The 140911-nt window shown below is 48.6% G+C and overlaps 5 protein-coding genes, 1 long non-coding RNA gene and 1 pseudogene across 9 annotated transcripts; 4 read left to right on the forward strand and 3 right to left on the reverse strand.

Annotated features, from left to right (window-relative positions):
- The first annotated feature begins 24487 nt into the window (after positions 1 to 24487).
- Positions 24488 to 33401, forward strand: TEX261 (testis expressed 261). 2 transcript variants are annotated; one of them, XM_019020957.4, is made up of 6 exons: positions 24488 to 24679; positions 25589 to 25668; positions 27382 to 27535; positions 29528 to 29595; positions 30327 to 30429; positions 30625 to 33401. In XM_019020957.4, the coding sequence occupies exons 1-6, from the start codon at positions 24610 to 24612 to the stop codon at positions 30738 to 30740; spliced, it is 591 nt and encodes a 196-aa protein (XP_018876502.1). In that variant the 5' UTR covers positions 24488 to 24609; the 3' UTR covers positions 30741 to 33401. The 2 variants fall into 2 exon arrangements, with proteins under 2 accessions (XP_018876502.1, XP_018876501.1); XM_019020956.4 differs by having other exon boundaries at positions 24497 to 24733.
- A 393-nt stretch (positions 33402 to 33794) lies between these two features.
- Positions 33795 to 40894, reverse strand: ANKRD53 (ankyrin repeat domain 53). 3 transcript variants are annotated; one of them, XM_019020958.4, is made up of 6 exons: positions 40523 to 40894; positions 39995 to 40139; positions 39477 to 39676; positions 37238 to 37402; positions 36641 to 36761; positions 33795 to 34732 (listed from the first exon to the last, which is right to left on the reverse strand). In XM_019020958.4, the coding sequence occupies exons 1-6, from the start codon at positions 40753 to 40755 to the stop codon at positions 34043 to 34045; spliced, it is 1554 nt and encodes a 517-aa protein (XP_018876503.4). In that variant the 5' UTR covers positions 40756 to 40894; the 3' UTR covers positions 33795 to 34042. The 3 variants fall into 3 exon arrangements, with proteins under 3 accessions (XP_018876503.4, XP_004029434.5, XP_018876505.4); XM_004029385.5 differs by having other exon boundaries at positions 39995 to 40241; positions 40523 to 40868; XM_019020960.4 differs by lacking the exon at positions 37238 to 37402 and having other exon boundaries at positions 39995 to 40241; positions 40523 to 40868.
- Positions 40895 to 53878: 12984 nt separating this feature from the next.
- ATP6V1B1 (ATPase H+ transporting V1 subunit B1) lies at positions 53879 to 83441 on the reverse strand. Its single transcript, XM_004029384.5, has 14 exons — positions 83241 to 83441; positions 75651 to 75706; positions 61197 to 61295; positions 60915 to 61008; positions 60246 to 60323; positions 59264 to 59403; positions 58318 to 58419; positions 57647 to 57744; positions 56417 to 56540; positions 56005 to 56155; positions 55664 to 55746; positions 54769 to 54873; positions 54446 to 54575; positions 53879 to 54353 (listed from the first exon to the last, which is right to left on the reverse strand). Exons 1-14 carry the CDS (start codon positions 83356 to 83358, stop codon positions 54190 to 54192), a joined length of 1542 nt encoding a protein of 513 aa, XP_004029433.4. The 5' UTR covers positions 83359 to 83441; the 3' UTR covers positions 53879 to 54189.
- Positions 63045 to 64477, forward strand: LOC109025605 (elongin-C-like). Its single transcript, XM_063696136.1, has 2 exons — positions 63045 to 63431; positions 64392 to 64477. Exons 1-2 carry the CDS (start codon positions 63098 to 63100, stop codon positions 64475 to 64477), a joined length of 420 nt encoding a protein of 139 aa, XP_063552206.1. The 5' UTR covers positions 63045 to 63097.
- LOC134756784 (uncharacterized) lies at positions 70748 to 77431 on the forward strand. Its single transcript, XR_010129949.1, has 3 exons — positions 70748 to 71129; positions 71683 to 71820; positions 76938 to 77431. It is a non-coding gene; the product is annotated as an uncharacterized lncRNA (long non-coding RNA).
- Positions 83442 to 85855: 2414 nt separating the features above from the next.
- VAX2 (ventral anterior homeobox 2) lies at positions 85856 to 118753 on the reverse strand. The gene is made up of 3 exons (XM_004029383.4): positions 118448 to 118753; positions 98008 to 98195; positions 85856 to 86529 (listed from the first exon to the last, which is right to left on the reverse strand). Exons 1-3 carry the CDS (start codon positions 118692 to 118694, stop codon positions 86092 to 86094), a joined length of 873 nt encoding a protein of 290 aa, XP_004029432.1. The 5' UTR covers positions 118695 to 118753; the 3' UTR covers positions 85856 to 86091.
- Positions 88882 to 88994, forward strand: LOC115933669 (uncharacterized; annotated as a pseudogene).
- Positions 118754 to 140911: the final 22158 nt, after the last annotated feature.

The following is a 140911-nucleotide window of genomic DNA, read 5'->3' on the forward strand; positions in this document are numbered from 1 at the left end:
GTACACCCTTTGCTGTTATTCGTAAGATCCTAGGAACATATGACTTCAAATATCACATTGGGTGTACACACAGGGTGTACACATTATGGGAGAATCCCTACTGTGATATTATTCATAATATCCTAGGAAAATGGGACTCCTAATATCACAGTGAGTGAACACACTGTGAAATTATTTGTCATATCCTAGGGGAATATTACTCCTAAACCAAAGGCGCGTGTACCCCCATGATATTATTCGTAATACTCTGGGGAGATGTTACCCGTAAGGTAATATCACAGGGGTGTACACCCTGTGATATTATTCACAGTATATGAGAGGGATATTAGCACTGAAGTCACAATGTGTGTGCACCTTGTGATATTATTCATAATATCCCATGGGGATGTGACTCCTATTATAACAGGGGGTGTGTTTGCTGCGATAGTATTCATAGTCTCCTAGACGGAGGTTACACCTAATGTCACAGGGTGTGTACATCTTGTTATCTTATTCGTCATATCCTAAAAAGACATTACTCCTCATATCACAGGGGCTGTATACCCTGTGATATTATTCGTAATATCCTAGCATGATGTTACTTTTAATGTCACAGACGGTCTACACCTTTTGAAATTATTCATCACAGTTTTGTGGGATGTTACTCCTAATGTCACACGGGGTGCACACCGAATGATATTACTTGTAATATTCTATAGAAATGTTACTCATAAATCACAGGTGTTCTACACCCTGTCATGTTATTGGTCATCTTCTAGGGGAATGTTACAGAAATTAATGTCACCAGGGGTGTACACCTTGTGCTATTATTTGTAATATCCTAGCGAGATGTTACTACTAATGTCACAATATGTGTACACCCTCTGATATTATTCGTTATATCCTCACGGGTTATTCCTCCTATGTCACACGGGGTGTACTCCCTGTGATAATATTCGGAATATCTTAGGGGGATTTTACTTTTAATGTCACAGGGGGTGCACACGTTGTGATATTACTCGTGATGTTCTAGAAAGATGTTACTCCTAATGTCACAGGGTGTGTACACCCTGTGATATTACACAGCCTAACCCCCTGTGATATTATTCCTAATATGTTAGCGGGATGATACTCCTAAAGTCACAGGAGGTGTATGCCCTGTGGTATTATTCGGAATATTCCAGGGTGGATGTTACTCCTAATGTCACAGGTGTGTATACCCTGTGATATTATTCACAGTATACTAGCAGGATATTACTACTAATGTCACCATGTGTGTACACCTTCTGATATTATTCATAATATCCTGGGAGGATTACCCCTAATGTCACAGGGGTGTACACCCTGTGTTATTATCAGGAATATTCTAGGGGGGATTTTACTTTTAAAATCACAGGGGATGTCAACCCTGGGATCTTATTTGTAATATCCTAGGAAGATGTTACTCGTAATGTCACATGGGGTGTACACCCTGGGATATTATTTCGAATATCCTAAAGGGATGTTATCTTAATGTCATAGGGTGTGTACACCCCTTGATATTATTCATAATATCCTAAGGAGATATTACTTTAAAAATCACAGTGGGTGTGCACACATGGTGTACACCCTGTGATATTATTCACAATATCTGAGGGAGATATAACTTTTCATATCACAGTGGGTGTACACTGTGATATTTTTCGTCATATCCCAGAAGTATATTATTCCTATTGTCACAGGGGTTTAACATCCTGTGAAATTATTTGTAGTTATCCAGGGGGATGATTATCCTAAAGTCGCAGGGTGTGTACACCCTGTGATATTATTTGTAATATTCTAGGAGATGTTGCTCCTACTATCGCAAAGGTGTACACGCTGTGATATTATTCACAATATACTAGCTGGATATTGTTCCTAATGTCACAATGTGTGTACACCTTGTGATATTATTCGTAATATCCTAAGGGGATGTGACTCCTAATGTCACATGGGGTGCGCTTTCTGTGCTATGATTCCTTGAATCCCAGGGGGATGTTACTCCCACCATACACATTGTGTACACTTTGTTCCATTATTCGTCATATCCTAGAATGATGTTACTCCTCATGTCACGGGGGTGTACATCCTGTGATGTTATTCTTCACATTCTAGGAAGACGTTAACTCCTAATATCACAGAGCGTGTACAATCTGTGAAGTTATTCATAATAGTTTCGGGGGATGTTACTCCTAATGTCACACGTGGTGTACAAACAGTGATATTATTTGTAAAGTGTTTTGGATATGTCACTCCTAGTATCACAGGGTCTGTACACCCTGTCATATTATTAGTAATATCCTAAAGAAATGTTACCACTAATGTCACAGGCGGTGTACATTGTGTGGTATTATTCCAATATTGTAGAGTGATGTTACTCCTAATGTCACAGAAGGTGTTCAGACTCTGAAAATATTCGTAATACCCTCAAGGGATGGTACCACTGATGTCACAATGCAGGTACACAGTCTGATATTATTTCTTATATCCTCGGGCGATGTTACTTCTAATGTCACAGGGGGTGTACCTTTTGCGATATTATTCATAATATTTTAGAAAGATGTTACCCCTAATGTCACAGAGGGTGTACACCCTGTGAAGTTATTCATAATAGTTTTAGGGGCCGTTACTCCTAATGTCACCCGTGGTGTGCAAACAGTGATATTCTTCCTAATATTTTATGGAAATGTTACTGCTAACATCCCAGGGGCTCTATACCTTGGAATATTATTCATAATATCCTAACGAAATGTTACCTCTAATGTCACAGGGGCTGTACACCGTATCATATGGTTCCCAGTATCATAGGGGGATGTTACTCCTAATATCACAGGGGGTGTTCACACTCTGATAATATTCATAATATCCTAAATGGATGTTACTCTAATGTCACAACACGTGTACATCCTCTGTATTTGTTCGTTATATCCTCAGGGGAGGTTACTCCTACTGTCACATGGGGTGTACTCCCTGTGATATTATTCCTAATATCCTAGGTGGATGTTACTCCTCGTGTCACAGGGGCTGTGTGTTTTGTGATATTATTCACGATATCCTAGAAAGATGTTACTCCTCAGGTCACAGGGGATGTACACCCTGTGATATTATTCGTACTATCCTAGGGGACGTTACTCCAAATGTCACAGAAGGTGTACACTCTGTGATATTACTCGTAATGTGTCAGGGAAATGTACTCCTAATGTCACAGGGCATGTGCACCATGTGTGCACAGCCCCTGTGATGTTATTTGTAATATTCTCGAGGGATGTTAATCCTAATATCCCATATGCTGTTAACCATGTGTGAACACCTTTGTGGTATTATTCCTAACATACTAGAAGGATTTAACTCCTAACATCACATGGGGTATGCACCATGTGTGTACACATTCTGTGATATTCTTCATAACATGGTAGGGAGATGCTACTCCTAATTTTACAAGTTGCGTACGTTATGTGTGTACACCCCCTCTGATGTAATTCATAATATTCCAGCTGAATGTTGCTGCTACTGTCACAGGGAGAGTACACCATGTGTATGCAACCCTGGTAATATTATTTCCAATATATTGGGGGGATGTTGCTCCTAATGTCACCTGGAGTGTACACCATGTGTGTACACCTTCTGTGATATTATTCATAAATCACAGAAAAAGATTATGCCTAATGTAACAGGATGTGTACACCGTGTGCGTCAACTGCCTTTGATATTATTTGTAATATACTAGGGGGGTGTGACTTTTCATGTCACAAAGGGTGTACAAAACGTCACAGGGTGTGTATGCCTTATCATATTAATACTGATATCCAGAAGGATGTTACTCCTAACGTCACAGGGGGTGGACACCCTTCGATAATACTTGTAGTCGTATAGGGAGATATTACTGTAAATCTCACAGCGGGCGTACACTCACTGTGATATTATTTTTAATATCTCAGAGATGTTACAGAGTTATAGCTCTCTGTGTTATATTAGAGAGTTATACCTCTCTAAGACAGTACAAATAATACCACAGTGGGTGTACCTCATGTATGTACACCCTGTGATATTATTTGTAATATCCATGGTAAACATGACATCTAATATCACAGAGAGTGTACTCCCTTTAATATTTCTCATACTATCATAGGGAGATATTGCTTCTAATATCACAGTGGGTGCACACCATGCGTGTACATTCTGTGATATGATACCTTGTATCCCATTGACTGATCTCTCTGAATATTACAGTGTGTGTACACCTTGTGATATTATTCATAATATCCTAGAAGGACGTTACTCCTAATATGACAGAGGGTGTACACCCAGTGATATTCTTCGTAATATCCTAGGGAGATGTTACTCCTAATGTCACAAGGGGTGTACACCCGTGATATTATTCATAATATTCTAGGGGGATATTACTTCTAAAGTCACAGGAGGCATACACCCTGTGATGTTGTTCGTAATATCCTAAGATGTTACTCTTAATGTCACATGGGGTGTACACCCTGTGATATTATTTGGAATATCTTATAGGGATGCTACTCCTAATGTCACAGGCTGTGTACACCCTGTGATATTGTTTGGAATATCCACAGAGATGTTACTTTTGATATCACAGACTGGGTCCACACTTTGACAATTTTTGTCGTATCTTAGGGAGATATTACTTCAAATTTCACAGTGGGTGTACACACTGTGTTATTCACAATACCCTAGGGAGATATAACTTTTAATATCACAGAAGGTGTACACACTATTTGTGTACACCTACTGTGATATTCCTCCTAATATCCTAAAAATAAATAGGACTCCTAATATCACAGTTGGTGTACACACTGTGATATTATTCATAATATTCCAGTGGGATGTTACTGCTCAGGTCCCAGCCCCCAGGTCTCATCCCCTGCTATCATGGGTGAGATGTCTATGAAAAGGACAACCAGGGGGGAGGAAAGCAAAATTTGGAATAAGATTTCTGAGACCCCCACCACAACCAAGAACAGAAACTCCAGTCTGCTGAGCTGACAGTGTGCACTTTGGTCTCCTCCCATCTGCCTACCGCACTCTCCTGTTTGCCCTGAGGACGAGGAAACAAAACAAGGCTCCCGACCATCCCTCAGCACTCACTGAACCGCCCTTCCCCTCTGCTGGGCCATGACCACGGAGAACAAGTCCACTGTCCTCGCTGCGTGGTGCATGATGGAGGCTCAGACTCCATCCTCAAGACTGGCAGGAAGACAGGGTGAGACATGAGCCTCCTGATACAGGTGACACGTGTGGAGCCCACAGGACTGAAACCTCACACTGCAGGGCTGGAGGCACAGACTGAGTATTTACTATTCTATGGCCTGGGGGGCTCAAGGCACAGAGCTCCTTATTAGCCAAAGTTGCCCAAGTTCCCCAACCTCTAAGGATTTCCTCATAATAATGCAAGAAGAAGAAGAGAAAAGGGAGTGTCCATAGAAGATTTGGGGCTCTTCCTCTAATCAGGAGAAACCTTGTGTGTATTATTCGCTTCTTGCTTTTCTTTTTCTTTTTTTTTATTTTATTTATTTTATTTTTTTATTTTTATTTTTTATTTTTTATTGATCATTCTTGGGTGTTTCTCGCAGAGGGGGATTTGGCAGGGTTACAGGACAATAGTGGAGGGAAGGTCAGCAGATAAACGAGTGAACAAAGTTCTCTGGTTTTCCTAGGCAGAGGACCCTGCGGCCTTCCGCAGTGTTTGTGTCCCTGGGTACTTGAGATTAGGGAGTGGTGATGGCTCTTAACGAGCATGCTGCCTTCAAGCATCTGTTTAACAAAGCACATCTTGCACCGCCCTTAATCCATTCAACCCTGAGTGGATACAGCACATGTTTCAGAGAGCACAGGGTTGGGGGTAGGGTCACAGATCAACAGGATCCCAAGGCAGAAGAATTTTTTCTTAGTACAGAACAAAATGAAAAGTCTCCCATGTCTACCTCTTTCTACACAGACACGGCAACCATCCGATTTCTCAATCTTTTCCCCACCTTTCCCCCCTTTCCATTCCACAAAACCGCCATTGTCATCATGGCCCGTTCTCAATGAGCTGTTGGGTACACCTCCCAGACGGGGTGGTGGCCGGGCAGAGGGGCTCCTCACTTCCCAGTAGGGGCGGCCGGGCAGAGGCGCCCCTCACCTCCCGGATGGGGCGGCTGGCCAGGTGGGGGGCTGAACCCCCACCTCCCTCCCGGACGGGGCGGCTGGCCGGCGGGGGGCTGACCCCCCCACCTCCCTCCCGGACGGGGCGGCTGGCCAGGTGGGGGGCTGAACCCCCACCTCCCTCCCGGACAGGGCGGCAGGCTGGGCGGTGGGCTGACCCCCCCACCTCCCTCCCGGACGGGGCGGCTGGCCGGGCTGAGGGGCTCCTCACTTCCCAGTAGGGGCGGCCGGGCAGAGGCGCCCCTCACCTCCCGGACGGGGCGGCTGGCCGGGTGGGGGGCTGACCCCCCCACCTCCCTTCCGGACGGAGCGGCTGGCCGGGCAGAGGGGCTCCTCACTTCCCAGTAGGGGCGGCCGGGCAGAGGCGCCCCTCACCTCTCGGACCGGGTGGCCGGCCAGGCGGGGGGCTAACCCCCCCACCTCCCTCCCAGACGGGGCGGCTGGCCGGGCGGGGGGCTGACCCCCCCCACCTCCCTCCCGGACGGGGCGGCTGGCCGGGCGGGGGGCTGACCCCCCCCACCTCCCTCCCGGACGGGGCGGCTGGCCGGGCGGGGGGCTGGCCCCCCCACCTCCCTCCCGGACGGGGCGGCTGGCCGGGCGGGGGGCTGACCCCCCCACCTCCCTCCCGGACGGGGCGGCTGGCCGGGCGGGGGGCTGACCCCCCCACCTCCCTCCCGGACGAGGTGGTTGCCGGGCGGAGACGCTCCTCACTTCCCAGACGGGGTGGCTGCTGGGCAGAGGGGCTCCTCACTTCTCAGACGGGGCGGTTGCCAGGCAGAGGGTCTCCTCACTTCTCAGACGGGGCGGCCGGGCAGAGACGCTCCTGACATCCCGGACGGGGCGGCAGGGCAGAGGTGCTCCCCATATCTCAGACGATGGGCGGCGGGGCAGAGACGCTCCTCACTTCCCAGATGTGATGGCGGCCGGGAAGAGGCGCTCCTCGTTTCCTAGATGGGATGGCGGCCTGGCAGAGACGCTCCTCACTTTCCAGACTGGGCAGCCAGGCAGAGGGGCTCCTCACATCCCGGACGATGGGCGGCCAGGCGGAGACGCTCCTCACTTCCCAGACGGGGTGGCAGCCGGGCAGAGGCTGCAATCTCGGCACTTTGGGAGGCCAAGGCAGGCGGCTGGGAGGTCGTTGTAGCGGGCCGAGATCACGCCACTGCACTCCAGCCTGGGCACCATTGAGCACCGAGTGAACGAGACTCCGTCTGCAATCCCGGCACCTCGGGAGGCCGAGGATGGCTGATCACTCGCGGTTAGGAGCTGGAGACCAGCCCGGCCAACACAGCGAAACCCCGTCTCCACCAAAAAAATACAAAAACCAGTCAGGCGTGGCGGCGCGCGCCTGCAATCGCAGGCACTCGGCAGGCTGAGGCAGGAGAATCAGGCAGGGAGGTTGTAGTGAGCTGAGATGGCAGCAGTACCGTCCAGCTTCGGTTCGGCATCAGAGGGAGACCGTGGAAAGAGCGGTAGAGGGAAACCGTGGGGAGAGGGAGAGGGAGAGGGAGAGGGAGGAGAGCGCTTTTCTTTTTCAAGATCCAACTGCTTTAATGTTCATCTTTGATTAGGGGAAAATAGACCATGTATTAATAATACAAAGGATAAATATATATTCTTTCATATAGAACGGCCAGTATAAACGTTTACAATTTCCACTCTTTTTCAGTTTACAGTTTAATGACATTAAGTAAATTCACATTGTTTAGCAACCATCACTGCCATCATCTCCAGAACAGTTTTATCTTTCAAAATGGAAATTGCACCCATTAACCAAACTCTCCATTCCTCTCTCTCGCCCACCCCTGGGGGCCACCATTCTATTTTGCAACTCTATGAGTTTAACTGCTCTAGACACTTGATATAAGTGGAATCATCCCGTGTTTAATTTTAATTTTTATTTTTATTTTTTATTTTTTATTTTTTTTTGGAGACAGAGTCTTTCTCTGTCACCCAGGCTGGAGCACAGTGGCGTGATCTCGGCTCACTGCAACCTCCACATCGTGGATCCAAGCGATTCTTGTGTCTCAGTCTCCCGAGTAGCTGGGATTACAGGCGTGCGCCACCACGCCCAGCTGATTCTTGTATTTTTAATAGAGACGAGCTTTCACCATATTGGCCAGGCTGGTCTCGAACTCCTGACCTTAAGTGATCCGCCTGCCTCAGCCTCCCAAAGTGCTGGGGTTACAGGTGCGAGCCACTGAGCCTGGTCGTGTTTATCCTTTTGGGATTTATTTATTTCACTGACGAGAATGTCTTCAAGGTTCATCCATGTTGCAGCCTGTGTCAGAAGTGCCTGTCTGGTTTTATTGTTTTTTTGTTTTGTTTTGTTTTGTTTTGTTTTGTGTTTACGTGGACGCTCACTCTGTCGCACCGGCTGGAGTGCAGTGGCACAATCTGGGCTCACTGCAACCTCCACCTCACGGGTTCAAGTGATTCTTGTGCCTCAGCCTCCCAAGTAGCTGGGACTATAGGCACACGCCACCACGCTTGTCTAATTTTTTGCATTTTCAGTAGAGACAGGGTTTCACCAAAATGGCCAGGCTGGTCTTGAATTCCTGACCTCAGGTGATCCGCCCACCTCGGTCTTCCAAGATGCTGGGATTACAGGCGTGAGCCACCGCACCGGCAGGAAGTGCCTGCCTTTTTAAGGCTGAATAGTCTTCCATTGTATGAATGAACTGCAGTGTGCTTTTTCATTCATCTGTCCACGAACCCTTGGGTTGCTTCCACATTTTGGCTCTTGTGAATAATGCTGCTATGAATTTGGGTGTACAAATCTCTCTTCCACTCCTGGCTTCTAATTCTTTCTGGTAGGTACCCACAAATGCAACTGCGGGAACATCTGATAATTCTGTTTCTAATTTTTCCGGTACACGCCATACTGTTTTCCCTGTTCCCTCACAGTATTACATTCCCTCCAATCATATTTGAGAATTCCTACTTCCCTCTAGTTTCACCAATGCTTGTTTGTTTATCATATCCATCCTAATGTGTGGTATCACATTATTGGTTTGATTTGTGCTTCCCTATGATTAGTGATTTTGAACATCATTTTAGATGCTTATTGGCCATTGCTATATCTTCTTTAGGGACACGTCTACTCGAGTCTTCTGACCATTGTGAATGGGATGCTTTGGGTTTCTTGTCGTTAAGTTCTAGCTGTTCTTTATATATGATGGATATCAGCCTCTTTTCAGAGAGATGATTTGCAAATATTTTTCCTAATCCATGGGTTATCTTTTCACTCAGTTCACAGTGTTTGCTGATGCACAAAAGTGTCTGTCATTTAGATGTAATCCAAGGAATCTAATTTTCTTTTGTTGCCTATGCTTTTGGTGTCATATCCCAGAAAGCATTGCCCAATCTGATGTCATGAAAGTGTGGCCAATGTTTTCTTTTAGGCATACTATACTTTCAGCACTTGGGGTTAGGTCTTTGATCCAGTTTGTGTTAATTTTTGCACCTGGTGTGACATAGAGTCCACCTTCATTCTTCTGCATGTGGAAATCAAGTTTCTCCAACACCATTTCTCGAAAAGGCTGCTTTTCCACCAATGGACTTTCTTAGCACGCATGTGAAAAATCATTTGAACATATAGGTGAGAAGTTATTTCTGGGCTCAAAAACAGACAAACAACAACAGACAACAGATAAGGATGCAGCATGGGCCGGGTGCGGTTGCTCACGCCTGTAATCCAAGCACTTTGGGAGGCCGAGGCGGGCAGATCACCTGAGGTCAGGAGTTCAAGACCAGCCTGACCGACAGGGAGAAACCCCCGTCTCTACTAAAAATACAACATTAGCTGGGCGTGCTGGTGCATGCCTGAAATCCCAGTGACTCGGGAGGTGGAGGCAGGAGAATCGCTTGAACCCAGGAGGCAGAGGTTGCAGTGAGCCAAGACTGCACCATTACACTCCAGCCTGGGCAACAAGAGCGAAACTCCATCTCAAAACAAAAAACCAAAAACAAAAAACCAGCATGATTCCGAGAGCAGAAAGAGAATAGCTTAAAAACCACCATAATGAGAAAGTGAGGAAGCTTCTTACCAAAGCATCTGGAAATATGCAAGAAATTCTTGTGAACTAAAATTTTCATACTATACTATCAAACACTAGAACTCACTTATTCCATCTTTCTGTATTTGGGGACCCGATTATCCACTTCTCTTCATTCCCCATCCCACCCCTTTTCTTCCTAGCATCTGCTAACCACCTTCATACTCTCCACCTTCCTGAGATGCCTTTTGTGTGTAGGTGTGTGATGGAGGGGCACCGTGACAGGTTATGCACAGATGCTGGGCTTGGGCCCTTCATCATACCCTCTTTATTACACTACATCCGTGGGCAACAACTCAGCCCAGGGCCAGTCTTGTTGCTGAGCTGTCTCTGCTCTCTCTCAAGAATGAGTGGGGCTGGAGCCACCATCCAAAAGGCTGGCTGGCCCAGTTGGTCCCATGTGGCCAGGCATGTTCGGTTCAGTGGCCTGCTGAGGACTAAGCAGAGGGGACAGCAGCGCCTTTCCTGAGACAAGTGGGAAGAAGGTATCAGCCATGGCTGACCGAGCGATGACCCACGGCCCAACACCGAGCCAATTAGCAGCCACCACAATGGTGGTGGGCTTGCTGCAGCTTCCACAGGAGGTCCCATGTGCAACCGGCATGTCAGGCCGAGTTAGCACCAGGAGAGCTGAGCGGAGTCCAACTGGAGGCTGCCTGAGTGGGAGAGTGTGGGTGATAACGCTTCCCTCAGGCTCTCAGGAGCTGAGCCAAGCGAGACACGCGAATGCCTCTGCTCACAAGTGCGTGCGGGGGTGCATGCATGTGTGTTGTGTGTCTGCGTGTGCACATGTTTGTCGTGTGTCAGTTGCATGTGCTTGCTTGCTCATGTTCATCGAACATATTTAGTGCATGGCTACTTTGTTTGCACTGGGAATTCTGGGACTAGACAGGCCAAAGTCCCTGCCCTCATGGAGTTCACATTCCAGTGGGAGAGACAGAGAATAAATGAACATTGACTATATTGTCTTGTAGTGATAAGTGCTATGAGGAAAGGTAAAGTGCGGAATGGGCTGGGGGCTGCTGTTTAGCTAGTGTGATCAGGGAGGGCCCCCCTGAGGAGGTGATCTTGGCCTGAATGATGCGGAAGCAGCCTGTTGAATATCTGAAAGAGGAGGGCTATAGACAGAAGGCAGAGAGCAGGGCCAGAGTGAGAGAAGCTGGAATTCTACTATGCTGTGTGTAGTGTGGACAGGAGGAGAAAAGAGATACCATATCTGGGGTGGCATCTGACAGCCCAGACGGGGGCAGCCCTCAGTAAGAACCTATTTGCCCAGCTCAGCCCTGAGAGGCAGCTCTGACCCCCTCCCTAGGCCCAGTTCCTCTGCCTGGCACACACAGGCCTCCCCTGCTTGTGTAGTCAGCGCCTGGGACTGTCCCTGTGGGTACCCCTGGCTCTGCAGATCCAGCTATGTCCACATGGTGTCTAGCTCCCAGGGATGCCCAGGAAGAGTGATCAGGGCTCACACAGCCAGGCTTGACCCTGGGACCGGAGCCTGAAGCTGCTTTTGAAGCTGCATTCTAGTGGCCAGAGTCACAGCTGCCCATGGATGTTCTGGACCCGCTGGCAGATGATGGGATGGGCCTGCCCAGAGGCCTGAGGGGACCCTGGAGACTCCAGACCAGGCTCTCCCAGCCCCTGCCCCCAGACTTTCTCTAGGGGGTCAGAGGCCTGATGCGGTGTGCAATTCCAGCAAGTGAAGCAACCAGGGCTGGGGCCTGGGAAAGCTGGGAGGCCTTACCTGCCCTCACTGTCCCAACCACCTCCCCTCCATGGAAAGGGCAGGCTCCAGCCCCCAGCAGAGGGGTGGAAAGCCAGTTTCCAACTTTGACCTCCAATCTCCCAAACCCCACAACCCTGGGACAGAGAACCTCTTAGGTCTAGGGCAGGGGAAGTTCAGCTGGCCCCGCTTCAGGTGACCTCAAAAAAACTGGGTAGATGCAAAGAAAGGGAGGTGAGATGGGTATGACAAACTGTTGTCACTGCACCAAACCGGCCAAAGGCTGCCTTTGACTGAGGAAGATTAATTTGGGTGTCTCAGGAGGATGTCAGGTGTGAAGCTGTGTCTGTGGGCCTGGTACCTGTGTGTATTTGGTGTCTAGGTTGGTCTGGTACCTTCCTGCTTGCTTGAGTGTCTGCGAGTGAGTCCTCATGTGCCCCATGTTTACCTGTGCACTCCCTGGGACACCTGCACTGCCAGCTGCAGGGGGCCTCTCTTGTATGTGCCTTTCTGTGTGTGAGATGCGCCGAGGTTTGTGCATGTCAGCCTCTGACGTCTATAACACTCTGTTCCCCAGCCTTGCCCTGAGGCTTTCTGGGGAGAAGCTGCCGGCTCAGCTCTCACCAACACTGCATATGGGGATGGCAAGGAGACTCAAGAAGCTCTCGGGAGATGCAATTCTGCTGCTGTTGGCTGGCAGAGGTTTGCAATTAGCTTTGTCTTCACTGTCATTACACACACACAGACACACACACACACACACACACACACACACACACACACACACACACACACTACATGCAGCCAGTCAAGGCAGCAACCCTAAAATTAGTCACGCATTGATTTTGGTCTCTTACTGGTCTCTGGCTGTGGTTTCAGACTCACATCACTGCCATTGCCCACCCCCAGCCCCCTCCCCCTGAAGGTGCATGGAGAGCGGTGGTGAGTAAAGACAGGCAGCTTGGGTGGGACAGGCAGTATGGCTGCCACAGGAAGCTGATCTGCTGTGCTGGGCTCAGAGATTTCAGGTTTGGGATGAAATTAAGAGGTAATCTAGCCTCTCCCATCCCTCTACCATCAACTGGTGCCATCAGCCGCAGTTGTGTGTGTGTGAGAGAGAGAGGGCGCCTGCTCCTATCCAACCTGATTCTCCAAGGACCCTTCTTAGGATGGGCCCCTCATTCCCCATTCCAGACTGGGGAAGTGGGAAAGTGGGGTGGGGGCATCCACTGGTGCGTCGACTCCTGAGCATCTCCCTCATGTCTGGCTCAATATTTGGCCAGGGTGTGGTGAGCAGACAAAGGTCTCACAGACTGGTCAGTGAGGCAAGGTTTTAAAGGACTGGAAACTCAGATAAGAAGCAAGAGAAGTCACAGGGAGTCAGTGAGTATGTCTCATGAGGACAGTGAATGCTGGGTGCAAAGAGTAAGCTAGAGAAGAAAAGGTTAGAATGGACTGGAGCAGTTGGGAAGGCTTCCTGGAGGCAGGGATGTTACCTAGGTCTTGAAAGACTGATAACTGGATAGGCAGAGAGAAGGGGCAGGAAGGGCGCGTGGAGTGATCACGGGTGGTGTGGAGGAGGGGTTTGCGCAGGAGGCAGGGACACAGGATGGACAGGGCTCTTCAGAGTTTCAGAGCCATGACTCAGAGTGTCATGGCTGACAATGACCCTGTGCAAGACCTGTGGGGAGCTGCACCAGGAGGGACGGACATGCTGCCCAGGAAATGCTGGCAAAAAAGAGAGGAGGCTGGCAAAGGGACTGACACTTGTCTCATACGAAGAATGGCTGTGATAAGACATGGTCTGGAAGAAGACTTGGGGGCTGCGTGTGTGTGTGTGCCTGCATGCATGTGCATGTGAGAAACATTTGAAGAGTGGACGTTCTGAGGCAGTGTATTTCAGTGGGTAAGCATGTGGATGTTGTTGCCAGGAAGACTGGGGCCTGGGGTGACCAACTTGTCCCAGTATGCCAGTGGCTTTCCTGGCATTAGCACTGAAAGTCCAGTGTCATGAGTACACTAGTATGGATTGCCCTACCTGGGACTTGCTAGCTGCTACCTAACTTCTCTGTGCCTCAGATTCCTCCTCTGTAAAATGGATCTAATGGATACCTATTTTGGCTGTGTCTGGTGGCTCACACCTGTAATTCCAATGTGTCATGCATGCGAGTGGTGGGTGGGACCAAGACAGCTCCAGGGCTCACCTTTGCTGGGTAGGATTAGGAGAAAGGGCAGGCTGGGCAGGGCTGGCCTCACTTGCAGCCCTCTCCACCGCCGTCATCTCTGTAGCTATGCATAGGAGAAGGTGGGTGTTGGTGCTCAGGACTCTAGTGGCCCAGTGTTCTCCTGTGCTTCTCCTTCTCTAGGGCTGTGTTCCATCCTGGCTGCCCTGTGGAAGCCCTGAAGAAATGGGACATGGCCCTGTGGAAGCAGGCTGACTTGAAGAGCTGCTGATACTGGAGCCCGTCCTAGAGAGTCTGATTCAACCTGTCTGAGTTAACTACAATGTACGGCCCCAGCTGAGAGCTACCAGACTGGGAGTTGGGGGACAACAAGGGGACATCGGTATGGCTGGCTGTGGGACAGGCAGGGCCCAGACTCTGGATCAGCATCTGTTGACCCCTGGGAACCTCCTCTCCTGGAGCAGTTAGGACACTTGAGTTGCAAGAAATAGAAACTCAGTAGTGCCTCAAAGAACCCAAGGGTGCTGGGAGCAGCCGGAACGGGAAGGGTCTGTAAGGCTGAGGCCACACCCCACTGACTGTACCCTCCTCACAAGCATCAGCTAGGGCCTTTTCACCATAGACTGGCTTCCTCCGTCATTGCCACATGGCATAAATGTCCACCACGGGGCTCACAAGCTGCCATCGAGATGGCTCAGTGCCACACACTGCACACAGGCCAATCCGGCCTCACTCATGTCCACTCTCCAGTTGTGGGAAAAAGCCCATTTAGCCAGCTTGGGTCAAGGATCTCCACCTCTAACGGAGGGAGGGTGACTTGGCAGAAATATGGCTTCAGAGGCCATCCCCATAGGCAGGATAACTCCTGCCCACCTGACGTACCTCTTCATGCCAGGACCTGTGCTGGGAACTGTGGACACAGAGATGAGGACACTCCATGGCCTACTCAGGAAATATTTGAACTGGGCTTTGAGAAATGGGTGGATGTTTTTCAGGTGGAGAGGTGGGCAAGTGGTAATGTGTGAGGGGGGATTCTGTGTCTGAGGCAAGAACCCCACAGAAAGAGAAGATAGCGCCCAGCTCTCTCCCCTCTGTCTGGGTGGAGTGGAGAATGCCAAGGCGTGGAGGCACCCCCGAGGGAGACCAGCCTAACATGTTGTTTGGATTTGAGATTCACTGTGCATTTTCCTCCTCCCGCCACCACCCACTGCCCCAGAATCAGATCTTCCTCCTCCAGTGGTTGGGCTGAGGGTGATATGGAGAGTTGTTCTATTTTGTGTTTGTTTTTTTAAAAGCAGGGCATATTGCTGCTCTAAACAAAATAGAGGCTCTGCTGGGAAGGAAAAAAGGAAAATAGGACTTTGGGCACAAACCCTCAACCTACGGACATGGTCCCCTTGATTGTCAGCATCTGACTGACTCTGCACAAGACCTGGGGGAAGCTGCACCAGGAGGGACGGACATGCTGCCCAGGAAACACTGGCGAGACAGGGAGGAGGCTGGCAAAGGGACTGGCACTTGTCTTAAATGAAGAATGGCTGTGAAAAGGTGAGACATGGTCCAGAAGAAGACTTGGGGGCATTGTGTGTGTGTGTCTGCGTGTGTGTGTGTGTGAGAAACATTTGAAGAGTGGACGTTCTAAGGCAGTGTATTTCAGTGGGTAAGCATGTGGATGCTATTGCCAGGAAGACTGGGGCCTGGGGTGACCAACTTGTCCCAGTATGCCAGTGGCTTTCCTGGCATTAGCACTGAAAGTCCAGTGTCATGAGTATACTAGTATGGATTGCCCTACCTGGGACTTGCTAGCTGCTACTTAACTTCTCTGTGCCTCAGATTCCTCCTCTGTAAAATGGATCTAATGGGTACCTACTTTGGCTGGGTGTGGTGGCTAATGCCTGTAATTCCAGCACTTTGGGAGGCCGATGTAGGCAGATTGCTTGAGCCCCAGGAGTTCAAGACCAGCCTGGGAAACATGGCAAAATCTTGTCTCTATGAAAAAATACAAAAATCAGCCAGGCATGGTGGCATACTCCTGTAGTCCCAGCTTCTCAGGAGGCTGAGGGAGGAGAATCACCTGAGCCTGGGAATGTCAACACTGCAGTGAGCTGTGGTCATGCTACTGCACTCCAGCCTGGGTGACAGAGCGAGACTCTGTCTCAATAATAATAATAATAATAATAATAATAATAATAATAATACTATCTACTTCATAGAATTATTGTGGGTGTTAAACAAGAGAGTGTATAAAGGACCTAACCCAGTGCCTGGCAAAAGACATGTCCAACAAATATCATCTATTTATAATAAATTATATTAGATATATAGGCTTTTTCTGGGCAGTCCCAAGTGTGGAAACTGGACCAATCTGTTTAGTGTAAGGAAAAATTTCCTCACAGATCGTGGGGTAGTGAATTGCCATGGTATTCAAATATAGGCTGATGTAGGGCCTGGTTATGAAGTGGAATGTAGAGCTAGCATCCTCCTGATCCAGAAATTTCTTTTTTCATTTGTTTGTTTTTTTGAGACATGGTCTTGCTCTGTCGCCCTGGCTGGAGAAGTTGCTCAGGCTGGCAGAAGTTTCTTAGTTCTCTGATACATTCAATGTCATCCTCTTCTCTTTGTTTCTTTCTTTTTTCTGAGGAGAGGAGCCAGCTTGTCGGAGAGAGCTGCACCTTTTCTTCTCATCAGGAATTCCTGTCATGGGAGGACCCCCTGGAGCTGCTTGGATAAAGACAGAGAGACACTTCAGGCGAGATTCCAGTGATCCGCGTTATGCTAATGACAGGAGTGACCGTGAATGGCTTTCTGCTGTCCTGGCTAATGGGGCTGCCTCAGGAGAGGAGCTGCTAGCCCAGGGCGGCTGGACTTTCATCAGCCAGCTGCCCGCCTCCCTGCGCCCCAGGCTACGGGACTAGAGCAGCCCTGCTCAGGGGCTCTGCTGCATGTGTGTGTGTGTGTGTGTGTGCATGTGTGTGTGTGCTTTCCTCCCCACCCGTTCCTTCATGTCATTCCCCAGCCCCACCCCTTCACCCCCGCCCCACCCCCTGCCCTTTATCCTCTAGTGGTTTAGCTGAAGACAATGCTGAGGTAATTAATAGTGCCCTTTGAGGACTTGTCACTAGAAAGCTCTTTAACCCAGCCACCTGAGTTGGGGCCGCAGGCATGTGACAAGGATTGGGGGGTGCCAGGACTGTGTGGCAGCTGCTTGGGTGAGGCACAGGCACCGTGTAGAAACCAGGTTGGGAGGCCTAGCTTCCCTAGACACATAGATTATGTGGACATAGCAGGGGTCATTGTTTTTCATTGTAGTTTGTCTCTCACTAGAATTTTGGTCTTGCTAGCTGGCTGCAGAACCAAGATCTTAGAGGTGGGGTGCCAAGCAACACACCTGCCAACTACAGGGGCCATCACAGGAAAAATTTCCCCCAGCATGTGGCACCTTAAAGAGGGGACATCGTGTGGTGGATGGCATGTGTTAGGGTGCAGTGGGGCGGGCGGTAACCTCTCTCCTCAGCTCCTCCTACCCCAAAGCTGTGCTCCTGGGAGGCCTGGGGAGTTGGTGGGGAAGGAGTTCAGGTCCAGGTAAGAGCCACACCGGGGGAGGAGAAGACTAGGCGGAGGGAGGGCCCTGGGCCTCCAGGCCTGTCTCTGTCATGTCTGATTTCACAGTGTCTCTCACAGTCTCTCACACAACAACCATCGTCTGTAGCCAGACCATGCCGGGGCAGCAGGAGCCCCGATGCCGAGGTGGACCCTGTCTACAATTTTGTGTACTGTGTGTGTGTAGTGGGTGGGTGTCGGCTGTGTGTACTCTCGGGGCCTGCCCACCTGGCCTTCATGAGTCGGGTAGTGGGGTCCCCACTGTCTCTCAAAACTCTTTTCCATAAGCGACGAACCTGGCTTCGGTCCTTGCCAGCTCCGCTAGTCGCCACTAGAGGGCAGCAGCCAACACAGCAAGGGGAACTTTGGCGGCCGACTTCGGGCCGTACCACCTCCTACTTCCGCCTCTCCGCACCTTCCTAGCCCCTGGGGATGTGCAGGTCCCCAGCGTGTGGGTGGACCACTGGGACCACAGATCCTACTAAGGATGTCCTTGGCCTCAGGCATAGTGAATGTGTAAGTCTGTTAGAATGAGAAGGGGAGTGGGTGAAGGCAGTGGAGGGGACCAGGGGTGGTCAAAGCCAGTACCCTGAGGTGTATTCATTTGTTCCTGCAAGGATAAAGGCAGGGGAGAAGAGCAAAAGCCCGGGGGACCAGGCAGCCTGCAGGGAGATGAGGCAGGACCCAGCCCACTGGCCAAATGGCACCTGATGACAAGGCAGGCAGAATCACCCTAACTGCAAAGTCAGGTGACTCAACTCAGAAAGACCAGAGAAAACCATGTGGACTCCGGAGCCAGCCTGCCCCGGTTTGACCCCTGGCTGCTTAAAATATTAGTGGTATGACTTTGGACAAGATATTGAACCTCTCCGTGCCTTGGTTTCTTAGCTGTGATGGAGACAGTAATAGTATCGCCTGTGCTAGATGTGTGTATTAAATAGGTTAGTACATACAAATCACATAGAGCAGTGTCTGACACAGAGAAAGAACACTATAAATGCTAGCAATTATTGCTTTCTGCACTTCATCTTAGCCAAAAACCTGAAAAGCAATTTGGTCTTTGTTTTCTGAAGTAGAGACACCTATTATGTTGAAATAACTAGTTTCCCCTAGAACCCTCTCATGAAGTATACAGAGTTGGTCCTTCACCCTACAAACATTAAATGGTAACATTTGTGTGTGTGTTTTTTTTCTCTCTTTTTCTTTTTTTTCCCTTGAGATGGAGTTTCGCTCTTTTTGCCCAGGCTGTAGTGCAATGGCGCGATCTTGGCTCACCTCAACCTCCGCCTCCCGGGTTCAAGTGATTCTCCTGCCTCAGCCTCCCGAGTACCTGGGATTACAGGCATGCGCCACCAAGCCGGCTAATTTTTTTTATTTTTAGTAGAGACAGGGGTTTCTCCATGTTGGTCAGGCTGGTCTCGAACTCCCGACCTCAGGTGATCCACCCGCCTCGGCCTCTCAAAGTGCTGGGATTACAGGCATGAGCCATCATGCCCGGCCCTTGTGGGGTTTTTTGGAGACAAGGTCTCACTCTGTCACTCAGGCTGGAGGGCAGTGGTGCAAACATGGCTCATTGCAGGCTCGACCCCCTGGGCTCAAGGGATCCTCCCACCTGAGCCTCTCAAGTAGCTAGGACCACAAGTGTGTGCCACCATGCCCAGCTAATTTTTTTTATTTCTTGTAGAGATGGGGTCCCACTATGTTTCCCAGGCTAGTCTTGAACTCCTGGGCTCAAGCAGTCCTCCTGCTTCAGTGCCCAAATTGCTGGGATTACAGATGTGAGCCACCATGCCCAGCCACCTGTCAATATTTAAATCAACAAACCGGTCAGTCACCTTTGAACCTCCAAACCCTTTCACTGTTGAAATGAGTCCCTTGAATTGAGTGTGGGGACCTGCTATCCTTCCTTCCCTCCTTCAGGCAAGGCCTGCGTTTGCTCCCCTTGTAACTCCTTCCCCAAACACAGCCTAAGGATCCTCCCTGAGCCCCGCCCTGTCCTGTTGGGTCAGGTGGACCTGACTTCTCACCACTCTCAGGAAACGGTGGCTTCTCTCTTCCTGCCATTGGAGGAAATTTGAATCCTCAGCCTTACCTCTCTCAGGCTACTTTTGGCTTTAAAACTGTGGGAAGTGAAAGTGCCCAGCCCTGGAAAAACAAGGCTGGTTCAAAGGTGAAAGCACTTAACCTTTTGGGGCCTCCAGTTTCCCTTATCTACAATTCTGGAGAGGGATGGGGGATATTTTTATAGTTTCCTCCTTCCCTGGGAAGATGTTTAGGGGAAAAAAAAATACCAATTGAGACTTTACTGGTTGGGTGTGGTGTCTCATGCTTGTAATCCCAGCACTTTGGGAGGCTGAGGCAGGCGGATCACTTGAGGCCAGCCTGGCCATCATGACAAAACTCCATCTCTACAAAAATATAAAAATTATCTGGGCATGGTGGTGAATGCCTGTAATCCCAGCTGCTTGGGAGGCTGAGGCAGGAGAATTGCTTGAACCCAGGAAGCGGAGGTTGCAGTGAGCTGAGATTGTGCCACTGCACTCCAGCCTGGGCAACAGAGCAAGACTCCATGTCAAATAAGTAAATAAATAAGAGAGACAGAGAGTGAGAGGGAGATACTTTATTGTGCCGTTACTCACTGATGCTTCCGTGTCTCCAATACAAACTCCTCAATAGAAAAGATCTGGACATGAAGCTCCCCTATTGGAACAATCAGGGATGACCAAGTCCCATGACCTAAGGTTAGCAAACTTACCAGTAAGGCACAACTCAGTGGTTTTTCCTCACATAGGGACTGGGTAACAACAGGAAATTGGAGACATCCTAGCAGGCCCATCATATTATGAACATTTTAATTGTAAACTTCATTTATGAATAGGTAACACCTTTCCATATCTTTACATAGTTCAATATTTTAAGGATATAAAGACATACAGTGGGAATGCTGTTTCCTACTCTGAAACCCCACCCCTTCTCTTCCTAGGAAGCAAGCAATATTACCGTTTTCTAACATATCCTTCCAGAGATATTTTATAGAAAGAAATGTGTAGCCTGGGTGACGTGGCTCATGCCTGTATTACCAAAGTACTACTTTGGGAGGCTGTGGCAGGAGGATTGCTTGAGCCCAGGAGTTCAAGACCGGCCTGGACAGCATAATGAGACCTCATCTGTACAAAAAATAAAAAAAAAAAATCAGCCAGGTGTTATGGCATGCACTTGTAGTCCCAGCTACTTGAGAGGCTGAAGTGGGAGGATGTCTTGAGCCCTGTGGGTTGAGGGTGCAGTGAGCCATGATCTTGTCACTGTGCTCCAGCCTGGGTGACAGAGTGAGACCCTGTCCCTCCCTGCAAAAAATGTGTATATAGATTCTTTTCCCCATTCTTTTGCTTTTTTTCAAAAATAGTCCTATATAGGTACATAAAGAACACCCTCATTGGCTTTTAGGGCTAAATGTACTTAACCAGTTTCCTATCAATGAACACTTAGGTTGTTTTCAGTCTCTTACAGTGCTGCAATGAAAAGCCTTGTAAATAAACATATGGTGAGGCCGGGTGCAGTGGCTCATAACTGTAATCCCAGTACTTTGGGAGGCCAAGGTGTGTGGGTTACTTGAGGTCAGGAGTTTGAGACCAGCCTGGCCAACATGGCGAAATCCCATCTCTACAAAAATACAAAAATTAGCTGGGTGTGGTGGTGGGCACCTGTAATCCCAGCTGCTCAGGAGGCTGGGGCAGGAGAATCTATTGAACCCAGGAGGCAGAGTTTGCAGTGAGCTGAAATAGTGCCACTGCACTCCAGCCTGGGCAACAGAACAAGACTCCATCTCAAAAAAGAAAAAAAAAAAAAGCATATAGCCCTTTAAGGTCTCACTCTGTCACCCAGGCTGGAGTGCAGTGGTGTGATCCTGGTTCACTGCAACCTTGAACTCCCAGGCTCAAGCGATCTCCCACCTCAGACTCCCGAGTAGCCAGGATTACCGGCACCATTGCACCTGGATAATTTCTAAATTTTTTGTAGAGATGGGGTCTCACTTTGTTGTCTAGGTCAATCTTGAACTCCTAGGCTCAAGTAATTCTCCTGCCTAGGCCTCCCAAAGTGCTAGGATTATAGGCGTGAGCCACCCCACCATGCCCCATATACATATCTCTCAGGTATTCTTAACTGGGGGTCCAGGGACCCCTTAGAAGTCAGCAGGTATAGAATTTAGGGAGACAATTTCAAGACGCCTGGAAACTTGGAAGGAGAAAAGTTTCTATTTTTATCTATAACTCTCTCATATGATTAATGATATCTTGAAATATCATTTACCCTCACTCCTACTTTGTCATTGTGGTAGGTAGCTATTAGATTTTGCAATAGGTCTGCTTATGTCATATATTAATAGAGAAGCACATAAATTACAGAATACATTTGGTTTTCTAAAAATAGTTTAATACTTGCATTTCTATATAATTGGTTTGCTTTGTAATCTTTTTTGTTTTATTTTTGTTTTGTTTTTGTTTTTGTTTTTGTTTTGAGACGGAGTCTCGCTCTGTCCCCCAGGCTGGAGTGCAGTGACGCGATCTCGGCTCACTGCAAGCTCCGCCTCCCGGGTTCACGCCATTCTCCTGCCTCAGCCTCCTGAGTAGCTGGGACTACAGGCGCCCGCCACCATGCCCGGCTAATTTTTTTTTTTTTTTTTTTTTTTGTATTTTTTAGTGGAGACAGAGTTTCACCGTGTTAGCCAGGATGGTCTCGATCTCCTGACCTCGTGATCCTCCCGCCTCGGCCTCCCAAAGTGCTGGGATTACAGGCGTGAGCCACCGCGCCCGGCAACTGCAATTTTTTTTTTTTTTTTTTTTTTTGAGACAGGTTTTCATTCTGTCATCCCAGCTGGAATGCAGTGGCCCAATCATGGCTCACTGCAGCCGCCATCTCCTGGACTCAAGTAATCCTCCTGCCTCAGCCCAGAGTAACTGCGACTACAGGTACGCACCACCATGCCTGGCCATTTAAAAATTTTTCGTTGCCCAGGCTGGTCTTGAACTCCTGGCCTCAAGTGATCCTCCTACCTCAGCCTCCCAAAGTACTGGGATTACAGGCATGAGCCACTGTGCCCAGCCTGCTTTGTAATCTTTTTTTTTTTTTTTTTTCTTGAGATGGAGTCTCGCTCTGTCGCCCAGGCTGGAGTGCAGTGGCGCAATCTCGGCTCACTGCAACTTCTGCCTCCCGGGTTCACGCTCTTCTCCTGCCTCAGCTTCTTGAGTAGCTGGGTCTACAGGCGCCCACCACCAAGCCCGGCTAATTTTTTGTATTTTTAGTAGAGACTGGGTTTCACCGTGTTAGCCAGGATGGGCTTTGTAATCTTATGTATTTTGTTGGGGGGAGGGGGAAGCTATGCATAACATAAAATTTACCGTTTTAACCATTTTACAATTCTGTAACACTGTATACAATTCAGTGACATTAAGCACATTCACGCTGTTGTGATGCCATCAGCACCATCCATCTTCCCAAACTGAAACCCTGTATCAATTAAAAAGTAACTCCCCATTCTTTGTCCCCCAGACCCTGGCAAGCACCATTTAACTTTCTGCCCATGATTTTGACTACTCTGGGTACCTCATATGAGTGGAATCATACAATGTGTGTCCTTCCCTATTTGGCTTATTTCACTTAGCATCATGCCTTCAAGGTTCATTGATGTTGTAGCATGTGTCAGAATTTCACTTCATTTTAAGGCTAGGTAATATTCCATTGTATGTTTATAGCACTTTGTGTCTATCTTTTCGTCAACCGATGGACATTTGGGTTGCTTCCCTCTTCTGACCATTGTGAATAATGCTATGAATATTGGTGTACAAATGTCTCTGCTTTCTCAGTTCTTTTGGGTATATACCCAGAAGTAGAATTGCTAAATCATACGGTAATTGTTTTTTTTTAGGAATACGTATTTTTATGCAGGAAAAATATGATTCTGAAATAAGCCTACTAGACTCTTGTTCTACATTATTTTGCATGCCTGTCTCCGCCACTAGATGGGAGACTTGTTGACAAGGACTAACCGGTTCCAGGTGCCCCTCAGGAACCCTCCCAGAGGTGTAGTAAATGCATCCAGCGCCTAGGGGACGTCCTGCGTGCCCGGCAAGGGGTGAGGTGCAGGCGATACAAAGGTGCAGAATGTACCCCAAAACAACAGCCTAGAGGGGAATTAGGCCGGAGGATGACCGATTAAAATCACCCCAACTCCTGATTGTGCCGCTTCCTAGGTGCATGACCCAGGGCAACTTCCTTTGGCCCCGGCTTCCCCGTCTATAAAATGATTTACATCATCTGCTCAAATTTCCGACAAGAACACACCTCGCCTTTATCACAGAGCGTGGCACATATTAGGAATTCAATAATTTTGTCCCTATCACCTGCGATAGCAAGAGACAGACTTGTCTGCAACCTGCCGGGAGGCAGGTTCTGGGGAGGTTGCTGGGGCGCGGTCGGGCAGCCCTGTCCGGCCCTGGACCACCTCCAGGCTGGTACGGGAGTGCACAGGGAGGGACTGAAGGCTGCACTCCGAGCCCCAGTATGGGCGCTTGGTCGTCTCCGCCCCTGGGGACCGTCCCGCCTCCCTCTGGCTGCAGCGGTCTGCATTCATTCCCCTCAGTGGAGCGGGGGATCCTGGCGGGGCAGCGGCGGTTGGCCCTCCTCTCCGGCAGGCGGCGCTAGCGCGAGCCTGGCCCCGGGCAGTGCTCGGGCCGGGCTCCTCTCGGCGGCGGCGCACCGTCGTCCTGTCGTCCGCGGGGCGGGGACGCGGCGGCGGCGGCGGCGGCGGTGGCGGCTGTGTGTCGCCGGAGCCGAAGCGCGCAGGCCCGTCCCGGTGGCCGGGGAGTGGGCGGGTGGGGGCGCCATGTGGTTCATGTACCTGCTGAGCTGGCTGTCGCTATTCATCCAGGTGGCCTTCATCACGCTGGCCGTCGGTGAGACTGCACGACCCCGGCCCGCGCGGGCTCCCGCCCCGGCATCGGTGCTCGGTGGGGGTCGCATCGCGGGGGTTTCGGAGCCACTCGGGGGACCACTGCCCGGCGCTCCCGGCCTTCGCCGCCCCAACCCCATCCCGCCTGATCCTGCCCCTCCTGTCGAGCCTGGCAGCCCGGCCTGACCGTGCCTCCTTCCAGGTGTCACAGAGTCCGCTCCGGCACTGCCCGAGAAAGGGTGACTCGAGTGCCGCCCCCGCGCCTGCGGACCGCTAACCGCTGCGGCTCCCACTCTTCGCGGGCCTGCCGCGCGGAACTTTTCCCCAACGCCTACCGCTGCCTTTGCGCCTCTGGCCCTTCATACTTCCTGCTCTCTCCACCTTTGACACTTCTCTGGCTAGTTCCCATTCGGCCTCAGTTGAGATGTCATCTTTTCCGGGAAGTCCACAGGGGTTGATGGTCCAGCAGTGCCCTGTCCTTTCCCTAAAGTAGCATTTCTCACACTGAACTCGTCTGTCTCTCCCTACTGTTCCCCTTCCCTTTCCCAAGCTGGGTCAGGGAAGGACCCTTGTCTGTCTTGTTCAGCTGTATCCTCAGCCCAAGGACCTGGCTCATGCCAAGTGCCCAGCAGGTGTTTATTGAATACGTGAAATTCCGTTTTCTGAGCCAGAGGTTATCATTGTACTGTGGCATCAAATGCAGACTTTCGTTGATTTTTATGAGATTTGTCCTTAGTTGCCCTAAGAAAGTTTTACTTCTCCAGACTTGGAAGGGCAACACATGGGATGTTTGGTTTGTTCTTGACCTTCTGGGGTCCATGAAGGGTGGATGGGGACTGGGCTGCAGAGAGAGGGGTGACCAGGATGGTGGGAGTGACCCTGGCTGATAGTCTCCCTGCCTCCCACCCTGCAGCGGCTGGACTCTATTACCTGGCAGAACTGATAGAAGAATACACAGTGGCCACCAGCAGGATCATAAAATACATGATCTGGGTAAGTGGCATCTTTCTCCAGGAGTCCTCCTCACTCTTTTGCCCTGCCTCAAAAGCAGGAAGTGGGGAGAGTTTGGCATGGATGATGAGGCCTGTGTCTCTGCTGTTTCCTGAGCATACACTCTTACCTCCTTGCCCTGAACGCTGTCTTTTGGGTCTGCACTCCTGGGCCCAGATCTTCCCTGGCCGCCTTCCCCAAGTGGCATTGTTTCACTGCAGGCCTTGTGCTCTAGTCCTTAAGGTGACAGCGAAGTGTACTTCTCTGTTGACAAGACCATAGATTTGACTTTGCTTAGCTCTCTCCCGCTGTCTTTAGCCCTTTGCTCTGCTCACAGCATTTAAAACTTAGAGGAGCCATAAGACAGTTTTGCATATATGTTCATTGTCATCTTTCTAATCGGATCAAGTGATTTGTCCTAAGATCGGCACAGCTTCGCTGTCCTCGCCCTTCCCTGGTCTCATGGGAGGCTTCTCTTACTGAAGACACAGTCCTTGCAACTGATATCAAAGCCATAGGGGTGACTGCTGGTGGACAGACTTCCTTCAGCTGCAGGAAAGGCTGGGGGTAGGGGTGCCTTTGGAGAGAAAGCGTCCACAGCCCCTCAGGTCGCCTGGTGTCAGCAGCCACTTGCACTCTGGGCATGGCTGAGGTTGGGAGTTCACAGTGGAGGCAAGACTATAGCCCTCAGCTCTGGTCCAGAGGCCCAGCTTGTGGGTGTTGGCACAGTAGCCTTTCATTCAGCCAACTGTCATTTGCTAAGCACTGACAACTGTAGGTACTTATCAGTAGTGTTTTTCAAACTGTAGGCATGATTCATTATTTGGCTGTATAGTTAGTAGGTCACAATCAGCATTTTTAAAAAAAGGAACATAAATAGAATTGAAATTTGAGCTTTGAATCATATATATGTATATATGTGTTGGGGTCACAGTGTAAAATGTTTTTCTTTTTCTTTTTTTTTTGAGATGGAGTTTCGCTCTTATTACCCAGGCTGGAGTGCAGTGGCACAATCTCGGCTCACCGCAACCTCTGCCTCCTGGGTTCAAGCGATTCTCCTGCCTCAGCCTCCCGAGTAGCTGGGATTATAGGCATGTGCCACCATGCCTGGCTAATTTTGTATTTTTAGTAGAGATGGGGTTTCTCCATGTTGGTCAGGCTGGTCTCAAACTCCCAACCTCAGGTGATCTGCCTGCCTTGGCCTCCCAAAGTGCTGGGATTCCAGGCGTGAGCCACCTTGCCTGGCAGATGTTTTTCTTACTGTGGGTTGCTGTCAAAAAGTTTGAGAAATGGGCTGGGTGCGGTGGCTTACACCTATAATCCCAGCACTTTGGGAGGCCATCAGAAGTTTGAGACCAGCCTGGCCAACATGGCAAAACCCTGTCTCTACTAAAGACACAAAAATTAGCTGGGCGTGGTTGTGCATGCCTGTAGTCCCAACTACTCAGGAGGCTGAGGCAAGAGAATTGCTTGAATCCAGGAGATCGCACCACTGCACTCCAGCCTGGATGACAGAGTGAGACTCCGTCTCAAAAAAAAAAAAAAAAAAAAAATGTTGCCTTTTGGGAGCAGAGAACCTAGTTGGGGAGGCCAGACCTGTGAAATGAGGAGATTGAAGCATGAACCTAGTGCTGCCCAGAGCGGGCTGGGGGTTGGTGAGTCCAGGAAAGTTGCCTGGAAGAAGCGCCCTGCACTGTCTGCCTCTGGTTGTTTCAGTTCTCCACCGCTGTACTGATCGGCCTCTACGTCTTTGAGCGCTTCCCCACCAGCATGATTGGAGTGGGCCTATTCACCAACCTCGTCTACTTTGGCCTCCTCCAGACCTTCCCCTTCATCATGCTGACCTCGCCTAACTTCATCCTGTCGTGTGGTGAGAGGGGACAGAGTTGGGGAGGCAGCTGATGTGGTTGGGTGTGCCTATCTCCATCCTGGGCACTAAAGGGGATATAGAAAAAGGAAGCCAGCTGTTGAAGTCCTCCAGGAAGCCAGGCTAGTTGGGAAGATGCGGTTCTTACTGCTGAGGACTCTAGAGCCCACCTTGGCTCTAGTGAATAGAATTTGTTGGGGCTGGGGACTCAGACAGGGAGGGCTTTCCCAGAGAGGTAAGTTTGAAGGAGAGTTTGGGAAAGAAGAGGTTGTGGATTGGCTGAGGCAGGGCCCCCAACTGAGCAGTTCCAGCCTCAAAAAAACCACTTGGCCAGAAAAAGCTCAAAGCCCTTCCGGTAGGCAGGCAGCTGTCTGTCCAGTCCTCTGACCCAAAGTCATGGTTAAGACTGGAGCCTCGTGGGGCTGTGAGCACCTTGCAGACTCTGGCCTGGTGTGAATGCCTCCTGGGGGCTGCAGCTTCTCATCTCATTCTCACTGGCTGCCGCTGCCTCGGGCTTGAGCCTGGATGTGGAGGACCCAGTCTTCTTGGCGTTGCCCTGCCACCACTTTCTGACCATGGGGAATCATTGGCCCTCTCTGGGCCTTAGCTTCTCCATCTATTCAGAGAGGATGTTTCTGAAAGAACTATTGGGAGACTCAGTGGGCATATAGTAGGTGCATATAGGTATTTACAGATATATTCCTGGAAAAGGCTTCGGAAAGTATTTTGGTTGCCAAGATTGCCATTGCTCCTGTTCATCATTGCTGGCTACCCTAGCTTTCAGTCAGGGTATCAGATGGAGTTAGGGGTTTTTTAGAGTGACTTTTCTATTTCTATGAGAGAACCTGGAGAGTGAATATTATCCACACAAAGGGCATATTGTTAAAGCCAAAACTGGTTTCTTCCTTGGGTGTTGGTGTGATTTCACCAAAGAATTTGTTCAGCAGAGGTTTGTTTAGGGAGCCCTTCCATGGAGACCAGGCCCCTCTGTCCAGGGAAGAAGTCCTGCCCCCAGCCCCTCAGCAGCAGGCTCCCCTGACTTCACTCCTTTGATCTGCCCTTTAATGCCTAAAAGAGTTTTTCCAAAAGATCTTGTGGGCACCAGGCACTATCCTACCTCCCATTATCTCTTAGCCCTAGAGTGTGGCTAGGCATAGCAGAACTGTAGTCTTTGCCTTAGAATGGGAGAGGCAGGAGAGAAGAAAGGAGACATGGGAATTGCTGTGAGGTGTGTGTGAGGGGACAGTCAGTTTCAGGGGACATGTTCTTTCTGGTGCCTGCCCTTCACCTCACCATGGGAACCGGCAGGGATGACTGTCTCTTGAGCAGCCTGTGTCCAGGATATGCACACGTGCCCTCTTTTATAAACTCAGTTACACACCAAGGAGGGGTGGCTGTGTGTGTGTGTGTGTGTGTGTGTGTCCAGAACGTATCAGTTCACACCGGTATGCCTTACCTGGGGGCAGGATGAGGAGGGACCCCCTCCCCCAGAATGTTGAGGAACCTGAAGACTGCACCTCAAAGCATCTAGCAAGTCTTGCCCTTTTATTCCTGAGGAGTAAGAGCCTTTTTATTTGAGCAGGACTTCTCCTTGCTGCCCAGTTTGGAGTAGAGCCTCTTAGGGGCATCTAGTCTGCACACCCATGATTTCTCCCCACCTGTCACTGTGGGAGAGCTTTCTTTAGCACTCACATCCACTAAAAACGAGGTTCATTATCATGATGCTTTGGATTATGTAACATAGAAGTCTCACTTTTATAACATGCAAAGAGCCTTCTTCTAATTTTACTCAGAATGCCCTGTGCAGTGGGCAAGTTGAGGCTCATTCTCCCATTTTAGCAGATGGGAAACAGTTGTAGGCAGTAGCCTACTCTGAGTTGAGTGTAAAGTCAGGCCTAAGACTCCATGGAGGCTCCCAACTTCTGAGGGCCTTTTGAAGTTAAAAGTACAGCTTTCTGTTATTCCCCTTAAACTGACTTTTCATTCCCTCAACAGGACTAGTGGTGGTGAATCATTACCTAGCATTTCAGTTTTTTGCAGAAGAATATTATCCCTTCTCAGAGGTAAGAAGTGTCCAGCACATTCAGCTGTTAACAGGGACAGGGTAGTAAAAGGGAACTTGCATGGTTTACTTTATAAACTTAGCTATGATTTGAAACTGAATCTGTTCAAGGATTACATGTTTGAAAAAAACAAAACATAGATGGTTTGAGAAAGCTGTGTGGATGGGGACAGACTGTGCTCCTTTGGCCGAGGTGGGGAGGACACTGCTCTTCCTCAGTGAGTCCTTTGGGTCCCCCTCGAGGGGTCATCCTGAGGTCAGGAAGGGGTACTAGGGTGACCTTCTCTGACACAGTCCTCACAGGGCAGGGATGGACTGCACCCCTGAGCCCCAGCTTTTCCCAGTGGCTGCCAAGGTTTTCTTCTCCCACGATTTCTCCACACCCTGCTGCTCCAGTTTGAACCTCTGGGAAGAGCAAGGTCACTTCTTTGGGGAGTGTGGGTCAGTCAGTCATGGCTTAGCACTTTGTCTGCCTCCTTCAGTCCAGGGGAGTTGCTTGTCCTAGCGACCAAGATGTGGGGTTTGTGGCCACATTCAGTCATTTTCAGCCTCCACCTTTCCCCACAGAAGGATTTCCATGTCTGAGGGTGGCGTTCCCTGCTTCCCAGGCCTGGGCCCCCTTCGGAGATCAGGTGTGGCCCCCTGTGCACTCTTGACCAACACGCAGTCACCACACCCAGCCCACTCTTGGCACCTCCCGGGCACCCTCTTCTCAGTCTCTCTTGTTGCCAGGTCCTGGCCTATTTCACTTTCTGCCTGTGGATAATTCCGTTTGCGTTTTTTGTGTCACTTTCGGCCGGGGAGAACGTCCTGCCCTCTACCATGCAGCCAGGAGGTGAGAAGGGATTTGTAAGGGGCCGAGGTGGAGGCAAACCAGCAAGGCCTGGGTTGGCAGGGGTCCACTGAGGGAACCTGAGTCTAGCCCTGTGTTGGAGACACCTGGACTCGGGGTTGGGAGGGCCGTGTTCACACACATGCGCACACACACACACACTCTCTCTCTCTCATATTCTTGCCTGTATCTCCACAGATGATGTCGTCTCCAATTATTTCACCAAAGGCAAGCGGGGCAAACGCTTAGGGATCCTGGTTGTCTTCTCCTTCATCAAAGAGGCCATTCTACCCAGTCGTCAGAAGATATACTGACCCCCATGCGGGCAGGATGTGGGGGCAAGATCAGGAGAGTCAGGCCCCTGGGCCTCTATGCCAGGTGGGGACCGGAAGTCGGGAAGGCACCTACCACCTGCCCTGGCTTTCCTTCCCTCAACTCTGAAGCCCCATCCCCACCCTCCTTGGGGGGCTCAGCTTGGCTCAGATCTGATGCTTCAAGAGGCTGTAACCTCAAAGGGCACCAAGGAGGGTGGCAGAGCCTGCTTAGCCAGGAGGCCGAGGTCCCTCAGTCCTCCCCTGTCCCTTCCAAGGTGGGTCAGGAGGTTCTGGCCCCACTGGGGCAGGCAGGGCAGGGTCTGTGAAGCTTAAGAGCAGATGGTGACAAGTTCTCTGGGCAGGTGGCCATGGGGAGGGGCCATGGCTTGGCATGTCCAACAGAAATAGTTTTTGCTGTTGAACGGTGATTTCTGTCCAAGTGCGGATTTCCGTTTGAATAAAGCTTCGCTTCTAGGTGGCACTGTTTGCCTTAATACCCTGACAGTTCATCTTCCTTTCTTCCTGCTAACCTTCTGCTCTGGACTGGACTCACTTTTCTGCTCCAGGGACTCCTTTTCTGGGTTTGGGTCTTGCCCTTCCCAAGGGACTGTTCTTGTGGCCCTTAATGGGAAGGGGGCAGGGGTGAGAAGCTGAGCCTGCTCAAGGAGTGGGAAGTGGGGCTATAGGCAGCCTCTCTCATGCACTCTCTTCCATCTCTTTCCCCAAGGCTCCGTGACTGTCAAACTGGGAGTAGGAGAGGGGACAATTTAGGACTGGGCTAGATTTTCAGAAGAACATCTACAATATCCTATTTATAAATCTTCCTCTGGGAAAAGGAGTGGTTTCTGGCTGAATACTATCTTAGGCTCAAGGAGAAACAAAATAAAAATTAGCTTCCAGGCAGCCTGTTTTTAAAGAAATGGGACTAATGGGAGAAGCTGTTTGTCACTCTAAGAGCATCCAAGGCCTGTCCCTTCTGTGCACTCTTGGCTCCTGGGGAGATATATCTGCCTTCTAAGAAGGCAGGCCAGGTCTTGGGCACAGACCTGCATTTGTTGACCTTGCGCTCCAACTATAGTGCCTTGCAAGTGCTCAACAGTACATATTGGAATGAAGTCCCCATGAGAGCCATTTCTGGCCATGTTCTATACCTCAGAGTGAGGCTGGCAGGTACAGAGATGAACTGTACACATGTGATACATTTAAGCCACTGGAAAAACCCCTGTGCTTGAAAATATTTCCTCTATATCATGCCTGGAGTTCCATCATAGCCCTTCATTTCCTTGGCTTTAGCATTTACCATCTCTTACGAATACCAGCTTTCCCCTTTCCCTGAGAGGAAGAGCACATGTTGGTCTCCTCTTAGTGTGAACGAGATTGCCAGGCCCTTTTCTCCTATGCACACCAGGATAGACAAGGCAGGGGATACTGGCAGCCTGCATCATCCTCCCATTGGGCTGACAGCTGGCCCTACTCTCCTCCCTCTGCTGCTTGGTCCCTCACCTTGATGATGTGGCTTCGCCCCCTCCACTCTACTGCCAGTGTTCTCCCAGGGGTTGCTAAATCCAGCAGACCCCTTTCCTGTCTTACTAGATCTGGGCAGCATTTGACATGGCTGATCACCCCTTGCTTCTTGGATGGCACTTCCCTGGCACCTCTGTGGCTAGTTGTCCTACCTCCCTGGCTGTTCCTTTCAGGCTTCCGTGCAGGCTTCTCCACTTGCCCATGCACAGTAGGGTCTTTCAGGGTTCTGCTGTGGGCTCCCTAGGGAAGCCCATCCATCTGGATGGTTTCAAGGATGGTGAGGAATTTAGAGTTGACCTCCAGCCCCAACATCCTTCCTGATCACCTGCACCACAGTTTTGCTGCCCTCTAGGTGCACAGACAATTCAGGTCCATGGCCCAGATGGTACTTGCTGTCTTCTGCAAACCTGCCCCTTCTGGGTACTTCCCTTGACCCCGAGATCACTCAGGAGCCAGACAGGAAACTTCTTCTATTCCTGTTTTCTCTTTCTGCCCACCACATCCAATCTCTCAAAACGGTCAGGTCTACCTTAACATCTCTTGATTTGAGCCACTCCCACTGTCATCAGCTTTCACCTGGATTATAATGACAGCCTCCTACTGCTTCTCTATCATGTGGCCAGAGCTATCTTCCTAAAATGCATTGCATAGTTGATCAAGTCACTCTCTGGCCTAAAACCTTCCTTGGCTCCCTGCTGCCCTCAGGATAAAGTCTGGACCATGCTGAGGGCATGGCTTGTGAGACTCATGGTGTCCTTGTCCCTGCTCACCTCTCTGGTCTCATCACTTGCCTTCTTGCATTCTGGGTCCCAGCCTCCTGTATCCAGAGATGCAGTGGCTCTCCATTGCCACTCTGATTCCTCTTTTCTTTTGGTCACAGAGAAAGGGTACTTTCTCTGTCAAATCTCAACTTAGACTTGACTTCCTCCAAGGAGCTTTGGCTATACCCTCTCCTCCCGACCCCCACCCTGGCATACTACACAGATCACTCTGGGCTCACTTGCCTGCCAAATGGTCATCTCCCCAGTAGACTGTAAGCTCCTTGAGGGTAAGGATTGTGTTGGAATTTTTGTATTAACAGTGCCTGGCTTGGTGCCTGGCACCTAGAAAGCACTCAATAAATGTTTGTTTAATGAATGAATTGTAGTGATGTGTACAAGGGGATACAGGGAAGCCAGTTAACTTCCTGGAGGAAGTACAAGTGCTTTCATAGACTCGAATGGAAACCACACATCCCTCCCCTCCCTTGATGTACTGCCCGTGCCTCTCTGAACTGCAGAAACCTCAGTAGCCACTGGGAATAAGGATGGCAGCCCAGAGTAGCAGGGAAGCCCGTGCCAGGGGGACATATTAGCTGCCCTCCACCCCATTCTGGGTCTCAGCTTAGAGCCTGCAGCAGGAAGGGCTTAATCTGAACAAGAAACAGAATTTCCCAGTGGGTCCTTCCATCCTGGAAGCCTGGGCCCTTAGGTCTGGGAGGGCAGTGGGGGTGCCAAAATGTGACAACTTTTACAATGCCAAGGTGAAGAATAGTGTCTGACCCCCAACTCTGAACCTAACTTGGATTTCCTGGCGGCAGTGGTGGGGTGCCAAGAGATTTATTTGCAGAGAAAAGGGAGGCCTGGGGTCTGGGCTTTTGATTGGGAAGGGGGACTCCTTGAGCTTGGGAGTGGGAAGCCCACAGGCACCCCTCCCCCTTTCCTCGCCACCCACAACGTGAATTGCCACGCTTCAGCCTTCACTGGGCTGCCTCAGGGGGAGAGGTAGCCATAATAACTTTATGGGTTGGTTTGTGGGGAGGGCAGGGTGGGGAGTCCTTGATGAGATCGCACAGCTGCCAGGAAGGCTTCATCGAATGTGTCACGCAGGTTCATGGCCAGAGTGTCGGTCCAGAAGGTGTTGTCACCCAGGTGCCGCTTCCTGGGCACTTCCCTCATGCTGATGGGGTAAAAGCCCTGGGGCACCTTCATTCTGTATGGCCATACACGTGGGTACAGCATGCGGAGCAGCACCTCAAAAGGCAGCCGCGGCACGGGCGCCACCCAGTGGCCGTCCACTGTGTGCAGCCGCGCACCGCCGTGCCCATCAGGCCTCACCTCCAGGAAGCTGCTGAAGTCGTGCTCCGGAGTGGGGTCTGGATGCACGCCCAGGCGGATGCCCTGCGAGCGGCTGATCTGAGTGGTGGGGGGTCTGGCGGGGTTGTTGCTAACATTCCACATCGTGGGCCGCTTGACCGTGGGCTTCCTGTAGATGGGCTTGGGCATCTCCGTGGGCTGTGGAATGCATTGCAGGCGCGCCTCCACAGAGGGGTGGAAGCTCCTGGAACGCTGCGATTCCCGTTGCTCTGGGGTCTTGCAGAGGGCGGTGGCCCAGGCTTGCTTGGTATTAGAGACCAGAGAGTGGCCTGGGTGCAGCTTGCCGTGGAGCCACTTTCTGATAGCAGCTTCTCTGAGAATTTTGTGCTCTTTCTGCAACAACAGAGGGCACAAGAGAGTCATGGAGGCCTGCTGCCCTCTGCTTCTGTGCAGGGAGGTCCTGTGGCTGTAGCTTTCGGAAACCACAGTCTGAAGGATGAGGGAAACTCTGAGTCTGATGGGAGGGAAACTCTGAGTCTGATGGAAGCAACACCTACCTTATGGGAGCTGGTGTTCCGATGGGGGAGACAACTTTTTCCATAAGGGAACCCCTGGGCTGAGTGGGGAGACAAAGCACCTCTCCCAAAGGGGAGATCTCCAATCTGATGGGAGAGATGTAGCCTCTGCCCTTGGTGAGACTCCAACTTGACATAGGAGACACAGTCCCTGCCCTAGGGAAAACCTCAAGTCTTACAGAAAGACAATTCCCTTCTTTAAAGGAATCCACAGTCTCATAGTAGAGACATGTCCTGCCATAGGAGAGTCTCTGGTGTGATGGGGGAAAAGGCAAATGGGAAGTGCACACTGCATCCTTGACCCTGGAAAGAGAAAGCAGAAAGGACTGGATGGCCTGATGTGGACACACTTCTTGGAAGTGGTGGGCCTTGAGAAGTCATGTAGGGAGGATACAGTTGGCTGGCTCTCCAGGCCCGGTGGCAGCAACTCAATCTAGCTCTGTCCTTGCCTCCACGGAGCCTTCCATATATTATCATAGAACCTCCCCCACCGCCATTGTCTCACTATCCCAGACTGTTGCTAAGCAATCAGAGGCTTTGGAGATTGACCCAGCTCCAGGCGCAGGCTCTGATTGGGCTAAGCCAATCATAATAATTCCATCAGACCTTGCCCCAGACCTAAGTCAGTCAGCATATGGCTTTCCTTTAGTTCTAGCTAAAGGAACGAGAATGGACACTTGATCGAATTGAGGCCATAAGAGATGAGGGAAGATGCAAGGAGCTTCTGGAAAAGGTTAGAGCTACAGGAAACAGATGAGCCTTGCCTCCTCTGGACAGTGTGTGACTCTGAGGACTGGTGACCCTGACATCAGAGGAGGATAGGGCTGAGAACTGGAGAGAAATGGAACTGAAACAGCCCTGGTGTGCCGGAGTCAGCAGCCCCAAAGCCCTCCCCACTTCAGGATTCACTTAAGATTCCCAGTATCTTCTGAGTTTTCTGGGTTTTGCACCCTATGTAATTACACCTGCTTAAAATCCCTTCTTCCCCAGCCAAGGTCCTTCACTGATGTGGGCCCCTGCCAAATCTTGTCAGCCTCCAACTTACATCTGATCCCCAGCTGCTCTGAGTTTTCATTCTCTGCATACATCATGTTCCCAGGTGCCTCTATGCCTTTCCGTGAGGCTGCTCTTTATGCCTGGTTAGCCCTTCCCTCCTTCATATAGCCAACTGCTGCACATCTTTCAAGACTCCTCTTAAGAATCATGCCTCCTGACACCCTCCTGGACCCTCTCCTCCTTTATGGGCCTGTAACCTGCCTCCTCTGCTAGACTCTGAGCTCCTTGAGCGTGGGGACCACATATTGTTCATCTTTAGACCTCAGGGTCTAGCACGTTCCTAGCACAGAGTGAATGCCCAGTGCCTGCTGGAAGGAAGGGTGGATCTTTTTAACCAGAGTGTGAGCCCCAGTTACCGGCAGGGCCTTGGTCTCATTGAAGGTTCTCATCCTGAAAGAGGCAGTACACTAGGAGGGGCCCAGAAATACTTGCAAATTTAAGCTTGCTTAAATTGGCTTTCTAACACAGGATAAGACTTTTGACCAAAAGACTGGCTTATTTAAAAGAGCGGAATTTCAGTCAGAGTACCCGGTGGGAGTACGGGCGAAAGGGTGGCTCTTTCAGGGTGGGAGTGCTTCTAGCCACTCCTCCACAATATGTGGGTCACTGCCCCCTCTGCTCACATGCCTGGATAGCAGCTGTCCCCTGGCCCCCCTGCTGTCCCCCTTACTTGATACTCAATCAGGTAGTTGTGCTCCATGAGGGTCAGCTGGCTCTTGAACATCTTCATTTTCGTCATCTCACGGGCAAAGTCCTTCTTGTCCTTTTTCCACATGGCGTCCTTCAAGAACCTGGTGCCAAGGTCAGGGCAGGGGTGTCATCCCACAGTGACAGAGCTTCCACCTGGGCTGGGAAGACTGGCTGCTGCTGAGGGCTTGGATGGGGATGAGGGGAGTGGCCAGAGAGAGACGAGCAAGATGAGCCATCCCCATTGCCCGGGGCCCTCTGGCTCCCTACTTCCTTTAGGTGAAAGACAAAAGTCCTTGATGACCTGGTCACCAACCTCCTGCTGAGGAGCCAGGGGCCCCAGGGCAGGAAAGGAGGGCAGTGATCAACCCAGAGAGCAGGGGACCTGGGCAGACTTACCCCCCAGCCCAGGTGATGAGGTGATTGCCTCATCCAAAATATCCTGGGCAGTAGGCGCATCCTCCAGCTGTCTGGCTTCCCAACCCTCCCCTTAAAGGCTCAGCTGTGGTGAGGGCCCTAGGGAAAAGGCTGGGGGAGGGGAAGGGGGTGGGCAGGCTCTAGGTGGTTCTCACAGTCTCACCGGGCACAGGCACGGTGGTTCCATATTTTGCAGAAGTCAATGGGTTTGTAGCCCATGGCATCTTGGGCATGGACGTTGGCGCCACTCTGCACCAGGACCTTCACACAGTCCAGCAAGCCGTCACGGGCTGCCAGGTGCAGGGGCGTGGAGCCGTTGCATGTCTGACTGTGGAAGGCCCCGCCAGTGGGGATAAGGGCAGAAAGGAAAGACAAAGAGCATCTGCCCATCAGATAGATGGACACACCAGTTTCCAAGCCCTGCTCTACCATCAGTCCACTGGGTGATCCTAGCTATGTCTGTCCCTTTTGGCACCTCAATTTCCTTTACTGTAAAGGGAGGAATTGGACTAAGTGAACAGTAAAAATCTGACTTTAGAAGGTATGTGACAGTTAAGAACTGCTGGAAGGAGAGCTGGCTTGGTTCAGAGACCACTAACCTCATCCACTCTTAAACCAACCAGCCCCCCTGCCCTTTCCCTGTGCCTCACCAGATTCCATGTGCCCACAAGATCTGCATGACCTGGGCCTAACCTCCTCCATCTTATCCTTTGACCTTACCCACTCTTTCCCAACACATGGTCTTTGCATATGATGTTACCTCTACCTGGAATACTTTTCCCTGGCTCTTTGCATGGCTGGCTCACTCTGTCTTCAGGTTCCAATTTAAATGTCACCTCCTTAGAGGTGATTGCTTCATCCAAAATAGATCCTCCCCCTACCTGCTTTACCCCCTACACCATCACCCCGTTTATTTTTTTCATAACCACTTCCCATGCTCTGTCAGGATTTTGTTCATTTATTTGTTTGCTAATTCACTGTCTGCTCCTTTACTAGAATGTCAGCTTCATGAGGAGAGGGACCATTTCTGTGACTCTAGCATAGTGCTTAGCACATAGTGCATACTTGATACTTTGAATGAATGCAGTCTCCTATATGCCATGCACTTTTCAGTGATCACAGTAGTCCCATGTGATAGGTACTGCTATTCTCCCAAGTTTCAGTTGAAGACACTGAGACAGAGGTTCCCAAACTTAGCTGCAAGTTAGAAGCACCTGGGGATCTTTTCTGACTTCCCAAGCCCAGGTCACACCACAGACCCATTAAGTCACAGCCTTTGGATTGGAACACAGGTGTTTATATTTTTTAATTTTTTTTTTTTTTAGACGGAGTCTCGCTCTGTCGCCCAGGCTGGAGTGCAGTGGCACGATCTTGGCTCACTGCAAGCTCTGCCTCCCAGGTTCACGCCATTCTCCTGCCTCAGCCTCCCAAGTAGCTGGGACAACAGGCACCCGCCACTACGCCCGGTTAACTTTTTTGTATTTTTAGTAGAGACAGGGTTTCCCCATGTTACCCAGGATGTTCTTGATCTCCTGACCTCATGATCCGCTCGCCCCAGCCTCCCAAAGTGCTGGGATTACAGGCGTCAGCCACTGCGGCCAGCCTAATTTTTTTGATTTTTTATTTTTTGAGACAGTCTCGCTCTATTGCCAGGCTGGAGTGCATTGGTGCAATCTCGGCTCACTGCAACCTCCACCTCCCGGGTTCAAGCAATTCTTCTGCCTCAGCCTCCCAAGTAGCTGGGACTATGCCACCATGCCACCCGGCCAGGTGTTCATATTTTTTAAGCTCCCTAGGTAATTCCAATGTACACCTAAGTTTGGGAGCCAGAGTACTGGGGCATAGAGGTTGAGTGACTGGCCTAAGGTCCTGCTGTCTGCTAGCAAGTTGCAGAGCTGGGATGTAGACTAGGTCTGTTAAAGGCCAATCTTTTTTTTTTTTTTTTTTGAGACGGAGTCTCACTCTTGTTGCCCGGGCTGAAGTGCAATGGCACCATCTCAGCTCACCGCAACCTCCACCTCCTGGGTTCAAGCAATTCTCCTGCCTCAGCCTCCCGAATAGCTGGGATTACAAGCATGCGCCACCACGCCCTGCTAATTTTGTATTTTTAGTAGAGTTGGGGTTTCTCCATGTTGGTCATGCTGGTGTTGAACTCCTGACCTCAGGTGATCCGCCTGCCTCGGCCTTCCAAAGTGTTGGGATTACAGGCATGAGCCACCATGCCCGGCTAAAGCCCAGTCTCTTTATTACACCATGTGGATTCCTAACTGCTTTATGTGGGACCCAATCCTTGTCACCTCCAGCAACCCCTCTGCTTGTCCTGCATGGATTTGCCTGCCTGGAAGTGGGGCTGTGCCCGTGCCCGTGCCCGAAGCCTCCCTCCTGAAGCAGGCTGGACTCACGCATTGAGGTCTGCGCCTTTCTCCAGCAGGTAGTAGATGCAGGGGAGGGCCACGGTGGTGTTATCCCTGTGGATGACGAGGTGCAGGGGTGTCTGGCTATTGTTGGTCAGCAGGTCCACGGGAAACTTGTACTCCTCTACCAGGACCTGCAGGCATGCAAGCTTGCCCCATTGGGCGGCGAAGTGGATGGCAGTGAAGCCCTGTGAGGTTCAGAGCAGGCAGGAGGAGGCTGAGTGGGACTGAGGTCCCAGGGTCCACAATTTATATAAATTTATTGGGGTTACCTTCACTTTTCTTCCCTGTGTCCCCAGGAATGCTCACACCCTTTTGCTGATTAACCAGTGTGTGTTCATCAGCCCACCCAACCTCCCTGCCCCCAAAATGGTCCTTCCACAGCCAGAAGATGAGTTAAATTAGGAAGATCTACCCAGAAAAGGATATCTCTTCTCCAGGTGACCACTCCGAGCAGCGTAGCGGGAGAGGGACCTCGGTCTTTGCCCCAACACTAAAGACCTTACCTTGTCGTCGGTGGGGATTTCCCTGAGGCTCTGGTTCAGACAGAATCGCAGCCATTCCACGTTGCCCACAGCCGCTGCAAACAGCTGGTAGTAGCTCCCGATCGCCGTCTGGTCCACTGCCGTCTGGTCAGACTCCTCGCTGGGGCTGGGGTCAGCGCGGGGCGGGGTGAGCGAGGCAGGGCGGCGCGGCGTGGCGAGGGCAGTCGCCTGCGCACTGAGGTGGTCTGCGAGGTCGGGCAGGGGCTGGCTGGAGGGCGGGGCAGTGGGGAAGCGACTCTGGGCCACGGCCCGGGCACCTCTCGGGAGGCGATCCCTGGAGCCCGACAGGCTGGTGGGCGGGGCAGTGGGGAAGCGACTCTGGGCCACGGCCTAGGCATCTCTCGGGAGGCGATCCCTGGCCCCCGCCTGGCTCTCCGGGCTTCTCGGGCCGCAGCCTCCGTCCCCGCCCGCTCCAGGCCCTGCCCACCAGGGAGGCGCTGGGCCGGGTTCTCGCTCCCCGCAGCCGGGAGACCTTCTCCCGCTACCCACCTGGGCTGCTTGGACTCCGCGTCAGTCCAGGTGGCCTTCAAGGAGACTTTGTTCGCCCGCTGCATGGAGCCACTTGGAGTTGGCTGCGGCCGAGCACCTCTCCCTTCTCCCCTTTCTGAGTGCCAGCTTCCCGAGCCCGCCCGCCGAGCGGTGCTGCCCGCGGAGGCCATCGCGGGGCTGGAACTCGGACCCGGGCCGGGCGAGCTACTCACACACCCGCCGGCGCCCCGCATCCGGGGGCCGCTCCTTGCCAGCTGGCCGCGGTTTCCCGGCCCCTTCCAGGCCGCTAGGGTTCGGCTGCCTCTCTAGCTGGAGGGGCAGAGCCCGGGCGCCTCCGGGGACCCTGCCCGCCTGCCGCTCCCCACCCGCCGCTCTGCTCCCGGCCTGAGCCAAAACCCCCACTCAACCTCCCAGTCCTGCTGCCCGGGAAACTCAGCATCAAACACACAAACAACAAAGACTTGGCTTTTGTTTCCGATTATCAAACTAATAAGTAGAAAACAGAAATATTCAATGTGGAAATTAAAAATTACCATCCCACCACGCACAAAAATCATGGTTTATTGCAATATATATGCATATCATGACTATTTTTTGTATCTCTTTTCGTTTATTAATAGCATTATATTACGAGCTAGCGCCCATTGTCACTCCACATACTAAACGTACATTATGACGCAACCAGAGCCCAGCGTCATAATGGATGTGCCATTGTTTCACATGTGCTGCCAAGAACGAAATAGCTCAACTCTGGTCGTTTTCTTAGAATGGATTCCTGGGAGTCGAATCACTAGGTGAAAGGGAATGAATATTTTTCAGCTGTCAATATGGGCTTGCAGACTGCCTTCCAGGAAGGTTATTATTCACTTCCACTTCCACCTGCAGTGAAGCGGGTGCGCTGCACATCAGCAGTGTGGCTTTGGGCAAGTTATCTGACTTAGTTTCTGTGGGCGGCAAGCCACCCAGGTGCCAAGGCAAGAGACCGAGGGCACGAGCTGTTCCAGTATAATAAAATATACAAAACAACAGGAGTTATACTAGATCTAGATCATAGACATGATTATATATGAATATCGTTAATCATTAGTTTGTAGCAATTACTCTTTATTCCAATATTGTAATAATCCTCGCTCTATAATCATAACCTAGGAAAAACCAGGCCATAGAGAGATAGGAACCAAAGGGACATAGTGAGAAGTGACCAGAAGACAGGAGTGCGAGCCTTCTGTTATGTCCGGACAGGGCCACCAGAGGGCTCCTTGATCTAGCGGTAATGCCAGCGTCTGGGAAGATGCCGGTTACCAAGTGGACCGTGGTCTGGCGGACCCTGGTCTGGCGGACCGTGGTCTAGCGGTAGCATCAATGCAAAGGAAAAGCACCCGCTACTTAGCAGACCGGGAAAGGGAGTCTCCCTTTCCCCGGGGGAGTTTAGAGAAGACTCTACTCCATCACCTTTTGTGGAGGGCTTGACATCAGTCAGGCCTGCCCACAGTTATCTGGAGGCCTAAACATCTCCCTGTGATGCTGTGCTTCAGCGGTCACACTCCTGTTTCACTTTCATGTTCCATCCTGTACATCTGGCTCTGCCTTCTAGATAGCAGTAGCAAAATTAGTGAAAGTACTAAAAGTCTCTGATACGCAGAAATAATGGCGTAAACTGTCCTCTCTCTCTCTCTCTGGCTCCCCCCGTCCCCGCCCCCCCCCCCCCCCCCCATCGGCTGCCAAGCAGGGAAGGGCCCCCTGTCCGGTGGACACGTGACTCACGTGACCTTATCAATCATTGGAGATGACTCACACTCCTTACCCTGCCCCTTTTGCCTTGTATCCAATAAATAACAGCACAGCCAGGCATTCGGGGCCGCTACCGATCTCTGCCCTCTTGGTGGTAGTGGTCCCCGGGGCCCAGCTGTCTTTTCTTTTATCTCTTTGTCTTGTGTCTTTATTTCTACAATCTCTCATCTCTGCACACGGGGAGAAAAACCCACCCACCCTGTGGGGCTGGTCCCTACAAGTTTCTACAGCAGCAAAATGGGGATAATAGCACCTACTTTACAAGAAATGAAGGAATGCAAACAATGAGAATGGTGCTAGCAGAGAAGCACTACCTGTGAATCTGCTATTACTCAAAGAAGAACTATTCAAACCATTGCTAGCATCAGATATTAGGATTTTAAGTAAATGTTCACTAATTTGGTAGTGGAAATGATGTTCTAATGTGGCTCTTTGATTACCAACAAGGGTTAAACATTTAATTATCAGTGGTTTTGTCTTCTAGGAATTCTTTTACTCACATGGTTCTTTGAGGGCCTTAATGTGTTTCTTACTGATCTGTAAAACTTATTAGCATAGTGACCCTTTATGTATGTTATATTTGTTGTCAATATTTTCCTCAGTTTGCCTTTTGACTTTTTAGAATATATAGTAGCTAAGCAATAACTGTTGCTTGAATCAGTGTTGTCTTACTGAGCCATCCACATTCTCATCCCTTCTCAATAGGAATGACCCCAAGTTTATCAGAAGGCTCCTGTGGCTCCAGGGTCAACTCTGGGCATATCTGACTACATCACTCCACCCCTACCATGGTCTCTCCTCTGTACCCCAGCGTTCCAGGTATTTCCCCTAAGAAAAGGACAGAAGGTCCCCTAAGACCACAGTGACCTGCAGAGAGGGACAAGAATACAGATTATCCACCCAGAATCACCTTTCTCCCTTTCCAGGGTACTGTCTTCTGAGAGCGCACTTGTCTGCCAACCCCAGTAGCCAGGACTCAGCATACCTGGCAAACACCTTCAAAACTAGCAAATCATGCTGGCTATCTGCCCCAGGTAGGGCCTTAGCAACTGGCTTCAAGTTGAGGTAAAGTGACAGTGCTTTTCAGGGATACAGTTTGAAGATTTCCTGGGCTATTGTTGCTTCTGGGGTGTTAGGATTCTAATAATGACAACAGGACCCTGTGTATGTGGTGGGGTTGGAGAGAGCATCTCAGTACCTCTCCAAGTTCATCCTCACTATCTTGAAGTGGGGTATCTTACATCTCTATACCAGTGTTTTGCAACCCTGGCTGTACAAACACCAATGCAGGGGTCTTACCCCTACAGATTCTGATTAATTCATCTGGTTTGGGGCCTGGGCATTGGTATTTGTAAAGTTCTCCAGGTGATTCTCGTGTGTAGCCAGGGTTGAGAACCACTTTAAGGCCTTTCTGCCTCAGTCAGGGAGGCAAGAGGCTGCAGGTGATTTTGAGGGAGAAGGGTCAATAGAGTAAGGGAGGAAGAAACAGGAAACTAGCAGAGTCCCCGGGAGGAGAGAATGTGTTATCCTAAAGACCCTTTGGCCACAGCCATGCAGCTGGGCAAACAGATAACGCCTGGTGGAACAACAGAAGCTGGACCATGAGAAGGGCAGACAGCAGAAAATGCCCAGAGAAAGGTTCAGTTTCTTCTTTGGAAGGTGATAGTAAGGGTGTGGCTCCAGATTAACTGGTTCTACAGCTCCAGGCAAGGGAGATGGAAGGCTGAGGGGAGCAGGTCCATCAGGGAGAAGTTGGGGGAGAACCTAGAGAGGCACTGTCTGTACACTCCAGGGCCAGTGCCCAAGGCCAGATGCTCCTCATCTATTCTCTAAACCACCCCAGGATCCTCTTGAAGCTTAAGCTAGTTTAGATTGAGCTTCTGTCACTTTCAACTGAAGCTTGACTAGTAAAAACTCCTGAGGTTAAAGCCTCTATTGGGTAAAAGAATTAGGACCAGTGGGATCGTCCCAGAAAAGAGCTGTGTGGGCTAGGGGCACTGTGAAGACCCAGGGGACATTGGAACCTGGCCCTGTGCTGTCTTCCAGGAGGAGTGGTACACCCCAGAGAAATGGCCAGGTACGTGAAACTAAAGAATTATGCTTGGAGTGCTGAGATCCATTTGTTTGAGCAGGGACACACCCTAAGATGGGCCTAGGCTGTGGAAGCTGACACTTTCACTGTGACTAGGCAGCGTGCTTGCCCATGAATGGGAGCAGCGTGGGGGAACTTGGCTGTGAGAATTGGGAGTCCTCCAGTGGTGAGTCTGGGTTCTGGCTGTGGTGGTAATGGGGTAGGAAACAGGACTTTCAGAACAGCACCCTGGAGTATCCATTTGGAAGTAAGTGGATAATGCTTTTAAGGGAGAAAGAAAAATGTGAAAGACAGGTTCTAATGGGTGGGAGAGGGAATGTCTGCCTCTTGGGACCAGATTTGGAGGAAGGCAAGTATCTGGGTGCCCACTATATTGTAGGGGTGGGGAGGTCTGCTCAGGACAGGAACCCTAAAGAACAAGTCATACCCCTTAAATCAGATTTACATTGAGGGAAAAAAGGACTTCACTACAAGAGCCTATCCAAGTCCCTAAACAAACAAGCAAACAACAAAAACAAGCCCGAGACGGGGGAAGGGATATCAGAATTCAGAGTTACTACGATATATTTCCTAAAAAGTTTAATTTTCAACAAAAAACCATGAGATATACAAATAAACATGACCCATACATAGGGGGAAAAAAGCAGACAACAGAAACTGCCTATGAAAGAGGCCAGATATCAGATTTAACAGACCAAGACTTCAAACCAGCCATTAAAGCTATGTTTAAAGAACTAAAGGAAACTATGATTTAAAAAAGTAGAAGAAGGTATGGTGACAATTTCTCAACAAATAGAGACTATCGATAAGATAAACCATTAAAAAATAATCCAATGAATTCTGGAATTGCAGAGTATAATAATTGAAATAAAAAATTCACTAGAGAGGAACAATAGTGGATTTGAACTTGCAGAAGAAAGGATCAGCAAACTTGAAGATAGGCAGTAGAGATTATGCAATCCAAAGAGCAAAGAGAAAAAAGAATGAAGGAAAACAGAGCCTCAAAAAAAGTCGGGGGGCACCATTAGGCACACCAACATACTCATAATGGGAATTCCAGAAGGAGAGATGAGAGAAAAGAGCAGAGAAAGTAATTGAAGAAGCAATGGCTGAAAATTAGCCAAGTTTGATGAAAAAGATTAATCTACACATTTAAGAAAGCTCAGCAAACTCCAAGTAAGTTAAACACAAATATATCCACACCTGAGCTCATCATACTAAAAATGCTGAGAGACAAAGTTTTCAAAGCAGCAAGAGAAAAAGAACTAATCACATTCAAGGGAACCTCAATAAGATCAATAGCTGAATTCTCATCAGAAACAATGGAGGCCAAAAGGTAATGGGTAACATATTCAAAATGCTGAACAAAAAACAACTATCAAGAATTTTATATCCAGAAAAGCTATCTTTGAAAATAAAGGCAAAATAAAGACATTGCCTGACAAACAAAAACTCAGAAAATTTGTTGCTAGCATCCTTGCCTTACAAGAATTACTAATGGAAGTTCTTCAGACTAGAAGTAAGTGACCCCACACCATAATCTGAATCTTCACAAAATAAAAACAAAACAAATCCAAAGAGCACTGGTAAAGATGACTATGTAATTACAAAAACAATATAAATGTATATTTCTTCTCCTTCTCTTAACTGACTTAAAAATAAATTGTATAAAACAACATATATGATTGTGTTGTTGGGCCTATAATGTATAGAAGTGTAATCTATTTGACAATAACAACAAAAATGAGGTGGGTGGGAGCAAATCTGTATTGGAATAAAGACATAACAGCAGATGGTAACTCATACCCGTGAGAACAAATAACAAGAACCAGAAATAGTATAGAAGATTAATATAATATAGTCTATAAATATATATTTACTATCCTTCTCAGTTTCTTTAAATGACATAAAACTATACAAGGCAATATTATAACAATGTATTATTTGCATATTATATATGCGCTATGTATAACAATAGTACAAAAAGTTAGAAAAGGGAATTGAGTAATAGAAGAATAATGTTTCAGTATCTCACTGGAATTAAGTTAGTATAAATCTGAAATAGATTCTGATAAGCTAAATTGAATATAGTAAGCTCTAGAGTAACCACTAAGAAAACAACTGAAAAAAATAGAATGGAAAATGATTGAAGGAATTAAAATGTTACATAATAAAATATTCACTTAATTTAAAAGAAAGATTAAAGGAGAAACAGAGGAATGAAAAAGACATGACATATACAGAAAATGAAAAGTAATGAAGTCAGAAATAAATAAAACAAAAAGAAAAGTAAAATGACAGATGTATACAGTACCATATCAGTAATAACACTCAGTCAGACTGGATAAAAATCAATATTCAACTATACGCTGTCTATGGGAGACATTTTATTTTTTATTTATTTATATTTTTTGTAGTGATAGGGTCTTACTATGTTGCCCAGGCTGATCTCAAACTACTAGCTTCAAGTGATTCTCCCACCTTGGCCTCCAAAAGTGTTGAGATTACAGGCATGAGCCACTGCACCCAGCACAGAAGACACTTTAGATTCAAAGACACAGGTAGGTTGAAAAGGAAATAGATATATTATGCAAACAGTAAACATAAGAAAGATGGAGTGGCTATACTAATGTCAGACAAAATAGACTTGAACATCAAAACAAAATAAAACAAAACCCACAATCAAAGCATGTTACTAGAGACAAAGGAGGACATTTTATAATGAAAACAGGGTCAATCCATCAGAAAGATATAACAATTATAAACATATATGCACCTAACACCAGAGTCCAAAAATATAGGAAGTAAAAACTGACAGAATTGAAAGAAAAAATAGATAATTCAACAATAATAATTGAAGACGTCAATATCCCACTTTCAGTAATGGATAGAATAAGTACCCAGAAGTACAACAAGGAAGTAGAAGTCTTGAACAATACTATCAACCAACTAAACCTGAAAGACATCTGTTGTACTCTTCATCCAACAACAGCAGAGTACACATTCCTCTCAAGTGCACGTGAAACATTCTGTAGAATAGACAATATGCTGGACCATAAAACAAGACTCGATAAGTTTAAAATAATTGAAATGTTCTCTGACCACATGGGAATGAAATTATAAATGAATAAGAAATTAACTTGAGAAATTCACAAATCCGTGGAAATTAAACAATTCACTCCTAAATAACAAATAGGTCAAAGAAGAAGCCACAAGGAAAATTAGAGACTGCTTTGAGATTGATGAAAATAACAGGGAAAATTAACTAAACTCAAAGTCGGTTTTTATTTTTTATTTATTTATTTTTTTGAGACAGGATCTCACTCTGTCACCCAGGCTGGAGTATAATGGCACAATCTTGGCTCACTGCAACCTCAACCTCCCAGGCTCAAGTGATCCTCCCACCTCAGCCTCCTCAGTAGCTAGGACTACAGGAACATACCACCATGCCCAGCTAATTTTGTTTAATTTTTTGTAGAAATAAGGTCTCACTATGTTGCCCAGGCTGGTCTCGAACTCCTGGGCTCAAGTGATCCTTCCACCTTGTCCTCCCAAAGTGATGGGATTACAGACATGAGCCACCATGCCTGGCCTCAAAGTTGGTTTTTAAAAAAGGTCAACAAATTTGGCAAACTTGAAGAAATAAGACCTAGTGTTTGATAGATCAGTAGGGTGACTATGGTTTACAACAATCTATTGTACATTTCAAAATATCCAGGAGAGGATTATTTGAGTGTTTCTAGCATAAAGACAAGACAAATATTTAAGGTGATGAATGTCCCAAGTACACCGATTTGATCTTTAAAAATTATATGAATCTATTAAATTATCACATGTACTCTGAAATTATCTACATCTATTATGCATCAGTAAAATAATTATTTTTTAAAAATTGGCAAACCTTTAGCTAGACTGACCAAAAAAAAGAGAGAAAACTAAATTTATTAAAATAAGAGATGAAGGGGGACATTACTATGTACTTTACAGAAATAAAAAGTACAAGGGTATATTATGAACAATTACTTGCCAACAATTTAGATAACTTAGATAACAAGGGAAAAAATCCCATAATAAAACAGCCTACCAAAATGGACTCAGGAAGAAATGGAAAATCTGAATAGACATATAATAATTAAAGATAATCAATTAGTAGTAGTTGTAGTTAGTAGTAAAAACTGCCAACAAAGAAAAGTCCAAGTCCAGATGTTTGGTGAATTTTACCAAACATTTAAAGAAGAATTAATACGAATTATTCACAAAGTCTTCCCAAAATATAAACGAAAAATGAACAATTTCAACTCATTCTATTAGGCTAGTATTACCCTGCTACTAAAATCAGACAAAGACATCACAAGAAAAAAAAAATTACAGGCCAATATCTCTTGTGTATATAGATGCAAAAATCCTCCATAAAACACTAGCAAATCATATCCAATAACATATTAAGAAAGATTGTGCACCATGACAAAGGGAACTTATCCCATGAATATAGGTTTGGTTTGATATCTGAAAATCAATATAATGCACTATATCAATGGAATAAAGGATAAAAAAACCACGATCATCTCAGTAGCCAAAAAAAGATCATTTGACAAAATTCTACACCTCTTATTATAAAGCACTCAACAAACTTGGAATAGATTGAACTTCCTCAACTTGATAAAGGAAATCTATGAAAAACCCACAGCTAACATCACGCTTAATGGTGAACAGCTGAATGACTTCCCTTTAAGATCAGGAACAAGACAATGGTGTCCACTCTTGCCACCTCTATTTAACACTGTGCTAGAGGTTCTAGCCAGGGAAATTAGGTAAGGAAATGAAATGAAAGGCATCCAGATTCAAAAGGAATAAGTAATACTATCTCTATAGATTACATGATCTTGTATACTGAAAACCCTAAGGAATTCATTTAAAAATGATTCAAAGTAATAAATTAGTCAGCAAGATTACAGAATACAAGACCAATATCAAAAATCATTTGTATTTCTATACACTAGCAATGAGCAATCTGAAAATGGAATTATGAAAACAATCCCATTTACAATGGCATCAAAAAGCATAACATACTTAGAAATAAATTTAAGAGAAGAACAAAACTTATTCCCTGAAAATTACAAAACTTAGTTGAAAGAAATTAAAGAAGACTGGAATAAATAGAAAGATACTCCCTGTCCATGGATATGGATCAGAAGATTTAATATTGCTAAGATGGCAATACTCCCCAAATCAATCTACAGATTTAATGCAGTCCTCCTCATAATTCAGGCTGGCTTCCTTTTAGAAACTGACAGGTTGATCCTAAAATTCATGTGGAAATTCAAGGGATCCAGAACAGCCGAAACCATCTTGGAAAAGTGGGAGCACATCCACTTCCCAATCAAAACTTCTTACAAAGCTACAGTAACTAAGAAAGTGTAGTAATAGCATAATAATGGACATATAGATCAATGGAATAAATTTGGAGTCCAGAAATAACCGGTCACGTTAATGGTCAACTGATTTTTGCTAAGACAATTCAATGGGAAAAAGAATAGTCTCTCCAAAACATGAGACACTGGAACATCCATATGCAAAAGAATGAAATTGGAACCCTGGCTCACATAATATAAAATATTACAATGGATGAAAGACTTAAATATAACAGTTAAAACCATAAAACTCGGCCGGGCGCGGTGGCTCATGCCTGTAATCCCAGCACTTTGGGAGGCCGAGGCGGGCGGATCACGAGGTCAGGTGATGCAGACCATCCTGGCTAACACAGTGAAACCCCGTCTCTACTAAAAATACAAAAAATTAGTCGGGCGTGGTGGCGGGCGCCTGTAGTCCCAGCTACTCGGGAGGCTGAGTCAGGAGAATGGTGTGAACCTGGGAGGCGGAGCTTGCAGTGAGCCGAGATGGCACCACTGCACTCCAGCCTGGGCGACAGAGCAAGACTTCGTCTCAAAACAAAACAAAACAAAACAAAACAAAACTGTAAAACTCACCTGGGCGTGGTGGCTCACACCTGTAATCCGGCACTTTGGGAGGCCAAGGAGGGTGGATCACTTGAGGGCAGGAGTTTGAGACCAGCCTGGCCAACATGGCAAAACCCCGTGTCTACTAAAAGTGCAAAAATTAGCCCGGTGTAGTGGTGCGTGCCTGTAGTCCCAGCTACTCGGGTAGCTGAGACAGGAGAATCACTTGAACCCGGGAGGCAGAGGTTGCAGTGAGCCGAGATCGTGCCACTGTACTCCAGCCTGGGTGACAGAGTGAGACTCCATCTCAAAACAAAAACAAAAAAACTATAAAACTCTTAGAAAAAAACATAAGCATAAATCATTGTGACCTTGGATTAGGCAATAGGTTCTTAGATATGACACCAAAAGAAAAAATAAACAAGACATCATCAAAATTAAATTTTTTTTGCTTTAAAGGACATCATCAAGAAAGTGAACAGACAACACACACACAGAATGAGAGAAAATATTTGCAAATCATTGGTAAAGGACTGGAATTGGTATGTCAAATATGTGAACAAGTCTTACAACTCAATAATAGAATGACAACCCAACTTTAAAATGGGCAAAAGATGTGAATAGGTATTTCTCCAAAGAAGATATACAAATGATCAATAAACATGGGAAAAGACAGCCAACATCAATCATTGTTAGGAAAATGAAAATCAAAACCACAATGAGATACCACTTTGTATCCACTAATATGGCTATAATAAAAAGGACAGATAATAAGTGTTGCTGAGGATGTGGAGAAATTGGAAACCTCATCCACTGCTTGGGGAAATGGAAAATGGTGCACCCACTTTGGAAAGCAGCTGGCTGTTCTTCAAAACATTAAACTGAGTTACCATCCAACCCAGCAATTCCACTACTAGTTATCTACCTAAGAGAAATGAAAACATGTCCTCATAACAACTTTCACAGGAATGTTCATAGTAGCATTATGCATAATAGCAAAAAAGTGGAAACAACTCATATGTCCATAAACTGCTGGATAAACAAAAGGTGGTATATGCATTCTGTGAAATATTATTTGGTAATAAAAAGAAATGAAGTACTGATGCATGCATGGATGAACCTTGAAAATATTTTGCTAAGAAGCCAGTCACAAAAGACCACATATTGTATGTTTCCATTTATACGAAATAAAACAGACACATCCATGGACAGAAAGTAGGTTAGTAGTTGCCTAGGGCTGAAGAGGGAATGGATTGTGGGGAGGTGTTGAGAGGTGAAAGCTAAGGGTGTAGGGTTTCTTTTCGTGGTAATGACGGTGTTCTAAAATTGATTGTGGCCATGGATGCACAACTCTGTGACTATACCAAAAACTTAACTCTTACAATTATAAATAAATTGTATAGTATGGGAATTATATTTCAATGAAATTGTTATTAAATAAAAACAACTCTTTGCCCAGCGGACACCCAAACCTTTCCCCAAGATGGCTGTAAATTATCTTGGGATGGGAATGGGGAGGGCCTCCTTTGGTCCTAGCTCTTGATCCAATAATTCTGACGTCATCTACAACACGTTTACCTAGAAATGAAACTCAGCTCTTTGCTGAAGTTCTATCCTCCCAAACCACCCTTCTTTCCCTTCCTAGGAAGTATTCATGATTTCACTGTAGATGGGGCAGGGGAGACAGAGGAGGGATTGATATTACAAAAAAGTTGGCAGCTTTCAAAGGAACATCAGGCAGCCTAACTTATAGAATACTCTTCATCCATTTCTTAACTGGGGATCTTCAGTCTTCTGTACTCATACCCCCCATGTCCTTCAGGCCCTCTCCCTAGCAACTCTTCTCCCTTCCTGTCTGGAGCAAACCAAATTCTACCTAGCATCTCTCAGGCAGAGCTGTTTAGGCCACACACATCTTTTGTGGCCTTGGTTGTCCCTTCCGAGGCTCCTGAGCTCATGTTCCACATGAAATTTATCAAGATATTTGTGTGTTTATTTGTTTGTTACTGAGACAGGGGGCGACCCTGTCTCACTCTGCAGCCCAGGCTGGAGTGCAGTGGCGCCATCACGGCTCACTGCAGCCTGACCTCCCAGGCTCAAGTAATCCTCCTGCTTCAGCCTCCTGGGTAGCTGGACTACAGGTGTGTGCCACCTAGGTGATTTTAAAAAATTATTTTAGTAGATACAGGGGTCTCACTGTGTTGCCCAGGCTGGTCTTTAACTCCTGGGCTCAAGCAATCAATCCTGTCTCAGCCTCCCAAAGTGCTGGGATTACAGGCTTGAACTATCACACCCAGCCTATCAAGCTATTTCTTTCTTTCTTTTTTCTTTTCTTTTCTTTTTTTTTTTTTGAGACGGAGTCTCACTCTTATTGCCCAAGCTGGAGTGCAATGGTGCGATCTTGGCACACCACAACCTCTGCCTCCCAGGTTCAAGCGATTCTCCTGCCTCAGCCTCCCATGTAGCTGGGATTACAGGGATGTGCCACCACAGCCGGCTAATTTTTTTTTTTTTTTTTTGTATTTTTAGTAGAGACGCGGTTTCTCCATGTCGGTCAGGCTGGTCTCGAACTCTCGACCTCAAGTGATCCGCCCGCCTCGGCCTCCCAAAGTGCTGGGATTACAGGTGTGAGCCACTGCTCCTGGCCCAAGCTATTTCTTAAGGAAGATAATTATCTCCCTAAGAAAAATTCTATTGTCAACTGTTAAGACATTAATGCAGCTTTTTAAAAATAAATTTATTTATTTATTTATTTATTTATTTATTTATTTATTTATATGAGATGGAGTCTCACTCTGTCGCCCAGGCTGGACTGCAGTGGCACTATCTCAGCTCACTGCAACCTCTGCCCCCCGCGTTCAAGTGATTCTCCTTTCTCAACCTCCCTAGTAGCTGGGATTACAGGCGTGCGATATCACACCCAACTAATTTTTTTTGTATTAGTAGAGACGGGGGTTTCGCCATGTTGTCCAGGCTGGTCTCGAACTCCTGACCTCAAGTGACCTCCGCCTCGGCCTCCCAAAATGCTTGGATTACAGGCATGAGCCACTGCGCCGGGCTTAAATTTAATTTTTATTTATTTTTTTTAAGAGACAGAGTCTCGCTATGTTGCCCAGGCTGGAGTGCAGTGGCTATTCCCAGGAACGGTTCCGCTATTGATCAGCACTGGAGTTATGACCTGTTTGGTTTCAGACCTGGACTTGTTCACCCCTCCTTAGGGAACCTACTGGCCCCCGTCTCCGGGAGGTCACCATATTGATGCCCAACTTAGTGTGGACACCATATCAGCATAGCGCACAACAGACCAGAACTCCTGAGCTCAAGCGATCCTCCCGTCTCAGCCTCCACAGTAGCTGGGACAACAGTCTCAGCCCCTGCGTTGGGCTTTTTTTTTTTTTTTTAATAGGGAGAATAGTTTAATGAACTCCGTGTGCTCATAACCCCAGCCCCCAGCTTCAACAATTATCTTTTCCTTTCATTTTTATCTTTCTTTTGCTAATCTTGTTTTCAACGAAGGTAAATTCATCTCAGTTACTTTTTATTTTTATTTTGTGGGCTTTTAACATAAAAATACAGATGCTCCCGTCAGAGTAAAGCATCGCAACCTTCGGTTCTTCCGCAGCACCGGGAGTCGAGGGGGAGGCATGGAGCGCGGGAAAAGGAATCGAGTGAGGGAAAGGGATGGAGCGTGCGGCGCCCCCACCACCTCGGAGCCAGCGGAGGGCGGAGGGCGGCGCAGAAGCCGCTGGTTGGGGTGGCGAGGGAGGGGAGACCCGGGAGCCGAGGGTAGGTTCCGTGCCGGTGTTGGGGTGCCACGGCGCGCGGGGCTAGAGCGCAGTGTCAGGCGCGAGGTCCTGCAGCGCCCCCTCGCGGGAATAGAACTCGTCGATCACGGCCTGCGGAATGCGCTTCAGCATCTCCTTGGGGAAGATGCGCAGCAGCTTCCAGCCCAGGTCCAGCGACTCGAACACCGAGCGGTTCTCGTAGGGGCCTAGGGACAGAGCGGGAGGGAGTGTTAGGAATGTGTGTGGGGCGGAAGGAGGGTGAAGAGGTTACTTGCTCCACACCAGCGACGCGCCTTACCCTGATTGATGAAGTTCTTCTCAAACTTCTGCAGGAATTCCAGGTAGAGCAGGTCCTCAGAGGTGAGCGCCTCCTCCCCAACTACTGCCTTCATGGCCTGCACGTCCTTCCCGATGGCATAGCAGGCGTACTGGGGGAGGGGCAAGGCGTCGGTGGCCGCTGCGGGCTTACCACGGGAGTCCAGTAGCCCCCAACCTGGCCACACTGGGACCCCGTTCGGAAAGGAATTTTGCCAGGAGAAAAGCTTGTCCTTCAGATGGGGCTCAGGCCTTCAGCTTCGGAAACTAGAGGACCTACCAGCCCCCGGACCCTCTTCTCCTTACCAGCTGGTTGGAGACATCTCCATGGTCCTTTCTTGTCATGCCTTCCCCAATGGCTGACTTCATCAGCCGCGACAGGGAAGGGAGCACGTTGATAGGGGGGTAGATCTGAGGGAGAAGAAAAAGGGAGTGGTGGACAGCAGGACTCAAGCTTTGCTCCCCCTGTCCCCAAATTGTTCTCAGGAGAAGCTCCTCACTTATCCTACATTCCAAGGGGTCAACAGCCACGCCCACCCTCTCTTATCTCCCACAAATTCTAGGGCTTGGGCATCAGCTGTCTTATATGTGGCCCTAGACAGAACAGTGGAGGGGGAAGATGACATGGCATTAGTTAATAAAAGGCTCAGTATTTCAAAACTTTTGATAATGTGGACAAAAACCACTTTGAAGCTTAATAGTTAATAGCTGCAAAAAAAAAAAAAAAAAAAAAAAAAAAAAAGCCTGCCAAGCAAAGAGAAAAACGTCATAGGGGTCGCCTTTAACCTACACACAGGACGGATGTGTGTCAGTTAGCCATTGTTTTCTGCCCACCGAAGCAAATAACTGGAAAGGGAAGGCAAATAGTATTGACTATCTGCCAGATGCTTTCTATATGCCAACTTATTTTTATCCTCCACAATGCATCTGGGTGATATATTTGATTATTCCCATTATATGGATGAGGAAACCTAGGATCCAAGAGATGAAATTATCTTCTCAAGATCCCAGAGCCAGGTAAACCAGATTCTGCTCAGGCCTGTCTTCTGTCTGTGAACCATGCAGTCTTCCCTGTGGCTGTCTCCTGTTTGGGGTTCGCTTTGGCTGGCCCCTCCTAATTCATGCCTGGGGGCAGTGAAACATCTGTTCCTCAGTGTTTCTCTGGGCTGAGAGCAGGAAGTGGGTAGGCACAGGGCAGTACCTGTCTGTTGTGAAGCTGTCTGTCCACGTAGATCTGTCCCTCTGTGATGAAGCCCGTCAAGTCTGGGATAGGGTGGGTGATATCTTCAAGAAAACACACTGGCCTCAGTGTGGGTGGGGCCCAGGTCTCCAACCACTCAGGGCCACCTGGGTTCTGTTTCCCTCATGGGAGTGATAGGGATGTGTGGGGGGCATGGATGGTGGAGGAAAGGGCAGTGTCTATCTCGATGGAGGAAAAGCGCTGCTGCACATCTGTGCAAAGCAACGTGGGCCCTTTAAGTATCTGGTTGGAAAAGGGAGGACAGGGGAGCTCTGGAGGGTAGTGGGCTGTGAGGAGGCTACCGTCGTTGGGCATGGTGAGGATGGGGATCTGTGTGATGGATCCTCCCCGACCCTCCACGCGGCCCGCCCGCTCGTAGATGGTGGCCAGGTCTGTGTACATATATCCAGGAAACCCTCGGCGCCCAGGCACCTCCTCTCTAGCAGCAGAGACCTGCAATATCCATGGGCACTGGGGTAAGAAAGGGGATGAGAGGCTGAAGCTAGGAAGGGTGGGTGGGAGGTTCAGTGACCCTGTGAGAAATGGAATGGGGGGCAGGGGAGGAATGGCCAGGCTGAGACCAAGCCCTGGAACTCATGGGAGTGGGGCAGGCTTGGGTGGACCAGCTCCCCTCTATTTGCAGGGTGACCCTCTGGGGTGTCAGGCTTAGGGAGGGGTAGGGAGGAATCTGACACCCCTTGCTAGCCAGCTTACCTCCCGCAAGGCCTCTGCATAGGAACTCATGTCCGTCAGTATGACCAGCACATGCTTCTCACACTGGTAGGCAAGGAATTCAGCAGTGGTCAGCGCCAGGCGCGGGGTGATGATCCGCTCGATCCTGGAGGTGTAGCCAGGTGTTTAGAGAGCCTGGAGGCCTGGGCTAATGCACCACATAGCCTGGGGGCTGAGCGCAAGGTGAACTGGGAAGCTGGTGTTGTGCATAGTGGCAGAGGAATGGATAAGATGAGCCCTTGCCCCCACCCCCTAGGCCAGGGCCATGGTTCCTGGGAGTAGGCAGACTCCAACACACACCTCGCCTACTGTCCAAGGTAGGAAAGGGGACAGGGGCTGAGGCCAGGAGGCAAGTTGGGTGGGAAAAGCCAGGCAGGGCCAGGAGTGCCTGATGAAGATGAGAGTGGCTTTTGTCCCCTGTGGACTGAAGGGGAAGGACTCTGGCATATCACACTGTAGATGAGTTGGGGGCACCTGCTTTAGCTCTGTCTTATCCTAGGGCACCCACACTTGGGTCAGCTGGAGCACCCTCACTCCATGTCCTCTGGATGGTTTCGTCCCTCTCACTGCTCCTCTCACTGTCCTTTTCACTGCTCCAAGCACACCTAATGTGCTCGTCCCTATGCTTGCCAGCCCTATGAACCCTTCCCACGTGGAGTGCTCCTGAATACCGTACCTCAGCTTCAGACACTCTCAGTTCCCAGCTCTGGAGCTGTGGCTCTTCCCCTTGGGGATGTCACCAAAACCTCCAGAATTCTATTATCTGCTTTCTGGAGTACCCTCCAGAAATACCCAGGATAGTTTATTAGAATTGTTTTCATCCACCTGACCCCCAGATTTAAACTCCCATTTTCTACACTTTTATAATAGCAGTTTTTCTACATAAATGTTTAGGGAAATGATCTTCTTGGGGTGACTTTGTGGACGTGACACAGAGATGAGGAGCCCTGAGTTGGAATGGTGGCTGGACATGGGTTGTGGGAAGAGCAGAGGGCACAGGCAGCAGACAGAGTCATGTTCTGGCTCCCTGTGTCTGTGAGTTTCCTACCCCTTCCCAGGCCTCAGTTTCCCTATCTACACAATGAGGGCTGTTCTCCCAGCTCTGGCGTATGGCTGTAGTTCTGGGATGCCCTGGAGCCCTGGTACTGTCGGTCTTGGAAGGGGACGGGGTCTGCCCACCTGAGGGCAGTTTGGGCATCAGGGAAAGCTCACGTGGGGTCATTGGCCAAGTTCAGGAAGAGGCAGACGTTCCCCATGGTTCCATTCTGCTCAAAGTCAGACTTGAAGAATCTGGCTGTCTCCATGTTCACCTGGATACACAGCAGGGTGGGCTGGAGGTAGGGCCCTGTGGCCTGAGGGCAAGGCCTGGCCCCTCCCAGGTGTCCTCAGGAAAGCCTGTGGACTGACCAGCTACCAGTCGCTGGGGGTGAAGGCACCAAGGCCATGGGGTGACCCTGGGGCTGGAAAGGGCAGGCACTGGGTTTGCTGCCCCAGTCCTCATAGGGCCTTGTCAGATCCCCCCGGAGAGGCTGAGACTTCTTTAAGTCCAGCTCTGCTCAGTGCCATCCCTGCCCCTCCTGTTGCCAGCTGCTGCTCTGCTCACCTCCCTGGCCTCCCAGGCCTCCCGTTCCTGAAGCTATCTTTTTTCCCCCAATCCCCTGGCTTCCCCTCCTTCAGGCCACCCAGGGCCCATCCTACCACTGTGATTGCCTTTGGGACACCCTGAGGGACACATGACCGTGGTCACTGCTCCCATCCTCACCCCTCCTGGCTGGCCGGGACACTGATGGCTTCCCCATCAGATCAGGTCATGCCAGGGGCTGAGGGAGACAGGCTGCCTGCTCACAGCCTCCAGAACTTGCCAGTCTACTAAGTCTCCTCACCCCCATGGCTGCAAAGACGATGGCGAAGTTGTCATCATGGTAATCCAGCACAGCCTTGGACTTCTTCACCAGCCCCGCCTGGCGGCAGATCTGAGCGGCAATCTAGGGCAGAGTGGATTGGGCAGGAGGACATCAGAGTCGGAGCTGACCCCTGCCCCACTGAGCACCACTGGCTCATGGCCTTTGGAGGGAGGGATCCAAGCCCAGAGAGGTGAGGGGGCTGCCCCAGGTGCTACAGTCTTTCTTGGGGTGGGGGGTGGGAGTTATTGTGGGCTGCTAGTGGGCTGGGGGTGCCTGACACGAGAGGCAGGACAGAGTAACAGTCCCAAAGAGCAACTCCCTCTTTATGGGTCTGGGTACCTTGGCATAGGGCAGCTCCATACCCCTCCACAGCCTGCTGGGGGAGCTATTTGGACACAGAGTTGCCCTGGGCCTGTAGTCTGTGGGCCTCCAAGACACCATATCCAGAGCTGGGAAGGAAGGGTCACAGTAGGGTGGGGGCACTTATGCCCTCTGATCACTCAGGCCATTTTGAGTGATCAGGGTGCTGGGTGGCTGGAGGAGCATCTAGAGACCTTGTCACACCAGCTGCTCTGAGAGGAAGCGGCTGTTCACTGTTGGTGGTTGAGAGAAGCAGGAGCGGGTGAGTAAAGATGAGTGCAGGGACGGTGGTAGGGGCTGTGAGCTCCCCCAAGCAGGACTTTCTACTCTGGGAGCTCCCCATGGGCTCCCTCGTTTGGGGCAGCCTGAAGATTGGACCTGGAGGAAATCTTGTGCAGTCCTGAGTCCCTGAGCTGCCCAGGGACAGCTGCCAGTCTCGATGCTGGCGACCCCAGCCCTGCCAGCCCCTGCCTGCTTGGCACAGGAGCTGTCCTCACTGGTCCAGCAGCCCCAGCCTCTGCTCTGTCCCTCCCCCAGCCATGCCTGCTGGCCCTGCAGGCCTCACCTCATTGTGGGGGAGCCCGGCTGCTGAGAAGATGGGGATCTTCTGGCCGCGGGCAATGCTGTTCATGATGTCAATAGGAGAAATGCCCGTCTGAATCATCTCCTCGGGGTAGATGCGGGAGTGCGGGTTGATGGGCTGGCCTGGGAGAGGGCGATCACAGAGCCATGCTCAGGGGTTCAAACCCTTCCCTGCTCTCCTCGACACTGACCCCAGACTCCAGAGCAGCACTGTTTGACAGAACTTTCTGCGATGATAGAAACGTGCTCTGGCCGTGCTGCCTGATGTAGCCCTAGATACAAATGGCTATTGAGCACATGACGTGTGACTCTGAAATGGGACTTTCTTTCTGTTTGAATTAGTTTAAATTTAAATAGCCACAGGCCCAGTGCTACCTTGGACAGAGCTGCCCTTGTGCTTTGGAAGTGGCAGGCAGGTGGAAACTCAGGCTGAGGCTTCGGGGCCCAAGAGGGCAGAGCCCTCATCACCACCTCCAGATACTAGTGCAGGGTTCAGAGGGCCTGCGGGTGACTCAGCCTCCTGCCTGAGCAGATGAGTCTTCTGTGCTCTGCCACTGACTTTCTGTGTGGCCTAGGGCAAGCCACAGGCTCCCACAGGCCTCCCAGTGTGTCCTCAGTAAACAGATGGGAAAGGGTTTGAGGCCTGGTAAAGTGCCCACTTGAATGGACGAGAGCCAGCAGAGCACCGCAGCCCATTCTCAGGATTGTGGACAGGAAGCCAAAGGCAGGGGCATGATGGCCTTGGGGCAGGCGTGGAACACTGCCCAATGATGATAGCATTTTACAGGGGATGGACATGGAGTGCTGATGGCAATGTTGGGGTTCAGTGGAAGATTTGGGGATACAGAGGCCTTTGCTGCTCTCCCATCACATCTGATCTGCTTGTGAGTCTGGGCAGAACTTCCAAGAGTGGGGAAGGTGTTAGGGCTGGGTCCCGAAGCCATCCAGAACCTCCAGTCACTCACCATTGATATCCAGAAAGTCCTCCGCCATGACCACTGGCCCCTTGTCAATGGGCTTGCCGGAGCCATTGAAAACCCGACCTGAGGGTGGACGAGGAGTGTTGCAGGGTGCTCAGGCTAGCCCTGTGTCCCTCACTACTGTCTACCCTGCACACCACCACCAGCTCCCACCCACTCCCCACAGGAGTGCCCTGTGTCCCCCTCCCCGGCAGCCCACAGGTAACCCAGAGAGCCAGCTACAAGGACTGTCCTGTGAGAGTCTTCCTTCCTCTCCTGGAAACCTTTACAGGCAAGGCCTTGGCCCAGGACCATGACTCTAATGGGGGATTCCAGGACTAGAGAGAGGAGAGGTCCAGGCCAGGTCTTGGGAGAGAATTAGGGGATATTCAAGGCTTAGCAGTCCCTTTCAGCCTGGCTCCAAATAGGTGGCTACCTACTGTGTCTCTAGTTTATTGAACCCACCTTCCTCATTTATTGAACACCTGTATGTCAGATCCTGAGCTGGGGTCAGGAATCAGAGAGAAGACATACCCCAGACCTCAAAGAGCCCACCAGGGAGACAGGCAGGAAGTAAACAGGAAGTGACAGTGTAGTGTGCTGAGAGCTTGGTCAGAGAAGCTGGGCTGGGAGGGCAGAGGAGCACCCCCACCCCTGCCCCTCCCTGTCCCTCACCCAGCATGTCCTCTGACACCGGAGTTCGTAGGATGTCCCCTGTAAATTCGCAAGTGGTCTTCCTGGCATCGATCCCTGATGTCCCTTCAAACACCTGTGGGAACAAGAGGGAGTTTCTCCACTAAGGGGCCTGCTGGAGGGAATGGGGCTACCCATTCTGGGCACGTTTTATGCTCTCAGGGAAATAGACCATTTCCTGCCTTCAGAGTTTGTAGATAGTGTGTGAACTTTATGGGTTAATTCATTGATTTAACTAGCCAATGTCCCATTGACCCCACTCACCTGAACAATCGCCTTGGTGCCAGCCACCTCAAGCACCTGCCCGCTCCTCTGAGTCCCATCTGGGAGGGTGAAGTGGACGATCTCCGCATACTGGGCAAACTGGCAGGAGGGGAGAGCAGCCACATGACAGTGAGACTGGAGGCAAAGTCCCTTCTCCTCCTCCGGCCCTCCCTGACCCAGTCCCAAACTGTACTCTCCCCTCTAGTGTCCAGACACTTGTGGAAATGAACTCAAGGGGCTGGGAAGTGAAAGTCTGAATTCTGTTTGGGAGGCAGTTGCACCCACTTCAGAGTTGCAAGACCAGGTTAGAACTGAAACTCTGAAGCTTAGTAGCTGCCTGACCTTGTGGAAGTTACTTTACGATTTCAGTAACTCATTAAATACGTAAGTCATAAGTAATGAGGTTTAGTTTCCTCGTCTTTAAAATGTGGATAATAATAACACCTACTTCCCACGGCTGCTGCAGGGAGGAAATGAGATAACATATGCAGATCCATTAGCATGGTGCCTGGCACTTTGTAAAACCTCAATAAAGATGTAGTAATGACTGGGCTGCCTCGGGATCCTGGACAGCATATCTGTTTCTGCCCCTGTGGACTAGGGGTAAACACACTGGCAAAGTGCTTCCCTCTGCTCAGGCGTCCTTCGGTACCAGTGGCCTGGGACTAGAATTGACTCACGCAGTCCTTCCAGGGATCAAGGATTTTAAAAATCAGGCTAATATCCAGAATATATACAGAACTCTTAGGCTGGGTGTGGTGGCTCATGCCTGTAATCCCAGCAATTTGGGAGGCCGAGGCGGGCAGATCACTTGAGGTCAGGAGTTTGAGACCAGCCTGGGCAACATGGTGAAACCCCGTTTCTACTGAAAATGCTATATATATATATATTGCCAGGCGTGGTGGTGCATACCTGTAGTCCCAGCTACTCGGAAGGATGAGGCAGGAGAATCACTGAACCCAGGAGGCAGAGGTTGCAGTGAGCCGACATCGCACCACTGCACTCCAGCCTGGGTGATAGAGTGAGACTCCATCCAAAAAAAAAAAAAAAAGAAGAACTTTTTAACCATAATAATCAAAAGGATTTGATCAAAGGATTTGAAAAAACATTTCTACAAAGATGACATACAAATGGCCAATAGCCATAAGATAAGATACTCAACATCAATAGTTATTAGGGAAACGAAAATCAAAACCACAATGAGATAGATGCCACTTCACACACTCTAGGATGGCTATAATAAAAAAGATAGGCCAGGCAAGGTGGTTCATGTCTGTAATCCCAGCACTTTGGGAGGCTGAGGTGTGTGGATCACATGAGGAGTTTGAGATCAGCCTGGGGAACATGGTGAAACCCTGTCTCTACAAAAATACAAAAATTAGCCAGGCATGGTGGCGGGCACCTGCTTGGGAGGCTGAAGCAGGAGAATCCCTTGAGCCGGGAAGGCAGAGGTTGCAGTGAGCCAAGATCATGCAACTGTACTCCAGCCTGGCCAACAGAGAAAGACTTGGTCTCAAAAAAATAAAATAAAATAATAATAACAAGTGTTGAGGATGTGAAGAAATTTGAATGCTCATAGAGTGCTGGGAGGAATAGAAAATAGTGCAGCCACTTTGGAAAGCAGTCTGGCAATATTCATAATAGCCAAAAGTGAAAATAACTCAATGTCCATCAACTGATGAATGGATAAACAAAATATGATGTATTCATACAATAGAATATCATTCAGCTTTAAAAAGGAAGGGACTGCCCTGGAACCCATGGGGGCAGGCAGCCGGGTCAGGAGGCGGCCCTGGAATGGGGCTATGGCAGTACATGGGGACCCAGCTATGGTGGCTGTGGGGCTAATGAAAAACTTCTCAAATTCCTTGGGAAGCAAAGGAGGATTTCGTAAGAACAAAATGGATGGAGAGGAGAAAACCTATGGTGGCTATGAAGGCCCTGATGCCATGTATATCAAATTGATATCATCCAATGGTCATGAATGTATTGTAAAAAGAGAACAGGCATCAACACCAGGCACAATAAAAACTATGTTGAATGGCCCAGATCAGTTTTCTGAGAACAAAACCAATGAGGTCAATTTTAGAGAGATTCCTTCACATGTGCTATTAAAAGTATGCTTGTATTTTGCGAACAAGTTTCACTACAGTAACAGCTCCACCAAGATTCCCGAATTCCCAGTAGCACCCGAAATTGTGTTAGAACTGCTGCTGGCTGCCAGCTTCCTAGATTGTGAAAAAAAAAATTATAATAAACTGTTAACTCTTTTCAGTAGTTAATACCCATAATTCAGTTAGTAACTTTTTTCATATGTAGTGTGTTGCCTGTACGCAGTTGAATTATATGAAGTTCATTGCAAAGCAGATTTGTTTTTTTGCCTAGCAATCAGAGTTGAAATTTGTTTGCTACATCAACAAATTAAGGACACTTTCACGAATTGAGAAATAAACAAATATGCCAATTCATAAAAAAAGAAGCACTGATAGATGCCGCAACATGAATGAACCTTGAAAATATTATGCTAAGTGAAAAAAGTCAGGCACAGCAGGCCACATATTACACAGTTCTATTAATAGAAAATGTCCAGAATAGGCAATTCCATAAAGACAGAAAGTAGATTAGTTGTTGCTCAGGGGCTTGGAGAGGGAGGACTGGAGTGAGGACTAATGGGCATGGGGTTTCTTTTTGAGGTGATGACAATGTTTTGGAATTTGATTATGATGATGTTTGCATAACTCTGTGAATATACTAAAAGCCACTGAATTAACAGTATGTGAGTTATATTTCAATTTTTATAACACATCAGGGTCCCAGATACTCGGGTAGCTGAGAAAGGAAGATCACTTGAGCCCAGGAGGTCGAACTTGCAATGAGCCATGATCATGCCACTGCATGCCACTGCGTGATCATGTCCCACGTCAGCCTGGGTGACAGAGTGAAACCCTATCTCAGAAAACCAAACCAAACCAAACCGAAAACCAAACCAGCAAACCATCAGGCTGTTCCTCCAGGACCACAGGCAGCACATGGGCAGGTAGAGCTTTGCCCCGGGGAATCCCTGAGCTCTGCTGTCTGTGCACGCTCTGGGAGCCACCAAGTCCCAGTCTTTACCCACAGCTAGAGGAGGTCACAGACTTGGCCTGGGAAGCTGGGCTAGCAGAGCACACCATCCCCATTGACACTCATCGTCAGCTGTCATCAGCACCAAGAGATCTAAGCCCCATACCTGCACCTTCTTCCCGGAAAAAGTCCTGGAGCAAACGCATTGCATCCCCTAGGCTCCCTCACCTCACTTCCCAGGTCGCTGATTTACCAGGGAGTAAGCCATAATCATAATCCAACTAAAATTAATGGGGCCAGGCACAGTGGCTCACGCCTGTAATCCCAGCAGTTTGGGAGGCTGAGGTGAGAGGATCACTTCAACCTAGGAGGTTGAGATCAGCCTGGGCAACACAGCGAGACCCATCTCTATGAAAAACAAAACCAAACCAAACAAAAACCCAAAACAACAAACAAACAAACAAAATATTGATGGTAAAAAGACAACACTTTCCTCCCAAATTCCTAATATTCTGGGAAATTAAAGCACTCTTCTGAATTACTTCTTCTCATTAGAGGCAATCAAAACTGAAATAACAGATTATCTGGAAAAGAATGAGGAGGTCATGATTTTGTGCCATTACCTATGAAAGATATAAAGCTGTGCCATATTCTCTGACCATAAAAGTAAGTTAGAAATCAATAACAGCAAAAAAATAGTTAGAAATACCTCTTACATTTGGAAAGAAAAGCATTCTAGGTATAGAAGCATTTATAATCAGAACTAGAAAACATTTAGCTCCCGTAATAGTGAAAAGCTGTATGTCAATATATGTGTGATGCATTCAAAGCTTTAAATGATTATATTAGATAAGAAAAATGTTGAAGAAGCTAAAAGTCTGCAATGTGAGAAGTCAGAAAAAAGCACAGCATTAAAACCCCAAAGAAAGTAGAGGAAATAAGAGGAGAAATTATTAAAACAGAAAACAAACATAGAATAGAGAAGACCAACAAAGCCAACTGGTTTTTTGAAAAGCTGAATAAAGTAGACAAATTGCTGGCAATGCAGATTAAGAAATAAGAAAGGCATGAATAAATAATTGTTGGAATAAAGTCACAACTAGATAAACTGATAATATTAAAAAGATAATGAAAGGAACTATGAACAATTTTATGCAACACGTTTGAGAAATTAGATGACATGAATAAATATAACTCAAACCAGAACCAACTGAAAATGATATTGAAAGCCAGAATAATCCTAAATCTTTAAGATATTAAATAGCAATCCCAGATAGTTTTACCAGTGAGTTCTAACAGTCAAGGAATAAATAATTTGAAACTTAAGCTCTTCAAAGCCAGGAAGAGAAGGTACTGTATTTAACTCATTTTATGAGGCAATTATAGCCTTGATACCAAAATAAAATAATTATGGGAAACTTGTAGGCAATCTCACTCATGAACATGGATGCACAAATCCTAACAAAATATTAACCCAATCTAGCAATGTATAAAAAAGACCAAGTTATAAGCCAAAATAGTAAAGAAAAGAAATGAAGATAAACATATACACATAAACAGAAATTTTAAAAGACCAAGTTGGGATTATTTTAGGGATGTAAGGCTAGTCTAATATGAGAAAATCTATTCATGTAATTCACCTTATTAACAAATCAAAAGATTAAAAACTATGAACATCTAAAAACATTTTGAAAAAAGTCAAAAAAAAACCCATCCATGATTAAAACCAAAACAAAAAAGAACAAAAGTACTCTTTGAAAACGGGAAATAAAAGGGAAATTTCTTAACTCCAAAAAGAATATCCTCAAAAAACCCTACATAGGCTGGGTGTAGTGGCTCACGCCTTTAACCCCAGCATTTTAGGAGGCTGAGGTGGGCAGATCGCTTGAGGTCAGGAGTTTGAGACCAGCCTGGCCAACGTGGTGAAACCCCATCTCTACTAAAAATACAAAATTAGCCAGGTGTGGTAGTGGGTGCCTGTAATCCCAGCTACTGGGGAAGCTGAGGCAGGAGAATCACTTGAACCCAGGAGGCAGAGGTTGCAGTGAGCTGAGACTGCACCACTGCACTGAGTGACAGAGAGGGACCCTGTCTCGACAACAAACAAACAAACAAACAAACAAACCCTACAGAAAATATGATATTCAATGATACGATGCATAAAGCATTCCGTTTAAAATTAGGAGCAAAGCAAGAATCCCTGCTATTCTCATTCTATTCAGCCTTGTACTGGAGGAACTAGCTAAGCTAATAAAATAAAATGAATAACAATTAGAAGGAAACAACTACCAAATAGAAAGCCCCCAATTCCCAAATACATTAAAGATAGAGCCAAAAGGAAAACTATAGATCAATATTTCTTATTAATATAGATGCAGAAATAAATTATTAGTCTAATCAAGCAGTGCATTAAATAAACATGTATGACCAAGTAGGATTTAATCCAAGAATGCAAGACTAGAGCAATCAACTTCAGGGAATTTGTCAACATTTGATAACAAAATTCATAATAATAGAGAGTTCGTCAACATAGATTAAAAAAGAATCCTATAAGATTATGTAAATAGAAGCCAAAAGGCTTCTGATAAAATTCAGCATCTGTTTTTTGTGTGGTTTTTTTTTTTTTTTTTTTTTTTGAGACAGAGTCTTACTCTGTCCCCCAGGCTGGAGTGCAATGGCGAGATCTCGGCTCACTGCAACCTCCGCCTCCCAGGTTCAAGCAATTCTCCTTCTTCAGCCTCTCAAGTAGCTGGGATTACAGGTGTGCGCCATCACGCCCGGCTGATTTTTTGTATTTTTAGTAGAGACGGGGTTTCACCATGTTGGCCAGGCTGGTCTCCAACTCCTGACCTCAGGTGATCTGCCCACCTTGGTCTCCCAAAGTGCTGGGATTACAGGCGTGAGCTACTGTGCCTGGCCAAGCATCTGTTTCTAATACAATTCTATATAAAACAAGAATGGAAGGCAACTACTTGAACACTAAACTATTAACCAAAACCAACATCAACATCCTTGTACATGGTAAAATGCTAACATTACTTTCATTTCCAATGAAAATCAGTAACAGAGATGCCTATATTATAATTGTTACCTAACATTGTTTTGGAAGTTTTTGTTTATACAGTAAGACCAGAAAAAGAAAAAAGAAAATTAAACATAAACAGAGAATGTTCTATTTATTTTTATTTATCTTTTTTTTTTAAGACAGAGTTTCACTCGTTGCCCAGGCTGGAGTGCAATGGTGCGATCTCGGCTCACTGCAACCTCTGCCTCCTGGGTTCAAGCGATTCTCCTACCTCAGCCTCCCAAGTATCTGGGATTACAGGCATGTGCCACCACACCCCGCTAATGTTTTGTATTTTTAGTAGAGACGGGGTTTCTCCATGTTGGTCAGGCTGGTCTCGAACTCCTGACCTCAGGTGATCTGCCTGCCTCGGCGTCCTAAAGTGCTGGGATTACAGGCATGAGCCACCGCGCCTGGCCAAGTGTTCTATTTTTTTAAAGGTGGTGGTTGAAGGTGACTGTATTCTTCAAAAATGTCAAAGAAAGGCTGTGGGAAGTCAAAGAAGGGCTGTGGGAAAATGTTCCAGATTATAGGAAGCTAGACAGACATGACAAATGCAATACCTGACCCTAGACTGGATCCTATACTGGAGTGAAAAAAAAAATGCTACATTCCAATTTATCAGCTTACCCGATATCAGGTAAACTGATAAATTGGAATGTGGATGGTAGATTAAAGTATTGTATCAGTATAAATTTCAGAAGTTGATAGCTCTACTGTAGTTATACAAAAGAATATCTTAATTCTTAGGAAATATACACTGAAGTACTTGAGCTTAGCGTACCCTCAAAAGATTCAGGAAGGCCGGGCGCAGTGGATCATGCCTGTAATCCCTGCACTTTGGGAGGCCGAGGCGGGCAGATCACCTGAGGTCAGAAGTTCGAGACCAGCCTGGTCAAAATGGTGAAACCCTGTCTCTACTAAAAATACAAAAATTAGCCAGGTGTGGTAGAGGGCGCCTGTAATCTCAGCTTCTCGGGAGGCTGAGGCAGAAGAATCGCTTGAACCGGGGAGGTGGAGGTTGCAGTGAGCTAAGATTGTGCCACTGCACTCCAGCCTGGGCAACAAGAGTGAAACTCTGTCTCAAAAAAAAAAAAAAAAAAATCAGGAAAAAATTATGCACACACAGTCACACATGGAGAGCAAATGATAGAGCAAATGAGATAATATATTAACCGTTGGTGACATGGATGTTCCTACTACTATTTTTATCTTTGCAAATTTTTATAAAATTGAAATTGTTTCAAAATAAAAAGTAAAGTAAAAGTATACTGACGGAAAAAGAGACATAATTCCCTTTATTTGCAGATTATATTATACATTTAGAAAAACTCAAGAGGTTCTGGTTTAGAAAGAAGGTTTTAGAATGAATAAGATAATTTGGCTGTTTATAAGATAAATATTTAAAAATCATTCCCCCCTCCTTTTTTTCTATTTTAGTAGTAACCAGTTAGAAGAGGCAACGGAGAAAACTATCCCATCTGCAATAGGGCCAAAACTCATAAAATAGCTAGAAATAAATATAACAAGAAAGGTACAAGAAAAAAATATTATGGAATAACATAAAACAAGTCCTAAACAATGAAGAACATTATTGTCTTAATGTTCTTAGTTACTAGCATAAAAACATTAATCCTTTTAAAAAGTATATAAATATGATCCAACCCTAATGGATTATTGTTTATTTTAAAATTTAACAAAATTATTTTAAAGTTCACATAAATGTCTGAGAATAGCCAAAGTAGTTATGAAAAAGATCAGAGATAGAGGACTTGCCTTTTCAGATATTAAAACTTGTTATAAAGCTGCTGAAGTCAAGCAGTAAATTGATATGAGGTAGACAAATGGATCAGTAGGAAAGAAAAAATGTCCAGAAGGAGATCCCAGATTTTATAGGACTATTATAGAACAAATGTTGTATATTAATTCTCAGAGGGGAAATAATATATAGAACATAAGAGGATATCTAGTTAGAAGATAACCACATCATAAACCCAAATACATTCCAGGCATGTAAAAAAAATTTAAATATAAAGTAAAAACAATTTTTAAAAAATACTGGAAGAGCTTTTCTTCTTTCCTATCTTTCTGAATAATCCAATTAAAAGACAGATGAGCAATGTCTTTAAGCAAGACAAGAAATTCAGAAGGCATAAACAAAAAATATTTGATCATATGAGTATTTCAAACTTCTGTATGGCAGAGACACAATAGATGAAATCTTTGTTTCATTTATTGTTGCAAAAGATAGCCTGTGAGCAATAAACAAGGAGCTCCCGTATGCACAACTTGCTTGGTAGGAAGATTTCACGGAGAAGGAAGCAAAATCAAAATGGTAAACATATGGACAGACACTCAGCTTTCCTAGTTATCAGAGAAATGTAAATAAAAGCGAGACAGTACTAGTTTTCATTTATTAGATAGGTAAAACTACAGAGAGAACATATTCAGGGCCAGCAAGGATGTGGGGAAGTGGGTCCTCTCATACCTGGTTGGTGGAAATGTGAATTACCACAACCCTTCTGGGCAAGCCATCTTGCCCCAAATTGTCAATATCTAATTTGAAATAAAAAAGTACTTGAACCAGCAATTCCACTTCTGGGAATCTATCCTATAACCACAAAAGCGTCCGTTTAAAAGGGATACAATATTGTACTATTTGTAATGGCAAAACCTGAGAACATACGAATGTCTATCAATAATGGGACTATTGAGTAAGTTACAGTACATCCATACTATCGCCTGCTATGCCAGTATCCAAAAGAATGCGTAAAATGTGTATCCGCTGACACTGTCAGTGGATCCACTGTCAGTCCCTTGGCTCTCAAGGGACTGACCCCGAGGTCAACCTCTAACATATTTGCCTGTGTTTGAGCGTATACAGCAGGGTCTTTCGGGGCTGAGAATAAAGCGGTTAGGGGCAGATAGTTAACTTTACGTGTCTTTTCTCTTTTTCACTAAGTTACAAGGAGCATGTATTATTTTTGCAATTAAAATATAATACATTTTTAGGACATGTTACAGCACAGTGCTGGTGATTATCATCATCATTACTATCGTTATATCATCTACTGGCCACAAACTAGTGACCTTAAGGGCTTGGGGGTTGGGGCGGAGGGTCCAATTCCCCAGCAAGGTGTGACCAAGTAGGGACCACTCCGCCAGGGAACTCCTGCTGGTCGAACTTGAGACTAGGTTTGCAGCCCTGACAATCACACGGAAGGAAGCGCTACCTTGAGTCCTCCCTTGTCCTGTGAAGAGGATGCCAGGAAGGTGACCTGTGGTTCCCCAAACCACCCCTCAGCCTTGCGGAGTGGGGGCCTCAGCACTAGGCCGGCCGGGGAGGAGGGCTCCGAGGTGGGAGGAGCTGCGAACACCCAGGCGTCTTGGGTTCTCAACCACAAGAGGGAGCCCAGGAGCACGCACAGCGGGGGCCTGGGAAACGCGTGGAACACACGTCCCGGCTCGTTTTCCTCTCCCACTCTGATAACCTGTGTTTCGATACGAAACGGGCCCTGCCTCATTGTTTGTCATCTCCCTGGAGGTGACGGAGGGCTGTTTCAACCTCAGGGGAAAAGTTGCTGTACAGAACACAGGCCAGAGTGTGCCCCAAAGAAATCAGGCGGTGGAGTGATTTAAAAGTGATCATTTTCTGTAGTCCTAGCTACTCGGGAGGCTGAGGCAGGAAAATCGCTTGAACCCGGGAGGCGAAGGATGCACTGAGCAGAGATCGTGCCATTGCACTTCAGCCTGGCGACAGAGCAAGACTCCGTCTCAAAAAGAAAAAAAAAAGTGATCATTTTCATGTGGGTTTATGTGGGTGAGAGAGGGAGGGTGGCAGGAGAGGAGAGTGGAGAGGAGAGTGGTGCGTTCTGTGTCCCTGAAGGACAAAATCAGAGAAAATGAACTTTAAATGGCAGAAATTATGGTCAGATCTGGGGAAGGGCCATCAGGTTTTCACACTCAGGCATGGAGGGTGTAGTGTCTGGAAACTTTAGGAAGAGCCCCAGGCTCTAAGTGTGTGCTGGATGTTCGTCGTTATTGTTGTTGGTGGTGGGATCTCATGACCAGTTATGGCAGTGGGTACCTGGGAGAATTCCCGTGGGGGATAGCTAGTCCAGGAGCGTGTATCTTAAGGGGCCCTATTTCCCAGCTGCATACTGAGCAGGCCTGATCCCATCAACTCTCACTGTCGGTTACTAAGAGGGCTGCAGGAAGAGGGCATGACTCAGTGCAATGTAACCCCGTGCTGGAGATTCAACTGAGCTCTCAACCAGCAAGTGGCCAGGCACAGGGGAGCTGCTGTCTACACACGGAGGACTGGAAGTTCTTAGCAAGCCTGTCGGCATTTGTGCACAGGAATGCTGCCTCTAAGGTCCCTCCTGCTGACAATGGCCAGGGCAGTGCGGAGGCTCCTCTTTGGAAATTGTCTTCAGAGCTGATGCAGACTCTTTTGAAAGCAGCCACAGACATTGGGGATGGAGTCTGGTGGTTAAGGTGAGTGCTTACTCCAATTCTCAAACAGGGACCAATTTGAATCACAGACTACAGGAGTCAGAAGATTCTCTAAAACAGAGGTTCTCCTTGTGGTCCCCATACCAGCAGCATCACCTAGGAACTTGATAGAAATGTACATTCTTGGGCCTCCTACCCCAGGCATGCTGAATCAGAGCTCTGGGGTGGGGCCCAGCAATCTGCCTGTTAACAAGCCCCCTGCACCCCTGATATTCTGATGCTTGTTTAACTTATACAAATCAGAGAGTTAGCCTTTTCTGGGTCACGAACCCTGAAAAATCAGACAAAACTGTAGAAACTCCTACCAGAAAAATGCACAGGCACATTCATGCATACCTTCAAAGGTCTGCACACAATTTCAAGGGCCTAATTCCCTGGGCTAAGAACCTCTGATCTACACAAAATTCTTCCCTCAAATGTTCTTACATTCGAGGACGGAAGCAGGAAGAGTAATTGCCTGTGTGATTCAATGTGGGCAGAAGGTGGCGCTGTAGAAACAGAATTGTAGCATTTGCCAAATCCTGGAAGAGGGAAAGGGGTAGGGACAACGGAGAAGGATGCGGAGAGGTGCCTCCACCACCCAATTATTTTTCTCTGCCAAAGCTACAGATGCATCCGATAGTCGCAAAACCACAGGTCTGGGGACCTAGTTCTGGTTTCCTAGATCGGCCTCATTTTATAGTGGAGAAAGTGGACACCTTTATAGGTTCCAACTCCATGCCACACTGGGTCCCATGGAGAATGGCAGGTCTGGTGGAGAGTGTGGTGGAGGTGGAGAGGGGGCAGGAGGTGGCACCAACTGTTTAATCAGGCTTATTAGCATTTCTGCATTCCAGGAAGAAATATTGCTGGCTATTCTCAAGGGAGAATAATACTACATTTGTCTGATGTGAACCTCACAATAATCCTATTATTATTTAATAGATGAGGAAACTGAGATTTACAATCCGAGATCGATGGTTCTCTAACTTGAGCATCAGTTCACCTGGAAGGCTTGTGAGGACAGACTTCTGGGCCCTACCCCCAGAGCTTCTGATTCTGTCAGTCTGAGGTGGAGCCCAAGAATTTGTATTTCTAACACGTTCCTGGGCGGTGCTAATGCTGTTGATCTAGGGTTGGCAGGTAGCTAGCAGAAAAGAGTGGGATGGATCTGGGATTAAAATCCAAACCCAGTGTGCTGCACTTAACTACTCAGCCACACTTCCTCCTGGGGCGTCCCTTACACTGGGGGGTCAAGCGGTAATGTCCGTATGAACTCAGAATCTGTTTGTTAGCAAAGAATGGGTCTGATTTATTTAATATTGTTGGCTCAGGTTTTGACAGGTGCATAGCTAGTCATGCTAACATTTATTCATTCATTCATCTCATTAATGTACTCACCTTTCCTTTGAGCAAACATGCTGAGCACCTACTATAGCCTACGTGTTCAGTAAAAATGCTGTGTTGGGCTTCTGGAGCTGAAGATGAACAAAACACAGTTCATGGCCAATAGCAGGGCACGGTGTGTGTGGGGAAGGGTAGGGAGGAGATACATGGCCAGATCTTGACCAAATACCTCAGTGGATGCCACTAATAAAACCACAAAAAGTAGAGAAGAGGGAGAGGCATCCAGGAGAAGGTGACCTCTCAACCCTGGGGATGAGTCAGAGGGAGGGAATAGGGGGAAGTGTAGTCTAGGAGGCAGAGGGAAAAATCTGTGCACAAAATTACAGCTAGCCAGGAGCAATAAATTCTAGTGTTCTATACCACAATAGGATGACTGTAGTTAACAGCTATATATATATATATATATATATATATATATATCTTCAAATAGCCAGAAAGAGGATACTAATATTCCCAACACAAAGAAAGGATGCTGGAGATGATGGATATGCTAATTGCCCTGACCTGATCACTATGCATTATATGTATCAAAACATCACTGTGTACCCCAGGAATATGTACAATTATTGTGTGTCTATTATAAAATGCACAGACACAAGCCCCCAATCTTTGTCATTCCTTTCTACATACTCTATCCTCTTGTCCAACTAATTGTGAGAAGGGTTCTTTGCCTAGAACCTATCTCAGAGTCTACAGAGAGAACTCAGGGCTTCTGTGATCTTGAATGGGAAAGTTACATTTTTACATTCATTAACGTTTACACAAATTTAGTGTTTCCTCTAGTTCTGAATGTAAGGAACAAACCACGGTAGAATTAGCATTTCCACGGTACCTGTGACTGTTACCATCAGAAATCACAGATATTTTCATACCACATTACAGTCGTTGCAGGTATCTCAAAATAGTATTTGTGCTCATCACTACTTTAAAATGATAGCAGTGAAACTGGCGGTGACATCTCGTAATTTAATTTTTAATCTCGTAATTTAATTTTTAATAAACATACATTACTGATCACATTTTTAAAAAATGACATGCAAGTGCCCAGAGATCTCAAATGGCAGCCCCATGCAGACACTATTTCAGGTGTTGGTTTCTACACAGGGAAGGGAGAGTGATGAGAGTGAGTGGAAAGGCTTGCAGGCACCCTCATAGAAAAGACCTGTAAGCAGCTGGGCACAGTGGCTCACGCCTGTAATCCCAGCACTTTGGGAGGCCGAGGCGGGCAGATCACCAGGTCAAGAGATCGAGACCATCCTGGCTAACATGGGGAAACCCCGTCTCTACTAAAAAACAAATAATCAGCTGGGCGTGGTAGCAGGTGCCTGTAGTCCCAGCTACTCGGGAGGCTGAGGCAGGAGAATAGCGTGAACCTGGAGGGCGGAGCTTGCAGTGAGCTGAGATTGCGCCACTGCACTCCAGCCTGGGGGACAGAGTGAGACTCTGTCTCAAAAAAAAAAAAAAAAAAAAAGAAAAGACCTGTAAGCTGAGGGCACTGGAGAGCCCTGGGCAAATTTGATGCAAGGGTCAGGTCTGAAGGGCTGGAGGATGGAGACAGGATAGGAGGGTGCCAGGCTGGGAGCCCAAGGCCATCGCCATCACAAGGTAGCAGTGGGGTGGGAGGGAGCTACAGACATGGGCGCTGGCAGGTGTGGGGTCTGGGACAAGAGGGGTCAAAGGGGCACCGAGACTTCCAGTTTGCTCAGCTAGGAGGTGGGGTGGGAGGCTGAGGGAGTGGGGCTGGTTGGTGGAGGGAGGATAAGAGAGTGATCTTGTACCTTTGCAGGGCTCTTTATGGCTCAAGAATCCCCAACCCCAGGACTCAAGATACTGTCAGTGTCTGCCAGTTTCCCAGGGGCTACAAAATAGCCCACAGCCCACTTACCTTTGGTGGGGCCCACTTCACTTACCACCCATGTTGCTGAGACTGAGATATTCCAAAGGCCTTTGGAGGCCATCAAGATCCCTAGAAAATTTAGTTGGCATTGACTTGCCACCTCCTCCTCTTTCCCGTTAAAAGAAGATCCTGTGAGAGTCGAGGGTGGGGAGAGTCTAGCCCTCGAGGAGGTTAGGTACAGCCGTGCTGTGGTCCAGCCTTCCTCTGAGGAGGTTAGGTACGTCCATGCCACTGATAGGGAAACGGAGGCAGGACAGCTTGTTAGGGATAGTAGGAGGTTTCCCAAGGCCCAGGGCTGGGCCTCCATGGGGTTTTTATGGTTTTTACTGAAAAGGCAGGGAGGAGAAAGCTTGGACGGCTGGGGATACAGCTAGGGAAGGAGAGTGGGAGTGGGTGCCTGGATGGAGAGAACAGAGCAGGCCCTGGGGGCCATGGAGGGAAAGGGTAATTTAGAAGAAATCCTGCAGGGCAGGGGAGAGGCGCCCTGGGATTTGGCCTTAGTGCCAGGGAGGCAGCAGAAGAGTCTTACCTTGACCCGGTCCAGCACCACCAGGGGCCCGTTCACGCTGCACACAGTCCTGTAGGCTGGGGGAGGGGCGGGGGTGAGTAGGGGTCTCACCCCAAACACCCTGCTCACACACACAGAGGCATCCTCTGCCTTCCCTTCCTCTCCACACCCCACCTCCTTCCCAGCCTGGGCCGTCAGGGTCATTAGCTGTGACAGGGCCAGCCACCATTGCTGTAAGGGTCATGCCCCTGCCCGCAGGGCCCCTGCTGCTCGGACACCTGCAGGAGGCTGGGGGAGGGCCAGGCAGAGGGCAGAGGCCTCCTCAGAGTCCGCCCCCACCACATAGAGGCCTCTCATCCCTGAGGCTGCTTCCCCTCTGGCTTCAACCCCCCCCTCACCCACTCCCTCCTCTCTCACTCCAAGCATTTTCCAAAAGCTCCTGGCCCCCGGCTGTGGCCGAAAAGTGCCCTCCTCTGCCCTCACCAGGCCTGCATTTCCCTCCATTCACCCCACACTGATTGAGCAGTGTGTGTGTGTGTGTGTGTGTGTGTATGTGGTGTGTAGGGGGTGCAGACGTCAGTGAGAAAAACCAGACGGGGCCTCTGCTCTCATCACAAGGTTCCTGGACTCCCCAGGCTCACTGGGTGCTCAGCATGGGAGGGGAGGGAGTGAAAAGGCAAGGGAAGGAGGGAAATGCCTGCAGATGTGGCAGCTGCAGAGACCCACACATGGCAAATGAGCTCAGCTTGCAGAGGGAATTGGGTTAGATGCCAAAAAATACTTCCTAACTCCCATAGAAGAAGCTGTGGACTTGCGGGAGGCAAGCCTAGTTTTGGTTCTGCTAGAGGCTGGCTGAGAGACCTGGGACAGTCCCTTGCCCATAGTCCTGGGATACCAGTGCCCTTCTCTGAGGTTCTTGTGATGCACCAATGAGATGAGACACCTGAGATGAAGGCATTTGGCAAGGTGGGCAGGGGGTCTGTGAGGCCCCTGGGTCAGCCACAGGCTGGCAGGATGCAGAGGGGAGTGGCCCAACCCCTCTTTCACAGGCAAGGAAAATGGGGCCCAGAAGTGTGAGAAGCCTTGCCAGGGCCACACAGCACATCTGTAGCAGAGCTGGGGCTGGGAACCCACCCTGTGCTTCTTGCTGGACCACACTGGTTCTCGGCTCACTTATCCTCTTGCTTTGGGCAAGCCTGGCCCCGAGCCACCCCATGCCAAAGAAAAACCAAAAGTCCCTCCCCTTCCCAGTCTGGATATGTGTGGTCAAGCTTCTTCTTTTTGTTTGATCTAAGCTCTTTTCACCAGGACTTGGACTAGGAAGATCAAGTGGGCACGATGATTCTTGCACAGATTTTTATAAGGATCCTCCAAGTGTAACAACCATTTGGAAAACTCCGGGCCTCGAGGACAGCCAGAGAAGATAAGTTCAACTTGCACTTTGCCAGAGCAGGGGATCTCCCTCAGCTCCCTGCCTTCAAACCTACCTTACAGACCTGCCTGGCCTGCACCTGAGCCACCCTCTTCTTCCTTCCTATTCCCACTAAGGAGGTGTCCCTGCTTCCTTCATAGTGGGTCCTTCCCCTGCACCGGGAAACAGGCCCTAGAGATGACTCCATGGGGTGAAGGACCAGAGCCTCCTTGCCTCTCTCTCTGTCTCTCTCTCCCTCTCTTGTCTTCCCATGAAGCTCTGATGTTTCCAGTACAAAATAAACCTCGCTCAGTCCCAGTCCTTCTCCAGCTCCTCCCCTCACAAACATGGCCCCCCACTGCTGGCTTTCCTTCCCCACCTTCCACCCTCTCCTTGGCCTTCTCCACTCTGGCTTCAGTGGCCTCCGATGGCTACACTCAGAGCCTGGGTGCACTGTCCTTTGGAAGCTCCCCTCTGGGGCCGCCTGTCAGCCTCCTCTGAAGACTCACGCTCCTCGCTCTCAGACCTTTGGGTGCTGGAGGACTTTGAGGTTTGGCCTGGCTCTCCACTTCTTCCTCTCCTTTCCTCTGAGATCTGCCTTCTTCCTTCCCTCCCTGCTTCCTTTCTTCAAGCATATCTACTGCATGGATGCCTTCTATGTACTAAGCTAGGCGAATGAAAGTGACAAATGAAAATGTGAAGTGCCTACAGGCTAAAAGAAGGATACAGAGCAAATAACATAATTACAAACTGCAGTGGGTGCTCCTAAGGGAAAGATCAGGATGGGTGAACGAGAGTGGGAGGGAAGACCAGACTGGGTGCACTTGGAGGAAGCATCTTATAGGAAGGGCCATTTGAGCTGAGCCTTCAGGGTCAAGGGGTGCCAGCCCCCAGGGAGCTGGGGAAAGGGCACTTCTGGCAGAGGAGAGAAAGGACTCATCCAGGGCCTTCGTGGAACAGAAAAAGGGGCAGTGGGCTGGCATGCACAGGCTCGCTTCAGGTGCAGTAAGACCTGTCACCTCCAGGAGGGCAAGACATCATCTGTGGTGCTCATCATTGTGTCCCACTTCATGGAATAGTGCTGGGAATATGGTACACACTCAAGAAATATTTGGACAGCTACAGTGGCTCACGCCTGTAATCCCAGCACTCTGGGAGGCTGAGGTGGGTGGATCACTTGAGCCCAGGAGTTCGAGACCAGCCTGGGCAATATGGTGAAGCCTCGTCTCTACAGAAAAATTTAAAAATTAGCTGGGCATGGTGGAACGTGCCTGTGGTCCCAGCTCTCAGGAGGCTGAGGTGGGAGGATCACCTGAGCCCAGGGAGGTTGAGGCTGCAGTGAGCTCTGATCATGCTATTATTGCACTCCAGCCTGGGTGACAGAGTAAGATCCTGTCTCAAAAAAAAAAAAAAAAAAAAAAGAAAAAAGAAAAAAAGAAGAAAAAGAAATCTTTGTGGATGGATTATGAAAGGTGTTAACTGACCCCATCTGCTCCTTCTCATACTTCCCACATCAGAACCATTGTGTGCCCCCTCCCGACCTTCCCAAGCCTCCAAACCAAATGAGAGTCCCATTGACCAGCCTAAAGGGTTGCACCCCTAGCACCAGCCATACTTCCTGAGAAGGCAGAGAGTAGAAGAGAAAGAGGATGTACTGGGCTACGGGGCTGTTGGGCATAGGAAGACTCCTCAACGAGAAAGGGTAGGAGACAGAGGCTTGGGCATTACCCTTCCCATCAATTAAAAAAAACTCCAAACAGCCACAGCACTCCCACACCCACATGGTGTTTGGATCAGATTGTCTGGATTGCTAGTGGATTGTGCAAGCAAAGGGATGCGGGGCAGGCAGGAGAGACCCTCATTTTTATAAACCCCCCGGAGAGCTGGCATCTTGCATGCCACACCTGCCAAAGGGCTGCGCTGGGGGAAGAAAGCAGTGATGAAAAGATGCAGGGTGGGTGGGCTGGATAGGGAGGTGGGGGTGTGGGAGGGGATGGGGCCCAAGGACCAGAAAAGTCCAGGGAATCATTTCTAATTCCACCGCCTCCGGAGACAAGTCTTTCAACTTCCTCCCTTCCTTCACAGCTGCTCCCCCACTTCACAGCCCCTGTCATGTAGAATCCCCATTAGCCCTGACATCCAGCAACTCCACCTGGGAGTGGGGGCAGCAGCAGAGTGGGGGACAGAGGATTAGGGGATCCACACAGCCCTTCCCTCAGGAGGAGGGGCTGGGCTGGAAGGGGCCTAGAGGCAGCTGCAAAGTGCTTGCTGCAGGTCCTCTGGGAGTCAGATGCCTTCCCCGGCCAGGCCGCTCGGGTGACAGGGGTGAGATATCGAAGCTCAACATCTTAGCACATCAGCCTCAGCTGTGAGTTGCCTTCCTGGGCTTCTCGCAGCCTCCAGGCCTGGCTCTGGGTGAACACATCGCTTCATGGCCTGGAACCTTCATTGCAGATAATCCACTTACGCGGCTGTTTCTGTTCAGCATTGGACTATGCACATCCTTCAAGGCCTTGCCCTTGACTGACTACTGCAGCCCACTGGGTCCTCTCCCCACTGCTGTCCCACGGTACTACAGACTGGGACCCTAGAGGGATGTCTCTCCCGTCAGACGTCTTAGAGCTCTGCCTCTCCCCTGTTAAGCCAGCCTGATCTTTTCTTCTAGGCTGTTTGGTTTGGACACAGCCAAAATGGGGGCTGAGCAACAGAGGTGTCCTTGACTGCAAGCCGGTCCTTTTGTTTGTACACTGCCGCCCCTACCTCCGTGTGTCCCTTGCATGGAGTGGCAAAACGAGGCCCAGAAAGTGGGCTAGTTTCTGGCAGGACGCACCACAGTTCAAGACGGTATCCTGCAGCGCTCAGCGATTACGGCCCACTCTGCAACCCTGGGATGTTCGCCTTGACCCTGGAGAGGGAAGCGGGTGCATTGCCACAGGCAGAGGGCTGGATCAGGAGACCCGAAGGGCGCTCCTTCCATGGGCCTTCCAGAGACTTTGCAGACACTCCCTCCAGCTGCCCGGCCCACCCCCTCTCCATTGTCTTAGCTGACACTTTAGGTTGCGCTCCGGACTTCTGGCTGGTGGAGCGCCTCCCTGCCCCCACCTCCCTACCGCCTTTTCTGTCAAAGGCTCAGCGGGGCCCCCGCGCGGCCCACTAATTAGCGCTGGCCCAGCCACACCTGCAGCGTCCTGGGAGAGGGCTGAGACAGGCGCCCATGCGTGAGGCCGGGATGGGGGCAAGCCCGGGGCAGCAGGTCCCGCACCTCCTCCCTGATCCCGCTGGAGGGATTAGAGGAGGGAGGGCAGGGGCTGGAAGCTGAGGGCTCTTCAGCCCAAGACCCTGCTTGTTGGGACTCTCTCCGTGTAACTCCTTCCCCTTCCAGTTGAGGAAACCGAGGTGGGGAGGCAAAGACAGTGGTTTGGCACTCAAGCTCCTGGGGGATCTTCGGGGATCTGACCTGGCTTCATCCCTCCAACCAGGCTGCCAGCTTGTCCTTCCTGACCTTTGCTCCTGCTGGGCACCTCCACCCTCCAAGCCCAACATCTTCTGCCCAAACAGATGAAGCTCCAGGATACCTCCTCCCCAGCCGGGAGCCAAGGCCCTTGGGGAACCATTCTAGCTCCACGGGAGGCACAGGGGACCCTTCTTTCCCAAGGTAGATGTTGGCAGGGTCAGCTCCCCAGGCTGCCTCCACTCTTTCTAGTGTCTCCTCCTTTCTAGCCAATCCTCTCTCAGCCACTGCAGTGAAATCAGCCTTAAAGTCTCAGGCCTCTTTAGCCCACCTCCCCGGGGGAAGGGAATGCCTCTTAAGTCACCTGGACTCACCTCCACCCATGGCCGTGGCCGAGCGAGCACTGGGGCCTCCCTGCCCTTAGGCACCCCCAGCTTTTCTCCCAGAGTTCTCCTGTCCGGGAGTGCTTACAGACCCAGGGTAGGAGGCCAGGCTGGGGAGGAGACAGGTGGAGAGGGACAGAGCAGCCCTGCCTCCAGTGTACTGAGGGTGCAGCCCTAAATTTCCAAACCCTTGCCAGCCCTGCGCCTGTCCACAGGCCCCAGGGAGAACCACCCCCCTCATCCCTCCCACTCCCAGAGCCTGAGGAGGAAGTGAGTGAGGCGGGGAGGGGATTGGGAGACACTGTGGATGAAGGGACACACCAAGGAATCCCAGCCTTCCCCTGGGGGTGGGAGGGCATCTGGGCTGGGCTGAGGCTGGTCCGGTGCATCCTGTGAGGACACTTGATAGGCAGCAAAAGTAAAGGCGCTGGCAGGGAGCAGAGCCTAGAGGGGCTCCCCTGCCCTGACCTTTGCTCTGGGTCCACTGTTGGGTTGTTGGGTGTGAACACATTCTCCTGGATGGAGGCCATATAGAGCCAGCATCGAGGGAAGCATGCAAACATGGGGGGCGGGCACAGCCATCCCTGGGTTCCAGCCTGGGTCAGAACCTCCAGGGCATGTTGACTATACATAAGGGGCTGGGTGGGAAAGAGCTGGCTGGAGGTGGCTCCAGGCTTGGGCCAACCTGCCCAGAGGAGTGTGGGGTTAGATGGTACCTATAGGGTCCCTGGGTATCAAGAGGTGGGGGCACTTTCCAGGAAGAAGGAAAGCAGAGCATGAAGGTGCAGATCACACATCACACTCAGCACCCAGCAACTCCCGGGTGCCTGCAGGGAGGAGGGACGGCCTGCAGGGAGTGGGGCTCATCACAACAGACTGGCAAGAGTCACAAATGCCAGCTCAGGGCTCCAGGCCTGGGCTCTGGACCCAAGGGGGCCCAGTCACTGCATATTTCTGGGCCTTGGTGACCCTAGCTTTGGCCTAGGGAGTATCTGGACCTCCTATCCTCCCCCCAGCTCCATGGGGCAGGGCCTACAGGCCTTGCTTGAGAAATCTGACCCACCCCATTCTCACCATTTCTTCTTAGCTGGAATGTGCTCCACCCTCAGCACCTGCCTCAGGCCTCAGGAGGTGCCCCACACCCCAGGGCTCTCCTCCCATGCGCCCCCGGGCCCCTTTACTCTGATTTCACCCCTCAGCTACCCTCTGAGTTCACTCCACCTCCTCTCCTGGCCTGGATAGCAACAGAGGAACAGAGGGAGGTGGGGTGGCTGCATCAGGCTCACTTCCCCTCACACCACACTCCCTGTTAGGAGCCTCTGGCTCTGCATAGCTGTGGCGGGCCATGCTGGTTTACTCCAGTGAGCCTCTGGCTTTGCATAGCTGTGGCAGGCCATGCTGGTTTACTCCAGTGAGCAGGGCGGCCCGAGAATTCACCAGGCCAGGGAGAGTGACCTTGGACAAGGAGATGCAGGGGTTCCCTTTGGTCCTCTGGACCTTGCGCCAGACATCTGGGCCACCCTTGCAGGACAGGCACAGGAGCCACAAGTAGGGCCTCCCCTCTGAAATTGACAAGGGTACATCCCAGCACCTGTAGACACTTCCATGCCCCACACCTGGATACTCATTTTTATCCCAGCTGTACACACACTCACCATACTCAGATATGTGACACTGCCAGAACACATACACAAGTGTTCTCTCCATGAGTGCACATGCACACACGTACATCACACCTAAGTGCACACACACACACCTTTGCCCTGAGTGCATAAGCATGCAGTCACACATTTCCTTACCCCAAGTGAAGGTGGGAGCACCCCCTAGACACATGCTCCTACCTGCTTATGCACACAGGCACCCTCCTCAGAACACACACATGACATGCACCCATTGATGTGATGCACACGGGGCACCTATTTCCTCAGGCTGAGAGCGCTGACACTCTGCACTGCCACACACACCACTCCAAGTACACTTAATCACACCCCGCCTGACTCTGAGTGCTTGGGTGCACACTCCTCACACAGGCACATTTACACAAGAGCAGGTGCACAGCACACCCCACTCTCAGGGGCAACTGGAAGCTATCTCTGGACTTCGGGTGTTACAGCAGGATGGCAGCTACTCCCCAGCCCTCTCTTCTGGGGTAGGCTGGGCTGGGGACCTGCAACCCTTCACCTGCAGAGGTGGCCTCTGGTCCAGGTGGCCCCACTGCATCACTCTGCTGGACAGAGAGCCCTCCAGGTCTCCCCAGGTCTTGGGTCCTCCTCCTTTTCTGAGGCAAGAAGCGGGGCCCGGGAACCTGGCAGCCCACCCCAGCTCCCCACCCTGACCTCACCCATCACGGTGGAGGGGCTACTCACTGACACGGGGGTGGGTGATGTAGTTTCGGGTGACCGCCTGCATGTGTTCTCGGGCTGCACCTAGGTTGCAGCCGCTGCCGGGGAGCCCCCCAGGCCTGCTGTCTATCTCCATGGCCATGGAGCAGTGCCCAGCTGGGAGCCCAGTGTCCGAGCCTGCTGCTGGTGGCAGCTCTGAGACTTCAGGTCCAGCTGGAGCTGGAGAGAGCCGCTCAGCCTTCCCCTGCAGCCACCCCTCCCCTCTCCCCCTCCCCTCCCTCTCCTCTCCCCCTCCCCTCCCTCTCCTCCTCCTCTAGGTTGACAGTAAACAAGGAAGCCTGGGGCTCTGGCTCCCAAGCTTTCCCCACACCAAGCTGTGCAGGTCTGGGAGGGGCCCCGGCCACCTGAGAGCTGGAGGATGTGGAGGGAGAAGGGAAGAGGGGAGGGCTGGCTTTTTCCTTCTTCTGTGCTAGGCGGTTCCTCCCCGCCAACCCCAAACTGTATGAATTCAATTCCTCCCCTGGACCATCAGGTGCTATCAACATTCCCACACTCGTCCCTCACCACAGCTCCACACCCAACTTCTGGCAGGCTGCCCTTTCTTCACTGTTCTCGCAACCTGACCTTACCCTGCACTCCTTGCCCTGACTATACCTGGATACTTCTGCCCCCTGACAATTCCATTGTCATCTTTTTGAACATCTGTAGAGAATTATTTCCTGGTCAGCCTCAGTGCCACCTCCTACATGAAGCCTTCTCTGGATTCTCTAGCAGCCAAGATTTACTACATATCTAGCCTCTTTCCTAAGTCATGCCCTTTAGGAGAGGCCTCTCTTGTCCCTGCCACTGGGCTGTGAGCCCCCAAAAGCTGAGCCTGTGTCTCAACCCACAGACCTGGGTCTCCTGAAGCCTGTCTGTCTCATACTATTGCGAGTTCTTGAGAATGAGGGCTGGTCTCTCTCCATCTGATCGTAGAACTGTGTCTCATCTTCTTATATTCACCTCCAGATTTCTATACAGCAGGCCCGCCCTGACCTTTCCAGCCCAGGTCAGAAAGTAAAATGGAGGTCCCTGTATTGTATAACTAAATACCTGGAGTTATAAATCAAACTATGTGCACAGCCTGGCCTGGGTTCCACCCAAGACCTCACCACTGCTTCCCAAGAACTCTCTCTTCATGTCATGAAACTAAGAGTTGTGGTTTCTCCTGGTGAGTGGAGTGTGGTACAGGTCCTCTGGGCAAGGCAGGTGGACCCTGGGTGGTAGCTGGACCTGCCCAACCCAAGGTCTTCTAGTCACCCCCATGCCTCATTCTAGGCTCAGGGTTTCTGCATTTCTAAGCTCCTCCCCAAACCATACCACTGAGCAGAGGGAAGGGCAGAAGTACGTTTGCCTAGGGATCACTGTCCCCAAGCACCCACTCCAGGTGACTCAGGACAGCCAATTTGAAACCAAAGCAGCAGCTACCATGTTTCTCAGAGCAGACTGGAGGAGACTGTGCTTGTTATTTCTGTTCACAGAGTCAAAATCTTACCCCGCATCCTCCCTCCTGAGGACCCATTTCAGGTCTCTCGTTCCTAACGCCCATCCTTTCAAAGAACTCTCCTGTGGAGGGCGGGGGTGGGTGTGACCATAAAGGAGCAGCATGAGGAAGATCTCTGTGGTGATGGAACAGGTCTGCATCTGGATTGCAGCAGTGAGTCCACGAATCTATAAAATGACATGGCACTATGCACACACACGGTACCAATGCCAATTTCCTAGTTTTGATATTGTACTATAGTTAGGGAAGATGAAGCCTATCTGTCTCATACTATTGAGTTCCTGCCAATGGAAGGAACTTCTCTGTCCTATCTCTGCAGCTTCCTGTAAATCTATAATTACTGCAAAATAAAAAGTTAAATAAAAGAGTCTTGAGCAAGACTCTTATTTAACTTTAAAAAAATTTATATTGTTTGAGCAATATGAAATATATATAATATGTATATGTGTGTGTATATATATATATATATTTTTTGAGACAGAGTCTCCCTCTGTTGTCAGGCTGAAATGCAGAGGCATGATCTTGGCTCACTGCAGCCTCCACCTCCTGGGTTCAAGCGATTCTCCTGCTTCAGCCTCCTGAGTGGCTGAGATTACAGGCGTCCGCCACCATGCCCAGCTAATTTTTGTATTTTGAGTAGAGATGGAGTTTCCCCATGTTGGCCAGGCTGTGTATAGATATTTTAAAGGGTTTCATGTTGCAGTTTGTGATGGGTAGGCCGTCTCTAAACATCTGGACTCGTGCTTTTGTTTAGCTTTGATGCTCTCTCTCCCTCTCTCTCAACCTGGTCTCCCCTTTCACCATTCACCCTCTTCAAGGTGACAATGTTTCCCTCTCTCAAGTATTTTTATGTTTGAAAGAGAGCTTGTAAAGGGCAACATTTAACCAAAGAATTCGTGTTGGTGCCATGGGCCTCTATTGAGTGGGAATCAGGTGCCTGCTGACCCACACATGTGAGTCCCCTGACCCCCAGAATCCCAGTTTCTGCCCTCTCCCATCTGAGGTCCCTCTGACTCTAAGCCCATTTTCCCTTCCAGTGCCAAGAGGGATAGAAGGGATTGAGGGGTAAGTAGTTGTGCTGTGGGCACCATTTCCCTTCTTGTCATTGTTTTCCTTTTATTTCAGTGAGAGACACACACACTCACACAGCACTCACGCACACAAGCTGCGGGACCAAGGCCATTTGGTCGCGAGTCTCTGAGCTGGGGGGCAGGTGGGGAGGAGTGTGTGGCTGCAGCCCCTCCTCTCCGGGGCCTGCTCAGTGCTGTCCGCTGGGGCACAGGAGACTGGGAAGGTGCTGTGCTTGGGACTCAGTGTCACGGGGTGGGAGTCTTAAGTGTTAGCTTTCTTGCAGCTGCTGGCGCTGCCCACTTTCCGTTCTAGCCAGCTGTATGGCTCGAAGGCCGAGGAACCCAGTTCGTAGCCGGCAGGCAGATCCAGGAGCGGGGCCGAGGAAAAGCAGACAGCTGGCAGAGGGGGCGGCAGTGGGGGGGACGCTGAGGCCGAGGACAGCGGGTTGAGGCGTGGGGAGGAGTTCCTGGGGTCACCTAAGGAGGTGCCCCTGTGGCTGGCAGGTAGGCCTGGCAGGCTAGGGGTCAGCGCCAGGAGGCTGGGGGCCCTGGGCACAGAGAGCAGCCGGCCCTGCTCCAGCAGCCGCAGAATGTTGGAGGTGGCAAAGGCCTCGGAGGCTGAGGAGGACGCCCGCTTCTCCAGGTCTCGGCTCTGGTCTTTCTTCTGCTTGGTGCGGCGGTTCTGGAACCAGACCTTCACCTTGGGGTGGGGGAGGGGGTGTCAAGGAGGGAGATGGGACAGGCAAAGCAAAGTGGGGGCAGGTGGGAGGAGGAAAGGAGAGGAAGGGCATGGGGTTGGGGCAGGTGGTGGATGGGGGTGGGGGTGGGGTGTGAGGGTGGAGCAAGAGGGAAAGAAGAGCAGATTGTTGTTAAGGTCTCCCCACAACCATCCTGCTCTAGGCGAACTGATTAGGGACTCTGGTCCCCCAAATTATGGAGGCCCCTCTACTACTAAACTGACTCTGGCCTAGGATGGAGGAATGGATCGACAGACAGAGAATGGAGTTTGGGAGTACAACTGATGTTCTCCTCTTGGCCCACATGCCCTTGGCTCAAAGTCAAGTTCACAGCCTCAGCCACCATTTATGTGCTGGTAATTCCAACTCTACCTCAGGCCCAGAGCTCTGAACTGAGATCCAGGCCATGTATCCACCTGCCTGCTAGACATCTCCCCATGGATATCTCAAAAAACACCCCAAACCCCACATGTGCAGCTCTGTCCTCCAAACAGAGGCTTCCCACGCTCCCTCTTCCATCATGGCTGCCTCCACTCACTCATGCAGGAGCCTGTCTCCCAGCTCCCTAGAACAGACCCTCCTCTCTCCCTTTGTTCTCTCTGACCTGGACCATGGCATTGTCTCTACAGCAGCACCTCTCGACCCTGGCTGCCCATGAGAACCTGGGGAGCTTTAAGCCCCTAACTCACTTCTCACCTTGGACCAATAAACTCAGAACGGGGGAACCTGGGACCCAGACTCTAGTAGTTTTTAAAGCTCACCAGGTGATTCCAAGGTGAAGAAACCAGTGTTTTAAAGGTGTCTCTGCCCCAGGTCTAAACTGTAACATCTAGAGGGCTGGGGGCAAGAGAAAAAATGGAAGCCTCTGGCTCATGGCCCACCCTGGCTCTGACCCACACATGTGTGGCTGCCCCAGCCTGTTCACAGTCTGCAAATAGCCCCCCATTGGCCGCTTCTTGGGCCTGGAGTGCTGAATAATGTCTGTGGTCTGCCCTTGGGAAGACTGACCCTGGAGAGGCCCAGGCAGGTGCCGGATGTGGCTCAGGGCCATTTGGCAGGGAATTCTGAAACTGGACACTTTGTTGGCAGGGATGGGTGGTCTCAAAGGTGGGCACAGGCTTCTGGCAGGCGAGACCCCTTGGCTTTGCAGAGTCCTCATTCCGTAGGGAGGGGCATGACCAGAGGAGGGGCCAGATGCCCATCTGAGGATGGTGAGGTCTCTGCCTCCATGCTGGCCGCCACGCTGCCTTTGGAGGGAGCTCTTTCTAACCCAATCTGGCCATTGCCTGGTTTGAAGATTTTAGCAGCACCCTCCCACCCCATCACCTATAAAGGCCAAGTTTCTCAATGTGACACCAAGTGTGACTGGATGTGGCAGGTTGTTGAGGGGGACTTCTGATGGCCACACATTCAAAGCTGAGGACAAAGAGGTGCCACAGTCTGAAGAAAGTCACCAGAATCATGGAAGAGGTCTTTTTCAGGGCCTCTGAGAGGAGGCAGAACTGGCCCTGCCTCTACTACCCAACACCCAGTGCTCCAAACCCCTTCCTACTCTACATGAGGAAAGGGAACTGGGCAGGAAGCTGAGGCTCAGTCCCCTGGGGGCCACAAAACCTCATGGGAAGAAGGGTGTGCTGCCCTGCAGATGCAAGTTGGGGGAGAGCCCAAAAGAATCACTTGTAGGCACTAGAAGGAGAGACTGGCATTCATGCCCCAGTCCAGAAACTCATCAGGCCACAGCATCTACAGGCCCATGTCATGGAGGCCACCATGGGAGCACCCAGACTTGTTTCCCTGGGAACATAGAGGCCAACCCTGCTCCTCGCCTGGAGCTGGGGCAGGTGTACCGGCAGGGAGGGTGAGAACCGTGGAGGGGAGGGCCCAATAAGAAAAGGTCAGGAAGACCTTGCTGGTTCCTTCCAGCTTTTGGAAGATTTAATAGTCCAGCAACTGCTGTGGTTTTGAGAAGTTGCCAAGAGATGGGTGGAGGAGAAGGCTTGAGCCAGAGGGCTGCCCAGGTTAAGAAGACAGGCAGAGCCAAGACAGACTGGGCCACCTGGGCCATGCCAGACATCACCACCTGCTAGGAGTGACTGGCCCTTCAGCAAAGGCCTTCAGAAAGTGAGGCCTTGGTGCCTCCCCTCCTCACACCAGAAGATGTCCAGTCTTTTAAAAAGATCTCTGCCTCCTTGAAGCCACCCCCTGCCGTCTGATCCTGGAGGAGGTGGCTGTTGGGGGGAGAGGGAGCAAGTGACTGAGACAGATCACAATCCCCTCCAGAGGCTGCACTGGGAGGAGGTAAAGAGTGGGCAGGGGTCCTTTTGTAGTTCTTCAGCAGGATGACTGGGCGTTCATGCTCCTATGTGAGATGTGCTTTCCTCAAACCTCAAACCTTGCTGGCAAGCAGTGAGTCAAGGCTGTTCTGAGTGGAGAAGCAGGCGTGGGGCTTCAGGAGAAGATGAGATTTAAACTAGATGTGAGTTTGGTGTTTTGAAGGACATTGGATTGAGTTTATTTCTTTATTTTTGTTTTTAGAGACAAAGTGTTGGTTTTCTGCCTGGGCTGGAGTACACTAGTGTGATGAGAGCTCACTGCAGCCTCAAAATCCTGGCCTCAAGTGATCCTCTTGCCTCAGCCTCCCAAGTTCTGGGACTACAGGTGCACACCGCCACACCTGGCAGATGCAGATTCAATAACCAAAAGTGACCAGAAAGTTATGAGATCTACTTGAGGTTGATTGCTTCATTTATCCATTCATTCACTCATCAGATATACATTGAGGCCCAGGGAATCAGCAGTGAACAAAGCCCAGTGAATCCTTGCCACATGGAGTGGGCGGTGGAGTTGGGGAGGCAGAGGATGAACAACAAACACAAACAAGCCTGTCTGTCAATTGGCAACAAGGGCTTTGAGCTGTGTTTCTCAAATGATTTGAGGTGAGGACCACTTTATAAAGTGTCCAATTTTGTTGAGGACCAATACTTTAAAAAATACAATTAAAATGAATTACTGGAAAGATTGCTATATACATTGTTTTTTTTTTGAGATGAAGTCTCACTCTGTAGCCCAGGCTGGAGTGCAGTGGCATGATCTCGGCTCACTGCAACTTCCACCTCCGGGGTTCAAGTGATTCTCCTGCCTCAGCCTCCTGAGTAGCTGGGATTATAGGCGTGTGCCATCACACCCAACTAATTTTTGTATTTTTGCTAGAGACAGGGTTTCACCATGTTGGCCAGGCTGGTCTCGAACTCCTGACCTCGTGATCTGCCCACCTCGGCCTCCTAAAGTGCTGGGATTACAGGAATGAGCCACCGCTCCAGGCCTCTTCTAAATACCTATTCTTTATTTCTATACTTACCATGTCATAGACAGGTAACAGTTTATGGGCTGGCAGTGGCCCAAGGGCCATACTCTGGGGGGCACTGCTTTAGAGAAAGGTGGCAGGATAGCAGAAAGGAAGGAGAGGGGTGACTGTTTTGTTAATGGAATGGCACATACAGCCTCCCTGAAGAGGGGACATTTGAAGAAGATATCAGTAAGGGATGGTCAAGGAAGATTCAGCCAAGTCTAGCTGAAGGCAATGACTGGAAAGAAGAAAACCCTTCCCCATTTGTCACCTCTGGAATCTGACTGCTGAGGGAAGGAGTCTCACCAGATCCTCAAGGACCATAGCACTGCACACTGCTGCATTCCCCCTCCCTGCTGGGAAGCTTCCTGACCTCTTAGCCAAGCCAGCACCTCCCCGTCCTAGGACCTGAGGCCAGGCCACCTCAGGAACCCCTGAGCCTCAGTGTCTTATCTTTAAAATGGGGACAATAATACTTGGCTATTGCAGAGATGAAAGAAGAAAACCCATTTAGGGAGCTTAGCATCACGCCTGGCCCACAGGAAATGTGAGTAGTTATTTATCGCTGGCTTTCTCTGTTTCTAGCTCTGTTTCTGAACTAGAGGGAGAGGAGACACAGATGTCATGACTCCAGTCCTTGGGAAGCTGAGGGTCTTGTGGGGGAGTGGCACTAACTCATTCCCAAAAAACAGAGGGCAATTCGTACTCAGGGAGTGGCAGTAATGGGGTGTGACAGATGAGGAATGACCAGGCATTTACAAGGTGCTCTCCCACATATCCCATCTTCCTGCAGCTCTGGGTGTAGCAAGGAGAGGCGGGTGTGGGCTGGTGCTGGGTTTGGGCGTCTCCTGAGAAGGTGAGCCTGGACCCTAGGAGAGGAGAAGTCAGAGGCAGATGGAGCAGGGGCTGGGACCAGGGGTGCTTGTTTCTTGGCCACATACGGGCTAGGTCAGGAATTCTCAACCTCGGCCGCACACTGGAATTTTCTAGGATGATGCCCAGGCCTCATGTCTCACCCATATTAAATCAGAATCTCTAGGGAATGGGGCTGAGGCCTGGGTATTCTTCTAAAGCTCTGTGGGTGAATCTAATGTGCTTCCCAGCATTGCAAACTTCAAGGGTGAGAGTAAGAAGGGTCAACTCTCTACTTCCCACCATCAAGCCCATCAGGCCCACCAAGCCTATCAGGCCCTTCAGGCCCTAGCAGGTAGGTTCACAGGGCCCTGCAAATGTTGTCTCTCTGTCTCTCTGAAGAACAGACAGGCTCAGAGCCCTCTGAATGTGTCCCTCCTACCCCAGGAAACCTTCATTTCCACCTCAGGTTCATCCTCTTCTCAAGGTTAAATCCAAAGTGATCGGTCCTTATCCACTTCTGGGAAACCATTCCTAGCCGACTTCACAGGGTGGCGGGGCCAGCACACCTCCGGAGCTGTGCCTCTCCCCTCACCTGCCCAGTGTACCTTCTGGGCTGTCTCCCTCCTCTGTTTTCTCAGGGTCCTGTGTGGCCTCCTGGAGGCTGCCATCTTGACTCCCTGGGACTCAGTGAGTGCTTGGTGGCTGCCCTGCCCCCCTCCGCGATCTCTTGCTGGGCCACACTGTGACCCATGGCACTGCCCCCTCCCTGATTTCTTTCTGGGCCACACTGTGACCCATGGCTGCGCACCAGGGGATGGGCACAGTTTCCACTTGGCTGCCAGGACTACAGAGGAATTTTCCAGGAGATTATCCACCAGCTTCTTTGGGCTCATGGTCAATATCAAATTCCAAGATTCATTGCTGATCTGGAAATGGCATTCATCTTTTGAAGGCTGTTTTCTGTGACCATGGGCCCATACTTAATCTGAGGTGAGTGGTATCCTAGGTGAGCCATCCTAGGATGGCTTGGTTTTTGTAATCTACACTGGGAAGGTACCATCTATCGTGCTGTTCTGGAAGAAGTCATCTGAGGCAGAGGCATCAAGCATGAGGCTGAGGACAATGCTGAAGGGCTGGAGCAGCTCTTACCCAAGCTAGGTGGGCATCCCAGGGGGATATTGGGACTTGGCAGTTTGTTCTCCACCTGGCTCCTGGGCTCCTGGCCCTGAGAACGTCCTCCAGCCCAGCTGCAGGAGGGGAGTCCTGAGCCAGCTTCTCATCTTCCTTTCCTCTGCAGCCACATCCTCTTATGTCCTACTTGGACCCTGGTACTCTGGTCATTCATTCAGGCAACACAGAAATAGCAAGCATTTGATGCAAGCCAGGCATTGCCAGGTGCTGAAAAAACAAAAATAAATAAAACTCCATTTTGACCCTCTTGGCTGTCAGACACTAGCAGGGTGGGTCATGGGCAAGCAGTAAGTGTTACAACATGGTAAGTGTTTTGGTTGAAGTAGCAAACAATATAGTGGAGGAGACAATATATAGTAGCAAACTATCATGGAGAATCAGAGGTCAGACAGCCGCTGATTCAATTCTGGTTCCCTTAACTAGCTAGATGACTTAAGTCAAGTTACTTAACTCCTTGGAGCCTCAGTTTCCCCACCAGTAAAATGGGGTTCTTAACTCTTCCTCATAGTTTTGTTGTGATGACTCGGTGGGCTAATAATCACAGACTTATTAAAGTGCTGGCAGTTGATGAAGTCTTTTAAGCAACATGGTGATCACATCATCTGGTCAGATTTGCTCACTTTTCCATAAGCCAGTGATTCTCAGACATCACTGTGCATTAAATCACCTGGAACAAAAAATATATAGGTTGTGGGGTCTTCCCTAGAAATCTGACTGGGAACCTCTGGGCTGAGGGTGGCATAGGCATTTTACCCAAGAGGAGCTGTACGTACAGCTGGTCTCCAGAGCATACCTTGAGAAATGCTGCTTTAATCAAACACCAAACTTTCTTTTTCAAACAAAGCATGGTGACAAGGTGTATCAGAAGGTTTCTAAAACCAAGGAGAACTGGACTAAGTGGGGCTGTCCATGTTCTCTGACATGAGAAGAACTTTCAGTGTATGCTACCCTTGGGCTGACAAAGGTGGGCAGAGGGTTCTTTTGATAGTCTTGAGAGAGAGATTCCTCTGAGGCTGCCCCTGCTCTCCAGGGCAGCCATGCTTAGCCTCTGTTGCACAGCCATGGAGTCTGGGCAAGGCCGGGACAGAGGTCAACTGCACTGTGTCTTGTTCACTGTTCCTACTCTGGTGGACCCTTTGTCCTGTAGAGCCCTGTGGGTGGTGGAGAGCCAAGGAAAGGGCTTCACCATTCTGCCTGCCCAATCCTGTAAGTGGGTTTCAGATTTAAATCTGCAGACAACTCAGCTGAATTGGGCATGCTAGGTTAAAGAAGAGACTAGCCATGGAAATGGGCCCTGAGCAAGCTCTGTGTTTTCTCTGCCTGAATTGGGACCATGCCTGGGTCCTCTGAGTATCCAGGGAAGAAGGTAGAGATGCTATTTGGCAGAAGGAAGAGAAGAGAAAAAAGAGAGAAGAGAAGAGATAAAAAGAGAGGAGAGGAGAGGAAGAAACAGAGAGAGAAGCAGATATTTTGGAGAGCAGTTGGAGCACATACTCAGCAGAGCACTGGGAGGAAGTTCTGTGAGTAGCTGGTGCTGAATCCCTCGGGCCCAAAAGAACCTTTGGCTTCCAGTCTCTTCCAATTCCTGGCTACACCATGGTTCCTGTTATTGAATTTCAACAAGGCTATGGCTTCTGTTTTTAATCCCTGGGGAGTCCATCCATTATCTGAGGGCACCTGAAGGAATTTCTTATCTTTTCCCCCAAAAGAGCTCTGACACAGACTCTCAGATAACTTAAACCAGAGAAAAACCAGCCCTCCCCCCAAAATCTGACATGCTTTCTTGACATCTCCACTGGAATCTCAAACTTAACTGATCTAAAACAAAATTCTTGATTATGCTCCCACCATCTTGCTTCTCCCCCAGTTTCTCAACTCATTATATGGTGTCACCATTCTCCCAGTTGTTCTACCCAAACCACTTCCTTTCCCTTGCCCTGTGCGTATAATCCATGAGCAAGTCCTAATAGGTTCCAGCACTAAATTAGAGTGCCTCTCACATCAGTACGCTTCTCTCCTCCACCACTGCTCTGTTCAGGACACATGTCAATAGTTCCTACCTGTCCACACCTGTCCACTGCTTTCCCCTGTGGTCCCTTCCCCAAGTGACAGCCAGAGAACCTCTGTAAAATGCCAATCATCTCCTGTCACTTTCTCTTCAATGTATTACCATAGTCTCTAAGCATCGCATGATCCTCCCCTACCTACTTACCCAATTACCCTGTAGCTCCAGCCACTCTGGCCTTCTGATACTTCTAGAACATTCTATGCCAATTCCTGCCCCTCACGTCTTCATAGTTACCATCTGCCTTGACGTCTCCTTCTGGCTCCTCATCTGGCTGTTTCTCCCTTGCCACTCAGGCCTAAGCTCAATGTCATCTTCTCAAAGAGGCCTTCCCTGAACACCCCAGTAAAACACTTCCTTCTAGTCTCTCTCCTATGACCCCATTTGAGCTCCCTCACAACACTCATCACTCCTGGAAATGCGGTTTGTCTTTGTCTCTGTGGATCTTAGCTGCACGAGGGCAGATGCCTGGTCTGTTTTGTTCTAAGCCAAAGCCCAAGTGCCTAGAAGAGTACCTGCTATATAGTAGGTATTCAATAATATTTTTGAACAAAAGTATGGGTGAACATACTGAGAATGCCACAGAATTCTAGCTACAAGTTAGTTAACCTCTCTGAGGCTCAGTTGGCTTAAATGGGGATAATAGTACCCATAAAGCCATCTTCATGGGTACTATTACCCATGAATGCACCTGCTGCAAGTCTTGAGCAAGTTATCTATTTAACTTTTCTATGCCTCAGTTTCCTTCTTTTTAAAGTGGAAACAATATACTCTTATTGGCTGGGCATGGTGGCTCACACCTATAATCCCAGCACTTTGGAAGGCCGAGGAGGGAGGATTACTTGAGACCAGGAGTTCCAGGCCAGCCTAGGAAACAAAGCGAGACCCCGTCTCTACAGTAAACATAAATAAATAAATAAATAAGACTTACTGTTGTATGCTAATGAGGTGATTCAGGGTGGATCTCTAGGTAGTTTCAGGACTGGGGCTGGTTCTAGAAAGACCATACTTGTGATTAGAGGGTAGAAACTTTCAGCCGCCCCCATTCTTTCCTTCTAGGGAGGGGAGGGGAATAGAGATTGGATTATAGTCTTTTTTTGTTTGTTCTTGAGATAGAGTCTTGCTCTGTCATCCAGGCTGGAGTGCAGTGAAGCTAACATGGCTCACTGTAGCCTTGACCTCCTGGGCTCAAACAATCCTCCCACCTCAGCCTCCCAAGCAGCTGGGACTACAGGTGTGTGCCACCACACCCTGCAGTTTACAGTGTAAACTGTAAAAAATGTTTTAAAAAACTTTTTTTAGAGATAAGGTCTCCCTGTGCTGCCCAGGCTGGTCTTGAACTCCTGGGCTCCTGAGCGATCCTCCCTCCTTGGCCTCCCAAAGTGCTGGGATTACAGGCGTGAGCCACTGTGCCAGGCCGGCCTGGATTTAGTCTTGAACAAGGAGACCAGGAGAACTTCTGCTTGGCGAACACGTGGAAGCGCTGGGAACGGGGGCACTGGAAACGGCATGGGAGCTCCATGCACCTCTCCCTTACCTTGCCCTTTGTGTCTCTTCCATCTGGCTGTTCCTCACTCGTGTCATTTACAATAAACCAGCAAGTGTAGGGGAGGTGTTTCCTGAGTTGTGTGCGTCATTCTAGTGAATTGTCAAACCTGCAGAGGGCGATGTGGGAGCCCCCGGTTTTAGGCCAGTCCATTCAGAAGCACAGGTGGCTCCTGGAACTTGCGTCTGCTGTGGCACTGTCTTGTGGGACAGAGCCCTTAACTTGTAGGGTCTGTGCTAGCTCTGGGAATTAGTGTCAGTACTGAACTGTTGAATACACTCAGTGATGCTGGAGAATTGGAGCACTGCCTGCTGGTGGTTGGAACATACCATACACCTGGTGTTGGAAGAAAAATCTCACACGTATCCCATAAGGTTGTGGTGAGGACTAAACTAGTTAGACTAAGTCACACCCTTGGAACAGGACCTGGTGCATGGGAAGCGCTCAATAAGCATTAGCTGTCCATTACTTTTACTATCTGTCAACCCTAGGACTGCGGACAGAGAAAGGAGGGTCATGAGTGAGGACAGTGTGGAGGACTCGCTGTGCGGAGGGCCTACTATGTGTCCAGCTGTGTTCTGGGCTCCTTGTGAAGCACGACGAGGAGCCATGGCCTATAAATACATTCTTGTCCTAGGGAAGCAAATACTGGTGGACATCCAACACCACACACATGTACACATGCACACACGTGCACACACACACACACTCTCTCTCTCTCTCCAGGTCACGCCATGTGGAAAGGTCTCTTGGGAAGAGGGCAAGGTGCCTGCAGAAGGCTTCCTGGAAGAGGGGGGCTTGGGCTTGACCTCCAAGGGCAGCTCAGTGTAGGGAATACGGGCCTCGGTGACTTCCCCAGGAGTTCTGGCCTGGCCCTGCCACTGCAGCCTCCTCTCTGAGCACAGGCCTGGCTTCCCAGCCCCCTGTTGAGCCCAGCTGGAGGGAGGCCCCACAGGGTTGTTTGGGAGCTCTGCAGTGGCAGCTGGGGAAAAACAAGTGCAGGTGGAGATGACCCGGCCCTGCAGGACAGCAGCTGCTGTCCTTCCCTGGCCTTCCCCTCCTCCCGGCCTGCCCCTCCTCCTGGCCTGCCCCTCCTCTGCCTGTCACCCCTTCTCGCCTCTTCCTCTGCCCTACTCTCAGTGTACCCCAGGAGGAACCTGCTCACCTCTCAAGGGGACCAGGACTTCCAGGCGCATCTGACTACCCCCTCCCCAGGGGTGGGCTACACAGCACTCTGTTGGTGGGATTTGAGGGGCTGGAGGAATTATGCTGAGGGAAACAGGGAGAGCTGACCTCACTGAGGCAGGGACACAGGGGAGGACAGCAGCCACACAGCACAGACGGGAAGCCCTCACTCCAGCACAGCCTCCCGCCTCGCTCCCAGGAAGGAAACCAGCACACTGCTCCAGACCAGCGCTTCTGCACTCCCCTCCTCCCTTCCTCTCCACTTTATCAATCCTGTTTTGGCTGTTGTTTACAATGCATGTATTGATTGATCTCCCTCATATATGAGAGCAAACTACTAGAGCTCTGGCTGAAAGAAGGGTCTCTGAGTTATTCTTTGACAATCTCAAGGAAGGTTGCCCAGTTTATAGGCAGCATAAAGATGAGAGACTGCTTGTCCAAAGCCCAGCTCTGGAACTAATTAGTTGTCTGACCTTGGGCATAACTTCCTTTCACCTGTAACATGGGAATGACATCATCTGCTTCTTGGGAGGGATTAGTTACTTAACATAGGCAAAGTGTTTAGTGCCTGACACATGTAAGTACTAAGTATTAGTAGTAGTAGTAGTGGTAGTACTTTGTAGCTCTAGTACCAGCTTGAAGGGTCTCCATTCATACAGGGTAGGTGCTTAATTTACAAAAGTTTTTTTCTTTTGAGTTAAGCATACTGCTGTTAAAATGCCAGTCCTACCCAGGTGAAGGGGCTGTGCAGACCCCTCCTTTCCAACAAGAGTCTGAGGCATCCTGAGATGAAGGGAAGGTGATGGAGGGTGGGAAAGGGCCAGAAATGGAGAAGCAAGAGGTCCCCAGCCCAATTTTATAATGTTTCATCTTCCCCAGAATCTTTATTTCCAACCAGCCAAGCCCTCACCATCCCTTCTTGTCACTCCTCTTACATGCCAACACCCCGCAAAGCCACTCCCTGTGCCCTGAGGGCTGCTCTCCCCCAGTTTCTCTGAACTTTTTCCATATTCCATCCAAAAGTGCCTGATGTATCCAGAAGGCCCCCACTGGCATTTCCTGACTGTCTGTGGTCGGCGCTATATTTATTTGCTCTTTCACTCTGGTTTACCTGTAGCTTAAAGTCTTTCCCTCATGCTTGTCTGAACTCCTCCAAAGTTGGGTCTCCCTGTAGCAGCTCACAGGGCCTCATATCCCCAGGAGTTCCCAGGCTGCCAGGACAAGAGTGGAGTGGCCTGGCCCTGGTCTCTTACCTGGGTCTCAGAGAGGTTTAGCTGACGGGCCAGCTCAGTGCGCTCGCGGCCCACCACATACTGGCAGCGCTGGAACTCCATCTCCAGGCGGTACAGCTGCTCGGCAGTGAAGGATGTACGTGTCCGCTTGGGCCGGTCCAGGTCCAGGCCCTTAGGCAGGACAATTTCCCGAATTGTCCCTTTGGCATCTGCAGAGGCCATGAAAGGAGCCAGGTTAGTTCATTATCTAGGGAGTTAGATCACCAGAAAGCATCTTAATAAAAGGTGGTGTGATCTATCGCGGAGCTCCTCCGGCCTGGATCTGGTTGCATGACCTGTGACAAGTTGCTCACCCTCTCTGGGCCCAGATTCCTTAACCACCCAGTGCAGGATATTGTATCTAATGGGTGGCTAAATGTATGTGAATAGGCCTAAGTACAACTGCCAGGTATACCATTGTGGTCTGGGAAGAAAGGACTCACTCTGTCCCAGCCAGGATTCTGGGCCTTTGCAGAGTAAGGAACAGATGGGAAAAATATGCTGGGTCCTCAAGTACATAGGGGATCATGGGTTAGAATTGAATGTGATCAATCAGGTAAGGCTTACTGGAGAGGTCAGAGCCAGGTCCTAAGCTGTGTGTGTGTGTGTGTGTGTGTGTGTGTGTGTCTGTGCATGCATGCATGCATGAAGGAGTGTCATGCATCCACAGACCTGGGACCTGGGGTCCATGAGGAGGAGGCTAGCTGATGAGCGGTAGAGGACAGTCTGGGGAACTGAGGTCCCTAGGAGGAGCCCAAGGACAACTGCTACCATATCAGGCTGCTGGATGCCTTCCAGAGGGGGGCTGCTGCCACTCCCCATGTGCCTAGTCCTGAACAGCAGGGCCACTCCTGGGCTCTGACCAATGCCCTCCACATACAGGGCCTCCAATATTTTGGAGCCCACTGAAGAGTGATTTGGAGCCCATGTTCCCCACACATTCCTGATAAAGAACTTAGTAACATTTAACTACAGGGGTGGAGATGATCCATGTGTGACCCACACATACTGATGGCTTGAAATCTAGTTATTAGAATATTTTATATTACAAATTAGATTGTGAAAATATGCAGCATCACATCCTGTAGGATTTACAAAATCACTCCCTACAAATGATGTCCATGATAACGAAGCTAAACTAACAGGAATTTCCATTACTTAGCATTGGCAATGGGAAGCTTATCAACTCAAGGCCGCCTTCAGGAAGCCCAAGGAAGAAAGCAACCCTCCACAGGTGCAGGAATTCCAATACCCTCCAGGGGGCGCACGCAGCCGGAGTTTGCAACGAGGCCAGAATGGGCAGTGGCTGTTGACATTCCAGCGGTAACAAAGGCTGACAAACGTCTGCAGTACTTGCTCTGAGCCAGTCACTGTTCTAAGCACTTAATTAAATTTAATTTTGTTTTGTTTATTTATTTTTTGAGACAGGGTCTCACTCTCACGCCCAGGCTGTAATGCAGTGGCGCATCTCAGCTTACTGCAGTCTCGACCTCTAGGGTTCAACCAATCCTCCGACTTCAGCCTCCCAAGTCGCTGGGACTACAGAAGCACACCACCACGCCCAGCTAATTTTTGGATTTTTTGTAGAGACGGGGGGCATAGGGGATTTCACCGTGTTGCCCAGGCTGGTCTGTAACTTCTGGGTTCAAGTGATCTGCCCGCCTCAGCCTCCCAAAGTGCTGGGATTACAGGTGTGAGCCATTGTGCCTGGCCTTATTTTATTTTTTAATTATTTTTTTCTTTGTTTTTAAAAAATGAGATGGGGTCTCACTTAGGCTGGTTTTGAACTCCTGGCCTCAAGTGATCTTCTTGTCTCAGCCTCCCAAAGTGCTGGGATTATAGGTGTGAGCCACCACACCCCACTGTTTTAAGCACTTTAACCTTCTCAATGTCTCCATGAATTTGGAACTATTATGATCCCCATTTTACAGATGAGGAAATGGAGTAACAAAATTTAAGTAATTTACTCAAGGTCCTAGTGGCAGTGTCCAAGAAACTCTTGAAACACCGTCCTTTTTTTTTTTTTTTTTTGTGGAGACACACCCTGTTGCTTAGGCTGAAGTGCAGTGGCACCATCTCGGCTCACCACAACCTCCACCTCCCAGGTTCAAGTGATTCTCCTGCCTCAGCCTCCCGAGTAACTGGGACTACAGGCTTGCGCCACCATGCCTGGCTAATTTTTGTATTTTTAGTAGAGACAGGGTTTCACTATGTTGGCCAGGCTGGCCTTGAACTCCTGACTTCATGATCTGCCCACCTCGACCTCCCAAAGTGCTGGGATTACAGGCATGAACCACTGTGCCCAGCTCCATCATTTTACTTTATGTCTACCCTCAGTTGGTAATTCTTTTTTTTTTTTTTTTTTTGAGACGAGTCTTGCTCTGTTGCCCAGGCTGGAGTGCCGTGGTGCAATTTCAGCTCACTGCAAGCTCTGCCTCCTGGGTTCACACCATTCTCCTGCCTCAGCCTCCCAAGTAGCTGGGACTAGAGGCGCCCACCACCACGCCTGGCTAATTTTTTGTATTTTTAGTAAAGACGGGGTTTCACCATGTTAGCCAGGATAGTCTCAATCTCCTGACCTCGTGATCTGCCCACCTCGGACACCCAAAGTGCTGGGATTATAGGCGTGAGCCACCATGCCCAGCCCTCGGTTGATAATTCTTAATAATTCAATTAATAGGTTGAAATGAAGAGGACCTGGTCATGAGTAAAAGATGGAATCTTCTGGATGGGTTCATCACTCCCCTGGAGAACATAATGGAAAGAGCTGTATTTGGGATGTGCTGTCTGGCAGGAGGCTCCTTGTGATCCACAGGGACTGTGGGACCTACCTTGAGAATCCCTGCTCTAGAGGGTTACCCTGAGCCCCTCCCTCCAAGTGTCCCACCCCAGGAGACTGACTCTTTCTGGGTCCTGCCAGTGCAAATTGACACTCCCCTTCCAGGGTATGCTCTGGCTCCTGGCTCAAGAGTCCTGGCTCAGATCTCACAGGTTCTCAAGCACCGTCCTGTTCATAGTCAGCCTCAGGGAAAAGGTGAGCCAGGGTGGAGGATGTGTCACTGCTCAGAGGTGGCCTCCCTCCCCATCCCAGGCCAGGTCCTGCCAAGCTGCTGGGCAGAGCCTATCAAAAGGATGTGTTCTAGAAACTACAGGCCTCTTAGGACAACTCAAGCTCCCAGCTCCAATTGTGTTCACATTTCAAAAAGATAGGGTAATATGTGTGACCCCACTGTGACTGGATCAGTCTCCTTTGCTCAGGTTCCATAATTTCCAATTGTGAGAGCAGACTCAGAACTTTGTGGCAACACTCCCAAGTGAATCCATCTCAAAGGCACTGATTTTATCAAACATGTTTTGTGGGGTATGAATAGGAGGAAGGGTGCTGTTACAGCTGGTGTCTTACCCTCCCCTTAATAAGCCTCCTCAAGCCCACCCTGTAGCATCTGAGCCTGAGTCCCTAAACATGAGATCAAACCATCCCTCCCTCTTTATACAAGACCTAAAAGGGGGATTGCCACCTCAGGGAGCAGCCAAGTGCAGCTGTCTCCCTCAGGGTCATGGAGGCATGAACCAGACGAGAAAGGCAACCTCAGACTTGCCACCAAATATTAAAACATGCCATACAAATAAGCGCATGAAAAATGTTCAACATTGCTGGCCATCAGGGAAAGGCAAATTAAAGCCGCAATAAGAAACACCTATCAGAACTGTGAAAAGAAAAAATACTGAGAGTGGAAAAGCTGGTGAGGATGCAGGGAAGCTGGATCTCTCTTACATTGCTGGTGGGAATGGAAAACGGTACTACTAGCCAGGCAGTTTCTTAAAGAGTTAAAAATATACTTACCCTACAACCCAGAATAAATGCCCAGAATAAATGGGCATTTATTCTAGGGAAATGAAATATTTGTTTTTGTTTTATTTATTTATTTATTTATTTATTTATTTATTTATTTAGAGATAGAGTCTCTCTCTATCCCCCAGGCTGGAGTGCAGTGGTGCAATCTTAGCTCACTGCAACCTCCACCTCCCAGGTTCAAACGATTCTCACGTCTCAGCCTCCTGAATAGCTGGGGTTACAGGCACCTGCCACCATGCGCGGCTGATTTTTTTTTTTTTGAGACAGAGTTTCACTCTTGTTGCCCAGGCTGGAGTGCAGTGGCGTGATCTCGGCTCACTGCAACCTCCGTCTTCTGCTTTCAAGCGATTTTCCTGCCTCAGCCTCCTAAGTAGCTGGGATTACAGGCGCCTGCCACCACAACCAGCTAATTATTGTATTTTTAGTAGAGATGGGGTTTCACCATGTTGGCCAGGCTGGTCTCGAACTCCTGACCCCAGGTGATCCACCTGCCTGGGCCTCCCAAAGTGTTGGGATTACAGGCATGGGCTGTAATCCCATTTCAGCCCAGCTGAAATCTTATGTTCACACAAAAACCTGTATACAAATGATCATAGCAGCTTTATTTGTAATAGCCCCCTAATGGAAATAAATCAGACATCCTTCAATGGGTGAATGGTTAAACAAACTGTGGTGTAACTGTACTCTGGGATACTACTCAGGAAAAAAAGGAAGAACGATTGAAACACACAACAATTTACACAGGAAATTATACTGAGGGGAAAAAACAGTTCCCAAAAGTTATACACTATATGATTCCATTTATTTAATATAAAGGTTACAAAATCATAGAGGTGGAGACCAGATCAGTGGTTGCCAGGATTTGGGGATGGAGGAAGGACCTGGCCGTCAATGAGTAGTAAGAGGAAGTTCCTTTGTGGTGACACCACAGTACTGTATCATGGCTGTGGTGGTGGTGACATGGATCTATAAATGTAATAAAATGTCATAGAACTATATACAAAAAACAAAAAAACGCGCAAGGAAAAACAGGTGAAATCTGAGGAAGGTCTGTAGTCTAGTTAATTATGTTGTATTAATGTCAATTTTCTGGTTTTGATAATGTACTATAGGTTTGTAAAATGCCGTCTACAGAGAAGCTAGGTGATGGATACATGGGACTTCTCTGTACTATTTTTATAACTGCTTGCGAGTCTATAATTATTTCAAAATAAAAAGTTGACAACAAAAGCATGCCACAAAGCTAGAGTGATGTGTTGTCACAGAAACTGACAAATCCATTAGTAGAAAAAACACGATAGTGTCTCTGTATTCCACTTATGGTTTGTAAGATGATTTAAAATTGTACATAAATAAGCATGTCATTTAAAAAGTTAGGCATTTATTTTAATGTTTACTAGAAAAAAATTTAAACCTATAATTTTATAGGCTTAGGGTGAGGCTAAAGTGGAAATTTAATCTTAAAATGCATTATGCTAAAATATTAAGAAAATAAAAGGAATGTGAATATAACAAATGAAGATGGGACTCAAATGACTGCATATGGGGAAACAATAGCATGGGAAGTACAAGATAAGGGGATATTAGACACATGTATCCATAGTCATAGAGTTTATCATAAAAGGGCATTCAAGATGGGAAAAGAGTGATTTAGTCAATAAGTCACGTTAAGCAGATTGGTGACCATAAATTGTATGTTTGGAATAAAATTAAGTTAAATTCCTATCTCTCTCCATAAATAACAACACATTTCAAGTGGATTAAAGACCAAATCATAGATGATAAAATTATAAGGGCATTACAAAAAAATATAGGAGGATGTTTTTAGAATGCTAGGCTTGGGATGAAATTTCTAAGCAAGCTACAAAACTGGAGGCTATAGGCTAGGAGTGGTGGCTCACGCCTGTAATCCCAGCACTTTGGGAGGCTGAGGCAGGTGGATCACCTGAGGTCAGGAGTTCGAGACCAGGCTGGCCAACGTGGCGAAACTCCGTCTCTACTAAAAAATACAAAAATTAGCTGGATGTGGTGGCAGGCACCTGTAATCCAGCTACTTGGGAGGCTGAGGCAGGGAAGGGGAAGTTGCAGTGAGCTGAGATTGCGCCATTGCTCTCCAGCCTGGGAGACAGAGCAAGACTCGGTCTCAAAAAAACAAAAAACAAACAGCAAAAAAACTGGAAGCTGTAAAGGAAACACAAAGGATGTATTTGACTATATTAAAGCTAAAAACTTGGATGACAAAAGCACCAAAATCAAGGTAAAGTACAAGAAACAGATTTGAAAAAAAAATACATTTAAGAGTCAAAGAGGCTGGTTGTGGTAACTCATGCCTGTAATCCCAGCACTTTGGGAGGCCGAGGTGGGCAGATCACTTGAGGCCAGGCATTGGAGACCAGCCTGGGCAACATGGTGAAACCTCTTCTTTACTAAAAATAAAAAAAATAGCTGGGTGTGGTGGTGTGCACCTGTAATCCCAGCTACTCAGGAGGCCGAGGCATGAGAATCACTTGAACCTGGGAGGGAGAGGTTGCAGTGAGCCAAGATCACACCATTGCACTCCAGCCTGGCGATACTGTGAGACTCTGTCTCAAAAAAAAAAAAAAAAAAAAAAAAAAATTTAAGTAAATAGCCTGATAAAATAAATGGTCAAGTAATTTATCTGGGTCATTCACAAAAAAAGACAGCTAAATGGCCAATAAACATATGAAAGGATAAGCATAGCTTTATCGTAATCAATATAATACAAGTTCCAGCAACAATGGAAAGCCCTTTATATCCCATAAGGTTGAAAGGACATTAACAGGTGATTAAAAACAATGATGACAATTAATAACAATGGTGCACTGTAGGGAAATCTACACTTCTATATGCTATTAATAGAACCATAATTGAGTCCATCTTTTAAGGCTGCATTTATCAAGATTAAAGATGCACATAAATTTGCTCCAATTATTTTATTTATTTTTTTGAGATAGAGTCTCACTCTGTTGCCCAGGCTGGAGTGCAGTGGTGCAATATCAATGCTCACTGCAGCCTCCGCCTCCCGGGTTCAAGTGATTCTCCTGCCTCAGCCTCCCAAGTAGCTGGGATTACAGGTGCCCATCACCACGCCCCGTAATTTTTGTAATTTTTTAGTAGAGACAGGGTTTCACCATGTTGGCCAGGCTGGTCTCAAACTCTTGACCTCAAGTGATCCACCCACCTCGGCCTCCCAAAATGCTGGGATTACAGGCATGAGCCACCGCACCTGGCCTGATTTTATTTTCGTTGGTATTTGTCCTAGAGAAACACAGGCTCAGGTGCTCCAAAGTATATACAACAATGGTGTGTGTTGCTGCACTGCTCAAAACACCAAACATTTGAAAGCATCCTCAGTATTTTCCACAAGAGAAATGGCTGAACAAATAGTGGTACATTTGTATTATAAAATACAATGTAATAATTGAAAAGAATGAGGCAATAAGCTATGTGAACAGACATTAGTGTATGAAAGTAAGTTACAGAATAACATGTGTAGTTTAATCTCATTTATGTAGATTAAAACAACTGAATATATTCAACCATTCAACATGTATTTAATAAGCCCTTATGTGTCAAATATCATTCTAGGGCCTGGGGATACAGAAATGAGCAAAAGAGAAAAGCATTTGTTCCTGTAAACCTTGTACTGGGGAGGGAGACAGATAATAAATGTAAAGTTATTTATTTATTTATTTATTTATTTATTTATTTATTTATTTATTTATTTTGAGTCGGAGTCTCGCTCTGTCACCCAGGCTAGAGTGCAGTGGCGTGATCTTGGCTGACGGCAACCTCTGCCTCCTGGGTTCGAACGATTCTCCTGCCTCCGCCTCCTGAGTAGTTGAGACTACAGGCACCCACCACCATGCCCGCTAATTTTTGTATTTTTAGTAGAGGCAGGGTTTCACCATGTTGGCCAGACTGGTCTCAAAAGGCTCAAGTGATCCCCCCGCCTCAGCCTCCCAAAGTGCTGGGATTACAGGTGTGAGCCACTGCACCCGGCCTTCAAGCAATTTATTTCTAATAAAAAATAAATTTTAAAAATACGTAAGGCAAAGACGAGTGCTGGGAAGGCAATAAAATAAGATAAGGGGATATTACCATCCCTGCCCTAAATAACAAAACCCAATAACCAGAGAGTGTGTGTGTTGCCACACCCTTTCTGCTGTGATGGTCTTGGAAGCAGGAGTGAAGAAGCTTTACCAGCCTGGGTTTCTGAGTATCAGGATGAGCCCCTGTCCACTTGTGCTGGACTTCTGTGAGTGATAAATGCATTTGTGTTTTGTTAAGCCTCTAAAATTTGGGGTTGTCTCTGCAGCAAAATATAGCCTATCTTACTAAAGTAGTCCTCTTTTTTTGAATTGCTCCTTTTCTGGGAGGAGTTTGGGAAGAGCATCAGGAAAGAGGAACAGCTTTCATTCCAGGGCTTCCTTGCAGGTAGGCACTTATTAGGGTGAAATGAAATGAGTCCTGCATTTTGCTACCCCTCAAGTCTCCTCAAAGAGCAGTGAGCTCTGAGGGTATGTGGGAGGGTGAATTCTGCCCAAGAGCCTTTGCTTGGGAGACGTGGTGACCCCCGGCCTGATAGTAGTTAGCTTATGCTTCTGACCTCTGGTGCCCCTCTGGCACCTCTCCCAATAGACATCCCCCCCACCTCCAAAGCCCTATCTCACTTCTTTTCCTACCTAGCACTAGGTAGTCTCTTTGCACGATAAGCTGATAATGTGCTGACTTTTTTTTGAAACGGAGTCTCACTCTGTGACCCAAGCTGGAGTGCAACGGCGTGATCTCGGCTCACTGCAACCTCCGCCTCCCGGGTTCAAGCGATTCTCCTCCCTCAGCCTCCTGAGTAGCTGGGATTACAGGCGCCCACCACAGCGCCTGGCTAATTTTTGTATTTTTAGTAGGGACGGGGTTTCGCCATGTTGGCCAGGCTGGTTTCGAGCTCCTGACCTCAAGTGATCTGCACCCCTCGGCCTCCAAAGTGCTGGGATTACAGGCATGAGCCACCATGCCCGGCCAATAATATGCTGACTTTTAAGTGTGCAAGGCCCTTCCTGCCCCCACCTACAAATATGTGATTGCTATAAAAATTCCTTATGGAAAATTCATTCTCAAGTTTATTGGGAACATTGAAAATGCAAGGATAGTCAACAAAAAAAGTTAAACAATAGTAGTGAATACTTGCATTACCACACAGCAAATACGTTACGAATCTACAGCAACTAAAATGGTATAATGCTGCACAAGAGTTCTGAAGCAAATTCATGTGTCTATGTGGATCTGGTATGTTAGGAAGACAGTATTTTGAATTAGTTGGAGGAAAGACAGGGTTATTAGAGACATAGCTTTTGAACAATTAGTTCATTATTTGGAATAAAGCTATTTATCTCACACTATGTGCAAAAATAGACACAAATTTAAATGTAAATAAAAGCTCTAAAAATTGAAGAACAAATATAAAATAACTTTCTAGAAAGGAAAATAAATGACATATTTGAGTACCTAAAAATAAACACATCTGCAGGGTAAGAGACAGTTAAAACACAAATGAAGATGGGGAGAAAATATTCATAATGAATTCTTAACAGAGTCCTAATGTCTGGTATACACACAGCCTCTGTAAACCAGTGAGTAAAGTCAAGCAGTCCAGTGGGAAACCGAACAAATTATTCAGAGAAGAAGAAATGCATGTGGTTAATAAATATGAAAAAATACTCGGGCTAGAGGAATCAGAAAAATGAAAGTTATAACAGCAAGGAGATATCCTTGTTTTTTGAGATGCCATATTTTATCTATCAGATTTGGAAAATTGTACTGGCAAGGCTGAGTAGAATTAGGTTCTCTCAAGCTCTCTCAATAAGAACATAAATTGATATAATATATGGTTTTTGAAGAGAAATAATGCCTAGCTAAACTTAAAATGCACTGTTCCTTTGTCCCAGCATTTTTATAGAGCTTTCTATCACACAGAAACGTTGGCGTAGTTGGTAAATACAGACCCACTGTTTGTAGCATAGTTTGCAAGAGGGAGAAAAGGGGGAAAAGCTGAATGTTTATCAATAGGAAAATTGTCGATAAAATCACAGTCTAGTAATAACTTTGGCTATATGTAGACATTAACAAGAATGAGACACATAACCTGGATGGATGTTTATTGTATACTACTAAGTGAAATGGCAAGTGTGCATAAACCCATTTTTATATTAAAAAAACAGTAAAAGTAAACTCTTTCTGTGTGTGTGTCTGTGTTTTTGTAACCACATAGGAACAAGTCTGGCAAAAGAAGCACCTCACTCTTCTCTTGCCTCTGAGGAGTGGAAACTGATCAGGGAGGAAAGATTCAACTCATTTTTTGTCTTTCTTTATTCTTTCTTTTGGTGAAAAGACTAGGGAATAAAATTTTTTTGGTAGCAAACATTTTAATATGTTTGTGTATGCATATATAATGTTTTAAATGCTGGATGAAGATTTTTCTAACTAGGAGCTAGAATCTAGAAGCCCAAAAAGGAACAACCATTAAATGTGGTTAGAGTTTAAATTTCAGTTTAGAAAAAAAAAAAATCCCACAAAGAAAGTTTTTTGTTGCTGTTTTTTTGTGGGTTTTTTTTTTTGTTTTTTTTTTTTTTTTTTAAGAAAGTGACCTGGGAGTTGTTTGCAATACATGTCACAGAAAAGGGGCTCATTTCCTTACTATATAAGTGGCACTTACAAAGATGAGAAAACAATTAGTGATCCGATAGAGAAATGGCTAAATATATGAATAATTCACAGAAGAGAATATTAAAATGAAGAATAACTACATAAAAACATGCTTAACCTCACTAGCAATTTAAACTACTAATAAAATGAGATTATTCTGTCACTTGAAAAGATTTCACTCTAAAAAATTAAGTATATCCTGAGTTGGGAGGATGTAGAGAAATGACACTTTTATACAAGATGGCTAAGAGTATAAATCAATATAAGAGTTTTGGTATAAAATTTGGAAATACTATCACAACTTTAAATGTATATCCTTGGATTTTAAAAGTTTGCTTCTAGGAATTTATCCTGTAATTATATTCATACCATGTATATGTAAAATGATTCTTGTTACTTTAAACAGTTTATTATGACAAATTTCAAATATTTACAAAATTAGGGAGAGCAGTACAATGAGCTCTGATATACCTATCCCCCAATTTCAACTATTAGAAACTCAGGAATAATCTTCTTTCTTCTATTCTGCTGTAATTATTAGCAAATTCTAGAAGTCATAACATTTCACTTATGAGTATTTCAACATGTATCTCTTAAAAAGGGGGGACTCTTAAAAAAGTCACCTATAATACTATTATCACAATAAAAATTGACAATTATTCCTTAATATAATAAAATATCCCACCTGGTTTTACATGTTCCAAATTGTCTCATAAATAAGATTTTAAAAAAACCATTTGTTCAAGGGAGCACTCATTCTATGGTATAAATGAGGTAGGTGTTGCCTGGGATAAAAAGATAAGAATAATTAAAAATAAAACAAACCATTTGTTCAAATTAGGATACAAAGATGTTCACTACAGCATTGTTTGTAATAATGAAAAAGTACAACCAACCTAAATATCCATTAATGAGGACCAGTTAAATAAGTTATATGATATCTACATAACGGAATCCTATACAGTGGTTAAAAAGAATGAGGGAGTTCTAGAAAGAAAGATTTCCACAAATATTCTTTTACTCTGCTTGCAAGCTAAGACAATTTGTTTAATTAAGAAAAAAGCCATTGCAAAAAAATCCAATTTTTGTAATATATAACTTACATATTTATATTTTTCAATTACTAGGTAAAATTTGGAAGGTAAATCTTAGGAGTGGAAGTATATCATGTAAGGGAAATTAGAAACTTTTAAATTTTACATGACATAGCAAAATAGTATGGATTGCTTTTGTAATTAAAAAGATATTTTATGAGAGGCGCAGGTGGGAGGATTGCTTGAGGCCAAGAGTTTGAGACTGGCCTCCTCAATATGGTGAAACCCTGTCCCTACTAAAAAAAATTAAAAATAAAAAATTAAAGAAAATAAATAAAAAATTAAAGCTAGGCCAGCATTGCGGGGAGTGCCTGTAGTCTCAGTTACTCCAGAGGCTGAGGTGGGGGGACTGCTTGAGGCCAGGAGTTCAAGGTTATAGTGTGCTATTGTTGGGCCACTGCACTCCAGCCTGGGTGACAGAGTGAGCCCTTGTCTCTAAAAAATAAATATAATGACATAATAAAAATAAAAAGACATTTTATACTTCTGAAAACAAAAGACCATCCTAAACAAAATCAAAGGATAAATTGTAAATTAAAATGTTGCAACACATATTGAAAGCAATACATAGAGTTTCTACAGATCAATAAGGAAACGGTATATTTGCAAATTAAAATGGTCAAAGGAAATGAATCAATAGATAGAAGAAATACAACTGGCTAATGAATACGAAGATTGACAAAGACGAAATGATACAAAATGTCCAATGTGGGGACAGGGCAAAGGGGTGGGCATAAGTAACTAAACTTCTCCTGCAGAATAACTTGACTATATTTATCAGGATGTAAAATGTGAACTGTGCTGGCAAATTTTGGAGAAACAACCACTTTCAGACATCGCTGGTGGCAGTGTAAATTACTTCCATCTTATGGAGGACAAACAATTTGGCATTATCTTGCAAATTTCAAACACAGATACCATTTGACCCAGTAATTCACTTTTAGGAACTTCTCTGACAGATATACTCACACATGTGGAAATGACTAAGAAACAAGTTTATTTATTTCAGGATTACATATAATAGCAACAGATAAGAAAATAACCAAATGTCCACAAATAGGGTACTGGTTATATGATATACATTATGATCCACCTAGTCCACTTAAATGGAATATTATGCATCTATAAAAAAAAACAAACAAAAAGTTATTTACACCCCAAGATATATTGGAAGAAAAAAGTTATATAACTGAACTGATTTCCATAGGCATAAACATTATCTGGAAAGGCATATTAGAAAGTCCTTGAAACAGGTGGGAAGTGGGTGATGGGGACAGGGATGGGAGAGGTTTTTCACCGGATACTTTTTAAAAAGTGCAGTGGCTCCCACCTGTAATCCCAGCTATGTGAGCACTTGAGTCCAGCTTAAACCCAAAATAGTGAGACCCCCCATCTCCTGATGTCTGAAAAAAAGATGTTTTGATGAATTAATTATCTATTTTACAATTACCTATTACAGTAAATGAAATATATTTAAATTGTGTGTGTAAATCTTTTGAAGCAGTAATTACACTGCTAGAAACTTATCCCACAGAAACAGTCAAAGGTCTAGAAGACCCCTGCCTTAGGAGCTTACTTCACAGTGTTTATATTAAGGAAAAACAACCCCAAGGTCCCTCCAGTCTTTAGGGGAATTAGGCTTTCCCCAACTAAAGGAATACTTAATTCTACAGTCAAGGGACAGCAAGAACTGGTTCAGCAGAGAAGATGATCACTGCAGATTAAATTTTTTTGAAATGGTAAATTGCAAAACAGCCTATGAAATATAGTTCTGCTTTTATTTATTTGTTCGTCTATAAGAGCGTGGAAAAATCGCCTGGAAGGACTCGCCCAGAATTGAAAACAGTGGCTGTTCCTGGGATCCTTCTTTGCTTCCGGTTTTTAAAAAAATCGAGCTCGTATTACTTTTTGAATTTAAATCCTCTATTTACCTGTCTACATTGTAAGTGTGGCCCTGCCGGAGGCTGTGCCTCGTAGAGTGTCCTTTGCCCGGCCCTGGCTTCCGCAGCTCCGCGGGTGGACGTGGTGGGCTGCCAAGCAGTGGGGAATGGAAGGCGGGACAGGGGCTCTGAAAGTCAATGTCTCCAGCAAGACGCTAAAGAAACCGTGGCGTCAACTGCGCGGTTATTTTTGGCTCCAGCCGTGGGCTGCAGCCGTGTGAGCCGGCAGGGGCAGGGGCACAGATTTATCCAGTTATTTCTGTCAACCCTCTGGCTGGCTTTGCCCGTGGAACCTCACACCCGGCTGCCGCCGAAAGCCGAAAGCCGAAAGCCGGGAGACTCACCATTGACTTTACGAGCGGCCCAGCGCTTCCCAAGACCTCCGCTCCAGCCTAGGCCGGCCTCTAAGCCGCCACATATATGAGGGTTTTCAGGTTTTGTAATTCAGTGCTTCCCAAAGCTGCGGATTGCAGAAACAAAATTCCGAAACTATGGGGCTGTCAACTTCATGTTTTAACAATTATTCTATGTTCTGCCATGATCACTGTTTCATATAAGAAGGACATTGCAACGTCAAAAAATAAGATAATATTAGAACACACGTTCTTCCGGGAGAAGGCGTTGGCCGCCTAATACCTACAGAATTATGCCATGTTGATGAATTTTGTCCCGTTTAAGTTATTAGAGAAGTATTTATTGAGTGCCTACAGTGCACTAAAAGCATTCGGGAAGATCGCCTGGATTTGGTGGGCACAGTGACCACCTCCTACGTGGTCTTTGCCTGGCTTCAAGGGAAGCGGGCTCGGGGAGCCCGCCCCCTCGACTTCAGCGCGGAAGTCTCTACCCAGCTGTTTCTGGCCTGACTGTGGGAGCTGGGCAGAAACAGCTTACATTTATGGGAAGCTGCGTGCCAGCAGCTTCAGCCAGGATCAGTCTGGCACACAGTGAGTACGCATTAATGTTTGTAGAATAAGTTAAAGAACAAGAAACGCGCGGTAGCTCAGTCCTGTAATCCAGCACTTTGGGAGGTCGATGAGGGAGGATCGCTTGAGCCCAGAGGTTCAATGTTACAGTGAACTATGATTGCACCCTTGCACTCTAGTCTGGGCAACAGAGCAACCACTCTATCTAAAAAAAAAAAAAAAAAAAAAAAAAAGGAAAAGAAAAGAAAAAAAAAGAAAGAATAAAAGATGTTAAGGCCACAGGGGAGATGGTTCAAGGAGGGCCCTGAGCCTTTACAAGCCCAAGCCTCCACCAGGACCTTATAGCACACTCCTCCAGTCTGGCACTCACCCTGACTTTCCGGGTGCATTCACCCTGGCTCTGTAGGCCACATCCAAGCCTGGGGCTGCTACCTCTTTCTGCAGTGCTGAATGTCCCCAGTCAGCATCCACCAACAGTGGGAGAACCCAGGACACTGAAACCCCCAACTGCCTTCCCGGATGAGCTGGGTTGGGGGTATGAAGAATGAACTAGCCTCCTAGACCTGTCTCCCCGCAGGGATTGGTGGGCAGGCCCATGCAGCCTTGGTGTCTTCTATCAGAGTATCTTGAACTGGGGTACAGAATCTGCAGATGCACAGCCAGGTAACCGGCTACTGGCTCTCCAAGGGTAGTCAGGTCTAGCATTATTTGTGATTTTATATTAAGCAAGGAGCAAATGGCAAAATTCATATGCTCCACCTCCCACCATTAAAATAGAAATCAAAGAAATGTAGCCAACAAGAAGGGAGCCTGCAGCCAAGGGGTAATTGGGGAAATGGCACCCAGGCCAACGTGATGCATAGAAACCCTCTCTCCTTACAGGTGCTGCGCAAAAGAGGAAGACTTGAGCCCGGTGGCTTTGACTGACTGCGGGTGCATGCCACTGCCATCTCCTCCCTTTCCTGTAGCCCCAGGTACCCACTCCTTGTCCAGGCTTCCAAAGGATTTGGCCTCCTTGCCCCTCGGACTCCCCAGAAGCTACCTGGGGGACCATCCCTGAAGATGCAGGTGTGTGGGGCAAGGGGATGCGGTGGCAGTTCCATGGGTTCCTGGGTCTACCAGACCAGGCGGGGAACAGAAATCGCCTGAGGAGGGAAGGAGCTGTCTAATCTTCCTGAACCGTTCCCTGAAAATGAAAACTGGGCACACAAGACACACCTACAAGATGATTTTTCGGGTTGCTGGTCTGCTTCAGTGTGTGTTTGTGGGGGTAAGGGTTATGGAAGGGGGGGAAACAAAAGAAGACCCAAATGAGAGGGCCCGGCATAGGAATAGACACGCTATGGGAATGTGGGCCTCCTGCCGAAAACAAGTAAAAGGAAACAATAACGTAAAGCAACTCCAAGAAAACAAACAAACAAAAAAGAAACCCTCTACAAATGCTAAAACCAAAAAATAAAAACAAATACAAAAATCTCAAAGTGCAGTTCCTTGCATGAACCATTTACACCTTTCCACGTCTGCCTGGGGGGCTGGTGCTAGGTTATCAGGTCTATTAACAGACTCAGATATTGAGACTAAAGTCCTGTGGTCCTTACTAAACGCCTGCCCAGCAGGGCTAGGCCTGCGGCCCGGCCGATCTCCCCAAGCCCAGTGGCTGTTGGTAATCCAAGCAGAAAGCGAGCAGAGGCCGGCCGGCCCTGAGCCTGGACCCGGCTGCTGGAGGCGAGGCGTCTGTCCCTGCAATAACCTCCCAGCCAGAGCCCCGAAGCTGCGCCCCCTTGTATGGCTTCTTCAGACGCGTCTCTGGGAGTTAGGGCCCCGGCGGCTGCACGCCATTGTGCTGTGTGTAAGAGTTCGGACTTGGGTGTTTCCGGAGCGTGGGTCCCGACTGCCCGCGGATTCTCCGAAGGACTGGACTCCACTAAGGTCAATCCCACCCGTCCCACGGCGGGAATCGCCCAGCCCAAGCAAGAGGCCTGGGCTTCACGCGTCCCCTCAGCCCCCAGCCATCCGCGCATCCATGCAGCTCCCGGGTGAAAGCGTTTTTGCTGCTGGTGGTGGGGTTGCAGCGAGTCACTTCTTCAAGGGATCCTGCAGTCATCCCACCCTACTGCTCCCAGACACAGGGGTTCGGAGGGTTTCGAGTGGGGTTTGAGGACCCGCAGGGGTGGCTGTCAGCCCAGAGAGGCCGCTTTGGGTGAGCAGGAACGGACGCCACGCATTGTCTGTAAAAGTTGCTGTGTTGGGTGACGCTGGTGGACAGAATTTCCCGGATCTATCAAAATCGGTCGTTAAATTCGCGTCTGGATTAATTTGGGAAACAGGTGCGTTTGAGCGTGCAGGTGGAGCATCGATCGCAGGGTTGTAGGGAGTCTGGGGTCAGAGTTGTCCACCTCTTCTGCCTGCTGGGATCCCAGCTCCACCGAAAAGCCTGGTGCTCGGCCACTGCCCTGTGCTGTTTGAGCCACGGCTCAGGCGGCCTGTTGTTCCTTTGGTTGCTTCCTGCCTGCCTTTGGCGTAAGGTTTCCAATATAAAACAAAAGGATTTCCCCGTCCCCGCCCTCACTGGTCTAGGGACTGTGCACGCGGAGGTGTGGAGCGGCCTTCTCAGGCCTTAGGGTCCAAATGGGAGGATCGCTGCGTCCGCGGTGCGATGTGCGGGGTGCCTGTTATGCGCCCGGCCTATCATCTCAGCAGCTCTGGTCCGTGCCCATGTGTGACATGAAGGAGTCTTCATTTTGAGGCAGGAGACGCACCACGTTTGGCCTCCTTGGCTCTCCACCCTGTATTCGCAGAGGCTTGAGTCACTGGCCCAAAAAGGGTCCCACCAAGGAGATTGGGGAGGGCTGCACTGTGTGGTCTGCAAGATGGTGCTAATTTTCCTTTACCATTAGTGGCTTCTTAACCCCTAGGTGCTTACCTCCAGTACAGCCCAGGCCCTGGGCCCAGAGCCAGAAGGAGGGGGAAAGGGGTGACTTGGGAGAGGCCTCGGACAACGAAGGTCCACTGCCTCACCCATCAAAAGTGGCTCGTGGGTCACCTCAGAGCTACACCCTTCCTTCTGTCAACAAATATTTATGAAGATCCTACTGGGTGTTTGCAATTTTATAGACATCACCTCTGATTCTTGGCAAGTCCTTTAAGGTAAGGGCTATGGGTCCCTTTGTAAGATAAGGAAACAAGCAAAGAGAAACAAAGAAACTGGTTCAGGTTTAAAGGGCTGTAAGGTCAGTAATCTAAACCAACTTTGCTTAACTCTGGTGCCCAAGCTCTCCTCCTACTCCCTGTGCCAAAGGACTCCCTCAACAAACCTGCCCCCTCACCCCCCTGTGGTATGCCCTTAGGTGGAGGAGTGCAGAATGAAAGGGAGGCAGAAAGGACCCAGAAGGGGTGAGGCCTCCCCAAGAAAGGACAGGTCCTGGGGAGGCCCCAACCCAACATTGACATAGGACAGCAAGGGCAAATGCCTCCCTTTTACCTTTTAGTGGTTTCCTTCCAAAGGCTCTTTGGGAGGATGTGTTCTCTGAGGTCAAGGGCAAAGTGTATTGAAGGCCTATGGAAGGAATGTTCATTCAGGGGCCAAGGCAGTTAGTTCAGACTTTCCTTCACCAGTGCCAGGCCTGTTTCATTGATCAGAGCCCTGAGCCATGGTGGGACTACCAGTAACACAGGTGACCCTGGCTAGGAGAGATTAGTGGCAAATCACATCCTGAGCGTTTCAGGCCCGTAATAACCTCCCTATCATTAAATGGGGAAGGGCAGAGGGATTTATAAAAGCCCCATTTGCCTTTCATTTCTGTCAAGTGTGTAAATATATCCTCTATGCTTTATGTCTAATATTTCGATTATATTTTACAAATGCATTGGCACCTCTGTGTGTGCACATACATTTATAAAAGTACACCCCCTGAAGACGCACACAGGCTGTCTCACATCCAGTGCAAGCCCATCTCTGCCTGGCTGTGGATTGCTCCCAGCTTGGGTGGCCCCACCTCACAGGGTGGAGGGTCACTTTTGAATTCCACTTCCTATGAGTTTACCCCTGAAGGCTATTTAATTGACATCTGTACACAAAACTTATTTGCTCTACATACAGGGTTAGTAGAGTGGAGAGGATGTTAGGTAGGCACAGAACTCACAATTGTCCTGGGGGGAAGAAAATGTCCACCCATAGGTGGGGTTCAAGGTGATGAGTGTCACAGGCAGTGACTTTAGATCCTCCCCTGGGAATGTGTGGGATTGGAGGACTGATTTCTCTGGCAGTCCTACAGATATTTTTAATGGAACCAAAAGGTCTGCTTATGCCTTCACTCAAGACATCCCACAGTCTAAAGAATAAAATCGGATTTAATCCCTGGTGCCCAACAGGTCCACACACCTGCTGGAATTCCTGATGATATAACTGCCTTGACTCAAGCAGTCAACTATGAGTAGCAGTGAGCACCCACTGTCCCAGTGACATCTGGCACCAGGAATGTTTCCCAGAGCTAAGGCCCCTGTCTCTGTATTCAAGGCAGTCATCAGTCACCCTCACACTGGGCTGCATGCATGCTCTACCCTCCAATCCCCAGAGCCACCCACACCCAGCAGCCGCAGAGAGGTAGTGCCCAACTGGCCCAGGGTGTCCCAGTCAGCTTGAGGGTAGCCGAGCTCAGATCAAACATAATCCCCTCGCTGGAACGACCCAGGGCCAGCTTCCAGCCTGTTCGCCTTCCCCAGGCGGAGGCCAAAGAAATCCGCTCGGGCCGGTAGCCTCCAGAGGCCCAGTGGCTCTCCCGAGCGGCGCGTGTGAAGAAGCTGGAAAGAGGCAGCAGGAGGAAGCCGGGAGGAGGGAGCCCAGGAAGGAGCCTGGGGGAGCCATTACCGCCAGTGGCCTCTTCTGGCGCTGGGTCTCCCGGTCCCGGGGCTTAGGGATGGAGGAGGCAGCGGACTTCAGGCTCTGGCCGCGGCCTGGGGTCGGGCTGAGGGCAAGACCCCGGAGTCCCCTTTCTCCTCTCATCTCGCCGGGCGAGGCCCAGATCGAGGGAAAGCGGAGCCCTTGGCATTGCGAAAGGCTGGCGCTGGGGACCTGGGGAGCCTCGGCCTCGTGGAGAGGAGGCCGGGAAGAGCTGGGTAATTGGTCGCAGTCCAGATGGAGGAGCTTGCAGGAAGAAGGTGCTGGGAAGGCGCGTTCGGCTGAGAGGAATGGCCGGGAAAGACGAGAGGAGGACGAGGGCCGAGGGAGAAAGGGAAGGACGTGAAAGGCCAGGCCGCGGGAAGGCGGCGCCGAGAGCCGGCTGGGCCCAGGCGCCGCGAGGAAGTGGGAACCGAGAGAGTGAAGCACAGCGGGCTAGCGCCGCGCACGCCACCCTCCGCGTCCCGCGCCGTCTCCCCTGGGCAATCCGTGCGGGTCCCGATTGCCGGGGACGGGAAACGCGGCTAGGCAGGAGGCGAGGAAGCACCCCGGCCGCCCTGCAGAGCCGGGGCCTTTTCCTCCCGCGGTTGCCGACGCTGCTCCCTCCACGTCCTGTCCCCGCGGAGCGCGCGTGACGCTTTTCTCCGCACTTGCCTTGAGGGTCACGGGACGGAGACCAGGCTCTCAGCATCCCGCACTCCATTTCTGCCCCTGCCACAGTAGCCGTTCCGAGTGGGCCTAGAACTAGGGGACTGGCCCGAGAGGCGGAGAAACGGGGACCGCTTCGGTCCCATTCGCTGCTTTGTCCCTTGCACTCAGCTTAATGTCCAGCACACAATAGACGCTCAAAATAATATTTGCTGAATGAATGACTGGATGACGAATGAATGAATATATGAATTGAGAGGTGTCAGCTGCAGCTAGGTCGGGGGCCCCAGTATGGGTAGGGTGAGGGTCCAGTGGAGCAGGGCCGCGGGCTGTCCCCTTACCTCGCACCAGTATGCGGCGGCAGTGGTCTGCCTCGCCGGGCCCGGGCTGCCCGTCGCTGTCGGCTCCACTCTCCCTGGAGCCTGCGGGACTAGAGGCTGAGGTCCCGGCCACCTCCGTTGGGCTGTGGCCACCGCCATCAGCTCGCAAGTCCTCCGCTCCGCCGCGGTCTCCGCAGCGCCCACCGCCGCCACCAGACTCCGCCCGGCGCGCGGGGCCCCGGTCGCGCTCGGCGCCCCCATCGCCCATGCCGACCGCCACTGCCAACCCCTCTACGGCGGAGCCGGCCTAGGCTGGCCCGGAGCGCCGCTCCCCGCCCCTCGCGCCCCCGCTCGACTCCTCCTCCTCAGGCCCCGCCCCCGGCCGCTGCTCCTCCCCTCCCTGCTGATTGGGCGGGAGTCAGGTTTCCAAGACTCCCAGCTGCGCCGGGGCTCCGCGCCAGCGGGAGAGGGGGAGGGGAGCGGTGGTCCCACTCCACCCCTAGTCTAGCCCTGCTCCAAGCCCGGCAGAGGGAGACTGGGGCGGCCCTGAGGAACGCCCTACACCCCCTCCTAAAGTTGATCAACCTCTCCTCCCCTCCACCGTTCCCCTAGCCTACTTACCTCCCCACTCCCTTCTTTCCCAGAGAAGCGCAGCCGCTGCGCTCCGGCCGGTTCAGCAGGATCAATAACCAAAGTGCGCAAAGAAGGCGACCTCGGAGAGACCTAGCAGAGAACAGGAGGTTGGCCTTGCTCGGGCGCTTGGCGGGGTGGGGTCGGTGGGGGTGCTGGAGGCGGCGGCGCAGGCCTAGGCTCAGTGCGCCAACCCCTAGATTTATACCCACACCCACACTCATGAACCCAGACCGGAGGACCCCCTCCCCCGGCCCTCCTGGAAGAGCAAGGCAAGAGTGGGCGAATGAGGCTAGTAAAGTGAGGCAAGGAGACCGACTCACCGGCATCCCCGGGGGAGAGTGAACAGGCACACAGACAGACAGCCGGTTGCAGGCGCCCAGAGGCTCGAGAATAAGGCTGAGACCGTGGTAGGCGGCAAAGTCCTGGGTTCCCCGCAGGTCTGAGGCCGTCACAGGGGACCGCACCACGAGACAGGGATAGAAGGTGGGGATTTCCTTGTTTCCCCCGCGGAGCTTTCCCCGTGCTCTGTCGCTGTCCCGGGTCCCGCCTTCTCCGAGGCTGCGGAGAGGTAAAGGGCGGAGGTGAGCACGACTGGAAGTGAAGCAGGGTCAGGCTGTGAGGAGCTGAGCAGCTGGGGTCCCGGGGCGTAGCCCTTCGAGGCGTGCGGATCCCCACCATTTACTGGAGAGGCCAGCGCTCTCCCGAGCCTAGTGTCTCTCTCAACGCACCAGAAGGGGCCTTCTTTGACTCAGAAGGGGGCCTGGACGAAAGACTGAGAACGAAGGTGTGTGTGCAAATGTGTGCACGAGCAACAAGGCCTGTGACCCTTCCCCTAAAGCACTACAATCTCAGACTTTCCTTCGTTTTTCTGACCTGCTGGCTTGAGCAGGGTGCTTTGGTCTGTCCAATAATCTGGTTAAGGGTGTCTGTGAGAGCGGGCGTGGATATGCCCGCGAAAGTGGCTGTAGCATGGCTGAGTGTGTCCCTGGTGCAGCCTCCATTATCCCTGTGAGTGGGAAAGCAGGTGTATGAGTGTGTGCGTGTTTCAGTGGCATAGTGTGTGTCCAGTGTGCATGTGAATGGTTGTGTGTTTCCGATGCCAGATGTTCCCGGCAGAAAGTGAGGTTGGGGGGGACACACACCAATTATTTAATTGAGTGATTAACAACTACTCCACTTAGGGTATGGAACCTAGGAAAAGGGGAGGGTAAAAAGGGCAGGTCGGGAGGTCTTGCTGGTAATACTAACGGAAAGAAGGGAAGGGAGGAAAGAAGAGGGGAAGAAAGGAAGAAAAGAAGGAGGGAAGGAAGGAAGGAAAGAAAAAAAGGAAGGAAGGAAGGAAGGGAAATGCAGGCACAAAGTGATTTGGGTGGGGGGGCAGGAAAGGTGGGATTGAGCCCAAGGCTTAAGTCACGGTTCAGAGGGAGAGCAGCGTGGACTACCTGTAGGTGCTGAGAGTTTGTGGGCCTGGGGCACGGGGCTGTAGGAATGTATATGTATGTAGGAGGGAGGAGTGAGAAAGAGGTTTCAGGAGGGTCCTGGGGAAAGTGTGACCCAGTGGAACCGAGCTCGAGCTCGGCTGAAGGAATCCATGTTGCATGATGTGCGGTGAGCTCTGCACTCTGTTCCTCCCGGCCAGGCCCTGGGAGTGGCAGTGAACTCCTTAATGACTGCCATGCAGGTCAGACCCTCTCCCTCTCCATCCGCCAAGCTCCCCAAAAGTCTTGTCTCTCACCCAACCACCACTTCTACTCTGCACTTCAGTTTTTTGCCTCTCTGGCTCTCTCAAGTTTATTTTTATTACTTGAGTAAGACGCATCTAGTATACAAAAATTATAAACAGAAATATAAGCAAACACTCGGCTTGCCTGGACACTGCACCCCTACCCCCAGCTCTAGCGGTTCTGCTTGCTGCAGATGAGCCCCCAGTTTCTGTGCAGACAAAAACGGAGAAACAGCACTTGCTGGACCGTGCCAGGCTTTGTTTGTTGTCATCGTTTTAATTTTTCATTTCACAAATGGCATCTTTCCACACCAGTAACTCGGGTCTTAGTCCCGGAGTCCTCTTCCAGGGCCCATGGATGAGGTCCTAGGTGTCAGCACACTCCTGGGAAAAGTCAGAAGCCTCCCATAGAGTCCTTCGGAGCCAGGACCTCGGAGGTTCTGGCAGCTTTCTCTTCCCTGTCTGCCCCGGGGAGCCTTGCAGGGAGCACTGCCCAGCTCCAAGCCAGCTAGGTGTTGACTCTTGGGTGTTCCAGTCTTCTCCTTTCTCCTGCACCGTTTATTCTTCCTTTCTCACGTTCTCTCTTGGAGGTATAAGATTCGGCCTCCCTCAGGAATCCTGGCTTTTCTGGGCAGGTCTGGGCAGTGGGGCGCCAGCCCTGGTGCACGTGCATGCGGGGATGGAGTAAGGAAACCAGGGTTTCTGTGTACGGAGGCGCCGGGGTGTGTATGGAGGAGGAGTGGAGAGGAGGACTGGGTCTCCTCACCGAGCCCTTCCCTGACTAGTCAGACCCCTTTCAGGCCGAGCTGGGAGCCTGGCCAGCCACTGGAACACAGGTTCTTGAACCCCAGGCCGCTTCGGCCCCCGAGCCTCCCTGAGCTCGCTGCCTGGGCGGTCTAGTTCCCCACCAAGAAGGCGCTTTGTGCAGGAGCCACTAGGCTCCCACCGGCGTCCTCCCCTTCCTAGAGACAGAGGACATCTTGCCTCGCTAAGTCCCCCGGGTCCTTGGTGAGGAAGGCTGGGCCACATGTGCCCGGGTACAGACACATGGTGAGGGTGTACTGGGGGATGTAGGGGTGCGGTACCGCGCCTTCAGAGTATGTGCGTGGGTTGGGGAACAAAGCGTGCGTAAGTTGGGTCCCTGCCTGGGTCTAGAGGAAACTTCCTGCCCAGTGCAAGACGGACGCAGAGCTGGAGGAGTGGTGAGTCCGCCCGGCACGAATTCACTGGGATCAGGGATTCCTCATTCGAAACTGGGACCTGTCCCAGGCCTGCTGCTCTCCTCTTCACCTTCAGTCTCCACCTGCGGCCTCACTGTGATCTCAACCCGCCAATACCCCAGGAGCCCAGATAATTTCTTTCGACTCTTTACTTCCTCTCTTTTTTGGTAAGATGATTGAGAAACTGAACCTAGGGGAGTTGGAAGGGAGATGCCAGACGGTGGGGGGAGGGCAATGGTGGTTCAGGTCCTTCATTCTCAGTGGGAGGAATGGGAAGACCTTCGGCAGGGAGGGGCACTCCTGCTCCCAGCTCCCCTTAGAACTGGAATCCCCTGGGGTTTCTCCAAAGCCCGGCTGGAGTCGGGTAAAGAGGCCATCCTCTCTGGATTCAACCTTGCTCAGCATCCTCCGCCACCCTCCAATTCCTGCCGCCTTTTCGGGGCGTGGGCCCGTTCTGGTCATTCCCCCGGGACCCTCCAGCCCCGCACCACCCGCCTTCTTGCCTTTTGGCCGCTCAGCGGGAGGGACTGACCTCCCGAGCCTTCGAGACTTCGTGGTGCTAGGAACTGGATCCCTGGTGCCTGTGGATAAATACACTCCCCTGCCCCCTACCCCCAACACCACGACCCGCAGCAGCCCTCTCTAGGGTCGGCAATGTGAGGCCTGTGCTGGGTGCTAGGGGAGCTAAGGGATGTATGTGAGTGGCTGGAATTCGTAGGCCAGGCTCCCCCAGACACTACCCAGTACCTTTCTGCGGAGCCGTTCCGTCCTTCACTGCCAGCGCTCTGGAGGGCTGGCAGAGCCTTCAGTATCCGGTTCAGGTGCTCAGAACCTGTGTCCAGCATTCTTTCTTCTTTCGTATCCCTCGGGGTGCTCTGGCCGGTGCACCAGGCCGGCTCTCCAGGCCGGCTTTCCAGGCCTGGACTCTGTCCTGCTCAGCTTGGCTCCTTCGGGTGCGCTTGCCTCTAGCTGAGTCTGGGGCCTGGCCTCTCTCCGGCGGTGCGCAGGCGTCGGGTGCCTTCCCGGGCTCCTCCTGCTTCTTTCCTGTCCTCCCCTTTGACCCCTCTGCCTCTATGACCCTGTTGCCTCTCTCAGCTAGCGCATCCCCCCAGCCATTTCAGACCCAGAGCCCCAGAGGCTCAGGCAGCCTGGGTTCCTCAGCTCTGCTCCACTAACTTTCTTTTTGGGTCTCCTGCCCTCCTCTCTCCTCGCTGGTTTTGGGGCCCACCTTAAGGCCCTTGGGAAATCCTCAGCGGCACTTGCCCTCCTCCCCAAAAATCCAGTCTTTGCCTGCCATTCTGCTCATCCATCATGCAGGAATGGGAGTTCTTCTGCAGCTAAAGAGAGCTGGGAGCTTGGGATGAGCAGAGAGGAACAATCCTCAAAGAAACCACTCACGGAGCATAAGTGAGTTGGCAGAAAGCCTCTGCACCCTGCTTCCTTCTCCAGCCCCCTGCCTGTGCCCCACCTCTAGTGCCTGGGATCCTGACCTCTGCACCAGCCTGTTTGGGAGTGACCCGCTATCCCACCCGCTGCTAGGGAAGGATTGACATTTTAAGATGTGATGGTATTGGATTTTGGTATTTTTACAGTAAGTATTGTTATTTTCATAAAACAATAAAAATATATTTATTTCTGAGAAAAGTAGCAGCACTGAAAGTGAAGGAGGTAGCTCCAACAGTGAGACCATAGGCAGTTCCTTGGGGTGTCCAGAGAGGTGGGAGAGCTCCTCAAATTCCACTGTATAGGCCCCTCCTGGATCACTGGCCCCTGCAGGCTCAGTCACTGCTCATTTCAGACAACACAAAATGACCCGTGGCATGTCTGTGCTGGATGCCAGTGTTGCACTCTGGGGTTTATGCAGGAGAAGGACCCGTGGGCTGTAGGGGCACTCTCTAGGAGCATGGGTGAGAGGTTACCCCTTAGTGGGGAACAGGGAACCCAAGTTTGCTGTGCTGAATCTGCCTGGTTCAGGGTGAGAAGCCAAAGACTCCAGCCACTGCACCACCTCTGGACCCACCACCTATCCAACCTGGCGTTTACCTTCTCTGGCCTAGGCCCACAGGGTCTTCAGTTGGCCTTGTGTGCTCTGGGCTGCGGGACAGTAGCTTCAGCTGCTGCTGAATCCTTCCCTCTGCCACCTCAGTGTGGGTTTCTGGACCTAGTTTCCCCTAAGACACCTCTAGGGCACAGCAGGGAGCCCCCTAAGGCAGCACTTACCTGCTTTGCGCCCCTTTGCTCCATCTTCTCTGCCCCAGCAGGGATTCCAGCCAAGTGGTGGGAGCTCTAGAGCCCGTCAAGATTTGCTGCCTGTGTGCCAGGCCCGATGCAAGGTGCTGGCAACTTTCCTGATCTGCTGAGCCCCAGGGCCTACCCAGGAGGGCTTCCACCAGGGAGGCTGTGGGTCTAGGCTGGGCTGTAAAGAAGGCCACACCGGAGTGACCACTGCTAACATGCCAGACCTGAGGAGATCCTTTAGGTACCTAACCAGGCAAATATATATCAGGCAGTACTGCCTTGGCTGTGGCCTTGGCCCAGGGTCAGGAAGCTTAAGGAAGGAGGCAAACTGGAGTTCTCAACACTTGCCACATATTAAATCACCCAGACAACTTAAAATGACTGGTGCTCAGCTGAAGACCAAATGGCTCCTTAGTGGTTCCTAGTGGCCATCCATAGATTTAAAAGCCTTCCAGGTGAAGCCTGGTTAGGAACCACCTGAGGGCTGGGGAAGCTGGCACTTTGCTGGAGCAAAGGCCAGTGGTGATCAGCATGCTCTGGTTCAGGAAATGAGAAATGGTCAGGACTTTAGCTGGGGTCAGGGAGGAGGCAAGCCAGGGGTGGTGGAGTCTGGGAGGTGGGAGAAGTTTTGCGGGGAGGAGGTTCATTCAGGGATGGTTGAACAGACCCGGGCAGGACACGACTGGACCCAACCTCCAGGTGTCCAGCTTAATCTGAAAAGCCCTCTCCATCCACAGGACTCAGGATTCTCCAGGGCTGCCCAAGGGAAGGGAGAGGATGGCTGGGCCAGAATAGGGAGAGAGGTCCCAGTCGGCAACCAATGGAGACCAGTGTCCCCAGGTTCTGGAAGGGGGGCTTTTGGACTCCTGACTTGGTAATCTTCTCATCTCCAGATTGGTCCCAGACTAGCTGGCTTCTTCCTTCTTCTCCCTAGTAGTTCTCTGTGACTCTTCCTCCTCCTCCCCTCTCACCTGATGATTTGGCCACCTCCCCCTCCCTTTGCCTCCGTTTCTCCTTCTTTTCTTTAGCCTTTCTCCCTCCCCTCAGCCACCCCTTCCCTGGGCAGTTCTGTCCTTCCTGTCCCTTGAGTCTTTGAGGCAGTTTCCCTGGTAACCTCCCCACCAACAGTCTCTCCTTCCTCCATCTCCCTTTTCTTGCTTCTTAATTTCCCCTCTTCTTTTCTGCCTTCTCCAGGAGTGCCCTCTTTCACTTGTCCATTTCGGACAATTACAATCCCACTGGGTGCAGAGTTGGAATGAACAAAAGAGATGCAAGAGACTTGAGACAATCTTCTAAAACTTTTTCTTCTTTCTTAACAAATTAAATCCCTTTACTCCTATCACTCTGGTTTTATCTATGTCATCCCCCAAATTCACTCAATCCTTCATCTGTTTTCTAACATGGAATACACTGGCTAGTGCCGGAAGCTGTGCTAGACTCATAATTAAATGAAATACTCACAGGACTATTTAGGACGGGGGCTCAGTTGTCTCAATTTGCAGAAGAGGATACTGAGACCAAGGTCATATAGCTGGTTTGTGTGGGACCCCAAGGTTCCTGCCAAGGCAAAAATCTCTTCCCCTCCCTCCAATTTCACTCTGTGAAGGGGGCTCTCTCCCAGTCTAAGAGGTTCTCGGTAGGCTGGATTCAGGCTCCTGGCACAGCCCAGGAGGGGCCTTTTGAATTGAGGGGCAGTATCATTCACTGCAGGGGAGCTGCGCCCTCTACAGAGACTGAAGGAAACTTGGACTACAAGGACATGGACACTTGCAGGGCAGAGCCTGGATCTACCTTGACTGGATGGTGGCCTTAAGTTCTAGAACTATGTGTGTATGTTGTGTTGATTTTGTGTTTTGGTAATAGCTTTATTGAGATGTAATTCACATATCATAAAATTCACCCATTTAAAGTGTATAATTCAATGGTTTTTCGTGTATTTACAGATATGTGCAACCATCACTACTGTCAATTTTAGAACATTTTCATCACCTCAAAAAGAAATCTCGATCCCCCAGCCTTCTATCTCCTCAAACCCCCAGCCCTAAGCAACCACTAATCTACTCTCTGTCTCTATGGATTTCCCTATCCTGGATACTTCATATAAATGGAATCATGTCATCTGTGGTTTTCGTGCCTAGCTTCTTTTATTAGCATAATGTTTCAAATTTCATCCATGTTGTAGCGTGTATCAGTACTTCATTTCTTTTTCTGACTGAAGAATATTTCATTGTATGATTAGCTCACTTTTTGTCTATCCATTCATTATTGATGGAAATTTGGATTATTTCTACCTTTTGTGTGAGCACGTCTGTGACTCCCAAACTGGTTTTCAGCCTTCAGGTCAGCACTTGACCAGAAGAGTGGGGGAGGTTTCTTGGGAACAGCTAGATGAGCCCGGCAAGGCTTGGGAAATGCCACTGGATGGCTATGGGTCCCGAGCTAATCAGTCACCTTCTGGAAGCATTCTTTCTGGTTTTGTCCAATGGGGAGGAGCCACCTGGACTGCAGCCTTATAGGAATACAGTCTCTGGAGCAATGATTCAGAGTCGTGGCTCTTGGCTAGGTTGGGTTCAGATCCTGGTTCTACCACTTAACTAGTTGCTAACAGGCTGCTGAACCTCTCTAGGCTTCAGTGTTCTCATCCATTAAGTGGGAGTAATATTAGTATCAACCTCTGGAAATGTTAAGAGGAGTAAATTAATATATTCAGAGCACTTAACCCAGTGCACTTTACCTGGCACTCTGTGGGTGCTGAAGGAAAGATTAAAGCTTGTATCATTTAAGGCTTAGAGCCAAGAACACACTGTAGCCCTAATTGCTCCCTCTCCTCCTCCTGCCAGGGTGAATGAAGAAATGAGGAGGTTAGCCATGCCCAAGGGGAGCAGCGGGAGACTGTCCAGCATGCGGGTTGTGAACCCAGATTCCAGGGCCCTCCACACTGACTACCTTAGTGCCTGTCCCAGGTGGTGGGTGCAGGAGAAATGCAACTGGCTGCCAAGGCTGAGGACAGCAATTCTCCTCCCAGGTTGGCTCAACCCTCTTTTTCCCAAAAGTGGCCATTGGGCTCAGAGGACAGTGTGCTGTGAGGCCCAGGCTGGAGCCCTGTCTTCATCCAACTCGGCCCTGGCACAGACCCTGGGGAGCATTCTGAGTTTATCATTCCAGTCTCATACCCAAAGCCAGATCCTGCATTTTTCCCAACCTGAGAACCCCAGCCTATTCATCAGCCTTTCCTGAGGCCCAGGGAAGAACAATTCAGGGAAGGAACAGCAACTCGAGCCCAGGAAAGATCTGAGTCCTCTAGCAAAGAGGCAAACGGAGATTGCAAAGGCTGTGTGTGTGTGTGTGTGTGTGTGTGTGTGTGTCGCGGGGGAGACACGGGAGGGGGCAGGCATCATTTCCCAGGCATTTCCCACGTGGTGCTCCTGGAAAGCTCAGGGTGCAGCTTGGATCACTGGGACTGCTCTCTGGACTGTCTTTGGGGAGGGGCCTGGAGGTCAGCATGGGTGGCCTTTATATCCTTTGATACCTTTTGAATTTGTGGTGTGTTAAAAGTCAAACAAATCCAGTAAAACACAAATTTAAATGTCATTGTTAGAATGGATTTGAAGCATTTCGTTTCTGTGTTTCCATCAAGGGCAGTGGCTCACCTTTCCTTCCTGACTGTGCCTCAGAGAGGTTGCCTACAGTGACTTACCACTTAGGCAGGTCTTCTTTTTGTCTTTGCCACTAGTCACTACAAAGTAGGCAGGTCTCCTTTTCATCTTTTTGTCCTTTTTGTCTTTGCCATGCCTTCTGTGCAAGCCAGAACACTGTACATTCAAGGTCACTAACCACCTGTCTCCCATGTCCCCAGTGCTAGGAAACCCTCAGGTTTAGGGCCCTGTTGCCTCAAGCAATAATCATTTGCGATCAGTGATCTGTGTCACCTGCAAGCGGGTTCCAGACTGACCTTGGCAATCAGGAGCCAGGCATCTCTGGCACCTCTTCCTAGGTCACCCTCTCTCTGGTTTCCCCTTCACCATGTGAGCCAGAAGCTCTGCTCTCGGGCTCAGGTGGGTCCCAACACAAGCATCCAAGGCCTGTCTGCTGAGTGGCCTATTGTCCATGGTGAATAGGAGGGGTTACCTAGGGACTGGGTCTCTAGGAGCCACTGGCCTAGGTGGGACCAGGCTAGAGGAATTCTCTATCTCTTGACCCTGGGAGAGGACTTTCAAAATGCAAGGGTGAGGAGCTGAATGACAGCCTGTTTTGGGTGACTGTTGGGCCTGTGTGGGAAGGCACTGGCCACTATCCAAGGCCCTCTAGAGGTGGCAGCCTCGGGGCCCGTCCTCTTACCCCAAGATGCTGCTAGGAATTTATACCTACTGGAAACAGTTCTCCAGGAGCTGTTGCACATTCTTTGAAATATTTGTCATCTAACAAATGTTTATTGAGTTCCTAAAATATGCCAGGCACTAGGGGACAGCTGTGAGCCAAACAGACTCGAATAGTCGGTCATGTAGCCTATATCACTGGAGATGGCCAACCTTCCAGGAGCAGTCAGACTGATACAGGGCCAAGGCTGGAACCCTGGAGTTTGATCTTTGGGGGTGGGAGGAGCATTCTACCTGGTTGTTTACATGTGGCACATACCAGGGGATAAGTCTAAGTATCCGATTTTTTTTTTCCTGGCTAGAAAACAGCCTCTGAAAATAACTCCCCTTAAACAAATGCTTTTTACTAAGCCTCCACGGTCCTGTAATAAACACCAAGAAGGGGAGTACAGTGCCTTGTGTTGGGTTCAGTTTGCTTACAAAACAAAACAAAACAAAACAACCCCAAACAAACCTGCAGACCCTTGCCTTGGAGGTGTTTATGTGTGTGTGTGACCTGTGTTTGTAAATGTGTGTAGTGTGAACTAATTTCATCAACTTTTAAAATAATGACTTTTACTATTTTTTTTTAAGAGACAAGGTCTCACTCTGTCGCCCATGCTGGTTGCAGTGACACGATCACGGCTCACTACAACCTTCTACTCCTAAGCACAAGCTATCCTCCTGCCTCAACCTCCTGAGTAGCTAGGACAACAGGCAGGCACCACCACACTCGCCTAATTTTTTTTTTTTTATTTTTTTGCAGAGACGAGGGTCTCGTTATGTTGCCCAGGCTGATCTGGAACTCCTGGCCGCTAGGGCTTCTCCCTCCTTGGTCTCCTAAACTGTTGGGATTACAGGTGTGAGCCACCCCGCTCTGCCTTTTCTTTTTTTTCTTTTTCTTTTAAAAGGAAAACATGCATCTAAGAAAAAATTCTAAGCAGCACAAAAGATTAAGAAATGACTACCAGGTGTCTCTCCAGAATCTCAGCCCCATCCCTAGAAGCTCAAGCTCTCGTCCCATCTCACTCTCCGGTTTTAAAAATGAGATCAAGTCGCCCTGTCCGCGGTTCTTCCTGCCTGCCCGCCTCGCCCGCCTGGCGCTGGCTCCTAGCGGCGGGTCTCCTGCTTACCTATCCTGCGCCCTCACTGCGCACCAGCCACGTGGGAGAGTGCTTGCTTCCCCACAGCGTCGCCAGCCTGGTCTGTTACCGAAGATTTTGATCTTTGTGGGTCCGATGGGTTTCTTAAAGAAAGACATGAATTATGCTAGGGAAACAAGAGGAAGCAAGAGAAGGGCAGAATGTTTGAGGCAAGAGACGCTTTGCTTGGGTCCTGGGGGTGCGAGCGCGGGCTGGGGACAATGCGGAGGCAGTAGTTGCCTGAGCTCCAGATCACACCTGCACTCAGAGGCGGGAAGCCCTTATCTTGGTCACAGCCGCGCGAGCGGAGAGAGGCGGCGGGGCGGCGGGGTCAGCGGGAATTAGCGCGCCAGGGCCGGGGCGAGGGATTGCCGCGGGGCGAGAGTTCGGGACGGGATTAGCGGGTTCAAAAGCAGGTCAGGGAGAGCTAAGCAAGGCGACGAGGTCCGCGCGAGGTCAAGGTCCCCGAGAGAGGCGGGTTCCGGACCGGGCTCGGGAAAGGCAGCGGGCATTGCGATCGCGGGGAGGCTGCACCGGGAAGCCCAAGTTCCGAGCGCGTGGAGGGCTTGGCCGGCATTCGAGTGTACGCCGCGCCCTCTGACGGCCGCGGGGCGAGGACACCTCTGACCATGGGCCTTGGTCGGGAGGAATGAGCGAGGGGCGAGGTGAACCCGGGTACGAGTGCGCGGCAACTTCAATGAATGTATCCGAGGTCGCCAGGCGCGCGCGCCGCAGATCTGCGGAACCGGGTTTATCTATTCGTCTTTTACATCGTAATCCCGTTTCCTTTTATTTTTATAACACTTTTTTTTTCTGGCAAGGGAGATCATCTCTTAGGCAAACAAACAGTCAAAAATAAAAATAAAAAGCGCACTGAACAATGCAAAGAAATGTTCTTGGCAGGAGCCAGTCTCTCCCGCGTCTCCTGGCACCTGTGGCCTCCCTGCGGAACAGATCCCAGAGTGTGACACCTTCTGTGTAAAAATAATCGCAACCCACACTCCACCCTTCTGTGCGTCCTGCACACGCACCAAGGGAGAGCTGGAAGGACAGCCGAGGGATACACGCTCTTCCACGAAATAAATATGTTTTAGGGGTGTGTGTGTGTGTGTGTGTGTGTGTGTGTGTGTGTGTGTCTGAGCCTCTGACTTGAAGTTATTGGAGAAGGTATTCACACATTATTTGGGTTCTCTCTTAAAGAGCTCTTGGGTTCTCTCTTAAAGAGCTCATGGGAAACACACCTGGCGGTACTGTGGGATGCGAAGTGGGCGCCTCACTAGGAAACCCCGGCCTTGGTGGATGATCTAAGAAAAAAAAAAAACCCAGATGGACGGATACATGGGCACTTTCGGGATCGCTGGGTGCAGGCCGCCGTCGCCATTTCCACCGTCCACTACTCCAGGCACCTGCCTCTCTTCCCCAGCCTTGGCCTTTAGGTCTCCTTTCCCGCAGATGTCGCCTGGAGAAATGGAGCCCGGATGCTCAGGCGCGCGACGTGGTATCCCCAAACCCGGGACCTCTGTTTTGGGTCTGGTTGATTTTCCACGGAGAACCGAAGAGTCCGCTCCTCAGGGGCGAAGTTTGCAAGTCCTTGGGGAAGATGGTGACGGGGGCTGGGGCGCGAGTGTGAAAGGACAGGAAAGGAAGGAGAGGGGAGAGAGAAGCAGGCTGAGAAGTGGGGGAAGCCGCGGAAGCCGGCAGCGCGGGAGCGGAGACGCGGAAGCCGGGTAGGGGGAGGGGCGGACTGGGACCAGGGCGAGGGGCGGGGCCGGAAACGGGCGGACTCGCGCCCTAGACAAAGCACGGCCCGGTGGGCGAGGGCCAGCTGCTCTCCCCGCAAGGTCTCCCGAATCCGGGCGTTCGCTCGGCCAGCCGGCTGGTTCTGGTGGGGACGCGCAGGTTGCTAGTGGGGAAGCCAGTCCAAAGGGATCGATCGCTGGAGAAACCCCACGCATTCACCCAAACAGCCTTCGGCTCAGGGTGGCCGGAGCAGAGCCCAAGGGTCAAGGGCGAGGGGCCCCTTCCCTGCCCTTTTGTCCAGGTGGACTCTGTGGCCGTCGTTTTGTTCTGAGACCCCCCTGGGAATGCCACTGCCGGGCCACAACCCCGACTGGCAGGTCAAGGTGCAGGAAGTCCCTCCATTTGAAATGCATTCCCCTGGCTGATATTACCTTCTTTTTCTCAGTTTTACAGTCATATACACAATGGTAAGACTCCTCTTACGCCACTTCCAACCTCTGTGCACTGTTCGCATGGCTAGAACAGCAATAATAGAATTGAAAGCAGGAAAAATATCCCCGTGCTACCCCTAAAAGACTCAGTCTTTTTTTTTTTTTTAAATGTGCATCCTTATTTACATAATGTTAGTCCTGGTGAACATGTAGTTTTGTATTCAGTCTTTTCTACTTGAGGCCACACTTCAGTATTTGCTATGTGCTATGATCCTCATAAGTATACTTTTCAATGGCCGAGTTAATGCTCTATTCTGTTACTGTGTAATTTACTTAACCGTTCAATTACTTGATATTCTTCCGTGTCCAGTTTTTCTGTATGAAAATAATACACAACCTAAAATCTTCGTGTATATAGTTTTCTCCTTTGGGGAGGATTATTTCTTCAAGATTCTTACTGTTTCAGCAGGAAGGGGACATTTTCACTACTCTTAATAAATTGCCCAACCGCTTCCCAAAGCAATTTACGCAGGCATTTATTTTCGGGTCATTATGGGCGTGGTGCTACCGGTCAGGAATGTCCAGACTAAATCAGTCCCACCCTTAGAGCACTTTCCCTGCACCCCAAGCCTCTGGGAGGCAGGCCCTTGGAGCAAAAATTACCGCGCAAAGTGGGCAGCACCGTAGGGAGAGGAAAGAAGAGGCAATGGGAGCCGGGGAGCGGGTGAGGGGTGTGGGGGTTCTTTCCCCAGCCTGGAGAAAGTCAGGTAAGGCTTCACCTGACTTAGCAAGGAAGTGAAGGTGACTCCCGAGTACAGCCCCAGGCAGGGGTTTGTCAAGTAGAAATGGAGAGAGAAACATAGAAACCTTTGTCTGCGCAGGCTGCGAAGTTTGTTGGGTTTGGAGAGGTACGTAGTGGTTATACGCTGCGCGGGATCATAAATGTGGGTGGAAAAGTCCAGGAAAGTGGGATTCTCGCCATCCAGTCCAAGGACATTGGAAACAGACAGCCTGGTTATTGTGCATTTGCATTATTTTAAACGGTTGCTGTATTAATAGAGGCATGATTACATAATCATTATTGTTGTAAATTATGTTTTACTGAAAACTAGTTTACATTTCCTTATTTAAAAATACTAATTGTCTTGCCTTCTGACTCTTGAGGCTGAAGAAAGAAATAGGAATTGTTCTTTAAGAAACAATTTCTTCTCTAAACCACAGTAATATGTATTTTAAATCATAAAAGCAATACATATATTATTTGATTTTTTAAATAAGAATATATTCACATAAGATTAATTTAAAGATTATAAGTGAACACAAACTCATAAAATAATCAGACAAGTGTATACAAGTCCTTCCTTAATCCTCTCTCCAGAAGTAGCATGGCTTATAGTTACTATGTTGCATATGTGAACTATTTAGATGTTTTTTGCAACAATGATTTATATTCCCTGCCACTCTGCAAATTGCCTTAAAAAAATAAGTCATAGTTTTCTTACATGTTAATGGAAGTAGCTCTATCTCATTCCTAACAGCTGTCTTGGTAACATTATATAGATGTTCCATCATTTTTTGGTCTGTATTAAAAAATTACATATTTATTTATGTGGTTGTATTTTATATAATAAAAGTTCAAACAGTGCCAAAAGATACAGATAAAACATGACACCTCCCTTCATGCTTGTCCCTACTTCTACCCCATCTCATTCCTCAGAAGTGTGAAGTGAGAAGTTTGGGGATTGTTTCGGCAGCTCCCCTCCCTAGTCTGTTTTAAAAATAGTGTATTTAGGCCGGGCACGGTGGCTCATGCCTGTAATCCCAGCACTTTGGGAGGCCGAGGTGGGCCGTGGTGGGCCGATCACCTGAGGTCAGGAGATCACCAGCCTGGCCAACATGGTGAAACCCCGTTTCTACTAAAAATACAAAAATTAGCTGGGCGTGGTGGCGAGCGCCTGTAATCCCAGCTACTCCGGAGGCTGAGGCTGGAGAATCGCTTGAACCCGGGAGGCGGACGTTGCAGTGAGCCGAGATCGCACCATTGCGCTCCAGCTTGGGCGAAAAGAGTGAAGCTCCGTTTAAAAAAAAAAAACTGTGTGTTTAATCTCTTTAGACTGAGCACTCACGCACTCACATTCTCCTTCTCCCTGAATTTCACAACCCCCTCCTCCAAACCACTGGGTTGTATTTACTGTTAGTCTTTGTTGTCATATATTCTCACAAAATAAGCTCTTTTTTTTTGGTGTGCGTTTTTATTGTATGTACATGGTATTGAGTTTTATATTTCATTTTAAATATTATTTAAAATTTTTAAAAACAATTTCAAATTTATGGGAAAGTTGCAAGAATATTACAAAACTCTAGTATTGTCTTTAAGCTGCAATTGCATTATCATTCTCTTATAAAATTATTTTTATGGAAGCATTTGAGGATAAGTTGCAGACACCATGCCGTTTTACTATTAAATACTTTAGCGTGCATTTCCTGAGGGCCATCACCTACATGCCACATTGCAGTGATTAAAATTAGGAATCTTAACATTGATATATAATCTTCAGATCTTATTCAAATTTCGTCAATTGTCCCAATAATATCCTTTATAATATTATTATTTTTTTCTGGTCCCAGATTTAATTCAATATTACCCATTGCATTTAGTTTTTAAGTTCTTGTTAGCCTCCTTTACCTGGAAACAGTTTATCAACTTTTTTTGTGTATGTTTGTAACAGATATTTTTGAAGAATATGGACCCGTTAGTTAGATTGTATATATTGGAGTTCCTTGTTTTATTTTGAACAGTCTGAAACTTACAGAGAAATTGTCAAGAGCATTACAAAGAAACCCCCTCCTCCACCTACCTGTTTGAACTCAAGTTGCTGACATAATGCTTTATTTTGTATTTCTAACAAACAAGGACATTCTCCCTTGAAATCGCAATGCAATCATCAACATTAGAAAATTAATGCTATCACAATTGACTCCTCAGACCCCCTTGTCAATGGTTCTGCAAATGTCCTTTATTATCAAAAGGATGCAGTAAAGATGTATTGCAGTCAGTTGTCACGTCTCTTTAGTCTCCTTCAATCTGTGACAGTTAGTTCCAGTCTGACTTTCACGGCCAGTTATTATGTAGAAAGCCCCTCGGTGTGGATTTGTCTCATGTTTCCTCACAATTCAATTCAGACTATGCATCTTTGGCGGGAATATCACAGAAGTGATGTTGAATTCTTCTCATTGTATTCTATCAGATGGTACATGATTTTGATATATCCTATACTGGTGATGTTAACTTTGATCATTTGAGTAAGAATTAAGTTTCTCCCTGTAAGGTTATTTTTCCCTTTGCATTTAATAAGTATTTTGCAGGGAGGAACTTTTAGACTATCTATATATCCTGCCCCTCATCAAGCTCTTTGTGCATTGTTTAGATCAATATCAACAAATGGATTCCTAATGTATTCAATGGGCTATATTTTGTTACTATATTATTTATTTAATTTGCGAACTGTCCCAAATGTCCTTTCTTGGGGGTAATAGCTTTATTGAGATATCATTCATGTATCATACACTTCACCTATTTAAAATACACTGTGTAATGTTTTTTAATATGTATATTCACAGAGTTGTACAACTACTCCTATAATCAATTTTAGAACATTTTCATCATCCCCAAAAGAAATCCCATTCCTGTTAGCTTTCACCTCCCAATTCTCCCATCCCTGCCAGCCCTAGGTAACTATCTACATTGTGTCTCTATAGATTTGCCTATTCTGAACATATCACATAAATGGAATTGTTCAATATATGGTCTTTTGTGACTGACTTCTTTCCTTTACCATAATGTTTTCAAGGTTCATCTGTATTGTAGCATAAATCAGTACTTCATTTTTAATGGATGAATAATTCCATTGTATGGACATACCACAGTTTATCTATTCGTCAGTTGATGGACATTTGGGTTGTTTCCACTGTTTAGCTATTATGAATATATCCTGCTGTGAATGTTCTTGGAGAAGTTTTCGGTGGCCATATATTTTCACATCTCTTGGGTACATACCTAGGAGTGGAATTGCTAGGTCAAACAACTAATTCTATCTTTAAATTTTTGAGGGCCTACCACACTGTCTTCCAAAGTGGCTGTCCCATTTTACATTTTCCCCTAGCAACGAATAAGAATTCCAGTTGTTCCACATCCTTGGCAACACTTGTTATTGTCTGTTTTTTCAATTATAGCCATCCTAGTGGATGTGACTTTGTATTTCAATGTGGTTCTTATTTGCATTTCCCTGATGACTAATGATGTTGTCTATCTTTTCATGTGTTTCTTGGCCATTTGTATATCTTCTGTAAAGAAATATCTATTCATATCCTTTGCTTTTTTTCACATTGGGTTATTTGTTTTTATATTATTGAGTTTTATTATTTATTATTTATATTTTTAAGGTAGAGTCCTCTAGTTGCACAGGTTGGAGTGCAGTGGTGCAATCATAGCTCTCTGCAGCCTTGAAATCCTGGACTCAAGTGATCCTCTCACCTCAGCCTCCTGAGGAGCCAGGACTACTGGTGTGCACCACTATGCCCAGTTAATGTTTCATTTTTTGTAGAGACAGAGTCCTCCTATATTGCCCAGGCTGGAAGAGCTTTTTCTAGTTTTCTTCTTTTCTGTATTTATGCTGTCTTCTCGAACAGTGAGAAATCTGTCTCCTATTTTCCTCAGTATGTATATTTGATCAGTTTCCTGGTGTGTAACGAGTTTCCTGTGGTTGCATTGCCTCTCTGTGCCCCACCCCCCACTGAGGAGACTCTGCTCACCCCACCGTGGCTGAGGTATCTGATGCTGACACTGTGTGGATGTCTCCCTGCTTGGATCCCAACACACCCATGCGGATTCACCGTGGCAGACACTCTCCCTTATAGGGATGCTTACCTTGCTTGGCCCTACCTAATGGCTTTTGGATGACATTTTCAGGAAGGGAAGAGCAACTATATATATATATATAAAATTGTATTTTTTTGCCACATCAATTGACTCTTTTTTTATGAGAGATTTCTCTGTAGCATGAGATGCTGTTTGACAGCATTTTACCCACAGTAGAACTTCTTTCAAAATTGGAATCAGTTTTCTCAAACTCTGCTGCTGCTTTATCAACTAAGTATATGTAATATTCTAAACCCTTTGTTGCCATTGCAAATAATGTTCACAACATCTTCGCTGGAAGTAGATTCCATCTCAAGAAACCACTTTCTTTGCTCAACCAAAAGAAGCAACTCCTCATTCATTCAAGTTTTATCATGAGATTGCAGCAATTCAGTCACATCTTCAGGCTTCACTTCTTTTTCCTTTTTTATTATACTTTAAGTTCTAGGTACATAGGCACAACGTGCAGGTTTGATACATAGGTATACATGTGCCATGTTGGTTTGCTGCACCCATCAACTCATCATTTATATTAGGTATTTCTTCTAATGCTATCCCTTCCCCAGCCCTCCACCCCCTGAGAGGCCCCGGTGTGTGATGTTTCCCGCCCTGTGTCCAAGTGATCTCGTTGTTCAATTCCCACCTATGAGTGAGAAAATGCAGTGTTTGGTTTTCTGTCCTTGTGATAGTTTGCTGAGAATGATGGTTTCCAGCTTCATCCATGTCCCTGCAAAGGACATGAACTCATCCTTTTTTATGGCTGCATAGTATTCCGTGGTGTATATGTGCCACATTTTCTTAATCCAGTCTATCATTGATGGACATTTGGGTTGGTTCCAAATCTTTGCTATTGAATAGTGCTGCAATAAACATACGTGTGCATGTGTCTTTATAGCAGCATGATTTATAATCCTTTGGGTATATACTCAGTAATGGGATCGCTGGGTCAAATGGTAACTCTAGTTCTAGATCCTTGAGGAATCACCACACTGTCTTCCACAATGGTTGAACTAATTTACACTCCCACCAACAGTATAAAAGCATTCCTATTGCTCCACATCCTCTCCAGCATCTGTTGTTTCCTGACTTTTTAATGTTTGCCATTCTAACTGGCATGAGATGGTATCTCATTGTGGTTTTGATTTGCATTTCTCTAACGACCAGTGATGACGAGCATTTTTTCATGTGTCTGTTGGTTGCATAGATGTCTTCTTTTGAGAAGTATCTGTTCATGTCCTTTGCCCACTTTTTGATGGGGTTGTTTGTTTTTTTCTTGTAAATTTGTTTGAGTTCTTTGTAGATTCTGGATATTAGCCCTTTGTCAGATGGGTAGATTGCAAAAATTTTCTCCCATTCTGTAGGTTGCCTGTTCACTCTGATGGTAGTTTTTTTTTTGCTGTGCAGAAGCTCTTTAGTTTAATTAGATCCCATTTGTCTATTTTGGCTATTGTTGCCATGGCTTTTGGTGTTTTAGTCATGAAGTCCTTGCCCATGCCTATGTCCTGAATGGTATTGCCTAGGTTTTCTTCTAGGGTGTTTATGATTTTAAGTCTAACATTTAAGTCTTTACTCCAGCTTGAGTTAATTTTTGTATAAGGTGTAAGGAAGGGATCCAGTTTCAGCTTTCTACATATGGCTAACCTGTTTTCCCAGCACCATTTATTAAATAGGGAATCCTTTCCCCATTGCTTGTTTTTGTCAAAGATCAAATAGTTGTAGATGTGTGGTGTTATTTCTAAGGGCTCTGTTCTGTTCCATTGGTCTATATGTCTGTTTTGGTACCAGTACTGTGCTGTTTTGGTTGCTGTAGCCTTGTAGTGCAGTTTGAAGTCAGGTAGCGTGATGCCTCCAGCTTTGTTCTTTTTGCTTAGGATTGTCTTGTCAATGCAGGCTCTTTTTTGGTTCCATAAGAACTTTAAAGTAGTTTTTTCCAATTCCCTGAAGAAAGTCATTTGTAGCTTCATGGGGATGGCATTGAATCTATGAATTACTTTGGGTAGTATGGCCATTTTCATGATATTGATTCTTCCTATCCATTAGCATGGAATATTATTCCATTTGTTTGTGTCCTCTTTTATTTCATTGAGCTGTGGTTTGTAGTTCTCCTTGAAGAGGTCCTTCACATCCCTTGTAAGTTGTATTCCTAGGTATTTTATTCTCTTTGCAGCAATTGTGAATGGGAGTTCACTCATGATTTGGCTCTCTGTTTGTCTGTTAGTGGTGTATAGGAATGTCTGTGATTTTTGCACATTGATTTTGTATCCTGAGACTTTGCTGAAGTTGTTTATCAGCTTAAGGAGATTTTTGGGCTGAGATGATGGAGTTTTCTAAATATACAATCATGTCATCTGCAAACAGGGACAATTTGACTTCCTCTTCTCCTAATTGAATACCCTTTATTTCTTTCTCTTGCCTAATTGCCCTGGCCAGAACTTCCAACACTACGTTGAATAGGAGTGGTGAGAGAGGGCATCCTTGTCTTGTGCCTGTTTTCAAAGGGAATGCTTCCAGTTTTTGCCCATTCAGTATGATATTGGCTGTGAGTTTGTCATAAATAGCTCTTATTATTTTGAGATATGTTCCATCAACACCTAGTTTATTGAGAGTTTTTAGCATGAAGCGCTGTTGAATTTTGTCAAAGGCCTTTCTGCATCTATTGAGATAATCAAGTGGTTTTTGTCGTTGGTTCTGTTTATGTGATGGATTACGTTTATTAATTTGCATATGTTGAACCAGCCTTGCTACATTTATTGATTTGCATATGTTGAACCAGCCTTGCATCCCAGGGACGAAGCTGACTTGATCATGGTGGATAAGCTTTTTGATGTGCTGCTGGATTCGGTTTGCCAGTATTTTCTTGAGGATTTTCGCATTGATGTTCATCAGGGATATTGGTCTAAAATTCTCTTTTTTTGTTGTGTCTCTGCCAGGCTTTGGTATCAGGATGATGTTGGCCTCATAAAATGAGTTAGGGAGGATTCCCTCTTTCTGTATTGATTGGAATAATTTCAGAAGGAATGGTACCAGCTCCTCTTTGTACTGCTGTTAGAATTCGGCTGTGAATCCATCTGGTCCTAGACTATTTTGGGGTGGTGGGCTATTAATTATTGCCTCAATTTCAGAGCCTGTTATTGGTCTGTTCAGAGATTCAACTTCTTCCTGGTTTAGTCTTAGGAGGGTGTATGTGTCCAGGAATTTATCCATTTCTTCTAGATTTTCTAGTTTATTTGCATAGAGGTGTTTATAGTATTCTCTGATGGTAGTTTGTATTTCTGTGGGATTGGTGGTGATATCCCCTTTATCATTTTTTACTGCATCTATTTGATTCTTCTCTCTTTTCTTGTTAGTCTTGCTAGTGGTCTATCAATTTTCTTGATCTTTTCAAGAAACCAGCTCCTGGATTTATTGATTTTCTTAAGGGTTTTTTGTGTCTCTATCTCTTTCAGTTCTGCTCTGATCTTAGTTATTTCTTGCCTTCTGCTAGCTTTTGAATTTGTTTGCTCTTGCTTCTCTAGTTCTTTTAGTTGTGTTGCCAGGGTGTTGATTTTTGAACTTTCCTGCTTTCTCTTGTGGGCATTTAGTGCTATAAATTTCCCTCTACACACTGCTTTAAATGTGTCCCAGAGATTCTGGTATGTTGTGTCATTGTTCTCATTGGTTTCAAAGAACATCTTTATTTCTGCTTTCATTTCGTTATTTACGCATTAGTCATTCTGCAACAAGTTGTTCAGTTTCCAAGTAGCTGTGCAGTTTTGAGTGAGTTTCTGAATCCTGAGTTCTAATTTGATTGCACTGTGGTCTGAGAAACAGTTTGTTGTGATTTCTGTTCTTTTACGTTTGCTGAGGAGTGTTTTACTGCCAATTATGTGGTCAATTTTTTAATAAGTGTGATGTGGTGCTGAGAAAAATGTATATTCTGTTGATTTGGGGTGGAGAGCTCTGTAGATGTCTATTAGGTCTGCTTGGTGCAGAGCTGAGTTCAGGTCCTGGATATCCTTGTTAACCTTCTGTGTCATTGATCTGTCTAATATTGACAGTGCGGTGTTAAAGTCTCCCATTATTACTGTGTGGGAGTGTAAGTCTCT

Source organism: Gorilla gorilla, chromosome 12 (assembly GCF_029281585.2).
Source record: "Gorilla gorilla gorilla isolate KB3781 chromosome 12, NHGRI_mGorGor1-v2.1_pri, whole genome shotgun sequence".
Lineage (NCBI taxonomy): Eukaryota > Metazoa > Chordata > Mammalia > Primates > Hominidae > Gorilla > Gorilla gorilla.

Excerpts from the sequence above, each read along its gene's own strand:
- TEX261 (XM_019020956.4), top strand. The coding sequence starts at position 24,610 with ATGTGGTTCATGTACCTGCTGAGCTGGCTGTCGCTATTCATCCAGGTG. Across the intron at positions 27,536-29,527 it reads TAACTTCATCCTGTCGTGTG|GACTAGTGGTGGTGAATCAT; the intron begins GTGAGAGGGGAC and ends TTCCCTCAACAG. Across the intron at positions 29,596-30,326 it reads AATATTATCCCTTCTCAGAG|GTCCTGGCCTATTTCACTTT; the intron begins GTAAGAAGTGTC and ends TCTTGTTGCCAG.
- LOC109025605 (XM_063696136.1), top strand. The coding sequence starts at position 63,098 with ATGGATGGAGAGGAGAAAACCTATGGTGGCTATGAAGGCCCTGATGCC. Across the intron at positions 63,432-64,391 it reads GGCTGCCAGCTTCCTAGATT|CTGTCATCAGCACCAAGAGA; the intron begins GTGAAAAAAAAA and ends ACTCATCGTCAG.
- ANKRD53 (XM_004029385.5), bottom strand. The coding sequence starts at position 40,755 with ATGCGGGGCGCCGGCGGGTGTGTGAGTAGCTCGCCCGGCCCGGGTCCG. Across the intron at positions 39,677-39,994 it reads AAATCCCCACCGACGACAAG|GGCTTCACTGCCATCCACTT; the intron begins GTAAGGTCTTTA and ends TGAACCTCACAG. Across the intron at positions 37,403-39,476 it reads AAAGGCGCAGACCTCAATGC|TCAGACATGCAACGGCTCCA; the intron begins GTGAGTCCAGCC and ends GGCCTTCCACAG.
- ATP6V1B1 (XM_004029384.5), bottom strand. The coding sequence starts at position 83,358 with ATGGCCATGGAGATAGACAGCAGGCCTGGGGGGCTCCCCGGCAGCGGC. Across the intron at positions 56,541-57,646 it reads AACTTGGCCAATGACCCCAC|GATCGAGCGGATCATCACCC; the intron begins GTGAGCTTTCCC and ends CTACACCTCCAG. Across the intron at positions 55,747-56,004 it reads CCTCACCATGCCCAACGACG|ATATCACCCACCCTATCCCA; the intron begins GTAGCCTCCTCA and ends GTTTTCTTGAAG.
- VAX2 (XM_004029383.4), bottom strand. The coding sequence starts at position 118,694 with ATGGGCGATGGGGGCGCCGAGCGCGACCGGGGCCCCGCGCGCCGGGCG. Across the intron at positions 98,196-118,447 it reads CCGCCGCATACTGGTGCGAG|ATGCCAAAGGGACAATTCGG; the intron begins GTAAGGGGACAG and ends TGGCCTCTGCAG. Across the intron at positions 86,530-98,007 it reads TAAACCTCTCTGAGACCCAG|GTGAAGGTCTGGTTCCAGAA; the intron begins GTAAGAGACCAG and ends CCCCACCCCAAG.